This window comes from Gavia stellata, chromosome 10 (assembly GCF_030936135.1).
Source record: "Gavia stellata isolate bGavSte3 chromosome 10, bGavSte3.hap2, whole genome shotgun sequence".
In the NCBI taxonomy this organism is placed as follows: domain Eukaryota; kingdom Metazoa; phylum Chordata; class Aves; order Gaviiformes; family Gaviidae; genus Gavia; species Gavia stellata.
Window position 1 is genome coordinate 14,781,334 of NC_082603.1, and position 136,408 is coordinate 14,917,741.

Below are 136,408 nucleotides of genomic sequence, written 5' to 3' on the forward strand. Positions count from 1 at the left end.
TCATAATCAGCAACAAAAATATGTCAAAAGCTATTAAAATCGATATTGTGTAATTATAACCAGCTTATAGGCTTTTTCACTCAATTCCCCATATTTAAAAAGTTTGTAGATGTACATCTTAAAAATATCACCACCACCACACAAACCCAATTGCCACGCTGGCAGATTCTCACTTGGAAACAAATTGTAGCAGTTGTCTTTTCATTAAGAAAACTAAAATAGCGGCCAAGCTCAGTGACTTGGGCAGCACTACAGTATTTCAGCAAGTCCAGGAATACTCAATCCTGAAACATGCTGGTATAAAAATGATTTAAACCAAAGCCTGCTCTTGGATCATGACACAATTGCAATGACGTTGGCTGGTGCTTGCCTTTAAAATGATATCAGCTGATCTTCTCTAGCCTCAAATAGTAGTAATATCAACTACAAAAAAAACCAAACAAGAAATCATGCTGTCAACCAATAAGAAACAGTCTATATGCAACATACTACAAAACAATGACGGATCGCTGCCCTATAATCACAACTGTATTTTAATTACCTTCTCTGTGAACATATATGCAAATGGTATTTTAAACTGCAATACTCAAATCTGCCTAACAGATTATTGCACCCTACCCTGCGCCGTGTAACTTTCAAATCCCATCCTCCAGTCAGGAACTCCAGGCCTGGCAAAGCATGTGCAAGGCGAGACGCAGAGGGAGCCTGACAGGGTGCCAGGCAGGAGAGGCCAGAAGAGAGAGATTTGGAACAGTGCAGCCAGCCAGCTGAAAGCACACTCTGCACCTGCATCCCCAGGAGAAGCAAACAGGATTAGAAAACAGGAATAGGGATAAAGAAGGACCTGAAGACTGGAAGAGACTGTAAAGCTTAAAAGCAGTATGTACGTGGCTTTTTACTGCTATTTTTCTTTACACCCAGTTTTCAGTTCCAAGCACAAGAGTACACCCCCAAGCTTTGTACAAAATCAACATTCATGTTTCAGTATCTCACCTGGAAAATTCAGGAACCACCTATCAATTTGGCACCATCATGTTTTCACATGAAAAGAGATAAAAATTCAGGTGCTCTATGGGAACAACAAAATGCATGCAAGAAACTCTTCATCTCTATCATGAATTCAGCAACATCAGTGGCAAACAAACCATTTCTGCAAATGAATTTTCGGTACTTCCATAGTGCCTAGCACTTACTACACAGATACTGTCAGCTTCAGAGGGCCCTGATTTCAGTATTACCATGTATCAGGTACCAGAAGAATACTTAAAATCCATACCAGTCAGTAGCGGCTATGATTTATCAGAAAAACGCCCATCTTGTTTTTTACTCCACAATGTTCTGTTTGTAAAATGTCCTCTTATAAAATCTTCCATTACTAAGTTAACTACTACAGCATAGTGGAATTATCATCTGTAATACCAAGTATAGCAGATTATCTTTGAAAACAATGCTCAGATCTGAAAGTGTAAAATGATTATAAATGCTAGAAAAATACGACAGACTAATGTTTCTGGAAAAAACAACTTACTGCACTGAAAATTTTTTTTTTTTTCCCCCTCACAAGGCCACACAAGGCTACAGTAAGATAATAAAAAATATCAGACTTGTCAACCTGGAAAAAGCATAATCTTAAACAGCATGAACCATGGTCCTTATTTTCATTTCAGGTATAACCACCAGGAACAACTATTTTCAGTATTTGGAAAGGCAAAAGTTATCTCACCAACCACTTTAATAAAAATTATTACAACTTATTAAAAATCAAGAGATTTAAACTTTCACAAACAATTTAGGGATTTCATTTTTCCCACCACATAATTTGGAAGGTAAAAAACCTGCAAGCATTGCTTCCATCACCAGTGTCTTCCCCCAGCTGCCTGTTGTTTCAGTGACTATGAACATGAGTAGCATCATGTAATGTCTCATTACTCTCAACAGTATCAAGAGACTAAGAACTGAAATTAAATCTAATATTTTGACTAAAATAATTTCCACAAGATACGTGCAACAAAATATCCAGCTTGTTTTGGAAGCAAGTGTCTTCACAACAGCTTTGCCTTTTACATTTAGAATTTTTCTGTCTGTTTGGTAAGATGCAAGTATAAGGGAAGTCTAACATCTAGTTATACAAGTACACAAATGTCCCACATACATCGCTAGTAAATAATGAGACTGCATACAAGATATCTGTAAAAGTAATAAAACCCTTTGATGCTCCATATTTATGCTGGCAAATACCTCTCCTGATATAAAAGGCACTTTGAAAACCCAATATGGTTTGGTTCATTAAGTTTGCAAAGTACAAACAATTGTACAAACATACAATTATATTGAAGCATGTCAGCCATTGTGACATTATCTACAAAACAAGTTTCCAATTGTTGGTAACACTGGTTTTATGGGAATGAGCAGTGGTTTCAGCAGCTTTACTGAAGATATGACAGGGTTTCCAGTACCACAATCTTAGTAAGTAAAAAACCCTCAAAGACATACAAGTTTAGAGGCCACAAAAAGACAAGACCCAAAGTCCATAACATTCATTCAATATTTACTCCTTAGAAGTGAACTCCATCCATAGCCCAAGGGCAGAAATCTATTCAGTCAATTCCAGAACAGTGGTGGAGGCAGGCTCTGTCTTGAGAAGTATGTTGTTATACCATTACAGTACAGAAAACTTTGGTCCAACAGCACAATTTCAGAAATTCACTAAACGGCTGCGACATCAATCTGTATGTAAAGCTGTCTTACTCCTGCCTATGGAAAAGAGAAGGAGAGTTAAAAAAAAAAAACCAACACAACTGTAAAGCCAAAGCAATTTAAATGTCCTGAACACCAGTCCACATTAGTAAGTTACCTAGCAATAAAACCTCCGTATCTTATTTTTCTGTAATTCATCTTCCACATTTAGCACATCGTTCACTGAGATACTGGCAATTTGGAAACCTACGAACTTGAGAGTGCTGTATGAACACATAGTTCTTCACACAGTCAAGCGCACATGCGTAATTATATATTAACATTAGCTTTGCCACATTACCTTTTCTGATTCATCCTAATAACTGTCACCTGTGAAGCTGCACAAAAGCAATTCTCACTTTCTTTTGTACAAGTTTAACTTCCTGAAAAGCAAGCTGTTTGAAGAGATGTCAGTTTAAAATGGAGCTAAGCACAAGAGCATAACATGGGATTTGTTGGGATTTGTTGTTTGAACCAGTTCCACACTAAGATTTTAGCAAGACACAACAATGGCTACAGTGAATTTACATGACATCATGACACACTAAAATAACTTTTGGTAAAGGTACATGAATTGTATGCAAGCATTTCTCTCCTCAGAAATCCTATTAAACTAGGCTTAGGTGGACTTGCTTAGTTTTATCGTCCATCAGTATAAAACAGCATTAAAAAATCATTTAGTCATTCATTTTAACCTCAGTGGCAAACCAGCAACAATGCTGTGATGGTCACTGGTTATGCAATGTGATCTTGAAGCATTAGGCTGAAGACTGCTAAAGATCAGATTGTCTTCAACTATTATCAACTTGCTTTTAGCTCAGTTGAGTGGCAAAATGAACTATCAATTATATTAAGATTAATGAGGGCCAATATTACTGAGGAGAAAAATCTCTACTTGCTCCAACCGTTCCTCCACTTATTACCATAGGTCAGATAAGAAAAAACTATAGACCTTGTTCTCCCAGTTCCCTTCCTAGGACACATGGCTCTTGATACCTGCACAGCTACAAAACAGCTGAAGAGCCAAAGACTCACTGGGAAAATGCAATCATTTGGAGACCTGAGAGGTAAAATTAGTTTTAATGTAATAGAATGTTCTGCTTAGTCCTTCCCAAAAATTATCCCTTAGTTTCAAACTACATAGTCTGCAGAATAAGCCATGCAGACTGATTTCTACCTACACAATAATCTGGAGCTGTATGTGATGGAACATCTCAAAGAGGACCAAACTTATGAATAAAGTTTGATTTTAGAATACTTGTAACAACAAATCCTCCTTCCCTAAGTCTCTAACATAAAAACAAGTATGTGTTTATTTTTATTGAGTTCCCCATGACTGACTACTTTAAAATTCCTTAAACTTTAAGGAGTTCAAAAGAATTCATGCTTTCAGGCAGCACATTGTAGGGTTGGCTTCAGTGGTGTTTCTCCTAAGAGTCCAGAAACTGAGTATGCAAGATGCGTAAAAAAACCAAACAAAAAAATCCAGTCTGGAATTTTTAATAAATGTTTTAAAACAGTTAATAAAAGGGGCACCTATCAGATGCATAAATGATTCACTAAGCCACCACATACACAAGCTGCCAATGCAGTAGACCAATACAACATTTAGAACAAGTGAAAGAACGTGCACGTGAGCACACAAGAAAGCTTTGAAAAGAACATTCATGCAAGCACTAATTAAACTGTTGACAGAAGCTGTTTTTATTTACAGTATCAAATATACCTGATGAGAAGTCCCCTTTCTTCACTGTCCAACTGACTTAGAGAAGTCAGTCATTTACGTATCTCCAAAATATTACCCTCTAGCTGACAATATTTTGTTACCTAAAACACTGGTTATAAACAGGAATATTTGTCTTATCTTCAGCTACAGGACTCTCCGTTACTCAAAAGCAGAGAAAGGACATTATGTAAAACTGTAATAGTTTTTTCAAATACAGTCCCCCAATGTCAAGAATAAAACCAGGATGTTTGGCTCTGGATGGTATAAGAGAATGAGTTTCCAGCTTTATTCCTCATGAAGTTCTCTTGCCAGAGAAGAATTTTCTATTTTATCTTAATAGACTCTAGGGTCTACTTGTAAACCATTCACATCCAGTAGCTATACTGGAATAGGCAGCCAAACTGAATTTCATGTTTCATGGATAAAAGTATAAGGAAGCAACAGAAAAATCTTTCTGAAATTTTTAAGATTTTAATCTTAAGGCAAGAACTATCAACTTTCTAGTAAAGTTTCTGTTTTTCACAAGATTTCCAGCATTTCATATTAGCTACAAGTACTATCAAATACATCACTATCTATATAAAAAAATATAACCTGTTAGGAAATAAACAGGAGCACAATGGTGGTATACAACATGACAATTGATGGTTATGTTTTAACTAGTGATCACCGTAGAATAGATGTTACTAAAAGCCAACAAAACATGCAGAGATGATGGATTCTTAGAGGGATAGAAATGAATGACAAATACAGCATCAGCACAGTGAAAAACTTAAACAGGTCCAGTCTGTGGCCCTATCTTGAGGGAAGCTTTATCTATTTTTCTTGGTTCCTCATAGGTCAACACAGGGTTTCAACTTGATACACCTCAGAGAACTACAGCTGTTATTTCCATTAAGTGGCATCAGAAATTAATGCAGAGAGGTACAATAATTCCATCTACACTACTGAGTATTTTGAAATTGTTCTATACAGCTGGAGAAGAGAAGCTTTTCAAAACACACTGATACCAAAACCAGAAACATTTTATTTTTCTTGATAAGAAAGACAATGCCACATCACGTGACAGGCAATTTATACTTTGAGATGTGATTTCCACTGATGAGACATACCTGAGTAAAAATATTGTGAGTCTGGCTTAGAATCCACCTTCCATCAGCATCAGGAGCTACTAATAATTTCAAAGTCCCTATGTAAACATCAGTACAGAGGGTCCAGAAATGTGGATCATGTAAACTGTAAACTCCTTGCAACTGCTGCACCTAAAAATACAGGCAAATTTAAAAAATTTCAGAAAATGTCTGTCTGTACTATGTTTTTTACATAAAAAAATTATAAAAAATTATAAAAGCTGATGCATTCTTTTACCTCTAGTTCACTGTGCAATTTGTGATATTTCACTTAAATTCCTTATTACTATCTCAGTAATTGTAAGGAAGGTGAAAACATACAGATTGTATGTATACATCATTATTTTGTATCTTACTGCATTTACAGGCTACATACATTTTACTGAAACCATTTCTGAAAACAGTGGTGTCCAAGAGAGAAAAGTCACAGTTAATAAATTTGAGAGGGCATTCAATTAAAACAGCAATTTTTGCAAATGCAGGAATTTTCCATAAAACAATGTGAGACAATCTAACTATTAACAGAAATATATTAATATTTCTGTAAAAATTTTGTGAGGGCTTAGGTTTGTCCTGTCAAAACCCTTCTTTTTCCTCTGTCCAATTTTAGCAAGCCCTGCACGTGACAATTACAGTCCTGTAACTTCCTGAGGGAAGATGGAACTCCTGTAAGTGCTTTGTATTAACTCTGCAAAGGTGCTTCAATGTTCAGGTCATGACACAGTACTAGATAAGTTAAACAGGAGTACCAGGAGAGGTAAAATCCAGAGTAATCTATGTCTTCTTATAAATACATTTCCAATGTTACTCCACCTCGCTTTACTAAGAACTAGATTTTGAGGGAGACAAAAACTGAGCAAAACAGAAAAACATTATGCACTTTGTATCAGCGCAAAGTACTTTGAGAAGAAAAGCTTCAGGATCTGTTTTTCTAAACCAACATAGCATGTTTCAAAACACAAACTGAGTTGAAGCTACATACAATTTAGGACTTCAGAAAGATAAAAATCAAACTGGTACCTCCATTGGCACAATCTAAGCAACCTTTCACAGGCATTACTGGAAAAACATCACAAAATATCCTCATACACACAGTTGAGGCTCATTCAGTCAGCAGCTTGATCGGAAGCAAAAAAAGTCTAAGAGCTCACCCTCTGGTAGCACTGAGGCAGGGCATTTTCCAGGGAAGGAGGAGTTCGCTGCATCAAAATTCCAATGGATTCTTTTAAAAGTGGAACAATACTAGAAGGAAAAAAGGAAGTTACCTACTATTACATTCTCAAAAGATGCAGAACAAAGAGCAACATAACATTGCTTAATGCTCTTGAAGAATTTTTCTTTAGTTGTTTCACCAGAAGCTGAGAAAGTTGCCAGGAAAATGTGGTACAGAAAATAAAAGGATTGACAAAACTGTATGGTGTCTTACTAAAGGCAAGATTACTTCTCCCCCAAATTTTCCACAGAGACAACTACTGTTGGACGATCACAAAAGATTAACAGTTTAATCACGGGATTTGAGATGAAATCTCTTAGTGTCTTAAAAGTTGTATGACAAAGCAGCTGACAAGCATAGCTCAAACCCAAAACTTACTTCAATGGCAATCGCTTACAAGCAACCATAAAAATATGCAACTGAAATGGTTTTTGCTTTTGTGTTTGGCTTAAGGCATACTTTTCTTCTGAACTAAGATAATAATGGGGAGATCATAAAACAAAATTAGTATGGACCAGTCCAGCTAAAACAAGTTATTTTGTCAGAAACGGACAACTTAGCATATTCTTGAAGTGAACTAAGTGTAGGGTCTCATCCAAGCTCAAGGATTAAACATTTGGAAGCAATTACAGGCTCCCTCCTAGTCAAATGGTCTTGTTTAATCAGCAAACTAAGATGACACTTAATACCCTTTTTTATTATTATTACTTTCCTCTTTTTTTTTTTTTTTTAAATAAAACCAGGAGACCAGTAAGCCCATACCCTGAAGCTACCACTAAAAATTTATACTCTAAGTATTCAGTACGGTCATTTTCTGTTTAGGAGTAGTGCGTCATGTCTGGCTCAGTGGAACATCCTAAGATTTTCAGGAGGACGACAAATATCTATAGCCCAATACTAAAACTTAAATGGAAATCTAATTTCAAAAGCATGTAAGTCACCTAACACTCTAGACCAAAAGTGATGATATATTTCAGAAATTGTAAGCGGAATTTCAGTGTTCAGCACTGGCATCACAGCTGGAGTACTTACGAGTGATGGGATAAAAAGAATCCAGAAAAGATGTGTAAGAGATTAATTGGGCTGTCCATTAAAGGACACCGCAGAAGCTTTGTTTAAAATCTCATGAAGCAATGTAGAACGCACTGCATAGACCAGCTGTATATTTGCAGATGGTGAACAGCATGACCTAACCATTCCTTTCCATTTTTAAAGAGATGGCACCATTTTGCACATGGAAGCAGTGCTGGCTAATCGACTGCTCAGATCACTCCTTGGCTAATCCTTAGCAAGGGGTGGGAGGGAGTTAGAGGGTGCATGACTCTTGTCTAGTGAACCCCTGGAAAAACAACCAGCCTAAAATTAAGTCTCCTTGCAGGCACACTGGTTATTCCAGTCAAACTCACTGCCTGACGCACTCCATCACATGGCCTCACACAGTTGCACCGCTACCAAGGAATCAGTTCAGAACTAGGAAGAAGCAATTAGGGGCAGGCAGGAGTTGCCTAAACTGGACCTGTCACCGAGACAATTAAACATTTAGCAATGCAATAACTGTCAATCTGTCTAAAGGAAGCTTAATTGGAGTGTCACATTCTACAGACAGTGGATTACAGAAGTTTAGGGAAAAAGGTTCTCTTATTAATGGACCCATCTCACTAAATAATGTCCATGTCACAAGCATTACATCAAAGGGAGCTGGGGCTGCCAGAATACTCCATTGCTGAATTGATTTCAGTTTAACTCACTATTTAAAATGCAGGTTTGCTTCTTAATAAAAACCTTGAAAGACCAATACACAAGTTCACGATGCAAACTGCATACAAGATTTTTGAACACCGACTCCATCCCCATAAATTTAACAAGGCCCCTCTAACATATGCATCCAAAGGCTTCAAAAAATACACACGTACAGGCTGCATATTTTTCCCAGGGAAAAGACTAAAGGAATGGAGAATGTAGGAGCTTGCCTTTTTATTGGCACATACCACTAAGAGTGAAAAAAAAAAATCCATGAAAGAAATCTAACAAAAAAAAATGTCTGATTTGCACAACTTATTTACATTATTTGATAAAACTGATGTACATTATCTGATGGAATGGAAATTAATTGGCAAGTAGGAGATTTGGAGAGACAGCCTATGAAAATTTAGGACTAGCAGGTTGGGCATGTTACTCGTTCCTAAAAAGGATTTGGTCAGTGAAACCGGTCGATTCATTCTGGATCAGGATGCACATTGAAAAGAGGAAGTTAAAACCCCGTTAAAGAGCTCTTCAGCTGAAAATGCATTTAAAATTAAGATCTGCTTCATTCTGAAAACCTTGTTGCCTGAGAAACGGACCTTCCAAAGTTAAGTCTATGCAATCAGCAGGGTGTGTACAAGCAGCAAAGACTGTCTCTCCTTGCCAGGCAATGGGGTGCAGTTTTAAGCAGCATGTATTGGAACCATTAGCTCAAAATCAAGTAATACACAAAAAGGTGAATGGGGAAAGACACTCCGCTCCTAGTATAGGTGGTACAGCTGGCAAGATTTCACCTATTCATGTTTTTGTAATGGCTCCGCACTAAAGCTTTAAGAGAGAAACCTCCTGTGCAAGTTTTTAGCAATAATGCTGCATGAGTTATGCTTTTATCCAGACTTCACAAAAAAGCTAAAGCCATGGTGTTTAACTGAAAGGGCAACATCTTGAAAGTCCAAAGAATAGAGGATGTGGCTTGATACTCTAGGTGAAAGCTGAAGCATATCCCAGGTCACACCTCCCTCCTCTAACTTAGACACAATGTTCAGGTACAAATTTATCTTCTGCAAAGCTGAAAAGGCCAAAAGACAGCTGCAGTAATGTGATATGCCCTCATAAGTGCTGTTAGAGCACAGAAGCCCATGCAGACATCTCTGCATCCAAAGGGACGCTACTTTACAAGGTAGTCTTTTACTGTAAACCAAACTAACATGACAAACTATAGAATCCAGCTTTCTGATGTCTCAGGTTTTCCATTGTTTCATGCATACTACTGAAGTACAAACCCTTTAATTAAAAACCAGAACTCCACACAGTACGCTCTTTTCTCAAACACTAACTAAAAAGCAGTATTACTGAATCACCAAGAGGCACTAGAAATATTAGTTCCATCTCATGTGACTGAAGGAAACACTAGGAAAGATGACATTACCAAGCAGGCTAAAAATGTGGTTAGAGAATTTGACCAAGCTTTCAGTTTTTTTGGATTAGTCATTAGCACAAAATACACGTGGTTGTGTCTGCAACAACTATTGCACTGGTACTTCCCCCTTTTTTCTTTTTTTGATTTACAAAAAGATTATTGAGGAAAATAAATAATGCTGAATTCTCACCAAGTGGAGAGTTTTTTCATGCATAAGCAGTCTGTAAGCTTTGCTACTAAAGCAGACACAATGCTCCAATGGTTTCTGATTACCAAGCCTTGAACCTAAAATACCACACTCTTACAAGACAATGGAATTTGCAAGAGGCACTAACCCACAGCAAGACTTGGGACATGAACATATCCTCTACAAAAGCCATAACAGCAAAAGTGACTCATGTGTGCAAAATCAGTCAGCAGCACATCACACTTTCACATACACTGTTACAGAGGAAGCAAAAGGTGTTAAAAAAGATAAAAGCCATTGACATGAATCTGATAAATCCAGCCTGCCACTACTATACATGGCTTGATTAACAATGAAGAGTGAAAGCAAAAGAACCTTAATCAACTTGCATCACATTCAGATATTACCCATACCCATTCCAGTCCCATCCTGTTTATGCCACTACTTTTCTAGTCATAGCTAACAAGACTCTGGCATTGTCGTGATCTTGGACAGCACGGCTGAAAACAACTCAGTCATTTTACACACTCATTGCAGTCAGAGCACAGCAGGAAATTCATTTAGTGCTCTCAGCACTACAGAAAAAAGAGGATACTTATGACAGATTTTGTGGAAGGTAAACAAACGCTGCTAAGACTCAAGACCAGCTACAGTTCTTCAAATACCATAGCAGGAAGTCTACTGCCAGATCTCAAAATATTTTTTTCCAGCCACCATCCACATATGCAGTGCCAAGATTGCCAGCCTACTTCAGAACTTTAATAAAATTTCTCTATTAGGCAACTGCAATTTTAATCAGACTGCAGGCTTTGCTCAAGACAAGGATCACAGGTTTAATATTTACTTTTCTAATTTTAAATTGTCTGTTCTCATAATAATGTAGTACTTTGATTCTCAAGCAAGGTACCATTACCCTGTAAATAAGGGTAGTGCGTGCTATTTAGCAATGATGGCTCAAAACACCACCAATGACAAGCGTGCTAGTTTGGGGGAGTTTTGCTATAGAACATTCCTTCTGCATCTTACTGAATGCAGGACTTCATTTAAAAAAGTAATTTTTTATACTGTTATGACCCAAGCATTACAGGCACATACCCCAAACGTTACAGGCATGTCCTCCTCACCCAAAACTTTCATATTATATCATGCTCAAGCAGCTCTAAACTTTATGTAAAATTATGTAACCCATGGAAACATCACTAAATGACTCAAGTAAATTGCCTCATTTCTTTGACCACTTAATATTTACTCTGCATGCTCTATCCAATCTAGTATCATATTTAGTCTATGGTGCCTTTCTAGAAACATGTGGCTCTCATAGTGGTTTCAGACAAACTTCTTGCTTTATACTGGAGCTGTGGCTTTTGCTTGATGACTAATTTCACATAGCTGATTGAAATACTAAAATTGCTTCAACATTTCAGAATAAGGCTTAGAATCCTAAGGCTAAAAAATTAAATGAACATTTTGTTTTAAATATTAAAAGCAGTTTAGAGACTTGAGAAATTGTTTATTGATTCAGGCACATGAAATTAGGAGGAAAACACCTTGGAAAAAACTTGAAGAGTGTCAACCTGAAGAACTATGGAATAGCCAAGCAAACTGCTAGTAAAACAGACTCCTCTATTTTAAGCATGTCCTATTTATGCTTTAGAATTAAACCGACACTTACATGAGATAGTACAGAAAGTAATCAAAGAAAGATTCATCAGATATTAGTGGTAGCATCCTGGAACACTCACACGCTACAACCCCCCACCCACACCAGCTTCACCCTTCAGAATTGGTCATAGATTTATGATGCAGAGATTTTAAAAGATTACAGGATCTAGCCCTCCAATTGAGAAACCATAAACTACCAAGCCCTCTGCTTGTCAAGGCTCAACAGATACATAAAGGGAGAAAACACAACTTTCTAAGGCAAGTAAAAGCGTAACGAAATTTGCAAAGTGGAAAATAATCTGACTTCATGCCTTTGCCTTTCTATATCAGAACAATGATATGTGGGCTATTTTTCTTCCTCCAAAACTATTTTTAAAGCATGAGATGTAATAGGTAATTAACAATATTTCTATATAATCCTACTAAAGACAGGCTTTTACTGGGATGTAGACAGTCATAGTCTACTAAAGGGAAGTGGCTGATCTTACCTCTCTAGTAAGAGCTACACAATTTCTGCTTCCACTAAGCTTAGAAGTGTATTTATTTGTCAGTGAAAACAACCTCAGAAGAATCCCACAACGGATTTCCCTGTGCAGCCAGAACGTTCTGCGCTAACTCATGAGGAGTTAGGCAGAGAATATGTCACCTTAGAGCAGCCTTAGTGAAGGATCACAGGAGCACAGAGCAACCGTGTCAGTAGTTGACAATTTGCACTAATTAGAGATGTTCTCTACAGGAAGGCTCAACCATTTGAATTAAAAGCACTGCTTGACTTCTCTGAAGAGGCGTTGCTCAACCCTTCGTGCATCTGCACAAGACAAAATAGGTTACAAATTAGATGCTGTACAGCTTTATATTGCAACAGTAAGTTCTTTAGTCACCCTATACAGAGATTTTTGTGATTTCTTTTGGCAAGTGTTGCCATCATTTCAGAAAACTGAACAGAGCAGAAGATCCACTAATAGGAGCAGGCAAAACTCGAATAAATCAGAGAGAGCTGCCCAACACTGAAGCAAGCAAACACTCAACATAAAATGAACAAACAGTTATTTCATCTAAACACAAGCAATCTTGAATTAAGAGCAACGATTCCCCTCTGTACTCGCATGCAACTGCTTTGATATTTTACTGGCTTATTATACATAGTTCAGTGGAAGGGAATAAGGATTTGTGTTCTGCCTTTATTCCCTCTTTGGAGACATAAGTATCCCACAAAGAATACAGATTAAAAAAAAAAAGAAAAAAGAAAAAAAAAAAAGAGCCCTGGATCAAACATACCCCCTACCCATGCCCTGCACACTCTGTAAGTCAAACTCAGACCACTAAGCAATAACTTGGAGGATACGTGATTGAAGCCAAATCACTACCAAGTTAAGTGGTATATGCCCATTTTATTCAGCAAAAAAAGTGCAAAAAATAAACTTCACTAAACCTTCAACCAACTAAAAATGTACCAAGTATTAAACACTAAATTCACTGATTACACAGTAATTTCATTTTAGTTTGTCTTTCATTTTTCATGTAACATTTACTTGAAAATTTCTTTGCTAAAAAGTTATTAAAATGTTCCTCAAAGAGTCTTATGAACCTCTAAAGGCATCTTATCACCATCACCTCATTCAGCTTTTTATCTCAGACATTAACTGTACATGAAGAATCAAAAACATTACTCTTACAGTTTAAGTAAATTAAACTCTATAAAGTTTATGCCTTTGCCTGATGCCTTTGGACTACACAAGATGTCCTATATACATTTGTAAAATGTATGCATGTTGTATTTAAAAAATCTGATGACCTCTATGAACACAGTACCATCAGACTTTCAACAAAAACACAGCTTACTGCAATGGCATAACTAAATTGCAACAGCTACTTAATCCCCTTAAAGTACACTAAAAATTTAAGTGCACTACGATATCCGTATTTTGATTAAATATTTGCTTGGACACGCAAAGTGTAACATACTAATGCAGATTTACTGGTATATATTTTTAAAATCAAACTATGTTTAATCATCAGTTTCAAGAAAATTATGAAATCAAATTGCAAAGTATTTATTTTTGTAAAATTTGAGACAAAATTCAACGAGGCAATTATTTCCAATTTCAAGAAAATTTTAATAGTTACTCAGTTAATGAAGCAGCTGGAGTTGAGAACCTGAAAGTTCTTGGTGATGGTTTTGTTAGTCCACTATAGTCATTTGCTTATTTCAAGAAAGTAAGAGCAAAATACCATGTGATTTCATAAATACTATCTGACATCCACTAATGGATAAGAAATTCAACATCTGTTATTCTTCCACAGATTACTTTGTACTACTTGCTTCATAGTATCTTTACAGGATATAAAAGCTGTGAGTTGGTTATACAATGGTGTCACATTAATGCATTACTTAAATCTTCCTATGACAATCTCTCATGAGGCAAAAAGCCATGCCAAAGTAATTTGTTAAAAAGACAGAATGGATTCTCACTAGTCTCAAACCCACATATCTAACTACTGTCACACCATTATCTTTGCTCCTCCTGCACCTACCACAAGAATTCGCCTTTTAAATACATATAGCTAAAGCTCAGGAGAAAATAAAGCTGGTTTTGTTGAAAATAATTCAAACATGTTTCTGAATACATACTTCCAATAATACCCATCATACGGTAAGAATATAATATTTCCCAAATCCCAATAGTGGTAGAGTCCCAGATTGTTCAGCTGATTAAGAAAACTACTTTTTAAAATCAGGAATCCAAAGACTTCTTTCAAGGTACCTTATTATACTGTTTACAAGAATGCTGTTTATCCTATAGAAGATTCCTGCCTCGAATTTACATCTATAATTCTGTACTAATTCATATCTATGGAAGCTCGTTCCAGCTGGAAAGCCTACTAATTACTTAGACTAAACATGCATCCAAAGTGATACTGTAACCTAGACTGGTCTAAGGATCCTTCCCTGAGAGGAGAAAGCCACCAACCAACATGAGTAATAATTCATTTACCAGTTTGTATTTTATTGGGAATGTCCAACTTTATGAAAATAATTTGCTCAATGAAGACTTTATTTTCATATACAACCAGCAGGGTTTCTAGACTGTAATATTCAGAATAGTGTATCCTCGTTATCTAAAAAATGAACAGAAAAGATTCAAGTCTGGACCACTCTCCCACCATGACTTTAGATTTACACTCATGTAGCCATCTGCAATATTCACAACTGTTTCCTAAGATACCTTCCTCATGATAGGAAAGCACCTGTACTATAGGCAAGTCTTAATGCAATACGGTAATTTGGCATTTGAGAACAAGTGACAGAAGGCCAGCACAAAAAGAGCTCAAAGATATACACACATAAAAAGACATTCTCCTAGGAAAGAAGTCTCCCTCCCAAATAACAAGTTAACAGCCAAGAGCAAAAGCATTTCCATACAGATTTTGACATTTCAACTGCTTTATTTTAAAACTATGTACTCAGACATAGAAGAAGATCCACGCTTGAGGTTTTGCTTTCACTGAGAACTGTTGGTTAACATTAAGAGCAGTAAGGAGAGTATTGCTTGCTCTAGTTCATCAGTTAATAACTAATGCATTTTAATGTAGAACCAGAGGTCTCAGCAGCTAATTAAAATGGAAATGAACAATTGCATATACTTAAAATGTCAAGTCATGCAAAAGAGCTTTGGAAGATCAGCAATAAAATACACTACTATTTAAATTTAAACCAATCAGCTAAAGCACTCTTGTAAGAGGAGACAGCACCTTGGGGCTTCTACACAACCCTATTTGAAAGAAGCAAAGCTTCACAGTCCCAACTAGGCTGAAGTCCCCAGACAGCATTAAAACTTTTGGACAACTTTATCAGACTGGCTCAAAACTATGCTTGCTTTATGACAGCCACAAAGAACAGATCCTGATTTTTAAACACACATGCATGGGTCCACTTGTTGGGGCACACATGTACTCTTATCCCACCCCACCTTATCAAAGTTGATTTAACTAGTAAAAGGGACATGAGTGGGCTACTCTGCACAAGTCAAATTGACAAATATTCCTCTGAAGCAGCAGACAGTTATTTACTCCAAAGCCAAATTCCCCCCAAAAGTTATTTATCAAGGTTGCAAACAGGCCCACAGAAGTGGCCAGGAATCCCTGTACTAGATATTGAACATCCCCCTCCTCTCATCTCAAACCCACACACATCCCATCAGCAAGCAGACAATTAAAAAAATAGACACAGCTCTTGCCATTATCAGTTTAAAGTCTTTTTTGCAAAAAACAATGCTTTTCCCCTGAAATTTTATATTTCACAAAAATTCAGTATAATCTTTTCTCTAGGTTAGATTCAGATGACTTGCAAACATTAAGAACAAAACTATTATATATCCCAGCAATCATCAGTTGGGCCCCCGTATTACTGTTACAAAAGATCACCTTATGGGAAAATCTGAAAAAACCTTTGGCATTAATTCTAAAAGAGCACTTCACACACACAGCATAGTGAAGAATAAGGCAGAATAAACAATGGTTTTATGTCCAGAAGTGTAAATGAAATTACTAAGTGAAACAACACAAAAGGGGACTCAAGCTCTCAAAGAATATCCATCTGAAACTGCCAGTCATCTTGTTTACGATCTCATTTAAATGCATTTCAAGGAAAGCCATCAGTAGTTAAGTCTGTTGAACTGCTTAAAAACAAAAATTAAAAAAACCCAAATGCAATTAGTGGTTGCTCCACTGCTGTGCTAGGATGTGTCAGTCTGCAAGAAATGCAGGCTTGCTTCTACTGACTATGAGGCAGCTGACTGCACTCAGCGTAATGATTCTAGAGATCATTTATAGCATCATGGACCAACAAATTAATGTTACAGGCTGAGGTCTGATATCGGGTCAAAAGACACATCAAACAGTGAACTTCTCCAGCATTTTCAGCACAGAACATGGACCTCAGATGTTCCTCCTAACTGCACTAGAAGACCTATAAACAGCTTTATTATGAAATATCTATTATGGAAGGTAGTCTTCCAACCTCTGTACAAATGGAAGAAAAAACAAAAATTCTCATTCTGGGGGTATTTTTTTGATTGGCACTCCACATGTGTACACAAAGCTAGATCCTTAAAATACAAAGTATATGGAAAGCTGTGTTTTGCTCAGCTATTACCTCAGCAATAGTTTCTTTCCCCTTGGTAACCTGCATATTTTCTTTCTCATTTTTTGAGATTTCAGTAATAGAATTAGTTCGTAATAACTTATCCTTTATGAAATCACAGGAGGTTTAAGTCAAAATATTAAGTTTATATTAAAGTGGTAATTTAATAGCGATCTCTAGCACATAGATTTCCATAGGTGTTTAGTGCCTGAAGCATGTTGTCCTACTCGGATAAATAGGGAGAGTCACATCAATAATTCTGTAAATGCTGCCATGCATATGGTATAAACATGCTATACATGGTTTAAGCATAAGTAGCTGCAGTTAATTAGATGACATTCACCACTGCTGAAGAGACAAAGGTGTTCAGTTATTAGGTTGTAACTGGAGTTGTGGCACTCTGCCCTGTGCCACCATTGAAACTGCTGCCAGAAAAGCCTCAGTAACAGCATCGCTGAATGAAACGTTTGCTTGTCCAGTCTAATCCAAATGGCTTCACATTTACAGTGATCTTGGTAAGCGCAACTGGGAAAGCCCAGAACTACTGGAAGCATTTCCATCAAATCTTAAAAAGAATAAGGATGTCTCAGAATACAAAGGAAAAGACAGTTCTTGCCAGGGAAAAAAAAAAAAAAAAAAAATTACCAGCCTTGATTTGTCAAGGACAAAGGCACATCCTGTGCCAGCAGGCTCAACTCTGCTGCCCTGAAGCCATTCTGCTCTATTTACTGGAGCACATTGGTTTATATAAGCATGTACTAAATACAGAAAGAAAGCTTTCTACAGTTTGAACCTGAAAGACATTTTTGTAGTATTATGCCAACAGGGGTAAAATATGCAAATTTAAGAGCAAAAGCTGTAGAAAGAGAAAAGAAAGATAGCTCACGTAAGAGCACACCAGAACAGCTGTACAGAACAGAGGTAACATATCACTCTCAGAAGAAAAGCAAACACTGCAAGTCATTAGCAAAACAGACAAACTTTTTCTTCTGAGCTGTAATTTGTGCTGTAACTAGCATCAAAAATACTACCAAATATCAGTGATAGCAATGCTTACCTTACACCTATAAGTAGTGCTATCAGCATTGAACAAATAGGATCTGCTATCATTAGACCATAGTTCTGCATCAATATAGCAGATATGATTACACCAATACTTCCGAGAGTGTCTGCCACAATGTGTAGAAATACACCTGTAAGAGATTAATTGGTATCATTTTAACTTGGTATTCTTTAAATTAATGGAGTATTTCAAAGACAGTTTACGGAGAAGAGTTGCAAGAACTTGGTAACACGATTTATGCTTGTTAAATTTGTGGTCAATTTTTGGTCAAACACACAGGAAGCTATCACAGGATTTCAACATATTTGTAGAACAGAGCATTTGAAGAATTTACATTGTTTTCTGCACTTAGCAGTAAGGGGTATTTCATGGCATGGCTATCAACTTAAGCAGCGATTAACAGATGTAGCTAAATTTTATTCATTCAATACCCACCCATATTACAGTAAAGAAACTCATGTTCCCTGATGCCTACAGAAAATAAGTACTGTATAAAATGGAAAGACTGTTAACAGAAACAGCTCTGTAAGGCTTTGAAAGATGCTAATATTTCATTGACAATATCTTGTAAAAGTTATTTAGCAAAGAAATTCAAGACAAATGATTTTGAGAATTAAACAATACTGCACACATGAACAACTTCACTCTTGAAGAATAACACGCTACCTTAAAAGACAAAGAAATAAGCACTTTGCAGCTAGCTAAAATTTAGCCTTTGGAGCTCTCTGCTGGCAATGATAGGAACAGTCATCCTCCAGACTCAAGATAATCCCTCCTCACAAAAACAATGCACAACTATAAATCAGCTCTTCAGTGATTTTTCCAAGTCTACATTTGTACTGGGTCCAGCTGGAACGGATTTCATTTTCTTCACAGCAGCCTGCATGGTGCTGTGTTTTAGATTTGTGACTAAAACCGTGTTGATAACACACAGGTTTTAGCTATTGCCAAACAGTGCTTGCATAGCATCAAGGCCTTCTGTTTCTCACTCTGCCCCCACAGCAAGTAGGCTGGGATGGGCAAGATGCTGGGAGGGGACATAGCCCGGACAGCTGACCCCAACTGACCAGAACAATATTCCATACCATGTAACATCATGCTCAGCAATAAAGCTGGGCTGTTGTCTTTCCAAAGTAGCTGTTGCTCAGAAGACTTTCTGGGAACTGATCTGCTGGCAGGAGGTGGTGAGCTATTGCCTTTGCATCTCTTTGGGTTTGGTATTTTTTTTCTTCTTTTTTTTTTTTTTCCCTTCACTTACTAAACTGTCTTTATCTCAATCCAAGAGTAGTTCTCGCTTTTACTCTTCTAATTCTCTTCCCTGACCCACTGCAGCAGTGAGCAAGCAGCTGCTGTGTCCTTTGCTGCTAGCCAGAGCCAACCGACCACAGTATTGAAAAATTGAAGTAAAATTGTATAAAATTGAGTCTTTTTAATATGCTTCAGTTAAAATGTGCCTTTCATGAAAAGACTGACTTTCAAATATCTTCTACTGAAGTCCTAAGTATATGCATACATAATACGGTATACTACAAATTCTGGAAGAGGTTGAAAATTGTTCCTTTTCAAGGACTACAAACAAGCCAGAAAATAATTTAATAAGAGAAAACAGTATGTACATTTGGGTATGCCAAATAATTACTACCTCTTACATTACATAATTTTCTCCCTCTAACTTTTGAACACTTCAAAAAAAAAAAATATCAAAGCTCAAAACTGACATCTGAATTAACAGTAATTTCTTTACACTAATGCTCAGAGGATCATGGACTCCAATACTCCTCCAAGCAATTTAGAGTGAATTACCATCTTGTCTAGAACAACTGTAATAGGTTGATGAAATGCAATTTTTAAGCTCAGGAGGTACCCTTTAACAATTATATCAATCTGCATTTTTCAAATACATTCTATCTTAATAATACTGTTTTTCACTTTCCAGAGCATACATTGCAATTAGGCTCCTTAGGTTTTTACTTTTAACCACTCTTCCCTAGATTTTTATTATTTCATTTTTCAGCATCAGTAACAGAAGCTGAATCCCAGCTTTTGGGATCTCCCTTTTAAACTGTGTTGACACTGTATTACATTTAGACTTCAGCGAATGTCTCGACACATAGCCATGAACAGGGTATGGCACTGCTCTGTTTACAGGTGGAAGGGGACTTCATAAAAATAGCTCCTTTAAGAAAAATGCAGCATTTATCCAGAGGCACCCCCTAAAACAGATGTGTGACAAACAGACACAGGCAGGCAGACCATGATAAAACTAATAAACCACTATACTTATTCTCATCATACCTTGTAAAATCTGTTTGCTGGATCCAGCCATCCCTTCAAGAGAATGGTCATCTGTGAAAACAATTACTGGCATATTAACCTACACAAAGACTCTCTCTAGTGGTATATTCTGTTATGGTCTTCCTTTCTGAAAGCTGCTCACAATGACTAGCTTTTACTCTAGGTATTGGTTTTTAATGCAGCAATTAAGTCTTAAACCACATTTTTTTTTAAAGAAAATACCACTTTACACAATCGATTTTATATATCTATACATAAAGATAAAAATATAAACATTCATTTTTTAATGAAAACAAACTGAGAAATAAGAACTTTCTAGTATTTAGCAAAATAAGCCCCCTCTCAAGAATACAAGCCATACACACAAGCAAGAACAGTAAGGTCAAATAAATTTGCTAACCAGAAATATTTCACTCAAGCAAGCATTTATACCTAATGTAAAACAACAAGGATAAGACTTGGAAAAGGTAGAACTAAGTCAAAAAATCCTCTCATGCAAGCAGATTAATGCCTCTGTGGAACACATCAGACATATTTTAAGAAAAACTTGTTAAAGGATAGCAAATGACTTCTAGTGAAGATACATAATAATTTATGCAAAAGATGATTTGAATATTAAATTGCACAAAACAGATAGCTATATTCGCTGTTCCACTGGGGTGGGGGGCATGGGGAGAGCAAGGAAGAGGCAGGAGGGGGGAGCTCCTGCTTTCCAACCAAACTCCAGGAGAACACTTGGAAAACAAGCAGCAATTCTCTACTAAAAATAGCAAGGAAGGGACAAGTAAATATTTTTATACTTCTTGTCACCTCCTGTCTGCAAATTACCATGCTATTCCCTTCTCTGAATGTGCACATTTCCAGTCACATCAGATTCTAGTTTATGGCTTAGGCAGGAAGGATTGACCTCCCTGCATTACAATAAGGCTTTCATTTGCATTGTTTCAAATAGGTAGTAACCACACTGTCTCTTCTCCTGTAGTGAAGGCTACTGATCATATTTTGCACCGATGTCTCTTAACAGATTGTTTGCCTTTATAGAAAAGATTTAAGCATAGTTAAGATACCAAGTACTTTTTCATAACCAGCTTTAAAACAGATTATGACTACACAAGATGGGGAAAATCTTGTATTTGAGATCACAAACCGAGTACGACATACCAATCCTCAAGTACCCAAAGTAAAATTGCTTGTTCATCTTTCCTACTATCTTGATCTGTAAAATTATTCAAATGGACAACACTAGCAAAGCATCTTAACTTTGTCTATTGATTTTAATAAAAAATTGAAACAGAGCACTTGATAACTAATTTCATTATATTGCTATACCATATATCTGTTTTATGTTTTGCCAACACATAACATTACGGTGAACATTCAAAAAAATGTAGGTAAAGCAAAACCTCTAAAAACTAACACTGAACTTACTGCAAGTGAAACAGCACTTACCAAAATGAGCCACAAAACATGGTGGCGGCATAGCATACCACACATTTAGTGAAACTACTTCCATGTATGCTCACAACAAGCTGCCAGCACCCTGTCCTTTTTTTTTTTTCTCAGTAAATCATTAATAGCAAATTCAAGTTGAGTCTGTGACATTAACGAAGTACTTACCATGACAATAATCCTGACCGTGAGAGTGTCCATGGCTATGGCCATGATCATGAGTGTGTCCATGCACATGTTTATGTTCATGGCTGTGACCATGACCTCCATGACTGTGTCCGTGGCTGAGACCACCATTAAATAGAGAATGGCTGTGTTCATGCCCTATAAACAAATATCACTGTCAGAGCATAAATTTAACTGTTGAATAAAAGCATGATTACATTTGTTTCTAAACTACTTGAGACCTATTCATCTTTCAGGTCATCCTAAGGTATGGCTTTAAATAAGTTAAGACAATTAACACAAGCTTTTTGTCATCTAAATCTCTGCTGTGCAGCTGCATAAAATATACACCTGATTTGATAAGTGCTTTTATACATTCCCACTTACGAGACAAGCTGTGCTACACTTTTAGTAGAATTTGAAAAACGTACACATAATTAGATACAAGCACATAAGAAATAGCTGTTGTTCACACATTAAAAATTCAAGCCTAAATTGCTGCTTAAAGACCAAAGACTATTTTCTTCCACCAGTCTATATCAGTTTATATGTTAAGCTGAAAGAGATACCAATTAGCTTTGCAGAAAAAAACCCCAAAATGTTTACTATATATATATTTAGGCAAATAAATTCTACATTTAAATTCAAAAGACAGTAAGTTGAAAACCACCTGAAGCTGAATCATCCCATACTTAAAATTTGGTTCAGACACTGTTTTGTAAATTTTCCAGCCAAGACCTCACTTAATTCCAGCTTAATTTAGTCCAAAAGACACTCTGCAGATCTTTTCCGATAAAGCGTAGAAGACTGCATGTTCCAGTAAGCAGATTCTGGAGCTCTACGTCTTCCAGTTAATGGATATTAACATGAGAAGTACGGTAGTGACATACTAGGGCTAGTGATAAAACATAGAAGTCAACATTGCAACAAGTCATATACATTTGACTAGGACCGGCACTAAAAAGACATTAAAATTTAATACTGGGGTTCTCATTGGAGGATTATAAGGTCCTGGAACACAGGGTGCCAAGAAAGGAAATGGTACTGAAAATTACAGACATCCTACCAGAGCCATGTGAATGCCCATGACCTCCATGTTGAAAAACAAATATTCCTATAAGATTTACAATGAATCCTAGTATAGAAACAGGAAGAAGTCTCTCATGGTGCACATCAGGAGGTTCAAGTGCTCTCTAAAAAAAGAAAAGAGACCAAAACAAAACAAAAACACCCACAAAAAACCCCAACAAACCAAGAAGTAAATGTAGAGTTTTACAATCTCTTTACATTATTAAAAGCACTGAAAAAACTGCTTAGATACAGGATCACTCTCATACAAACAAGCATATATAAAGACTTAATTAGAAATTACTCAGGACTCTCAGTTTTTGGAATGGTACACAGACTAATTCTTACTGTTTCAAATTGAAGGTTTATTATTACAGCTGTGAAAGTATAGTAGAATATTCTGATAGCCTAGCTAACTTTTATCACAAGATTTCATTACGCTGTGGGATGTGGCTCAACACCATATGAAAACGTTCAAGTTTGTTGTAATATGTGGCTTGCCCAAGTGATCCAAAGAACTTCCAAGTGTCTAGAATGCCATTTTCTCCTTTCTCCTTAGAAGGGTGAGGGGAATGAAACGAAGACTGAGAACAAATTGTGGCATTTTTAAAACTTCTAAAATCTAGATTAATTCTTTTTTACCCTACTTTCTTTGGAAGTTTTTTTTCAGTGAGACATTATAGGCCTAACAGAATTTGCACCTGAAACTAAGCGTTGAAGAGTGTAAATTACTATTGACAGGGGAGAGAAACATTCACCATCTGTCCACAGGGATGAAAGGTACAGGTGATAGAAAGACAATGAAACTTTCAGCAGATATAAAATTTTGAAATGAGACAGAGAAAAGGAGTCACTATCATAAGGCAAGGGGAATGCTTAGCATGAGCGCTAAGACCAGCAGGAAAAGAATGATGTTTCAACATTACCCTTGACCCTTCCAGTAGCAGTTTTTAATTTTTCTAGTAAGTTTGGTTGCTGTTTCTAGCTTTGGAGTGAAGTTTTCCCAAGTTTTTAGGCAATTTCAGCCCAGTTTGTACTGATTTTGAAGTATTTACAGGCTTATTTATGTAGAGGATATGTTCTTGAAAGCTCTTCCCAGTTCTCTGTTAATTAAAAAAACCCCACTAGAATGTATTATGAACTAGAAGTCTAAACAAATTTATACTGTACCTCCCATTAAAAAGTAAAAGCATCAATGCAAGTTGATCACAATCAGTTATCAATTTTACTCCTAATCCTACCTCACTTCAGTGCAGACACCCTCAATGTTTAAACTTTAATCTTGAAATTATCACCTGAACCATCTTGTAAAAAAAAAATTGCAGAAAAGTGCCCTTGTAAATGTTAAAGCTATTACTACTTCCCATTTATATCAGACTTCAAGATTTGGAAGATAATGCTCTTTTTTTAATGAGTTAGTTCAACTTCTTCACAGAACGTATTTCCATTTCTTATGACTAACTTCTCTCCTCTGAATGACCAGTTTTGGCCTTTCTTTCTTGGCCTCATTTGTCCTTTAGCAATGAGAACTAAAGATCTTTCTATGACATACTTAACTGGCTGGAAAAAGGACAGGGTAAATCTCACAGAATCTTCACACACAATCAAAATACACTATTTAAGCAGCTAGTACAGATACACTGAAAAACCTGGGTTTCTGTGCTACAAACCAGCAATTTCAGATGGCCCTACTTTCTGTTCAAATCACAGATTTTTTAACCAATTATGAACATAATGAATTTCAAAAATTTTATCCCCATTAAATATGCTCTACAAATAGAAACGTGACAATTGACAGTGCAATTGACTTCATAACATACCTCAACACCTTCAGAAAAAATGAAGAATGCTGTAAAGATGAGGAATAAACCATTTACAAAACCAGCAAGTACTTCTGCTCGAACATACCTGCAAGAAACAAAAAAGCAATAGCAGATATTACCACCTCCATTTAAATGCTGAAAATTAAAAGTGGAACTTAGAGGCTGGAGTACAATCTTCCCGTTCTCAAAACGTTGTATTACACAGGGATTTGCTAAATGGAAGATGCAGTATATAAACTACAGATAAGTATATTAAATTCACTGTGTTGTATTTTGACAGAAATTAGGTGATCTAGATCAGCCATTACCTGATCTAGATGAAAGAAAATTTTCAATATGTCAAAATCTTCCTATTTAAGATCATCTCTACTGGAAGTTACAGTATAAACACATATTTGGAAGCCACAAAGTAAGATACGCATGCAAGATGTAATGGAAGCCTGCTGATGTAAAGTTCCATTTAATATAAAACAGCCATACATTAATTTGCTCCCCCTCTAGTCGGGGGATTTTTAGTAAAAGTTTTAAGTAGAAATTAATTATTTCAGCTACTAAAAAAAACCAGCCAGGTTAGAATAACATGTAATTCTAATGTAGTGAACATCAGACTTAATAAATTGTGGCTCTTCTCTAATAAATGGAACACCAGCTGTCTAAATGCAGAGCAGTAATTAATACAGAACCTGCTTTCATTGCAATAAGTTCATGGTATAATCAATTCTTCCTAAATTGATTTCTAGGCACACTAGAGTTTCCACCTTAATTAAACAGTACTTTAAGTTTCAAACTACATGATCCATGCTTAGGCAAGACAGCTGAAGCTAAATGCTGACATTCAGGTCAGTAATGCTATGGGGAATGCAGCAATCCATGTTACAGCTCTTTGTTGTTAATTAATCAGTATCACCAATTAATAATACTGTATCACCAGTATTGTTTTACAGGGCATAACTCCAATGTGCAGTGCAACCAAGTGCCCTTGAAACAGAACCAACTGCAGCAGCTATATCCATGAAGGGCGGTATGGGATGACATACCTCAACCTTGAGGATCTGTGTTAATGGCAGCCACAGCTGTTGAATCCTGCTGGTTCTGAGAAGTGTGGCTTATAATCTCAGGTGCAACATCACTGAGACTTAGCTCCTTTCAGGTGTAACTTTCTGTTCCAAAGAGGCATGGGGCACCAGCAGTCTGAGATTCCCTGTAACGCACCCCACTGTGCTGTGAGGACACACCCATGATGCAGCTGCTCTTACCTCACTGGTGCCATTAACACATGACAATGCAGGGCAACTTTCTGCTGTGTAACTTGTTTACACTAGTATGATCACAGAGATCTTAGAAGTGATAAACCTGCTCCCCAAAAAGCAATGCCTTCACATTTTTACTATTTCTAAGGGGATATGAACTTAAAAGGTTTACATAACTTGCCTTAAAAACCCCACACTTTCAACATAACTTTTCCATGTTCTGCAAAAAGAGGTTTTGTTCATACAGTGAAAAATTACTACCTAGACATTCACTAAAATACATTAAAGTAACAGCCTGAAGTTTCTTACCCATATGAGAAAGCATCGTTTGACCTCCATTTTGAAATAACTGAAGCTGCTAATCCAGCCAATAGAGCAGTACAGTCAAAAAACATATGAAAAGAATCTGATATTAGACCTAAACTGGAAAAGAACAGGAAAAAAAATGTTATGTTCCATATGCTACGTGTTGAGTATGAAAAAAACAGCATTTAATCTTTTACATACTAGGAGAATATACTGTGTGTCTAAGCTTCAGTCATGGTTTTGCTAGCACAGAGGAGAAATCCATACAAGATCACCAATACAGATATGACGACAAAACTGTTTTTGTCAGCTTAGGGAAGGCACTTTGGAAGAATGCTTGGCAAAAGAATTCCCCCAGCATACGATTTTGGTGGTAGTGGAGGGTGGTTTCCACTGACACAAACCAAAGCCCCTGGAGTAGATATACCCACAGCCGCATCTCTCGGCAATATAATTCATGGCAGGTATTTGTTCTTATATTTCAAATGTATAGTTTGACCATATGATCAAATTTGGCTAGAAAAGTGTATACATACAAGTTGCATTTAAATACTGACCCCACATAAGTTTGTAAAAGTAGTATTTCACATCTAGTTGAAAAAGAAAATCGGGTTTAAAGATACTGCTTTTGAGTATCTGTTATACACAGCGTGTATCTAGGTTAACTACTACAATAACACTAAAACTGTTCTGCTGAAGGCTACTAATACCACCATAGTGATGGCGCTAAGCATTTACAAAAGCAAAATTCTCAAATCCATTTTCAAACTTGATACTTTGGAAGAGTTTTCACACATAGGGAAAGTTGGTCAAAAATTCTTTAATGTCTGCAGTAAAAAAAAAAAAAGAATCAATCAAAATAAAGTTTCATAAAATTTCGACAAACATATGCCTGTGACAAAATATTTTAGGCCTGTAAAGACTGAAGTCTTCCACTTTTAATTTTAGTTCATTATGTCAAACATTCCAAGACTGTAAAGTCTACTTCAGCATAGCAGTTTTCCTCTCAAGCATCTTATTTCAGAACTAATGCATCATCAGATGAGAATTTTTCTTTGATGTTCATTCACATTGCAGCAACTTGACACTTTCTGTGAGTAGGGCAGGCTGAAAAAACAGAGTTTCAGTACACAGGGAATTCTAAGATCATATTCTCTTTTGCTTGAAATAAAAGCAGAACAGCAAGCAATATACTCGTTAAGTACTTTTGACTACTACACACCTTTCCTAAATAGCCATCTTTTATGTTCACATCTGTTTTTACATTTTGCCTGAACAGAGGAGACAGTCCCTGATGGCATTGCCAAAGCGCCACACCTACATTCTTTTTAATTTATTGCTGTTCAGTCTCCACATTCCCAATCACAAATCTTCAGTCAGTGTTTTAGCCTGAATCATAAACAGGTATAGAATTTATCCAAGATGCATCTCGTTCTTCTCACTGTAACAGACTATGATGAGGGAGGGATAATTAACCACATTACTTCACAGCAAAAAGCAAGGTTTCCAGCATCCTGATCTCTACTGGGATCACACACATCCAAGGTTAACATACTGCAGTGAAGCTACACTAAATCAAAGGAAGGAACAATAGTACTCCGGAGAGCACAGAGCTCTATCAGTGATTTTAGAAGATAAAAATGTGGACAAGAGTGCTAAGTTGCTATGGATGGCTGCTTCTTTATTTTGCTAAGTGTAAAGGCAGCAATCATTTGCTCCTTTTGCTGGTGATCACCATTGCTCTTCTAATATGACTGGATTATGTCCACACAGAAATAAAAGCAAACAAATACTTGTTCCATCTGTGCTTTCAGCTGAATGGATCCAAGCTAATTCCAGTTCAAAACGATAGAGTGGTATTAGAACACTGATGAGCCACTGCTTGAACCTTATCAGTCCTTAAATCTTTGCCTTATCAGCTGCAAGGCATTGACTAGAAAACATGCGCTCCCCTTTGATCTAGAAGCTAAAGGAAGCAGAGGCTGAAAGACCACTTCTTAAATGGTTTATTTCAATGACCAATGCACAACTACAATCTTGATTGACAAACACAGGAAAACTTTAGCATGCTGTTCTACCCTACGAAGTTCAAAGCAACATAACTTAGTTCACCAGTTACCCAGTCAGTAGAACTCGTATCAGTTTGTAGGTTGTACATAAATTGGATTTAACACCACACACAACAGTTGCCAAATTTTACTAAATTACTAATTGTAAACAGGTTCTCTAAGTCTGCAAGGAAGTATGTGCATCGAAACTGATGAGTGTTTGTTATTAAAATTTGTCACAAAAGTTCCATCTTCCCAATCCTTTGGTTGTCTGAGAACAATTACGTACATAACTCAGTTCTTGGAAACTGAAGAACACAAAGCAATTACTGGTAGTAACAAGTTCTAGAGGACAGCCACATTTTCACACTTAAGTTACATACAAAGTTTTGTTAGCCAAAGTTCAAACTACTTCACATTAAGAAACCAAGCCATTTCAGCCTGACCAAAATAAATTTCAAGATTCATCTGAAGTGTTTTAGATGAAACACTCAACTGCGGAAGAAGTGGGTTTGGAGGAGAGGAAAGAGAACAAGTGTCTTGTGCTCTCTATATATTTACACGTATTCTTTATGGACACACACAGAGGTATATGGACACACAACTGTAACACATTTATGGCAGAGGATGATGGCCTAAGCTGTCCTTAGGCCACCAAAGCAGGAAACAGATGAAGTCGTTCTGGACAAACTTGAAAGGAAGACCAAAGGTTTTAGCTGGATGCCTATGAAGCAGCAGATGGAATTCCCTATCGAATTCTTCAAGAGTGTAGCTGACAGCTTCCCCTTCCCCAAAACCAGGTGATATCCCTAGGGAAACAGCTCATTTTAGGTTTGGTTCTGAGCAGTAAGGAAGATCCAGTGGGGAAAAACCCACAAAACACACCAAACATTCATGTAGAAGGTAATTAGGGTGACAGTAACCGTAAGTTTGTAATGTTTATGAAATGGAAGGAATAAGCAAGGCTAAACAGAGATAGCTAGTGGTTTCTGAGGGTTTGTTTTGGTTTTTTTTTTATAGAATCTCCCAGGAAAGAGTGTATAAGGACTGTTACTAAAACAAAATCCCATACTAGCTCTAGAACCAGAAATCGTAAAGCAAGTTATCATGGCACTGCGCTCATACCTGCAAATCTCACAGAGGCAAGACTATAGGTGCTATAGGTGCAAGACCAACACAGCTGTGCTGCTTTCAAGACCTAATCTAACATCTCCAAGTAGCGAGAGGCATGTGGATTTATCAACAGGGGTCAGTACAGACTGTGTCTGCAATGCAATTCACCACATGGCATAAACATGCTCTGTATTATAGGTACAGCTATAAGTGATTCAACTGCACAAATGATAGGAAGCCTAGTAAGAGGCCAATCTGATTTCATCTGAGGCTTTTTTAAAATGATCTGTAAATTAACGAGACCTTAAAAAACTGGGTGCAAAGTGATTATTAAAGTAAACAAGCGATCCAGTCAACCACTAGCAACATAGGATGTATGCAAGAACTTCCATCAGAACTGAAACACATAATCCAGAGTATAATCTAGCAGAAACCCTGTACTCAAACACATTGTGTCTAAATGAGGACGCTTCCGAAGTTGATTTAATAGCACAAGTTTAACACCAAATTACACAAGTATGCACATAATAGTATTTTAAAACAGAACAGCCCAAGTAGCAGATTTCAACTTTAAACAAGCTCTCAGCTAGCAAAATACCACATCCAGTTCTGTTGTCTGTGCTTCAAGAACATCAACATACCAGAGACTTTCTAAGAGGATCATATAAATGACAAAACAGCTATGTGAGTTCAGGAAACAACCTACTTGGCAAAAAAATGCTAAGACGACTGTAAGAAGTAAGAATTAAAAAAAAATATTTAACATTGCCAACAAAAATTTGGGGGGCTGAAATCATAGGTTTGATTCTGAAATAAGAATATTCTAGTCAAAGAACTTGCAGGAAGCTTTTTAAATTTAAATGGATAAAAATGTACCTTTCAGAATCACAATTAAAAAAGAAATTCCTTAGTCTGTGGAAGCCAAGGGAAGACTCATCTGAATAATCATGGCAGCCTGTTAGCCTTGCTATCTTACACTCACTGACATCAAGGACACAAGAGAGAACAGAATTCAAGACCATGCTTCTAACACTTGCAGCATCAGGCACTGGCCATACCCAAGATAGGCCACAGTGGAATAAAGAAGTGCTCCAAGATAATACAGAAAATCCCCTTTACAAACATTCCATTTCTGCACCTCTCACGTGGACAGCAAGATGGTCTATGCCCAAGATAGCCCTATGTTCTCACTAGTGCTACAGTAGCAATTACTGTAATCAAGGTTAAGGACTTTAGAGTACAGTTTGAGAGATTCAGAGAAACATGATAAATATTAGGATGCAATTGTTTCCAAATCTGCATTGCTGCATTCACTCAAGACTCTTGATTAAGAGCCCCAGTAATCTGTGTCCATACTACAGCTTTTGATAAAGACTACTTTAAATTCCATGTGGAAGGACACACTGTTGGGCTTAAATGACATTTCTGTGTCAGTCCACTTCGAACTGAACTAGACACAGAGACTGAAATACCACCATAAAACAACTTCTCTATCAAAAATGAAGCACGATGGAGATACTACCACCACTGCCTGTTCTGTACCTGTACATCTTACATCAGTACTGGAGTTATTTTGTATTTTTGCTTATATTTTACTACAGATTTTTCAGCAGCAATTTAGTGAACTCCCTCCTGTTTTTTCCACCTTTGTGAATTTATGTGCTGTATAAAATGCCACTTAACTATACCAGGATGTGTTAATTCCCGTTTCTCGCTCAGAGACAAAGATGTTTGGTGCAGTGCTGTTCTTTGCCACCCAGCTATTAACTTACAAGGAAGCCACATTCCCCGGCAAAGGATCTCTGTGGCAAGCAGCAGGCACGAAAAGAAGCGGTGACAACCCCTGGGTCCTGTAACTCACGCCAAGGCCAGGCTTCCTCCTCAGCAAAGAGCCGAGCAGCACGGCCGGCAAGACACCAGTTTCAACCAGCATTCCCCCATAATGTGCCGAGTCGCGCCTCCAAGCAGGAGCGCCTCCCCCTGAGCCGCTGGGATCTGGCTGAGGGGATGGTGGAGCCGGTCGCTACCCAGGACAGCACTCCGGGTCGGGGGAAGCTCTCCAGCAGCCCCCAACGCTCTGCCGACCGGTCCCTCCGGACGGCGGCCCAGGAGGCCAGGCCCGGCCGCACGGCCCCGGCCCGGCCCCGCCGAGAGGGAGACGTGGCACTGGCCGCGGCGGAAGGCGCCGCTTCCTGCGCGCTGGAGCCGCTCCCGCCCCGCCGGCCCCCCCGCGCTGCGCCGATACCTGTTACTCCAGATGCCGTAGAGCAGCTCCACGAAGGCGAAGGAGAGGTTGAGGCAGAGAAAGAAGAAGAGGTTGCGGGAGGTCTTGTCCGCCAGGATGGACCTGCGCACGGAGCACACAACGGGTCACCCGCCGCCGGCACAGCGGGCAGCAGCGGCGGAAGGCCGGACCTGCTCGCCGGGCGGCCCAGACGCCCTCGGCATCAGCCTTCCCCAGCCCCTCGGCGGGGGCTCGGCCGCGGCCCCGACCCCGCTGCGCCCAGCGCGTCCCGCCCTAGGCCGCCCACCTGAACCAGCCCGACATCTTCCTGAGCAGGTTGAGCTTGGGCGGCTTGTACTCATCGTCCTTGATGGAAAGGGGCAACATCTTCCCGGCGCCGGTGCCGCGGCGTGCCCGGCAGGCAGGCGGGCGGGCGGGGCGAGAGCGCTCCCCGCAGCCGGCCCACACGCCAGCCACACTTCCGGTCTACCCCTGCGCGCCTGCGCTCCGCGACGGCACGCAGAGCTGGGGGGGCATGGCGGCGGCGTGGTGCCGCGGCCCGTTCGCGCGCAGGGGGCGGGGCCGGGGCCGGCGTTGGCGGCGGGTGCTGCTCGGCCCCGTTGCTGTCCGGACTGCGGGGTGGCGGTCGCAGAGAGCAGAGCGCGGGCTGCGCGAGTTGGTGCAGCCGACTAAACCACCGAACTCAGGATGTGAATTCTCCTCCGTCCCGCGCCAGCTGCTCGCCCGCGTTCTCACGATGCCCGCTGCGCCCAGAGCAGCTGCTGCGGCAGCCCTCGGTGCGGGGCTGGGGTGGCGGCCTGGCCCCCCGCGGCCGGGCCCAGGCTGCGGCGTAACGCCGCGCTCTGGGAAGCTGCGGGACGGCTAGCGCTGCCGGAGCCGGGCGGTGGGAAACTCCCAGCCCGCGGCAGGACCCCGAACTACAAACCGGGGCCTGCCGGGAGGAAGCGGTGGGCCGCCCCACAGGAAGCGGGGTACGGCGGCGCCGCCGTAGCGCTGCGGCGGTCCCGCCCGGGCCGCCCCTGAGTCACCGGAGCGGCCTGCGCGGGCGGGCCGAGCCGCGGGGTGCCCGGCCGGCACCTTCTCTCCCCTGCCCTGCCCTGCCCTGCCCTGCCCGCTGCTGCTGGTGACGCCTCGGAAGCACAGCCCAGCTGCGGTGGCGCCTCGCCGCTGGGGAAGCAAGCTGCTCTGCGGGCGCCCTCCCGACCGTGAGCGAAACCGTGCGTGAGGGGGTGTGCGGGGGGGCGGCGTGCGCTGCCCGGCGGGGGAAGCTGTTCGCTTCTGCTGCGTGGCTGCATGTAATTATCGTGAAACGGTATTATGAGGTGCTGCCCAGGAAGAGGGGAACACGCTCAAGAAGTCTCTTTCTCGGAATGAGGATTAAAATACCGTATTTTGACATAAGGTTTTTATTTTAGTCAATTTTGTCTTGAAGAGGTGTTTTCTACAGGGGGTATTGTAAGAATTTTTTAAAGAGATTAATTTTGTATTGCAGTTTCATAACTTAATTGGCAAAACTGATCAGCACCTTCTTACTGGAAAGTGCCATGATGCTAATTCTAAAGATTTTATATAGATGTTTATTTTTATTAGAGAATACATAATAATATCATCCTTACTTATCATTACAGCCTGTTGTATGCAATTGAGTAAACACAAGAATGTATGGCAAGCCAGGAAGTCTCATTACCACAGTAAACAACATTTATACTTTCATCTTAAGTATGTTTTTAAATTTTAACTAATTAATCATTACAGTAGTATTAGTAAGTATTGTTGCATCTAGGTTGCAACTGGGGAAAGAGAATCTAAGGTTCACCTTTTTAAAAGCACACATGACCAAGATATGGTGGTCCTAAGAATTGCTGAGTAGCTACTGCTGCTAATCAGTTTTAGAAGTCAGGCATGATTTTTTCTATAGGTTTACACCTATAAAATGAAGCAACAAAAACAAGTGAATAACTTCTGGAAATAGTTTCAATGACCTCTCCAGCCTCACAAAATAAGTCAGTGGTAAAATTGGAACTCAAATTTGGCAGGATCAGTATGTATGGACATATTCAGATAGGTATCCACACAAACTGGCAATTCTGTACTTCTAAGAAGTAAGTTTATATAACCTAAACAAATTACTCTCACAAATTTTCACATACATTCAATTACTAAACACAAGTTCTTGCTCTCTAAACTTTTATAGTACCATTCCTAAATCAAAAACAAAACCTCCCTTTCTTTGTTCAACTAGTTTTAAAAGAACGAAAATCCTAGGATTTTCCAACCTTTCCAGCCTAGGAGCCTTAACAGCCACAGGTTTCTTAGGTTGCAGGCCTGCATCTTGTGCATCCTTCCTTTTTGTGCTTACACTCATATTTGCTTTCCCTCCTGCCAGCCCAGATGGGAAGAACAAAATACTGTGTCTTAAACCTCTAACACAACTGGTAAGCTTAGTGGAAGGAGAGTGTGAAGGGGGTGAGCCAGAAAAGAAAATAATTGTATTGGAGCTACTTATCTGACTCTGGTAGCCAAATATATGTTTTAGTGGTGCCTGGTGAACAAAGAAACAGACTGTGAGGTTCTGGAGACCTATCTCTGTAGTTGACCCTAAGGATGGAACACATAGATGTTGCATTGGTACAAAGAAACAATTTTACAAGCAGAGACCTATGCTGTGCTCTTCTTTCTAACCAACTGGTGTAATAACTTCTTTCTGGAGTGTTCATTGAAAGGCAGAGACAATTATTCAACTGAGCAATAGGATAAGGTATGGGATAATTGCCAAGAATGCGTACGTAAATCGGTAATTGAGAGGAACATTTACTTGTAAAGGAATGCTGGGTAGGATGTGGGATAACTGTTGATCTTCAGTTATAAAGTCCCTTTAATTTCCAGCAGATTCAAAGATCACAAACAACTGTCCTGTAAAAACAAGGGGGGGAAAACAATCCTACTTGGCAACAATGAGGTAAGTTGAGTGGGTTTTTTTTTTTTACACTAAAATAATTTACATTGGTATTTTCAAGCATGGTATATGCACTGTGGAAAAAAATTATCAAAACTTCTGTGAAAAAACACACAGATACTCTCTCAAAAATTGTAATTGATGGGGCTGTCTTGGATCACTTAATTTGATCAGAATTCCCTGCTGAAAGCCTAGAAATTACTAACGGAGTAACATGAGTAATATGTCTAGATGAGTAACTGTTTAATAGTGAGCTTAGAATATTAATCTTGTATTCAATTCATACTAATTTTGCGAGTAAAGGAGGAAGAACAGATGTGGATGACACATTTGAGGTGCAAAGTATGCAGTGCAGTGGCTGCTGGATCCTGCTGAGATTACAATTTACAAATGTCTGGAGAACTGGGAGAGCTACCTAAGAGGCGTGAGTGTCAGGGCTACCTTTGTAGGAGCCACTTTTTAAGAGCTCCTGTTTAGTTCCAAAATCAGGAGGATCCGGAAATCCCTGCCTTATACTAAGGCTGCTCCTCCAGTTAGCTGATACAGAGAACCTAGCATCTGACGTTTCCAGTTTCCGCTGAGTTCTAGATTTAGCAGACCAGCTGTTGCTGATGTTGTTGCATTCCTACATTATTCCATTTGGCATGTTTCTTTTGCTCCACCTGTGTTAATAGCCTCGGTTAGTATGATCAGAATCATATTTTCCACATTAATAACCATTATCAGGCAGATATGCAATCTATTGACAAAATGTCCAGCAAATCAGTGATAAAGGTTATTCCTTCTATGTCTGGTGCTTGAGCAATGAAAAAAGAAAGCATTTAACTTCCTCACTTCTGCCAAGAGCTCTTGAGGAGGCACATTCTCTCCCTTTTGTGTCCCAGCTAAGGCAGAGCTCCTGCAATGCTGAAAATACTGAATCTCTGTACAAATTTGCTTTCTAATTTCAGCTGGATGGGTTTGGTGAGGTATGTAAATGTTCAATCAAAAATGCAGTACTGAGAAAATAAGATATGATGAACAATCTGGAGTTAAAGAATTACTCTAGAGTCATTTTCACAGAACAATGAAATTCAAAGTTAACCAAAAAAAGTGAAAAGCAAGTAAACATAGAAGCTGAGTACCAGAAGTATTTGTCTTGATAGTTGAAAGTAATTGGCCCAAGTCCTAAAATCTTCGTTTATTTACTTAAACAAAAGTTTACTTAATATTGTGGGAGTTTTGCTCAAGTAAGGGAAATAACTATACATGGGATTAATGACTTTTCCTTTCCTGTTACTTGTTTTAAAGGTATTTTCACTTCTGTAAGCTTCCAGGAAGAGTTATGGGAATCCGCCTACTACGTTTCACTTCTGTGGTGATCATTGTCTTACTTCTTGTGGCAGGTGCTTTAACAGCTTTGCTTCCCAATGTCAGAGATGACAAAATGCCCAATCTGAGAAGGGAGCCAAAACCCCAGAGTCAGTCTGCCTTGGATTCATTTACTCTTATTATGCAGACATACAATAGAACTGACTTACTTCTAAAGCTTTTAAATCATTATCAAGCCATCCCCCACCTACATAAAGTAATTGTTGTGTGGAACAACATTGGTGAGAAGATACCAGAGGAAATGTGGAATTCCTTGGGGCCTCATCCTGTCCCTGTTGTCTTTAAAGTTCAAACTGTAAATCGCATGAGGAACAGACTCCAGAATTTCCCTGAGTTGGAAACAAAAGGTAATCAGCAGTTCATATCGCTACTACTAATATTATTTTCACACTTAAAATCTGAATGCTAAAAGAGAGATGGTTTGAGTTATGCTATGTAATAAATCCATGGATCTGTTGGGCCACTTAATAGAATGTGGGTAATATAGAAGAAACCTATGGTATGATACCAGTTGCCCACCACCACCAGCAGGCTAGAGGTTGTGAATGAAGAGTAAGAAAAGGAAGAGGGATGTCAAATGCATTTCGTGGGCTTTAGCAACTCTGTCTGTTCTCCATTTCCTTTGTCAGGCAAACATAGGTAGTTCAGCCTCTCATCCCTTTACAGTGTAAACTGAAATTCATAATGCATGTATTTGTTGAGTCGCTGCGTTAATTTGGACTTAAGTCATCTGGTAAAGACTTGATTTAATCTATTAATTTTAAGACTAAGTTCTCAAGCATGTTTTGCTCTTCAGAGAAACTTCCCTCCCTAGCTGCCTGGCTTTCTATCTCAAATTATGCATCCTTTTTAACAGTATTTTCCCAGTCTTTTGGCTATTCATCTAAATATTCTTCCTAAGCTCTTTCCAGGAGAAGCACAACAATAAGCCCTGTTTGTTTCAAGTGGAAAAAAACCCCATATGTTGCATTACAGACCTGACCTTACTCATGATTAGTAAAGGTAATTCTGTTTACTGCCCCCTTCCTAACATGCCTTGCTACACAAAACCCATGACTTCTAGGAAGGCACTAGAAACCTCAACTTCCCAAGTGTTTTTTTTTACTGTAATAGGATTTATTCTGACTATAAATTTAAAAAGCTTTAATGCATCTGGAGTTCTGATCTAAGAATATCTTTCCTTTTCCACTTCCTGATAGTCTTTTGCCTGAAATTTAAGGCAAAGATTCTTCCTTTTGTAGTTAATCATACTGAATGTTGCCTGTGCAATTTATTAAGCTTGCTTATTTAGAACTTGCAAGTAGTGAGGAGATGGGTAAAATTTTATACTAAGAATCCTGTATAAATCTCAAACACTAAAGAATGGTATCTAACTTTTTATTTTAGTTGTATTTTTACACAAGATTATAGAATTTTAAGTTGCTTTGCCAAACACTCCAAGTTTTCCAACACATAGCTGTCCAGCTGTATTACAGATGATCAAAGGTTGCCCAGTTTTGTTACAGCCTGGCAAATAATTTAAAACCTAGGTTTGTTTCCAGTTACCACAAAGCTGCAACCTTGCTTTAGCTTTGAAATCTAAATATGTTTTCTCAATCTACTTCCAAGGAGTTACAATTCAGTTCTGCAATTCAGCTTAATGGCTATAGAAGTTTCACAGCTAACTTGTCAAATACTGTACTGCATACTGTGCTCATGAATCTAACCTTTTGATAACATTTAAAAGTTTTTCTTTTTTTTTTTTTTCTCCCTCCAGCTGTTTTAATGATGGATGATGATACACTAGTCAGTGCTCATGACCTTGCTTTTGCCTTTTCTGTTTGGCAGGTAATATTTTGCACCTTGGCAGGCAGTATTTGTAAGTTAAAATTGAGATTAATGGTTTTAATTAGAGTAATACTATATCATAATGTTTTACCATTGATTTTCCAGCTATAAATTTTAGAAGGACTGAAGTATTGAATAGTAGAAATTGCAAAAATACTCTTCAATATTAGCTATACCTGTAATCTCTAACTTTCGAATTTTTAACTCTTGTACATGAACACGGAAGTTGCTGACTGCTGAATTTATTTAAATTGATAGTAGGCTGTAAAACAAAAGTGTGTGGGTTTTTTCTCTCAAATTCTCTGTAAACTTATTTTGAATGCCAAATATACAGCTGCAAATTGTGGATAGATGTATCTTGGCACTACATGATGTGGAATGAGGCATATTGTGTCAGTTTTGCAAAACTGCATTTAATTGCAACATCCATGCAGATCAAAGGACCATATGCCAACAATTTCATTCTTTCCTGGCAGTAATCTTGTGATCTTCTCATGTAAAAAAGGCATAGATCTCTCTTGTGAAAATACTTAATGCACATTTCACAGTGTGGGCTTCATTTTAATTTTTTAAATTTCTTTTTTCTTTCAGCAATTTCCAGAGCATATAGTGGGATTTGTTCCTAGAAAGCATATTTCTACTCCTTCAGGTGTATACAGTTATGGCAGCTTCGAATTGCAGAACCCTGGATTTGGAAACGGAGATCAGTATTCTATGGTTCTGATTGGTGCAGCATTTTTTCATAGTGGGTATTTAGAAGACTTTCAAAGACAGCCAGAAGCTGTTTACACCTTAATAGATGAAACTCAAAATTGTGATGATATTGCCATGAATTTTCTGGTAGCCAAGCATACTGGAAAGCCTTCAGGAGTGTTTGTGAAGCCTGTTGATATAAGAAATCTAGAGAAAGACACTAACAGTGGCTATTCTGGAATGTGGCACCGAGCAGAGCATTTGTTACAGAGATCTTACTGTGTAAATAAACTGGTTAATATTTATGATGGCATGCCTTTAAAATATTCTAATATCATGATTTCTCAGTTTGGTTTTCCTAATTATGCCAATCACAAAAATAAAATGTAAGCCAATGAATTTAAGGGGTTAGATGTTAAACAATACTCCGTGAATCGTACTGAGTTCAAGGAGAGAAAAAGGTGTAATTACTGCATCTTGGCCATCCTTATTTGTAGCCTCTGAATTTTTTCCATTTGGCTTTTTATGGTGGTTTTTTTTTTTCCTTTCTTACTAATTCCCCCAGGTAAGTTTTGAGAAAATTTAAATATATACTAATGTTTAGCTGTGATAAAATCCTCTTTCCTTAAAACCTGAAAAACTATTACAATTAATTAGGCCAGTTCTTCAGAAACATGCAGACAAAAATGCACTCCTACCCTTCAGTGCTTATGTTTTGATTTCTTTTTTAAATATATATATTTAGTCCAATGAGGTCTAGGCATATTTTGATAGTCATATGTTGAGATGCTTCCTTGCTTTCCCCCTCCTCTGCTCACCTCCTCCTACCCAGTTCCCAGTGAAACTATAGAAGGGCTACAGTAAACTGTTGGCCAGGCTTCTAGACTCCTGTACAAAACCCCTTTGAAGTTTGTATATAAGCTGTTCTGTATTCTGAGATGTTCCTGAAGCTGCTATGAAAGCAAGCCAGAAAAGAGTACCTCACCTTAATCTCAGATAGTCCTAAAACCATTGCCTACAATATCTACTACTGCTGAGATAGTGGAAAATTATCTGATGTGGCTTTTTGTCCTATTACTAATTTGCCTAGAGTTGCTGGAACACTGCAAGCAGCTGAAAGGTAAAATGTAGCAGTTGGAAATGTAAGGGACATGAATACATAAAATACGAAACTTCCATAAGCAGCCAGAAGAAATGGATGGGATATTACTTATTAATACTCTCTTTAGTACTTAGTTTTACTTTGATGTTTCCCATGTACATTGTTAGAAAAATGTGCCCAAGAAAATACTTGCTTTTTTAAAATGTCTTATTTACAATTCCTAGTAAGAGCAAGCTGTTCTACATTTATTACGGAGTGTACATTTTGTAGTATTTTTAACTACTCTTTCAAATGAGTATTTACTTTACTTTTTGGTTCCTTTCATCTGTTTTTGGTGGCTATGACAACAGAATTAAAATGTGCAATGAATGGGTAAAACACGATTAAAAAAAGTATTTTAAGGTAGAGTGATACTTGACAGGGCTGGACTATTACCAGTTTCTGAATTCCCTGGCTTATTTATAGCAAGAAACAGAGCTATTGTTAACAGCTTTTGTTAGATTGGGACTCTGTAGTTCTGGAAACGTGTTAACATGGACAGGACCAACCTTTTCCATTGCAGTTACAGAACTTTTTTGTGGTATGGAGGAAAGAACAAAAGACAGTGATTTTCCTGGATCTCAGAGAGGAATCAAATCTGGCATCCAAAGTAGGATTTAGTTCCATCTGCATCAGCTTTTAATTGATTCTTATTATCACTTCAAACTATCTATGGGCAATCAACAACAGCTAATACCTAGTATGCAAATAGCATCTGCACAAATGGTGTATAATTTTATCATTTTTTGTAATAAGTTAGCTGAACAAAAAGTGGTTGAAAAATGTGACAAGTTCTTTACAGCAAGGCTGATTCTGGGTGTGAGTCTTTGGGTTTCTTTGGGGGAACAGAGGATTTTTTTGCCTTGTTCTATCAGTGTTAAAGGATTTGGTTTCTGTTCAATGAAGTCTTCCTAGTACTTCTGCAAGATTTAAAGCGGAAAATTTTAAAATGGCAATGTAAAGTCTGCTTAATTTTGTTGTAATATTGAAAAGTAGCTTTTAATTGTGCTGTAGTGATAAATAGTATACAAACAAGTCTATGATCTTTCCAGAAATACAACTTTCCTAGTGGTAGTTTACTGCATTTCATTTGCTTACTGGTCTTATGTAATTTCTGTTCTGTGAAGTATCAACTAGAATTGTGAAGACTCACAGATGTTGTTTACCTTACTTTTAAAATGTGAAATGAACCGTCAGCTCAGCCAAATCTTAGTATTGGGTTCTTTGTTGGGGGGAAGGAGTTGTTTTGAGTTGGTTGGGTGTTTTCTTTTTTTTGTTCTTCTGTATCAGTGAAGGAATTAATAGAACAAGCTTTTATTATACTGGTAAATTTAATTTGTACCATTGTCAAATAAAATACATAAAACAGATTTGCCATGTATTTGTTTTCAGATTATTGACCAAATTTTTCAGTGTTGGATGTGTAAAGTAGGCTCACAGTTTGCATACAGATAAGCAGCACCAAGATTTCATTTTTTAAAAAACGTGTACTTGTTGGCACATACATTCGCTTGATTTAGGTAAGGCCTGCTCATGAGGGAGAAAAAAAAAAGCCACCAAAAGACCACAGCCTTAAGCAGTTAGGCTTAGATGGCACAGAAAATTCAAAGATAAGACTTCAGCTCTAGCCATAATTCATTGTGCTTAGGAACCAAAAGGGATTAGTTTGTTTATTTTTTTAAAGGCTGGTAACATTTTGTCCCTTGATGGTTATAAAAGTGCCATGAGATTCTTCAATTAAATACAATACTGAGAATTTATATTTTTAACAAAATAATATGTATGTGATGATTTCTTTGAAGAGATTATCTAGATGTCATTTGGAAATATTTTTGAGTCTAAACAGATTCATCACCACCTCTGAATGTTCTGTAGAAATTAATGTTTATGCAACACAGGACTTTAAAAATGGTATCTAAAAGATCTATTTAAAGAATCCTTTTTGAAAAAATCAGGATATAGTTTTAAAATGATACAACAGGACTACAAGAAAATTGCTTATTTACCTACAGTTAAAAAAATGCCACAAGATGTCACTGTAACCTTGATATCATCAAATGTTAAAAATAGTAATCGGAATTGATTGTAATAACAAAATTGTATGAGGTGAAAACATTCTTAAAGCTAGCATTTTACAAGGTGAAATTCATTAGATAATCAAACTAAAAGAGATGAGACAATCCTGGAACTTAAAAAAAGTGGAGGTTATTTTGTACATATTTTTACAGGGAAGAAGAGAAAAATTATTTCAAGTATTTTCTGTGCTTAAAAAGGCTCTAGCTAATTGCCACAAATGAGAACTTGCATGCAACCAAAACAATATTTGTAAAATTTTGCAAAAGATATATAAGCGGTATACAAACAACATTTGACAGTGGGGCTTCAGTTTCTAGTCATGTTTGCCTCCTAGATTCACCAGCCTAGCTAGATGGATTTAGGAATAATAGTCTTTAATACAGACTATGTGTCTAGGGATTCTAGATACTGGATAGCTAGCCTGTTACACTGCTTCATCGTTGCTTCTGTTGCCCAAGGTACCTTAGTTAAACCTAATTAGAGTATGCTCATACAAACTCCCCTTGAGTGTGGCACAGAGTTAGAAATATTTGTTATCTTGAACTGTAGTGAAAATCTGAGTTAAAAAGGGTCTTAAACTATGGTTTTGGAGAAAATACATTGATATCTCTCTTCTTACACAGGATATGTTACCCCTTAGAGAATGGCTTGTAAATAAAAATTGAAATACTTGATTTAATTAAGGGTTAAATACAAGGGAAAGTCATATAGAACAATGTAGGACAAGAGAAACACATTGATTTCCATGAAAAGCAAGTACCCTCCAACAACCTTTATTTAATTTGCTGTTACAGAAGACTACAGTCTTGGTCTTGCAAGCATCTTGTATGGAGTAGTACTTACTACTGAGAATGAGATTTCTTACCTAAGTTAACAGGACCAGGCCCAAAGCGAGTCATAGTTAGGAATATGAGTTCTGGAGCTATGAAAAAAAGGGAATAAGAGGAATGTAAGAACACAGGTACAAATTATTAGAACCAATACCAAAAATAAATAAGCAACTACAGAACAATTGCATGAGAGAAGTATTTTCTGGAGTACTTTGGCATATTTGTAAGGCTGCAAAGGTTATCTGGTGCTTATGACACTAGATGAAAAATTGAAGAGTTGAAAGTGTTTCACACTTGTGTTTAGCCTCATCTGCAGACACACTAGAATTAATTATACGAACTGGTAGTTGCAGTAGGTTATTTATAGTGTTAGGAAAACATGGTGTTAGTAATGTGGACCTCAGGGCTGCATATTGTTTTGTATTACAATGCCTTTTTAAGGTGTTTCAAGGGTGGGGTTTTTTGTTTTGGGGAAGAATAGCATCCTTTTATTTCTCCTCAAGGTACCTCTCCTTTGCAACCTTTTGCTTGTAAAAATGAGATGGACTGTCTGCTGTTTGGCGCTTGCTAATTCTTTCTAAAGGGGAGGGTGCTAGAAAAAAGGCATTTCTAACACTTTCAATGCTTCTATTTCTTTGGCAGTCAGTTAATTGCAGACTACAAGCTAATTCAGCTCTTGCAAATGAACCACCAGAAAGTCAATCTTTTTTAAAACATCAAGCTACAAGTAATCTTGTGTAGTTCTACCACGGCCTTAGAAGCACCCTGATGCTCTTCAGCGCTGGGTAACTTCCCAGCAAGAGCGAGAGAGCCCACAGCTCGGACCGGTGCGCTAAGAGAGCTTCATGCGATAGGGGCGCGTGTTGTAGGCAAGCGCCTTCCCCGAGATCTTGCTCCTCCTCAGCTCTCCCCAGCAGACGACGCGGCCCGCAGAGGCAACTCCCCGCCTGAGGGAGGGTCGGGGGGCCCAGCAGGTGACAGAGACCCTGGCTGGCGCGAAAGGAGGGGCCTGCGTGTGACCGTTGGCCGGGGGCCGCCACAGCTACGACTCAGCTCGAGGGGTGTGCCCGGCAGCAGCCCTCTCTTCACCAGGCACCGCTCGCTCATTGGCCGGAGACGCAGGAAGGCAGCTTTTGATTGGTGGGTCGGTTTGTCTATCAGGCTAAATGGTGGTGTAGATCCTGCCGGATCGGGCTCCGCGCGAATAAATGTCCCAGGGAGGGGCTGAGAACTTTGCCGGCGTAGTACAGCGCTTCCCTCCTGCCCTGGGGCAGCCTCCCGCTCAGCCTGCGCAGCTCGCTCACCTTCATCCTGAGCTGGACCTGCACTGCTGAGGTGCTAGCTCCGGTTGAGGTCTGCTTCCCGCCGCCTCAGGCCCTGTGGGCTGTACCCTCAAGACCCTCTCTGTCTCCGTAGAGCATTTTGCCACGGGCCGCCCTCGGGCGGGGCGAGAGCAGAAAAAAAGCGCCGCGGGGCGCGGAGAGGGCCGTGCTGTACCGGGAGGTGGGCGTGAGAGTAAGGCTAAGGCGGAGGGCGGGGCTGTGCCGGGTGCAAAGCCGCTGCCTGGCGGATCAGGGGCGCTGGCGGGCTGCCTGCCCGGTGGTTAGGCGCTGTGAGGGGGAGGGCGGGGCTGCTGTATCGGGGGGGCTAGAGAGGGGGGGCCGGTCACTCGCACGCCTCGGCCCTGGCCCGGGGGAAACAAAGGCTCGGTAACGCTGTTGCTAGAGCGCCGCCGGTCGCCTGGTAACCGCCCGCGGCCTCTTTATCCGGGGGCGTCTCCGGGCTGTGGGCGGGGTGTAGCTGAAGTCCCGGCGGGCTCCCGCCTGCTCGCTCAGCGGCTCACCGTGTCCCGGAGCTAGTTCTCGCCTCCGCTCCCGTTCCTATGCGGGCTGCGGCAGCGGCGCTCCCAGCAGCGTGGCGCCTGGCGGGCGGCTCCTCTGGGCAACGGGTCGCTTCCCAGCGAGCGCGCCCCGGCCCCGCCGGGGCTGCCCGGGAGCGCCATGAGTTTGGAGCCGCCCCGAGCCTCGCTGCTCCGCGCCCTGTTTAAGATGGAGCCGGCGGCAGCCGCCTCCGAAGTGCTGGGGGGAGCCTCGGAGTTCGTGAAAGGTGAGAACGGGCCGAGGAGACCTCCCTGGCGGCGGGGGTCTCGCTCGCCGGAGCCTCCCTCAGGAAGGAAACCCGCTGGCCTCTTTCCCTCCCTCCCTCCCCCCCGCTCCGTGGGCTTTGCTGCGTGCCCGGCTCGGCTTCGGCCCCCCCGTGCCTTGCGGTTTTCGCGAGCTGCCTGCACCTCGGCTGCTGCGGGGCACGCCTAAGCGGTTCCTTCCTCCTCTCTTTTCCGGTAAGAAGCGGGGCCGACACCTGTTGCTATGTGTTGCTGTGTTCTGGGTCAGAAATCACCCCCACCCTCCTCACGTCGCTCCCGAGGGGTGTGCAGCCGGTCAGAGCGGGGCGGGGGGGTCCTCGCGGTCAGGGCCCGCGGGCGGAGCGGTACTCGCGCTCCCCCACCTCCCACGCAGGAGAAAAAGGATCAGCGGTGCCTCTTCCGCTCCCGGGCCGCGGCGGGGCAGGACGGGGCCGCAGGGTGCGGTTCCCACCGGCGGGGTGACAGGCGTTCCGTGGGGAAGGGGCGATCTGCTTTGTCCGTCCTACGCTGTTGTCGTCATCTGTCTTTCAGATCGGTTGTACTTTGCTACTTTACGAAATAAGCCGAAAAGTACCGTAAATACCCACTACTTCTGTACTGATGAGGAACTGGTCTATGAAAAGTAAGTGTTTTGATCTGTTGTGTTTTGCATACTCAAAGTGATCACCTGCGATTCTTCCCAACACACTTTAATACTATATAGAATGTTTTTGCCCCACTTAACTACTGGCATAAAGCATGAGTATAAAGTTAGCCTGAATATATTACACATTAGCTGAAACTAGCTTAACAAGATTGCTATTTTTAAAAGATACAAAACAGCTGCAAGACCAGTTAAATGTCTTAAACTGTGGTTGAGCTAGGGGAAGGATATCTGAGCTAAGATTTGTTTATAAGATGGAGAAGATCTCTTAAGACTAATTACATCTTATTAAAAGGTGTCTTAAATAGAAGAATTGTTTGGTATGACTAAATGAAACAATAGTTTGTTTTATATGTATTTTCCTCTATAGAGAGTATGAAGTGATCACCTTTCATACAGAATCATAAGAATGCAAAGCTTAAATGTGCTTTTGAAGAACATCTGCGTCTTTTTTTTGTAAGTCTGCACAGGCCTTTGAGATAGCACTTCTTACGGCTTTTGTAGCTTTAGAAGAGCAGAAAAAGTGTTTTCTGTGGAGTAAAAGCTTCATGTGTTTGGAAGATACTGACAGCATGTAGAAGGTCAACAGTAAAATCGATTAGTTGTGTTAAAGGACATAAAATACACTAAAAAAAGAAAGTAATTGCTCTGTGCTGTGGTTAAGAAGTAGTTGCTCTATACCGTGTTCCCAGATCAACTGTTTCATGTGTGATGGTACAGCAGCACAGCTGAAACAAAAAACATGGTCATCTTTTTAAATATAACTTTCTTTCCATACAAGTTGAAGAAGTTGTGAGCATCAACCATTCTTCCTTCCCTTCTCCAGTGACTTCAGTACTGCTTCTGTGAAGGTGTAAACCAGTCTTTCTTTGTTTCTAGCTTAATTTCTATGCACAGCTTACAGTTTTAGATTTTCTTTTCTACACATGTTTTTGAGTATTCATTGTCTTAAGCTGTGTGTCTTCTACTGGAGTTCCCAAAGCTGACTTCTGTAATTAACTGCTTGGTTTGGGAGTAGGTTCTGTAATGATCATTAACTAATTCAGGTTGGAAGGGACCTCAGGAGTACTCTAAGACAAGGTTGACCTCATACTAAAAGCAGAATTTGACTGGAGAAGGTCGTGAGTGATTTGTGTTACATGAATATGTTCCACTTCCTTTAATGAAAGAAAAAATTGATCTTGTATCTCTTCTAAGACTTCTATGTTATGTTTGACCTGAGGTATTTTGTTTCCAATTGTTAATATGCTTCCAGGAAGGGTGAGGGAATCTTATGTGGGATTTGATTTTGGGGATGCGAAGGGGGAGCAGTTCTGTACTCTGTTAGTTACAGATGATTGTACTAACCAATGACTGTTACTGGGGTATTTTGTATGAGGACAGTATCTTATTTTAAAAAAAAAAAAAGTACTGAGAAATTTGAGGGGCGGGGGAAGTAATTTTCTTTGAAATGTATAAAGGAAATACAGTAAGTATACTCCTTAACACAATTACCTGGTAACCACATACCAGGGTGTAACTTGATACCAGATATAATTACAAGATAATGGAAGGAAGCAATGTTTCCTTTATCTTCTAGGGCACATCTAAAGATTTTGGACAGGTAACTCATGCTGTATTTTCTGAATTAATAGTTCCTAATCTATTTAGCCTTGTTTAAAGGTATCATCCTATATTTGATACCATAATAGTACTCTTCCTTTTGTGCTCTCAAATTAAATTACTAAAACATAATATGAGGTAGAAATTGACAGTTACCAGGCGGTTTGAATGAATTTTGTGTAATAACCTTACTCTTTTACATAACAGTACTCAACTTTGATATTTGTATTGTAGCGCCCATCACTATCAGTGCATGCAATACTTGCTAGCAAAACCATGCCTGATTTTATTTTTTTTTTCCTCTCTCTTTTCCCTTGTATCTCCAAGGAAGTTTATATTGTCTCAGGGAAGTAGAAGCATGTGTCAGTTAGTTACTATTTTATATTTTTTCAACATCTTTCTGAAATTGGGAAGGTAGAGGCAAAATGAGGAATAGAAGGCAAGTGTCTTGGTTCTTGGAGAAATACGGATTTTACATTAGTTTCCCTTTTCCTTATACTCATCAGTGAGCTTGACATCAAGTCTGTTATGTTTCACAGGCTGCACAGCGAAGTGAGAGGCCTGACATCAGGTGTTGTCTATGAGTAGTAGTGGAGTGTAACTGTAATACACCAGATCAGATATTCTGCTAATTTTCTCAAAAATGCAGCCTTCTTTCTGAAAAGGTGATTAGAAGTATTTGTTACGTGACAGCAAAATAAACATTTGGAAGTGAGTTTTGAAGTGCTATAGCTCAGAACAGTGGTTTCCAGAATCTTCTTTCAAAATGGCCTGCCTGGACTGCTCTTGCTGATCAGAATTTCACGTCCACTTCTGCATTTTAATCAAATGAGTTGTTCAGATTGTTACAAGGAGGAGGACAGGAGATGGCTACGGAAGCATAAAAACCTCAGCACCTGTGAGGTACATAAGTAATTTTGTTAATACAACTGTTTATTGACTTCATTTGGTTTAGATGCATCATTCTAGTGACAAGACAATGATACTTCGTTGTGCATGGAAGTAAACTGCTTCTGTTAACTGTAGTGATAACTCTTAAGTATTAAGTGTTAAAGAAATTTATTTAGCTGACTTTACAGAGGTGTCAGTTTGCTTTTACTGAAGCAATATATGATCTGAAAACCTCATGAATATGTAGGTTTGGGGTTGTCTGATTACAGACAGCATGTTATTGGATCACATAGTTCTTAAAATCTCACTGCCTCGCTTCCCTTTTTTTCTCCACTCGGGAAGAAAAGTAAGCAAGTAATAATGTACATTAATTTAACAAAACAGCTGTAGTGCTAGATCTAATGGTTTTGGAAGTTTTGGTCTGATAAATGCTGACTTGTTCTTGCAGTTTGTCACCTGATTTATCACTAAATTGTACACAAAGTGTGGTTATGTAATCTTAAGTACTTAAGCCTTCAGTTTTCACTTGAAGTTGTCAGCTGTTCTAATGAATTCATAACACTGTCTTCACTTATTTAAACATTCACACTTTTAAAAATAATAAAGATAGGCTTAAATGCTTTTAAGAACATCTCAAATGCTAGCTGACTAAGAACTCACTACTAGGACTGTCACTATTTTAGCTAAATGTGCTGCAATTTAACCTTGAACCTATTGTGGTAGAGAAATGGTATGTAAATTCCTCAGTTGAGGGAACAAGAAACCTGAATGAATTTATCCAATTCTGAGTTCTTTTTTGATTGTTCTGTTTCTGTAAGATTTTGTCAGTCTCTTTCTGAAAGTCTCTTAAGGTCCCTCCTGAGAAAGTCTGCGTTACTCCTGATAAGGGAATACAATCTTTCAGGGTAATGTAGTGCAGGTAACTATTACTTCAGGAAAATGGAGTTAATAAGAAATAATTCAGCTTGATGAAGACTGTCACTTGGCAAATAGACAAGCCTTGCCTTGGCAAGACCTCAATTAATGAGTTAGGCACTAGTAAGAAGCTTTTTATTCTCTAAGAATAGCATCTTTCATGTTTCACCTTTCAGTAAACAGATCTGGGTTCAGAATACTACACTTGACTGGTTAACTTGGCTTTTGCATATTTTTGTCAAAGCAACTCTTTATGTCCTTTTTATTGTTGAGTATTTTTCTCAAACAGAAGTAAAATTTAGATAATGAGAAACAGGAATCTCTTACTCATAAATTTTAATGGCAGCTTTCATAAATGATCATGTTTTTATTCAGTCGTTCTGACTTCGGATCTCTTGTATAGACAGCTTTTGCAGATCTAGTCTCTGACATCTTGTGAGCAGCAGTAAAAGTAATTAATGTGCTATTCCCCGTACATTTTATGTTTTACACTAAAACTTTCTTTCAAGCCATAGTATGTTACTTGCTCATTTCACAGAAGTCTTCATGTTAGCTACTTCTTTGAGTTCAAGCAGCATTACAGTAAGACTCTCAAATGCTTAGCTACAACAATATTATATGAGTACTGTTTGGACTTTGACTTGTAGGACTCGTTTCCTTCGCTGCATGTGTATATGCAAAGAAGCAGTTTCTCTTTCCTATGAGAAGAGTAAAGTTTAACTTGTTTATTTGTAGTTTGGCTAAATGCTGCTTTTCTGTGGCTACCCAGTAACAGTACCTGCATAGGCAACCTAAACTTCTCCGTCGTTCTGTGTCATTTGAAAGGAAAAAGAAAACTTAAACTTAGCCTTGTTACAACAAACAGAGCTGTCACTTCACACAGAGAACAGGGAGTTCATTTTTCACGTCGGTAGCTTTTGAAGACTTGAACTTGACTATCAGATGACCAAGATATCTTAAAAGTTAAAGTCCACAAAAAAAAAATTAGGAAGTTTCCCAGCTTCTAACTTCTATCAATGTAAATACAGAGCAGAAAAAATTCATATACTAATACCAGCTTTTGTATGTCTAACTCTTACGCATGAGTATTAAGAATAGTACTCCAGCTTTATTTCGTTTTCCATTTTAAAATGAGAGATTTAAAATTCACTGCAAACAAGAAAATCAGAAGACTGAAGAACTGGGAGTGTCAACTTTTCCTTCAGACACGAACTACTGACATAATTTTATATTTGAAACTTGTAAAGCGCTATCCCTTAACACCTGTGATATTCTTTCCAGTCCAACAGTTCTATAAATTTTATACCTGCACATTGGTTTACCATATCTGTCTTCACTTTTTTTGTATGGAAAAGATAGAAGCAATTGCCAAAAGTATTGAGGATTTTTTTTTCAGTAAAAGGGTAACAGGATAAAACATCTGTTTTCTAGGTTCCAGTTTTATATTGGAGGGGAGTGTAGCTTGGTATAGGAAACTCCTTATGAGAAACTTGGTCTCTGTTATGATGACTCTTTTTTTTTTTTTTTTTCCATAAAGAGTAGGTTTTTAACATGACTTGGAGATTCTTCTACAGGGAAACTTTTTATGAGGGAACCTCTTCACTGATACTTTGTTTTTGACATCAAGGAGCATTGTATCAAAAATGCATATATCTGGAATAGCTATTTAATCATCTATAATTTGGATCTATGAGTTCTTGTTGGATTTTGAAGAATTGGATCTTGCGGAGGATTTGGAACATTGAAGGGGAAATTGAGCGGGTACCTGGTGTTTGGCATAATCTAGAGCGTCTGCATTATTCCTACCTTCAGATCCAAGCAGTGGGGTGATATATAATTTCTAGGGTTATATTTGCTGTATCATCCTTTGTCTATTCAGAAGTGCTCAACCCTGAAGTAGTATTAAGTGTTAGGGATTGTGTCTCTGCCCAGATAAGAAAGCTCCTAGGAATTCATACGTTACTGGAGTTGGTGGGGCTAGAGCAGAGACAGTACCATTGAGTATCCCACCTTTGTTCATGCGCTTGAGAAGTAGGAAGGAGGAATGCATTCTAGGAAACATAAGTTGGAGAAAGATGACTGAATAGGTGAGATTTCCTGACCAGCAGTTAGGTTGTAATTAATTGTCTTGGCTTTAATCCAGAAACTTTGTTGCATGTATGATGTGTTCAGCTTATGATTTAAAGCATTTGTCTGTAGTAGCCAGTTGTCCACTTCTGCAGTAGCTGGTTCTTGTACTGCTTAATGGCTAGATTCAGAGCACATGCAGCAGGGGCCTTACAGTGCAGTGACCTGAATGTTCCAGTAATCCAGCCTAGGAAAGGAGGAGAGAACAGCAAGTGGAGAATGTTTTTCTTCTCATTCTAATTCGGTCTCATTGCTTAATTTTAATAGTAAGCTGGATCTTTGTAAAATGCTGAAAAATTAGTGTAGTTTTGCAGTTAGCTGTATTTCTGCTAGTTCCTGAAGTTCTTGCAGTTAAACTTTTTGGTTTGAGAAATTGCAAGCTTGGGGCATTCCTGTTTTGGCAGAAAAAGGACTGGTTGCTAGTCTCCAAGACAAGCTTCCTACCTAAAGGATTAGTTGTACTCCAGTTCTGGTGTACGTACTCCAGAAAATGATTGCAGTTGCTAAACTGTGCCTCTGTTTTCAAGTTACTAACCCAATAATTTAGTAAGCAAGTAACATCATCCCCTCTGGGCATTATTGCATTGTTAGAACTGACTTGGTGGATCTGTTGTATTTTTTCCCCAATATGGTAATTAGGCTTTGGACCATATTCAAACTATCGGAAATGTCTACAGCCTGGTGAGAATGCATGCATACCCTCGTGTTCAGTGTAGCAGTAACAGTGAACTTACACTGGTCTGTCATGAAGAAAAGAATCCCAGAATACTTTTTCGCCACAGATGAATACACGGGAACAGTAGTTTTATACTGCCATTCACTTACAAGTTTTTTGATACAGCAACAGAGGTATGGATGAAAGGATAGGAGATTCCTATCTGAAAAGGTATCAGGCTTCTGGGGTAGAGTATAAGCAGTGCAATTTATCTTTGAAAGATAACTTGATACCTTGGCCATAAATAGATGGACTGTGATGTTAATATGGAGGTTACCAATTAATTTCAAAGTCTGCCAGGCTTTCCTTCATTGACCATAACCAGGCTCCATCCAGTAGTTCAAGCTAAGAAAGCTGTTTATCATTTTTCTGCTCTACTAGGGTCAGTGGTATTCAAATGCTTAGTGAAAAGTGACTTTACCATTCGGAAGAGGAGCCCAAGGCTTGAGCTAACTCATGGCACCTTCATGTGGCATCCCATGGAACTGAGTCAGAAACAACTTGAGTTGCTGTCCTAAAGAGTTGTGAACTACATTTCTTTCATCATTAAATTCCCTGGAAGAATGTACAGTAACTGCTTGCATGACCAATGAGCTATTTATGGGCTGGTGTTTCTAGGTGGATGACCATTCCTATGATACAATACAGCAAATACCTCAGATCTTATGCTGTAAGAACTGATAGGAAGGAGTGGTTCTAGGAGTCTATTTTAAGGAGAATACAGATACAAGAAACCTATGCTACTGCTTCCAGGTAGCGTTATGGTAGTATTTTTGAAGTAGAGCATTTAAATATTCATCTAGTATATTCTGGGGTTGTGCTACTTCTCAGTTTGAGAAGCATAAGGATAGCAAGTTTCCATGGGATGAGGGGGAAGAATAATTTAAGCTATCATCTAAGTACTTGATTAAAACAAAATATAATTAAATGTAGATTAATACCATACTTGCCTTCTGTTCCTCATATCTGGTTCCCACCTCCATTGTATATAACTCTCTCTCTCTTAACTGGCTTAAGCTTCAGAGGCATCATGATTTCTTATTGCGTATAAATGCTTATTAAAACATCTAGATACAAAGAAAGTCTATTGCCTGTAAAAGAGATGGAAGTAAAATAATATTGGGTAGATTGTTATCAGTGACTATCATATAATAAGATTTGATATTTTTTTGTTGTTTTTTATCTTCAACTTTTGCCAGTTAAAATTCTTTATTCAGATGATGACTTGGTGTGTCATTTCTTTCCCATTCCCTGTGGCCCCCATTTCCCATCTTCCACTTACACTTAACTCTATGTCAAAATTCTCTTAAGAAAATCCTCTGGGTGAGTCAGGATCGAGTGTCTCAAATTCAAGTACAAAAATGGCCTGTTATACTAAAAGTAATGAGGGTGCATAAGATTAAACTCTTTTGTTTAAAAATGTCAGAAACTGTATTTAATTCCAAGGATATAAATTGAAGAAGGGTTTTGTAAATCAGAGTTCACTGACTTCAATACAGAGCCTTGTATTATCTGTCAGAGAACTCTTTGGAGGTTTATAAAGCACTTGTTTCACTTAGCCGCATTTAAAAAAAGGACGTTCAAGCTTATTTCAGTTTAGAGGTATTAAGTGGAGAAAGTTAAAATTATACATGTTACAGATGTTTCTCCCTCGCATATCTACCACAATGTTTTGTCAGTGAAGTCAATGGATAGTTTATACTGCTTATATAAGGCTATATAAATAACTTGGGAATTGCCAGTGTTTGGTGTATGGGTAATAATGCTGGTGCAATAGTGACCAAAAGTGCCTTTCCTTTATGATTGTGTTTGGATTCTGAGAAATATCTTGCTTCTGCAGTATAGACAAACAGTGGTAGTACCAAAGTCTTAAACACTGATACTTCTTTTTCCTGTGTGGAGAGGCACAGCATACTGAATGCTAATTAGTGATGGAGGAATAGTCAGTCTAATATTGACATCTTTAGCTTGGTGGCTGAGAGAATCTGCATAGCTTTATTTTCTAGAAATAAAATTACTTCATGGATAGACTCAGTAAATGTATCTTATCTCCACCGAAATAGTAAGTAATTTGTCTATTGTGGATAAATTGATTTGTAAATTCACAGAATCACTAAGGTTGGAAAAGACCTGTAAGATCATCAAGTCCAATCACCAACCCAACACCACCGTGCCCACTAAACCATGTCCCGCAATGCCTCGTCCACATGTTCCTTGAACTCCTCCAGTGAGGGTGACTCCACCACTTCCCTGGGCAGCCTGTTCCAGTGTCTCACCACTCTCTCAGTAAAGACATTTTTCCTAATATCCAGCCTGAACCTCCCCTGGTGCAACTTGAGGCCATTTCCTCTTGTCCTGTCGCTAGTCACTTGGGAGAAGAGACCAGCACCCACCTCTCTGCAACCTCCTTTCAGGTAATTGTAGAGAGCAATGAGGTCTCCCCTCAGCCTCCTCTTCTCCAGACTGAACAACCCCAGTTCCCTCAGCCGCTCCTCATGAGACTTGTGCTCCAGATCTCTCACCAGCTTCGTCACCCTTCTCTGGACACGCTCCAGCACCTCAATGTCCTTCTTGTAGTGAGGGGCCCAAAACTGAACACAGGATTCGAGGTGCGGCCTCACCAGCGCCGAGTACAGGGGCATGATCACCTCCCTGCTCCTGCTGGCCACACTGTTTCTGATACAGGCCAGGATGCTGTTGGCCTTCTTGGCCACCTGGGCACACTACTGGCTCATATTCAGCTGGCTGTCAATCAACAGCCCCAGGTCCTTTTCTGTGGCGGAGCTTTCCAGCCACTAAATTAATTTTAATGTGTTTTTCCTACACTTCTGTTTGAGTTCAATTATGTGGAAAAGTAGAAGTGGATATATGACTTCATAGTGATGTACTTATAGCAAGTGAATAGTAATAAAAACTCATCCTGAAACATGGCTGTAGTTCTTCAGTGTTTTAGATGAGCTGTGTGTTTTAGTTATATCTTTGAGCTGATCAAAGCTACTTTACTCACACTGGTTTAAAAAAAAAATTCTGTATTCTAGTAACTATCATATTCCACAGTTTTTCAAGATACTTCTTTTAAAAGTATTTTTCACAAAATAATCTTCAAATCCTAAATTCTACTCTTCCATCATATATTTAAGTGAAAGAATACTCTAAAGTTAATGGAATAAGGGTTTTTGATTTAGAGAAGGTATTAGTGCAGCAGAATGGTAAGAAATGTTAGTAAGCCTTCTATATAGCTCTAGAGTAAATGTAGCTTTTACAACTCCAGTTTCAACTTCTTATTTGTCATAACTCATACTTGTCCTTCTTAGAACATTTTTTTATTTAATCTCTATTAAAAACTGTATGGAGTGTTTTGTTTTAAAAATAAATAAACTGTTGACCATATCTGGCAGACTTACCTAAGAAAGGATAAAGAATTCTAAAGTTAAATGCTGCTTTACTGCCACTGCAATTTTCCCTTGAGTTAGTTAACGTCTGTGCAGCCTACAAATAAAGACCTAATAGTTGGACAGCTTAGTCTTTGGCTCAGCTAATGAGCTTCTGTAATTAAGCATTATGTCATAATATTTTGTACTGAAGGGTTGAACTGAATCCTAACAAACATTTATGTTATTTGATATTGTTAAGTAGATGATATTGAAATAGCATTTGGTGTGGCAGGCAGGCTACTCATCCTCAACAGTGATCAGACTAGTATAACTGTCTCTTTTTGCACAGGGTTTGGCTTTTTTTGTTTGAGAGAATGTTGGGAGGAGGATATTAATAAAGTTGTAAGCACCAAAAAGATAGGGCACTCCTACTTCGTTGTTGTGTCCACTTTGAACAGCAAATGTCTGAAGCTGGAAGGCACCTCCAGAGACTGTCTAATACAACCCCAGGGCTCAAAGCAAGGTCAACAAGAGCAGGTTGCTCGGAGTCTTGTGCAATTGGGTTGTGACTCCACAGCCTCTTTGAGAAACCTCTTCCCAATGTTTGACTGCCCTCAAAGTAAAAGTTTTTTTTCTTATGTTTAACTGGAACATAATTAATGTTGCTGAAAAATAAACCCTTTGCCATGGAGAAGAAAGCTTGAAAGGTACTACCACCTATTCTATCATCTGATTTCAGTAAGTTTTCACTCCTTCAAAGCCGGGAAGTTGTAGAACGTAATTACCTTGTTGGTCATTCCCCAAATAACACGCATTCAGGTGCTGACGGCCTGTTTTGTTTGTCAATAGGCAAGTGTCCTGTCTCTTTTATCAAAGGACTTAAGGCAGATCAGAATAAAACGGTTTAAGTTATAGTCCATTTTCACTGTAATTTATAATGTGTGCATCAACAAATTTTCATAGACCATCAAGAGAGACTTCTATACACAAAAAGGAAAAATATTAGAGAAAACTTGCAACTTACATTTTAAGCAATTTTGCACAATGGGTGGGGAGGTAGAAAGCTCTAGAAGGGGTCATTATAAGTTGCTTGCAGAAAGGCTGCTATTACTTGTCAAGGTGCTTATATGGAGGGCTAGCTAGGAAGAGCACTGCGAATCCCTACTAGGAACTTACTTTTATTGTGCAATAATTTTCCTGTACAGACTACTGCTACTAGCTCTTTTCCAAGCACAGTGATTGCTGCTTCAAAGGTAATATGAGTGTTTTAAGAAGAATCTAGAAGAGAGAAACAAGAACAGTCGGAAGACATGAAATAAATAATACATCGGAAGAACAGCCTAGAGACAAGAGGATTGGGGGGACAAAGGGAAACAATTACATGTAAAAGTGTATATGTAATTTCTGTGAAGGATGGGATAAAAAAATAAGCTTAAATTTCAGACAGATCAAGGCTGGACATTATTAAATGAATTTTACTACCCATAAGACATTCTATTTAGCTTGTTCTTCATAGTATCTAATGATATATTCTTATCTTAAGCAGTTGTAGAACCCTTATCTAGGATGACATCAGCATGGCTTAAAGAGAGTAGAACATGTCTTGAAGCTCTTCACTCTATAGTTTTGGCCAAAATCAGACTGGTTATCATGGGATGAAGAAAAAATTCTGTGGTCAGTGTCTGTGTGTGTGTATATATATATAATGGAAAAGGTAGTTACTGGAGCATCTTAAAATGAAGCTACAAATGCTTTCAAATTAATTGTTACTATTGTCCTCTTAAATGAATCAGTAAAGGGCTTTTCTGTTGCACCATACATATTGGCTACTTGGTATCCCGCAAAAGTTACTGATTTGCAGCTTTAACTATGAACAACATACATATTGAAATTTCTTCGCTCTCTTGTATAAATAACACATTTTTTTTGTTCTTTTTTCTCCCAGTTTCTATGGAGATTTTGGACCTTTAAATTTGGCAATGTTATACAGGTACTGCTGTAAACTAAATAAGAAATTAAAGGTAAGTTTTGTTTAAAAACAATGTTCCTATATTTTTGTGTTTTGAAATTAAACTGAAACATATTATCCAGTTTGAAAGTGGTTGATAGGTGCTCATTATCTAGGTGGTTACTACTAAGCTTTAAGGTTATTTGTTCTGAGTTCCTTTCCCTCTGAAGAATGGAAAAAATTAGTATGCTGTCATTGTTGCTTAGCAGGTGAGGCACTGAAGGATGTGTTTACCTTTTTTCATAACCTCACAGTTTCAAGACAATAGTAAAAAAAAAAACCTCTTGATATTGAGTTTGCATGCTGATGAAGTGGGTATGCTTAGTATGAATAAATGAAAAAAAATTTTAAAAAACCCAACCAAACAAAAAAACCCCACAACCATGAACAAGATCAAAACATGGCCCCAAAATCACACTATTTAAACTAAATCTCACTCAGTGGAAAAGTTAAAACTTCTAAATCTCATTCAGTTTAATAAAATGTTGCTTTTAATAAGTGTTATGGAATTGTGTGTTTACGCATATAATAATGGTTCTTTTTTCTGTTGTAGAAGTGTTACTCCTTACTAATTAATTTGTAGAAGCTTTCTTATTTTCTTGATTCCATGTAATGGTTGTTGATTCCAGGCAATTTTGAGTTGCTTTCCACTAAAGACAGAAAATTCTGGTATCTTCTTTGGATACCATAGTAGCTTTTTCTTTGACTACAATGTGTCAGTCCTTTCTCTATAAAGTTGTCTAGAATCTGTAAATGCAGCAGTTAAACTCAACCATGGTGATCTTCAGAATTTGTTCTAACAATGCTGTCCTGTCATAAAACTACGAGCCTGATGTGGGTTGACCCTGGCCAGAAACTAAACATGTGGCAGCTGCTCACTCATTCCCACACCAACCCCAGTGCTGGACATGGGAGAGAATCAGAAGAGCAAAAGCAAGAAAAACTTGTGGATTGAGTTAAAGACAGTTTAAGTGGGGGAATAAGAAGTGGGGAGGGAGGGTGGGAACAAAACAAGTGGTATGAAGGCAATCACTCACCACCTCCTGCCAGCAGACCAATGCCTGGCCAGTCTCTGTGCAACTGCAACTTAGAAAGACTGCTCCTAAGTTTTACTGCTGAGCGGGATGTTACATGATATGGAATATCCCTCTGGTCAGCTTGGGTCAATTGTCCTGTCTATGTGACCTCCCAGCATCTTGCCCATCCCAGCCTACTTGCTGTGGAGGCAGAGTGAGAAACAGAAGGCCTTGATGCTATGCAAGCACTGTTGGGCAATAACCAAAACATTGGCGTGTTATCAACGCAGCTTTAGTCACAAATCTAAAATGCAGCACCGTGCAAGCTGCTATGGAGAAAACCTAACTCCATCCCAGACAGACCCAGTACACTGAGCACATAGCTGTGGATTTAACCTGGTCCCCAAATGCATGTGAAAAGGTGATTTGCAGCACATATAGGAAATTCATCAACTGCAAGAAATGAAACATGTTTTAATTCCCAAATTCTAGTTAATATCACTTGTGTGCAAATACGGCAACTATCAAGGAGACCCTTCACTAAATATTACATATTTTAACATCTTTTATATTATAAAACATTAGACCTGTTACTGGCAAAGGGGGAAATGGGACAACAGATGAGATAACATTGTCCACCATTAAGAGGAGATTCCTGTATCAAAAATGACGTTATGTTTTGGGACTAATGTTTGCTGAACAAATGAAACCATTATGCAAGTTGATTCATGCTACCTGCTGCTTCCAAGGGCATGTTGAGTCAGGTAGGCTTAGGAGGAGGTTCTGCAAATTGAGCGATTTGTAGAGTTGCTATAACCTTTTTGCAAAAAAAGTGCTTCTAGTGAAAATTTACATTGCTTCTTAATACAGAAAGTTAGTTATAAATAAAATCAAACTCTAGTATTTCTAATTTTGAATGCTTGTGTTCATATTGGGAAAACATTGGATTTGCCATTTCTGTGTTAATACTGAATAGAGCTTATAATACCTTATCACCCTATTTTCCAGTGCCACTGTCCCATTCAAACACATGACCAATGATGTTCACTCAATAGGAATCTATATTTTTAACCTTAATTCTGCTGTTTGTGAACTTATATTTGAGTTATTAAAGACTGTGGAGGATGTTTGCTCTGTGACGCAGTTACTCCAGAGAAGAACCAATAATAAACCTACTATTCTAAACTTGATTGTTGCTGTGAGAACTAGAGAGATTAGTTCTGTTTTTTCCAGATTCCAACTGAGACTGTGATCAGTTTGGGACCTGAAAACAATCTCATGTTGAAGTGTACCATCATACTTCTATAGTTCAACTAGAATGCTCAAACTGGACCCTAGGTACCAAGAGTTTCACCCAGAAAATAAGAACACAACCAGTAAATACCTCAGGACTTGTTTGTTTTTTTTAAATGATTCAGTATTAAACAGAAGTGTCTCTCTAGTCTTTAGTCTTGTTAGAAGACCATCATCTGCATTGAATGGGGCAAGCTGCTCATCATAAATGGCTTGTAATCATGACGATAGAAAGATAGTACATTATAATGGGAAAAAATATACAAGGGAACCAAATTGAAACTGAATTAGTAACTCTGACATTTGCAGGGTTAATTTACCCAACCATGATGTCACTTTAATGTAACTTTTATTTTTTTTTTTTAAAAAAAACAAACACACTTGCAGTGCTAGATGAAGAGTACAGATGGTCAGGAACAGGTCAGAGAAATCTCATGAAGATCAGCTGCAGTCTCAGCTGGGAGGAGGTGCTGTTTGTTGCTGCTACCTTACCAGAAGGCAATTCAAAAGAGGTTAATTTAGACTACTAGTGCATAATAGAGAAAGGTAACCTGATGGTGCAACCACTTGAAAATAATACCTGAAATCAAACAGCTGAAGCATGGAATACCACCTGAGTGGTATAGAAACTTGTACATGAATAGATTCCAGTCTGGCTGACTGGCACTACCCCCGAGGTAGGCCAGTACCTGCTAATGTAAGCTTTACTCTTCTAATAGTTAAAATACATGCTAGACTCTGTCCTAATTTAGATGCTATCTGCAGTGGGTAAGTAGGCTTGTAAGACCAAATCCGAGGGCTGGAGCATGCATCTGATGTGTACTGTAGGCCTAGCTACAAAAGTCTATGGCTCAGCTTCACTAGTTGAGAATTATGGATTCACAATTTCTATCCTTTTACCCCTCACTCTCTCATGCCTGTCTTTCACAAGTGTCCCTGAGAGGATTCCTGAGGCGTGAACAAGTCTGTGTAAGACAGAAGTTCATGACCTGTGACTTACCTGCCAGCAAGGCATTGATGTAATCAGCAACTGCAGCACAGAAGTGTGGTGATTCTCACGTGGCATGAGGGGGACACGTGGGCAGCCTGTGATCAGTGTTTCAGAGATGGGAAGTGCTGGTTTGACTAACAACGTGGAGAAAGAGTCCTGTTGGGCAACCTGCTGATTGCACACCCTTGCATTAAGGGTAACCATGCCCTGTGACCAACAGCAGGAGTTGGTTGATCATAGGAATTAAAAGGCACTGCAGATTATCATTCTCTGGAAATCCAGCTTCTGCTGCTGGATGGTTGCTGTTGCCGTACTGCAACACTTTTGTTAATCTGAGGCAAGCACAATGCTTAAGCCCAGGTGACTCCTGCCATGATTTGGTATATAGCTGCTTGGATATGCATTTCATGTACTTTTCTTACAAAAAGAGTCTTTAAAAGAAACATGGCACAAAAAATATTCACAAAACATGATAGTTTTTGGGTGGATATGGTGTCTCAAAAGGAATTTAAGACTTTGACTTTATTTAAAATTTCCATGAATAGGAACAGGAGAAATGAGAGTATAAGATCTCATTAAAACAAACAAACTCCACAAACTTCCCCTCCAAGTTTTTCAGCTATTTCTGTTTTGTGAGATGAATTAGACATGGAGGCAGTTTTCTGCTTTCCCCTCTCCTTTCTTGGGGGACAGGTGGAGAAGGAAAAGGATACCAGTTTGAAATGCGCTAATGGCCGATCAGCATTTTAAAGTAAACTACTCTAACTTTATGCTGTCTGATTTTAAAAACAGTAAATAGTTCTGAAGAACCGAAGAATTCATTCAGATATCCATTTGCTGAGAAAGTTGGAGCTAAAATCCTGGTTATGCTTTACAGGAAAACCTTTCTGACCTTGTTATGTTTGTAACATTTTGATTGCTGATTGCTATGGAGATGATCTTGACTAGCCAAGTCAACAGCAAGAAAAAATGCTTGGCCGTGCTATCTTCCTACTTGTTCTTTGAATACTCTTTGGGGGAAAAAATGCTTGACTAAGCAACTATGATTCATTTATGAAAAAAATATTTTTTTTCTTCTGTTTAAATAAGTCTGATTTCATAAAAACTGCTTTAAAAAAACTGCTGTGTTTTATGTGTATGTAGCCTTACACATTCTCAATAGATTCAGAAGCAGAGGTAATCAAAGAGAGAGTGTTGCTGAGATAAATGATACAAGTACGGAAGATCAAAGGCAGGAGAGGGAAGGTTCTGGCAGGCTTATGAACTATGGGGTTAACATTTGTTGTATGCTGACTGTATTGCTGCTGAATCTCAGAGGGGGTTGGTTTGTTTTTGTTTAAAATAAACTGCTGGGCATATACATGGAACTATAGTAATTGCAAGCATCTCTTTTGGGACAGCTTAGATTTTGAGTCCGGTTGCATGTGCATGTTTTAATACATAATTTTCTGTGAACAGTTTGCCACCCTTGTATTCACTGCTACTTGTATGTACATATTACATTACATATATACGTGTGTGTATATATATAAAAAAATTAGTATTTGCATTGATCCAGGCTTATTAAACACTTTGCAGTAATTTCTTGCTTGAATGATGCAAGTATATTAAACCCTATCCATTAAATAAAATACTGTCAAATAATCTGGTGACTCTAAACAGGTATCAATCTAGTAATTGTCCACAATGGCACCTTCTAAGCCTGTCATCAATTTCTGTGCAAGTAAAACACCCTTGAGGTCTTCAAGAATCAAGAACTGATCTATTACTAAAAAAACAAAAGTGATCTCACAGTGAAAATAATGTCTTCTGGAACCCTCCCATACCCACAATGAATTAGTTTTATCACCTAAAACAAAACCTGCCACACTTTTCATGTAACCTCTGCTTTTAGTTCAAAAGATTGTCTTTCAGTAGATTCCTCTGGGATGTATCTTCACAGATACTATTCTGTTATATTGTTGCATTTTGTCTTCTAATAATGTGTGAAACTGCTAAGATTTTCTTACCGGTAAAGAAAAATATCTTTAATACATCATAGTGTGAGCATTAGTTTTAGAAAAAAGATTATTTGCATCTATGTTACTATATTGTCTCTAATTATAGCTATTCTGTAGACAACCTGTATTGAAAATTTCCTTGTTGAAATGTTTTTGGTTCTTCTGAGTTGCTCAGTATCTAAGGGAACTAAAGGCCTAATCCATTCAGGTGCTGCTCTGGAGCTGTAAAACCAGTCACCTTAAAAAACTGTCTTTAACGGTCGTTATCATTGAACCTAGCCAAAAGAATAGACTTAGCTTATTAAACATGGTCAGAAAATCAGTATTTTTAAAAAATAGATCACATAGCTTAGTATTGTTATTGAAAGTGTACTGAGTTGAGAATTTGTATGTTAATGTTAGCAGAGGCATTGCATTGATCCCTCAGTAAATACTTACTGTAAAACTTGATTTTCTGTAACTCGTGCAAATAAAAACAGTGGTTTGTTTTATAGGCTTCTGAAAAGAAAAATCCTGATGCAGTTTTCCTCTGGTTCCTGTAAGCCGTTAATTAATGTTGGTTTTCAGTTTTGTGTTAAAGCTTTAGTCAGGATACAAAAAACACTTAAATATTTCATATAGCAATGTGGCTCATAAGGATTAAACCCTTATATTTTGAAAATGAAGCAATGAAAATCTTATATTGCTTTAATTTAAGTGTTCTGGGAACTTTTAAGGTGAGCTGTCACTTTTTGGCTACTTCAGGTACAAAAGCGTCTCAAAATTGGAATGACTTGATATACCCATATGATTAAAAAAATCCATTCTGTAAAATAAATCAAGAAATATGGTCTTATTACATAGAACTTCTGGCTAGCTAGCAGAATGTGCTTTTTGCAGTTTAAAGTAGTATTTCATGTGAACTGTAAATTGTTGCAGAGAACTTTGCTTTAAAATAAGTAGTAGTCAACAAGTTATAATTGAAGTTCTGTCACTGTTGCATAACTACTGTAATCTTATCCCACCTACACATCATGGGTGGAATTGCAGTTAGAGAACACTAAAATTAAAAAATTGAGGGAGGGGGAAGAAAGGCATTTTAAAATACTGGGATTAATTTTGTCAAGTTTTAATAATAATTGAATGCTTCACTAATTAAATAGCTACTTGTGCTTTGTATGTTTGCATATACACTGAAGGAGATGTTGCTGTTGGTCTCGAGATACAACCTCTTCCAATCAACAGCAACCAGGAATATCTCAGGAATTACAGTCCTATTTGGATAAACTCAATGGCATTAACTCTCACTCTGTCCAGCTATTGAAGTTGTGGGTAATACAGTTAGAACAGTAGAACAGTACAGTAGAGACAGTACAGTTAGAACTTCTATTAAAGGTGCTATTTCGGGGGGGGGGGGGGGGGACGGACACTAAGAAGCTCACTGTGATATATACATCGTTTTCTCCTGAGTTTATCAGCTATTTGGGTTTTTTGGCAATATTTGATTCTGTGGTTAAAGCTGTCCTAAAATTTGCAACAAGATTTAAGATGAGAGTTGACATTTACAGATTTCTGGAAGTGAAATACAGTTGGCACTACTTAAATAAAACACAATTTTGCAGCAGTTACCTTTATCTCCCGCCCCCAGTGTCATCAGTGCCAACAATAGGAAAAGAAAGTAAATTAAAATTGTCAAATTGGAGTTAAAAACCTGAATTTGGGCAGCAGCAGCACTGGTATAAAAGCAGTTTATTAAATGTGCAACTTTTAAAAATAGAAATGCGCTTCAAATATTTAGAAGCAGAATCCAGTATGTCAGTTGATGACTTCCTCAAAACTGTAGTAGTACTGTAGAAATCTGTCAGGGAAAATACGAGTCGTAGTGTTGCAGAATATAATGGAAGTGTAGCAATTCATGAAGCTAAAAAGTATATGCAATAAATTGTCCAACTTGCCATTTTTAAGTGACAATTTTATCTCTCTCTGGCTTTAAATAGTTTTGCTGCAGTTTGTCATTATTGTTCTTTTCTGGTGCTTGTTGGTCTTGTTTTCAATGGGAGTTTTGTCCACAGGATTCTGACAGAGGCTTCTTTTCTTCCTAAAGAAAGAAGAATTGCAAGTGTTACTGTTTTTTTCTCTGCCTAGCCTTTTTTCAGGCTTTTCACTTGTGCAATAATCTTTTTTCCATAAATTCTTGCTGTTGAAGCTTTCTAAAGATGTCTGTCTCCCTGTTTTTAGGTAGTATAGATGGAAGAGTGGTGTTTAATTTATAAAATACCTTCAAGATTGACTGCTTCAGTTTTTCTCTTGTCTTCTCCACAGAATTATGTGCTAAAGAGATTTAACATAGAAGGGTGTTTTAGTCTGAAAATTTCAGTGTCTTTAATCAATGTTCATAAGTTACTGTTCAAATATTTAAACTTGGAAAACCAAATGCAGTATTTTATACTGAACATTTTGGTTCAACTGAGAGATCTGTCCTGATACAGTGGCTGTTTCCCTGCACTCTTATCTATAATGTAAGACGACTGTTCATGGTATCAGTAATTTCTTCTTTAATTTTAAGAATCTCTATAAGAAATTTTTTTCTGACTTATTTTTCAGTTTTGGAGCAGTGACTTTTAAAAGTATTTTTAAAGAGTATTCTCTCAGTAAATATGCTGTCTGTTTTTTCTTTAACAGTATTTCAGTCTATCAAGAAAGAAGATAGTGTACTATTCCAGTTTTGACCAGCGGAAACGAGCAAATGCGGCGTTTTTAATAGGTGCATATGCTGTAAGTATTACTTATCACATGGATACTTCTAACTTTCCTTAAGAGACATCTGCTATGTGTAAAATAACATCTCAAGGAATGGTCCTTTAGGGAGATAGGCAGATTGACATTTGATTCTTCTCTAAGCAGTCTTTCAAAATTCTGCTGTATGAGTTTTAGGGAAGCCCTGTCTGTGGCTCTTAACTCCATTTACTTTACTACACAGGGCTTTGGCAGATCATGTGCATGTTTCCCATAGGATACCATTTTCTTGAATGTCAAAAATGCAAACCACAAATTGTTTTAGGATCAATTGCTGCTCACGGCAGGAGTGAGATTCATACAGGGGAGGAGAAAGCTTTTTCTCACAACCTTTCTTAAAGTTACTAGACCAGAGGCATAATGATTATTGGATGGATTTCTTTTCTCAGTTAATTTCATAGCCTACCCAGAATAATGGAAAAATTGAGGTATTTCAGCCTTCTAATATTACAGATAGTATGCAATATACAGGGCCTAATTTATTATGACACCACGAAAGTTTTAAAAGTCCCAAGCTGACACTTGCACAGACACTTGTATGTCTTCATAGCAGTGTAGCTCAAACTTCAGTTTCACCTTCCTGCTCTACTGTCGAGCGTTGGAGCACACATGTAGAAAACTTAGAGTCTCTGTGATAGCATGTTTTACACTGATAAAGTATTGAATCTAACAAGCTGCTGGTCCTCAGCTGACATCCACATGGTCAGTTGAGTTATGGAAGTCTCTTTTAAGTCAGGCTTTATACTGTGTGAAAGCTGGTGTATTTCTTTCAGGCCTGAAGTAATGCTGAAAGCAAAGCTCAATAAATGCAGATGATATTGAAAGAATTTAGGTTGCAGATTCTTGTTATTAAACAAAATGTTTTACTACAAGTATTGGGATAGTGTGTAAATGCTCTTGAGAAAGAACATCTATTTAAAGGTGGAAAAAAAATTGGGGATAAGTTCAAATTTTAAATCTTTGCATTAGGTTTTTAACCCTTGGGAGTAGACGTGATGGAACAACTCTGCAAAAGGAATAGTAAGAACAAATGAGTTAGTGTTCTAAGTTTGTTAATGTTTTTGACCATACAAGGCTATATTTAATAATGCTGGAATTAATTTCCAATTGTGTGGTTTATATTCTGTTTAAGAAGCCTCCGAATTTGATAGTATATCTTTATAAGCTTTACTGTCCCTTCAGATCCAAAATCTGTCCAAATTGTAGCATATTCAGTAATGATTCCCACACATAGTTTGTAAAGAAACTTCAGTCATTCCATTCAGACTGCTTTTTCTTTTCTCTTTGCATCATTATCTCTCCAATTCTGTATTTAGAAAGATTCACTTCATGTTTTAAAGCTGGTCTAATGAAGCCTATAGCTAGAGAACACGCATCTAGCACATACGTAGATTACAGCATCTAATGGCCTTCACTGGATTGCCCTTGTCTGATCCTGCCTTCACCTTCTGATACATCTTAGAAGCCTTGGAAAGGGTAGGACACTGGCATTTTGGAGGGGATGAGATTTATCTTTTTCTTCCCCTTGTCCAGTCCTTGATATATGACTATCTCAACTAAGTAGCTGTTTTCTGTGGATAAGGGGTTAAAAGGCCCTTACCAGTATTAGCTAGATCCAAGGAGAGAGCGCTGCTGTCCATGAAGAGAACTTCTTGCAAAGCCAGGTTGTAGGAACAGAAAGGTAAGGCGGTACGTAAGGTGCAAGACAGAACTCCAAGCAGAGGACTGATCAGCTAAGTAAGACTATGCCATATTTACGGTTTTTAAGACTTAAACATGGGAGCAGTCTGGTATATTTGGTAGTCCTTATTTGAAGGAGCTGCTCAGCTAAAGCTAGGGATAAGGACACACACTGCGGGGGGGAGGGCAGCAGAAATCCCTCGAAAGAAAGTCTAGAGGGGGAGCATGTAGTATGTGTACCAGGGCATGACTGTGTATGTACTTCATAATGGATATCAGGTGGCACATCACATAGAGTTGACAGCTTATGTGTACAATAGGTAAATTAGCATGCCACAACTGCATGCAGACTTAACCCTTGCCTAGCCTATTTTAAGCTGCTTATAGCTCTTAATTCCTAGCACATGCAAGTGATCCACATCTGCATTTGATACTGTTATTCTCCTGTCAGACTAGTAGATGCTTTAAGTATCTTCTGATTATTGAAGTTATTATGTACCCAGAATAATTCTTTGCTAATGCACTGTTACCAGTACAAAAAAGAATTTGTTCTCTTGTTGAAAACACCTTACAGTCACTTTCCAATTCATCTCAAGTTAGCATAACATCGGAAAACAGTTTGCACAAAGGTATCCAATACGTTATATAAGTATGTCATCCCAGAATTATTTCCATAGATGTGTATTCCTAAACTTGCAAGTATTATGGGAGTTCATTCACCACCTTCTTATAATGATTGATACTAATGCTAATAAATTAATAAAATGAACATTTATTTATTCTAAAAAGTTATTTATGATCTACGTAATAGTCTGACTTTTGTTTTTTAACTGCAGAAGCTTAGCTTTTATAATCCAGGCATATTCATTTCACACTCAAGAAATAATATTTGCATTTTTTGAGTGTTTTACCTGTAAATGCTGGGTTCAGTCAGATGCAGTAGATGTACACTCTTGGGTTATGTGATAGGGCCGTTCCTGACCTGAAGGAATCTAATCATATTCTTCAATAAAAGAACTGTGTGTAATTGGGAATTTGGTCTATTACAGCTTCAATATCCAAATTGTGACAGAAATGCTGTTTGATTTGAGGTCTTCTAGATTTTATGTCTCTTCTTCAATTATACAAGCTTTTTGAGATCAGAAAGTCTTACAGCTATGAACTCTATTGATGTGTGAAAGTTAATTGAGGCGGCTTGTGTTATTTGTTCTGGTGTTAAAATATTAAGTGTAAAATGAAACGTGGAAAACAGTGGATCAGGTTCTAGGAATGGGTTTCCAGTGGTGATTATGCAACTTAGATTGTTCTATTAAACAGCTTCTTAGACATGTTGAACTGAAATACCCTATAGCTATTAAAATATTTTGATAAGAATGTTGTAAGTTTAAGTGAAAGTTAAGTCTTAAAACTTCATTGCAATAGGTTGCCTGTTTGTCAGTTGCATCTCAGGAAGATGCATTTGCTAAATTCCAGTTTTTACGACGGACTTTCAATACATTTGGGCTAATCATGTCCAGTTGCTAAATTATTGTCCTTGCTCTGAAGGATTCTACAAAGATTACTTCTGTCATAAAATTCAGATTAAGAAGAAAAAAATAAAGTGTTACAAGAATAGAAGAACAGGGTTCATCCTAAATGGTCAAGCCTACAACATAGACTGTTCAGGGATGTCAAAAATAGGGTGCTACTAGGTTTTGCAAAGTCTTACCAAGCGCAACAGAGGATATTTTGAAGCTGGTAATGCTTTGCTTTTCCTTTCATCTGTTTGGAGACTTATTTTAGTTGTAGGGTTTTTATGTAGTCTTCCACAATAGTTAATTTTAAAAAAGTCTTTAAAAATAGTTTTAAAATAGTATTACAAGTACTTTCATGCATACTAAAACTATAAAGTAGCCTGGTTTGACTCAATTTGTCCCTAGTAGTTTCTGTCTGGGGCGGAGAGGGGCGAGAGGGAGAGAAAGTAGGTTTAACTGGATTATACTGAAGGGATTGCATGAACTCCTCACTTGTATCAAAGAATTCATTCTTGGAGAAATTGTGAAGGAGAGTGCATTTTCTCCTGTCTGATAACATACAGATTAATTGGGAGCTGGGTCCCTCTTTCTATATTCTTAAGGTAATTGTTATGTTTGTTTTCTGGTTGGAAACCAAGGAACCTCTACCTGGTTGTGTACTCTGCTGTCTAGTAAGGTTTGAATTCCCTGGGGGAGAAGAGGAAGAGGAATACTAGTCTGTTTGTACCAGTGACTGCTCTTGTACTTCTAGAGGAATGGGGTAGGAGGAAGACAGAACGTCGCACGTATGACACTTGCTCCTCCTGGTAAACCTAGAGCTTTAATTCTACCCTTGTAGCAGACAAGTAGTAGTTATCTCTTGCAATTCTTCAAAGATCAAAACTTGATTAGTGGACCAAAATCTGACTTTTGAGCAATCCTTGTGAAACATAATGCTTTCATACTGTGACAAACTCTGAAAAGAGTTCCAGTGACCTCTTTTTCCTTTCCCTTGTAGATAGCAGATGGGCTGGTCATATTTCTTTCTCACAATTACTTTAAGTGTGTATTTTGGTAGTAATAGAATAGCTTTTAATAAACTTCTGTAATGCCAATAAAGGGGAAAAGCTGTTAAGTTCTTAAGTTTGTAGTTTTATCACAGCAAATGACTGGGTAACAGCGAACTACTACGGCATGTTCAGTCATTTGCTTGCAGGAGTGTTTTTCCCTAATTTAAAAATACAAATTAGACTTACCAGCCCTACCTGAAGCTTTAAGGGTTTGTTCTCTTGTAATCTAAGCATTTCACACTACTGCTCAAATCTGTAATCCCTCCCTTGGAGGGTCAGCAAGTACAAAGGCTTTTTAGTTACTGCAGCATGTGCAGCCTCTTTGCCATTTCAAGCAATGCTTTTCTTCAGATTGCTTTAGACTGGCTTCACAGAATTCTTGTGATGACTTAGCAGCTCTGGAGTGGATCTGTTCCATATACTTCTAATTTGAAAGTGGCAGGTGCGGGTGGGAACAAGATGAATCCAAATTGTACTTGAAATATTGTGGATGACTGTTAAGGTAGACTTGAAAAATACTAATTCCCTTTTTGTTCTGCAAGCTTTTTAGGACATATGGTATGAATTTTCTTGGCAGTGTGTATGTGGCCAGTATTGCTACATGTTGTGTGCCGGCATAGTGTCCCAATTGTGGAAAGCTTTATCTTTCAACCGCATAATTATTCAGGAAGTTGAGAACATAAGAATGGAAATGTTGGAGAAAAAAAAATTTGAAAATTTTCAATATTTGCTGAATCTGTTTTTTACAGGTAGCAGTGCCACATGATACTAGTTAGAGTAGTGACAGTGGGGAAAGGGAGGAGAACCTTGTCCCTTGTAAAACAATCTGTAAGAGAGTAGTTACTATCTGGAAAGTTACCTTTTTATTTTTTTAAAAGGCTTTTACATTATTTCTTAGATACGGGGTCAAGTTATACAAACTATTCACTACAGGCTTTTTGTGTTGGGTTTTTTTTACTTGTGTATGTTGCAGAATGAAAGCACTCTGAAGATTCATCATATTAGATTAAAAAATGAAGCTAGGTTTCAGTTGCTGAGTTTTCATTGATAAAGATGAGTGAGAAAACAGTCTCCTGCATTTTTCTTAATGGACATCACTACTTTTTAAGTACTAAAGACATGTACTGTAGTGTTTCCTTTTCCATTTCATTATCCTTCCTCCTTCAGTTATTGTGTTATTCAGGACATCTGAGATACTTTTGTTTTTTCAGGAGCTCTGTTCAGTGTTTCTTTCCCTCTCCTCCTTCCTTTTGTGTTCTTAGTATCTTTTTTCCTGTTTACATCCTGCTGTCTTTACTTATGAGCTTTCATGAGCTTTGTGGACAGACATCTAGCAGTGTTTGGTTCAAAATGTCATGTGTACGTGTCTTTGAGCAGAGACAGCTTTGAAGTACCAAAATTCTGTGAAATAACTGCAACATTGGCAAAACATCCATATAGTACAAATTTGCCCCTACTTCAGATTTCTGACTCCCTACTGTGTAAGATGGAAACTCATCTTTCCCTGAAGTCCTCTGAACTACCCTGCTAAGGATCTTTTGACTATAAGTAGCAGTTTAGGCTTTAAATGTAAGCTAATTGACGTCATTGTTGACATTAACTGACATGAATAAAATCAGTATTTTTCTGTGAAATACACCCTCCACCAAAATCTATTGCACAGGATGCATTGTTCTTAAATGCAAAACCTTCATGGTGAGGGGGACTATAACGGAAATATAAAGGAGACTTCTTTCACAGACTAAAAGAATCTTTTACAAAGACTGTGGAAACAGAATAGCATTGCTATACTGCAGGGGTTGAAAGTATGAAGTTGGTGCCATTAGTTAGTAATCATTGCTGTAGACAGACCATTACAGCTTAAAAATAAAAAGAAATGGGCACCTCCACTTTTTGAATTAAGTAAATACATATATCCATTAAGTAAATCTCTGAATCTGTTTCAATATTAGTAATTACTGATTTGACCCCAACAACAAAGCATCCAATAATTGAGTTAGAAACAGTTGTTCTGATAACACAGAATAAATGGAACAGTTTTCATATAGAAATTGTGGTCTGGTTTGATGGTGGAAGGTTTCAGGAAAACTGTGCTTTCAGAGGTTGAGGAGGGGGGATATGGAAGTTCAGGCAAATACAGGGACATTAATTTTGAGAAACATGTAATTTGGACACTTGCTAAATGAAACAGCAATATTGACACACTGCAGTATTGAGATTTAACGTTTGAAGGTAAGTGGGGTTTGTTCCTCTTTTTGGGTACTGATTATACTGATCCATGCTGTCAGTGTGACGGTGATGAGTGGAGCAACAACATTGGAGTCTGAGACTGAAATACAGCTCCATGCCAGGGAATAGATCTTTTGAAGGCATATCAGTTTGTGTAGAGGGTTTTGGTCCAAAATTAGACCAGTTGTTTGAAGCAGTAAAATAGGTAGTAGTCAAAAACCAGAGATGATTCTGGACTCTCTTTTTCTTGCATCATGGCAAAGAGTTTTTCAGACTTGTTTACTTGAGTCAATTTTTTTTTGTTCTATGCTTGTCTTTTCTGTCTGCTTTGTCCATGCTTGAGGAAGAAATGCAAGAAAATCTACCTACCATGTTGACATCTTACAGAATAAGAAGAATCCCATTAACTTGAGATACCACTCTAGACATAAAGCAAATTGCACTTATTCTGGGAGTGACCACCACTTACCTATATTCTAATGTGTTCAACGTCAAAAGTTGAATAAAGGTTTTGGATCGGGAATTAGCCTATGTCACGGTTAAGAAAATAATTATTAGAATACTTTATATTCAACAGTTAAATGCACGTAGAGCTAAAAACTAGCCATGTAGATGCTAGTTGTAGGGTGAGTTGGGGCAAAATGGCTAGAAAAATTGTGTGGCTTTGTTTACAATACATGTTTGTGCATGTGAAATATGCCACTCCAAACTGGATGAAATATTTTTTTTGTAAATAATGCACTTGCTTAATATGTATTCCACATTAAATTTATTTTAGGACTAGTTTTACTGTAAAAATAGGAATTGAAATGCAACAAGATGTGGTTGTATTCTAATTGCTTACTTAAGTAAGCTGAGCTGATAGTGTTCAGCGATAGCAGAATGAGCCTTGGCTTAGGGTATTGCATTAACTATATGTTGGTCTCATAGTAACAGGTTCAGCTTGTTGAATTGGATATTTTTGTTAATTAGTAGTTTGATACTGACAATGAGGAATTAAAAAATATTTGTGTTGGAAAATCATCCATTGAGCTATGGTGGAGAAACGTTTCCTTTGTCAGCTGCTGTGATAATATTTTGACTCATCTGAAGTTGGACAGAGAACTCCTAGCATAGATGCGTATTTTTCATCTTAGTACAATATTGAGTCTGTCTTAAAGTCTCTCAGTTGCAGCAATACGTTATTTTTTAAATTTTTTTATTTCTTTTAAAGGGGGGAATGACACAAAACAGAAATCCCAGTTTCTGTTGATTTCTGAATCTTTTACTTTGTGTAGGCATGTCTTTTCTGACCTATAAATATCATAGAAGTTGATCATAAAGGAGTACAGTATACATTCTTAAGAGTTTAGTTGCCTGGGCGAAGCGTACGTGTGGTCAATGACTTTTCAGGCTCAGGGCTTATTTTTTTCCTCTTCCCCTACCTCCTTTAGGTAATATACTTGAAGAAAACACCAGAAGAAGCTTACAGAACACTTTTGTCTGGATCTAATCCACCATATCTTCCATTTAGGTATGTGAACATGAGAAATGGGCCTAACTCTTGTGGTTTGGATTTTGCTAAATAATAATTTTTCAGATTGCCTTCCCCGAAAAGGGTTTCATGTCTGATACAGACGTTGTATCAAAATGACTGATGTTCAGAAAAAATATTTTTTACTTCTGGTGGAATTACTTGCTCTGTGTTGGAATAATAAAGCCATTTCAATTCATTTAAGTTTTAAGAAACACTCCCGGTCTTGCAAACTGTCAGGTTTAGAAAATAGTTCTTAGCATATTTGTGATTTAGCAATTAAAACATTTCTTTATGATGTATCATGTTTTACTATCTGGAAGTCATTCAAATCTTTTAAATTACCTAGTACCTAACCAGCTAGACTTAACATGAATGAAGGGTTTTTTATGCTGTTCTGTTTTCTCTGTTTTACAGAACAAGTACAGATGTTCCCGTTATTAAATTGCTTTGCCTTTCTGTTTTCAATAAATCATAGATAATTTCTATCAACCTATCTTTATTCTCTGTAGTGACGTCATACTGAGACTTGAATCTGGGGAGTTTTAGCTATCATGCCTATCTAATAAAGAGACTTCCAGATTTTTTTCAAGGTGTGGACCGTGAAATGCCCCTATACTTAATGAATGAAAATACCTCACACTATTCTTAAGCAAACACTGGCAATAAAAGGCAACTGCAAGAAGGTCAATGTCCTCTTTTTTTTTTTTTTAGGGGAGTCAGTGTTTTACAAGTAGTGTTCACTGTCAGCCAATGCATTTTGTGAATGTAGACCTACCTTGTCTATATGCAATTCATCTGATTCTACAGCCACTCAGCAAAGCAAGATCAGGTTGTCCGTCTTCTGATACCTCATACAGGAGCCAGATGCAGTATAAGCTATTGGGTTGGTAGATTTGTATGTGCAGACCAGTTTGACTTTGAAATCTTAAACCATCAAATGCATTTTTAAAAAAGGTATCAAATCAGTGACAGCTGTTACTGGCAGAGAGTTTATACATTCACCTGGTCATCAATAGCTCTCCAAAGCCCAAGAAGTTCACTGAGCTGTTGATAGCCATATTTTTCTCAGCTAATTATAAAAGATACTTGGTACAATGCATAAAAAAATCAGTTATTTTAAACATGTCAATGTTTTTTAACATTTCCAAATTCTATATAAAATACAGGAGTGAGTGATTATCTAAGTTAAACAAATAATAATGTATAGTTTTTTCCACCTTTTAGATTCTTTGGTTCCTGATCTTTTCCCAGTCTAAAATAATTACTTTGGTCCTTTCCATTTACAGAAGGTTCAGCTATTGGAAAATTGCTACAAGAAGTTCTCTGAAGCAAACTCTATTATTCTGAGAACAGAAATGGTGTCAATACATTCTTCTATCTCCATATCATTTTGGGGAAGCAACAAGTGAAATATTTCCCTGCAATATTTCCCTTCCTTCTGGGGATTACAATGTAGTATTTTAGTGGAGTCTAAAAAAACCTGTTTCTCCCTTTCCTATCAAACTCTCAGTGGTTCAACTTTGGCAGGAGTATTTCTTTCATATAAGAGCTTTTAATACTAAAGTGACTTAAATTTTTCAGAATCTTAAGCTTAGTTTATTCAAAAACTCTCTTAGTGGAGGATGTATGTTACCTGAGAATAGCTGCACTTTGTTCACCAATTAAAAAAAATCTACTGTTTGAAGTTATGGTAAATTGCTGTGTCTTTAGGTTCCTCTCTACCCTCCCAAAGTAAAGATTAAGGTGTGTGGAAAAGAGGTTCTGACAAAGCAAAAAGCCTTAGTTGTCGGATCCCAAAATTGTAAGACAGAAAACTTGGGAGGAATAATGTGTTTGCAGAACAGTCTCATATGACCCTATTTGTTCAACCAAAGGCTACAGACCTTTGCCTTGCAACCAATTCCTTATGAAAATGATGGTGATAACAGTAGTAACAATAATAAAAAATGCTATTTCTGCTTGACTGGTAGGGAATAGTGGAAGTAATTGGCTCTGTGATTTATTGTGAGGCTGATAAGAACCACAGTAACAAATTTAATGACACGAAACAATTTCATTTGAAGTGTTAAATAATTATTCAAAGCAAATCCTTGTGAGTTTGAATTAAAAAAATTCTATTCCAAAATACAATAGTTAGCTGCTCTGGGATCAGCAAAGGGGGGTCAAAAATACAAGAAACACCAAGATTTTCTGAAGATAGCTTTATATTATATACAAAGAGATTTCATGTTTTCCAGGGGAGAGAATACTAACCGAAAACATTGAAGAAGGCAATGTCCAGCAAAGGGACTACTCAGTTTTTGCAGTCTGGGTTGTCAAAATGATTACAAAAGTATAATCACTTCATTCAGTTGGTCAGCTTCAAGAGAAGGCGTCAATAAATGTATAGAGTAGGCAGGCTTCTGAAATGTAACTCCTCTGCAGTCTTTGTCTGTGTGTTTCAAGCCCTTGGGTTGCTGGGAGATAAATGATTGGCTAAAACTAAAACTTTTTTGGGAGGTTGTGGAGTTTTTGTGGTGGGTTTTCTGTGGTGTGGTTGGGGTTTGGTATGTTTTTGTTGTGGGGTTTTTTTGTTTTGTTTTTTCTTTTTAATGCAAAGCTTTGGCTATTTTAGAGGATGGGAGGGAGGCAGTCTTGAGCAGAGCCTTGCTATTTCTAGAAGGAATATAGTGTTAAGAGCTTTTGCTAGAAGATTTAAACGTCTTGGTTTCTTGAGCATTCTTTCTTGTATGGCACGGGGCTGGAAAGCACTTAAGTTTCTTTTGGAGCTGCTTTGGTCTTGGCAGTGTATCAGAGCCTAAGCAGATTCTGTTACCTGCAGTATAGTTTGTCCTGCTGGGAAAGAAGGCTGTGTAATCTAGCTGTACGGGAGGTGAGACGAAGAGGAGCGAGGAAATAAACTGAAGGATTCTGACAAGACAGGAGGCTAGGTAAGAAATGGGGAGTCTGATAGTTAGGGAGGGGATATTTGGGAGTTTAATTCATAGGAAGAGGCTGTAATAGATACATAAGGAGCTTAAGAATTACTGGGACGGAGAGAAGGTCAAGTAGATCTGAGGAGGGCCTGCAGTGGGACAATCTAGATTAGCTGGGAATGGTGAAGAAATAATTTATTCCTTTTCCTGGTTTTCCAAGGCCTTTGAGATTATTTTTTCCCCCTGTCCATTCTAAGACATTTGAGACATCTCTGGTGCAAAATATAGCATGATACAGAGGCTCCAGCAAATGAACCTGTGCTGGAAGCAGTAGCAGTGCTTTAGGTAGTATATCTGCCTGGTATCGAGCTACACTGTGAAGAAACAAGCTGGTGTTGTGGAAGGAGTGCAAACTTTCTCATATCTTTAGTGTCTTGAAAAGGACTAAAATGACTCTTATGCACAATGAAAAACAACCCAAATGTCTTATCTCTTCCCTCCTATTCTAAGGTCTAGGAAGGAAATAATTTGAGATATTAGTCATTGGTATTCAGTACTTACTGACTTCAATTTATTCTTGGAGCTTGGAACTTAGATATTACATAACTTCTATAGTATAGGTTATCTCCATTTGAATAGTTTCAAGTGCAAGAGTCTATCAGTGAGCAATGATCAGTTAAGTGTTACAGCTAGACTATTTAACAAGTTTGTTAATTTGATATCTGAAGTGTCTTCTATTTGGAAAAAAGACAACTTTCAGTAGGTAGAAGCTGTGGGATTGTCAGATTCTTTATGGAGTACTGAGTTATGTTTACATGAAGTGATCACTGGGAAACTGATCTTTCAGGAAACTGATCTAGCTCAGTGACCTCAAAAGCCTTAATCGGCTTAGATCTTCAGCTGGTATTTCATTTAAAGACAGCTTCAGCAAATATTGTTCAGGGCTGGAAGGAAATCAGAAAACCCCTCTTACAAGATACATGGAAATTTTTTGGTTTTGTTTTTATAATAGAAAAACTAAAAACAAAGCAGGAGGATAAGGCACTACTGTCTTTGAGACACTTTCGTCTTTTGGCTGATTCACTGTCACTTGGTGACGCTGTGGTCTCTTGAAGGTCTTGTACTGTATTCTCACATCCATTTAAGAAAACAGTGCTAACACCATTTTAAATCATCAGAAATACATTTCCTATTGTGAAACTTAAGTTTTAGATTTCTACCTCGAACTATTCTGTATTGACTTCATATGAAAGAGGAAAAACAAATATATTTTAGTATTACTGTGTTCAGTCTCTAGATATGACATGAATTTCAGAGCTAGATTTTATTTTGTAGCTTTTGGGTTTTGTTTCTTTATTGGCAAGTGCTGGGGAAACAAACTACTTTGTTATTGACAGTGTTTCGAGGTTTGGTGAGAGGGAAAGCATTATGTGCAGTATTGAGGTCAGCTAAAATAACTGTGAAATTGGATGTGGGATTTGCAGTGCTGTAATGCCGGCTCAGATTCATACTACATCTGTATCTCATAGATGTATTGACATTTCTCTCATTTTGAAAGCAAATAGAGTACTATCAGGTAATAGTTGGTAAAACACTGTTTGAAAATCAAGTTTGTTATGCATTTGGCCATAAAAGACTGGAAAAATACTGTAATGAAACATGTGATCAGCAACAGAAATCAGCGCACCCATACTGTAAAATTGTGCAGGAGATGTCTGTCTGTGCTCTGTTCTATTACTTTGATATGAAATGAGTTCTTCCTTTCTCTTCTGCGCTTTTTTTAAACACAGACTTATGAGTTGAACAAAAAGGTATAACATTTGAAATCCAAATAGCTTGGTTTCCACCAGTAAAAACACCTAAATGTTTTTGTATACACGTAAGTAGTCCCAGTAAGTTAAAAATTACTACTGTCTTAAACATAAGCTCATGCATTAGTTTTCTGTAGGATAGGATGCTGACTGTGTACAGTGGACAAAGGAGAAGAATAAGTTTAAATAGGAAGAATGTCTGGAATTAATTTTAATTTCATCTAAAATTATGTGTTTCTTCAAGGTTAGTAAAGGTATTCTTTTCTTTACAGTGTTCTTCCTCATAACTATTAGTGCTTGCATTTGGTTTTACTGTGGTACAAAGTATGGCCCATTCAGAATCTATTGTGGTTTATGCAAGCTAAAATTAGTAGTATTAATTATTGCTCTAAAACTTTGAAATACATGTCATTGGTAGAAAGAAAATGCATGCTGGTGGATCTAGCATATATTGACTTCTCAAGTCAATGTGGTATGAGAACAGTAGTATTTCTAACAGGATTTTTGTAAAGGTTAGTACTAGTTCTGACAGTATCCAATATTTTTATCCATGGTCTGGAAATGTATACATCAGTAGGAAGGAAGATGGGTTGACATGAAGAACAGTGAAATTGAACTAGCTGTTCTGCATTAGTTTTTAATTATTTAGTTTTCTCCAGTAAATGCATTCATTCAGGAGGATTCAGAAAATAAGATCAAATTTGTTTTGTAAATATTTACAAAGCTTCTTAATGATTTGACATGACTTCTGACTGATGTCTCTGGGCTAGAAAAAGGGCTTAACTCAGCCTCAGCCTGGAGGAAGTCATCTAGGTGTCTGGGCAAGAGATTTGTTTTGGTTTTGCTTTTATCAAAGAAAGAAAATAATTAGTGACTTAAAATACCTTAGACAACTCCCTCTAAACAAAAAGATATTTTACTCGAGTACTTTATTTAAAACATTCAGGAAATCAGGTCATGGTAAACTCTTAATCTTTGCCTTTTGAGTATTTCAAGGCTTTTCTAGACATGTAGTTGGCAGTAAGATTGGCATTAAGCATCTGTCCTCTCTAATACTTCTGCAAAATGCTCTTTGACTAAACTCTAAAGGAATACTAACACTTCTCTGGAATAGCATGAAATCATCTGTTTAATAGGAAGATTGAATATAAAAAATGTCACTTCATAAGTCCGTTGTGACTTTGCTTCATAAATAAACTAGGTTTTTATATTGTTTTAATATTTAAAACAGCTCTGTAAAGTGCATTTTGTTGCTCGTTGTGTGTTCTGAAACTGGTAACTTGGGTTTCATCTCCTAATAATACTGAGTCCACAAGCACTTGCCTTACCTGTACTTCAGATACCTCTCTACTATATCAATGGATCCAGTATGCAGAGTCCTCATGGGTTATACATAAAACTGCCAGAATAATTTCTTTGTTCTTACACCTAAAATTTAATACCTGTAGATAGCTTAGCTTAAAATTCTGGAGCATAAAACAGTGAAGTTTTAGAAGGGGATTTGCATCTGGAATTTATTCTAATCAGGCAGTTGTACTTTCGGAAACTAGAAAAGAAAAAAATACATGTATTCCTGGATTTACCCTGAAAAGGACTGGGAATGCTAAAAGAGAAATGGCTATGACTTTAAGGAGAAAAAGCAGTGCATAGATTTTGTTCCATTTTCTTGTTTTCCAAATTACAGTAGACGGAACTTCTGTGATTTGCTTATGTTTTCTCACCAGAAGAGAGGGAGAGAGAGATAGATTATGGCAAGGTCTGATATAATACACTCAGTATTTGCCATGGTTCATCAAACATCATGCTTTCCCTTGAAGCATTAAGTAATATTAAGCCACTGCTTCCAGTGGCATCGCATTCTGCCACAAAATTGCTTTCTTTAAAAACAACATAAGAATACTGCTATTCTTTGAGTTTCTGGGAAATTGGGATTACGTTTAAATAGCTTTTTATTTGTTCATTCCAAAACTTTGCCTATTTGGAATTTTCCTGGCTTTCATTCAGTCTTTCTATTATTTCACTGTGTGTGGATGGCAAGTGTCATCAGAGCTATTTCCTCCAGTCAGAGTACACCTACTTTAATGGTTAGGTGCACAGCAATAAAATGAGACGTTTGAGGCATGGATGATGTAGGCAATAGATGTTAGCTGCCAGCATCCATGTGCACTCCACTGGTAATAGCTGTCTGTGGGAACTGTATCTAAGAATACTGTACACCTGAAATTGTGATAGGCTTATCTTGTACATCTAGGTCAAGTTCAGTGTCCTCCCTCCCTCTCTCCTCTTCTTTCTCTCGCTCTCATAGTGCTTCTTATTAATGGATTAGGGATTATGTGGCTTTTTTTCCCAGTATTGTTTTTATGTACTGCAGTATCGGATATCTTATCAGTTGAAGAAGTAGTTACGTACGTATAGGTAAAATAAAAATTACATTCTTGTTATAGCAAAATAACATGTAATATAGAACATGTCTGCTACAATCGTATCTTCCATTCATATTTCTCTAAATACTTAATTTTGTGGTTTGCATTGTTTTAGGTTTTGTTGTTTCTGTCAGCCTATTCAGAAAACTGTTACAGCTTTTAAAGATTTTTCTTCTATGTGTGTGTTCCCATTATGGCCTTAAGATTGTTTTGCTCGGAAGACCTTTTTGTTTGCTAAAATGATCTGTTATCCAACCTTCCTCTGTCAAAAATGTATTGTCTGTAAAACTTGTATTTCACAGTTTTGGTATGTTCTGCTAATCTAATGTAAAGAAACTACTCTATGGCTTTTCATTTTTAAAAACTTCTGTGTTAGATTCGGATATTGAAGGTTTATTCACAATTTAAAGTTCCTATTCTAAAACATTATGGCTAACTATTTTTTAATAATCTAGTAATTTGAAAGCTTTTCTAGAGTAGTCTGCCTGTAATATGACACTACCAAAATTGTAGCTTTTAATTTTCTTAAATACGTTTTCTATGAACACTGCTTGCTCAAAATTGCTATACTTATTTTGCTCTTAAAGAATGGGTAAGAATATTCTACTCGTAAAGTACTTGGGATTGAAGGAGCATATCAATATAACAAATTTCATACTACTTACAGCAAGTAGACTATCAAAAAAGGAAAGGTTTTCAATGAAAGACTGACATTTTGAATCAATTATAGATTAAAGATGTATCTGGCTGAAACATAAAATTTTGCTATTCTGATAAATTGCAGTTCCTGGCATTCTAGATAAGATAGCTTAGAGCAAAACTATAAAAGATTTCTTTTAATGAGTGAGTAGGAAATAATCTGCCCAAGCAGAATTTTGTTAAAATGCAAACTGGTCTGAAGCAGACTTTGAAAAGTACTTTTTCTTTTACCACAATACATTTGTTGCTGTTATTTTTTGGTCGTGGTATTTATTTTTATGTTGGTGTCTCTTACTAATTGAATATATTTTGCTTTGGGGTATCCTGTCATCTTTTGAAGAGAAATTGCTATTTTCATAGTGGCAGAACTGAGGTCAAGTAATTTTAAATCTAATTATAGCCGGATAATTTTTAATCACACCTGTAATCAGGCATCAAAATGAGAACCTGTAAATTAAATCCAAACTAGTAGCCTATTTGCCTTTCCTTGTTAGCGTAACTCAGTTAAGACTTGAATAATAGTTAAGGCAAGTTCTGCTTTATTTGCTACTATCCTTACACAATTGAGAGAGGATGCAAAGCTTCCTGTTCCAGGACAGCACAAATAATTTGGTAAAGGTCATGTAGTTAGATGATGTAAAATATGCACTTAAAATAAAATAATCTGTAGTGTCTAACTGCATTTACCATGAGCTACATCTTTGGTAGGGGAGTGCTTTAGCATGAAGAAGCTTCTAAAAAGATGTTGTCTTTGAACTTTAATTCAGATTTCTCAGAGGGAATTGAATAACTTGAATATACTCCGTTGTGTGCTGCCTTTCCCCGAGTTCTTAAAATAATTCTGTGTATATTAAATTCATTTGTATTAAATCTATAGGGATGCTTCATTTGGGAACTGCACGTACAATCTTACGATCTTGGACTGTTTACAGGGAATAAATAAGGTAATAACACTTTTCCTTAGCAAAGCAGATTTAAATTGACTTTTAAAACATGAAGGAAAATACTGTTAAAATACATTAGAAAATCTGGTTTCAATAGTATGCTGTCATGAAGCCTAAGTTACTGAGGACTGTATTTGAGTAGTGACAGTGGAAGAAGGTTACACTTTTGCCTGGCTGGCCTGGCCTTTGACAGCTTTCTGAACTTCGCATTATGAATCAGAATGTGCAAATGCACCAGGCCTGGCTGGGGGAAGTTCTTAACAGTGCAAGGCAGTGCACTAGATCTGCTAATAGATCATTTATAACCATTGGTTATAATGTAACATAAGTTGTTAAAGTCAACCAGACACCTAGGTATACTGTGATTTAATCTGAGCATTTTTTGCACGTAGTTGGCCCCAACTTTCCCCTCAAACACTTGATTCAGTGTTTGACACTAATCTTTTCAGAATTGTTTAGAAAGAGTGAAAGCTAATGTGTCTTACTGGTGTTTTGATGTGTCACTTTCAACAGTCCTGGTCCTGGGGAAAAGTAAGCTCCAATATTGCTTTTTTTTTTTTTAATGTTATGTCACATCTTAATTGGCAACCTTGTGTTATAGTATATACTTCATACTACAAGCAAAGATTAAATTTTGTTCCTCATTTCCCAGTGATCTTGATGAAGGGAGCAGGCTATATGAACAGTTCTGTACAGACACTTCATAGACTATTTGTAATTCTTAAAAGTATGGCAAAACAAATGTTTCTTAAATTTTAAAAAAGAGAGATCAAGCTTAATATTTTTAGTTCTGTGGGGGTGGGAAAGGAGCTGTCAGTTAACAGCAAGACTCTAATTTGTGTGGCATTCTACAGATCCTGAAGCTCTGTGAAGCAGTCAGTGCAGTCACTGTAATTTATCTGCAACAAACTCGTCAAAAGGACTTTGAGAATCAGTTTTTCCTCCTTTGTTCCCATAAAATTTATTACTGAATTTTTGTCCAGTTCACTTACAGAGGTAAAAACGCTTTGAGCAGAAACCGTATGCCTCAATCTAAAGTAAAATCTTTGTCTACCTGGGTAAATTTGGTGTTTGCGTGCACATATATCATATATCTATAATTCAGGAGGCCTACAAATTCTGGAGTGTGGCCAGACAAACACGCTTAAATGAAATACATTTTTCAAAAGCAGCTGTTCAGACAAACCTCTCAGTATCTTAGGTTTCATGACAGGTCCAATCATAGAGCCTATGTTGTCTGTAACAAAGCTATTTTTGTTTTGTCTTAAAAAAGGTGCTCTATATGTAGCAAATAATGGCAGACTGATGATGTTTGTCTTTTAAATCATAATCTGTGGTGTGTTTTTTATCACACCTTAATCCCAGAATGTTGTGTAATATCTATGCTTCTCAGAATGCAGTAGATTCAGTATAAATATATGCTGCAGAACTGTCTTCCACCTATTCCTTGGAAGAAATTTGGGTTATGAATTCCTTACTCATAGAATTGTTTTTAGTATGGTATACACAAATCTTTGGTACAAAATTGGCATATTTAATAACAGTGCAGTAATCAAATACAAAACTTGACTTCTTTCAATCCTGTCATAAATACTGTCTAGAATAGTCTAGTGAACTTCATTCTGTCAGTGGAATGTGTATTAAAAACAATCATAAAGTACAGGTTATACACAGTACTGTGTTCAGTATATGCCATTTTGCCTGGGTATTACAGTGATAAAATCGGTATCATATTAAGTATAGAAAATCAATAAACTCCTACTGTTCTATATTTTGTTACATTAAACTGCATGAAAATGTATTCAGCATAGAAATCATTGAATGAGTGTATGACAAAAAGGGAATTGCTTTTTGTCATCTGCCTTACAGAAAAAACCCATACATAGTGGGGTAGGGAGAAGTAATTTTATGATTTAAGTGATATGCAACAATGTTATGTCCTATCATAATGTCTTTGAAGGGGAAATAATGAGCCTGGAATGCTTTAGTGACATTGGTGGAGTTTTTGTTGTCTGTGTTGTTAATCTGTGCAAAATTTAATGTTGTCTTAACATAGAGGCTTCAATAAGCCAAAAGCACAAACATGTAGTGATTTAGTTTTGATTCTCAAAAACAGTATGATAAAATGAGATTATATATCATATTTCAGAATAAACTGACACCTTGTTGCCTTTTAGGCCTTGCAGCATGGATTTTTTGACTTTAAGACATTTGATGTGGATGAATATGAACACTATGAGGTTTGTACATTTAATGAGTTGAATGTGTTTGGTTTACCTAAAATAAGTTAGAAGATACAGTATCCCACAACTTAAAACATACTGGAAACACATTTTAATTCAAGTAAAACCCAGTGTTCATATGTAAGGTATGTACATCCAAACCTGTACACTGTAGGTGAAAAACATGCAGGATTAATATAGTTGCAATTTCAGTGCATCACATATATCTACAGTTTTCTTGTAGCTCTCCTGGCTTTCAGGACCTCTTTCATGCTTTTCTTGCCTTCCCCCAGGATATGATCCAAGGTCTCTCAGCTGACCCACAGAATCTGTGTTTTCTTTCAACATTCGCTGAGCTGCTTCTTGAGATGCTATTTGTCCCAAATATATGATAAATTTTTTATAGCCACATAGATTAAACACATTTTGAGCTTTTTTTTAGTAAGGATGCATTATATGGGGATTCCAGTAATGAGAAAGCATCCAAAGTATTTCCCTAATGAAGTCCCAGAAAGCTAACAGATGTCATTCATTGTTCTGCCAGCCTTCTTACAACTTCAGAATAGATGCTCTGGATGACTCTAGATGCTTGTAGGACTTTGTTCTGTAACATATACATCTTTATCTGCTAGTAGTAGAAAGTTATCTCAAGCTATATTGCTGCAGAGAACCTCTGAAGTATGCTTGTGCTGCGCCTGTGAACTGGGCTGTGTACAGAAGAAATCGCAGGCACAGAAGGTGTTATATACATCTGGTCCAGAATAGTTGCATGATCTTTGTCTACCATTTCCCACACTCAAAGGAAGGGAAAGGGTTTTTACTGGTCAGTGACAACCGTGTAGTTGTATTGGGCCTTGTCTTTGGAACTCCCTGAAGTTCCTGCAATTGCATTGGATAAGGAGAAAGATATATAAACTAGAAGTCTACTAAACATTTGAATATATATTAAACTCTCTTTTTGGACTTGTGTTAGTTTATTGTAGCCAGTATTCTTCCTCCCAGCCCCTCTATTGCAATTTTCAGAAAACTTGGAAATAATGAAAATAAATTTGCTTAGTCTGAAAATGTTCATTTTATTGTCTTAAGTTGAATATTTCTTATATCAGACAAGTTTAGGGATAATGGCTTTTCTTAAATCTCTGTAACATTTGATAAATAACTGTTTTGTTTTTCAAGCAAGAAGATATGGGTGACTCAGTACATATCTGAAATACATACAGCTATAGGAAATAACTTCATAAATCTTCAAGAAAGAAGGTGAAGTCAGGAGAGGAATAAACAGTGGACAAACATAATTTAAAACGCAAATCTATACAACAGATGTTTGCTGCAGTAGGCAAACTGTAACATATAGCTATTCACAAAACTTAAAAGCATTTGTAGAAGAATTTCTGTATACTGTAATGTTCCATAATGATTGGATTGAGAAATTGGTACAGCCTTTGCTGAATTACCGAAATTAAATGAACAGTTACTAAAATTTAAAGTATGAAATTCCTGCTTTTTTGCTTACTCCTATGTACAAAAGGAAAATGTTTGTTCTAAAAACAAATGATTGTTGGGAATTCTTTGGAATCTGTATACGTAGTAGGTGTTAATCTGCCTGAAGAAAGTATTGAAATAATTGAATAAAGCTATCCCATTATCTTGTTTAATGCCTAACATTAGTTTGTGAAAAGTGCGTATGTGTGAATGATGCTTAAAGTATACTGCCTGCTGTTTGAGTTTAAGAAGCAAGAACTTGGAATCATCTTTAATTTTTTGTTCATTTTTTGGTATGTCTTCTATTATTTTACGCATTGTGGTCAGCTTTATATGTTTAGATGTGTCCTGTACTATGTTTCTAAAACTCTAAATGTTCCAGGTTTTTGCTATGTTAGGTCTTCAAATGTGTAGTTATGTGGAGAAAAGTTGCATAAGACTTAAAGCGAGCAGGCTAAAGGAAATTCTATTTCATGTTTATAGCTCTTTCATCTTACTATGTTTTCAAGGCAGCTAATTCCCCTTTTGTTGGACTAGATGTAAAATACTCAAGTTCCCTATTTTTTTAATAATAATGTTCTTTGCATGTAGTGTTCGGTGTATATATACACACACATACATATATAGCTGTAGTTCAGATTGGTTAAAATTTAAATTATTCACAATAACCCATGTAACTATAAAGAATTACATAATTCACAAATAAAACTGGTAATACAAATATAAAAATACTTTTAACGTATTGAATAGGACTTCTTTCTTAAAGGGAGTAGAGGGGCTACAATATTGAAATTGCAGTCTGTGATACAAATTTGGGGGTGTGAGGGGTCCTGACTTGGCAGCCCTTATGCAACCTTGTTAACTTACAGGAGTTTTCACTGTGTGAGGATATTTGGAGCAAGCCTAATGCGCTTAGCTGAGCAAACAGTTGGTGAATTGATTACAGTAACGTCCATTATCAGAACCTTTCACTCATTAGGATGTTTTGATGAGCTGAGAGCTAAAAAACACAAGCTTAATAATGCAGTTGAACTCAGTGCCATGTCCTTAAAAGTCATGCTGAGAATAACTGCATTGCCAAATGAGGAATGAGCAGCTTTCAATTAAAAAATAAAAAAGTCGTTTCAAACTTTAGTTATATGTTTCCAAAGAAGCTTCCAGTTTTGGCACTGACAGAATTTGCAGAGCCTTTTTGAAGTTTTCATTTAAAAGTGAGCAAGAAATGCAAGAGGTCACAGTTTGAAAGTTTTTTTAATTTAGTCTTTTTATTTGTTTTATACTTTGCTTCTATGATTGCTGGCTCATAAGAGCTTATGCCAATATGGAGATTTCAGTTCCTACAGGGAGAGGATAATTGTTTTTGAAGGGTAATTGGTTTTTAATTTGTTTTCTGTGAATTGGGTTTTTTAGCCAGTGCCTTACAGGGAAGCATTTTTCCATATTCTTTGATTAAAACATACAAGACTGTTGGTGTTTGTCAGTGTTTTTATAAGTAGGTGTCTTAAAAAGCTGAACGCTCTAAGGGAGAAATATCATAGACATAGGATCTTTCTGCTTTTATTGGAAAATTTCAGCAAAATTTTTTGCATTTCATTTTATTAAGAGATTTCTGAGAAGCAGCTTATGGTTAGTTAGTTAGTTTGTCCCATATAGGTAAGCTGGCTGATTACATTTGAAGTGTTTTGTTTTAATGCAGCAAGAACATAGTAAAAAGTAAAATAAAATCTTGAGTAATTTTTTTAACCTTGTATGTACAGATATTAAAATGCTTTTCTCTTTCTCTTCTGAAATTTTTATAGCGAGTGGAAAATGGTGACTTCAACTGGATTGTTCCAGGAAAATTTTTAGCATTTAGTGGACCACATCCAAAAAGCAAACTTGAAAATGGTATGGTGTTTATTTTAATGCTATGCTATAATCTTATTTTTTTTAGCATGTTAAACAGTCACAGCAAATGAGCAGAAGATAATAGACATTTATAGATTAATTTTCATCTTCAGAAATAATCGTACAGTGAACATTTTATACATGATCATAGAACATAATTCCAAAGGTTTTGGAATTCTTCTTTTCTAGAAGAATTCCAGTTCTTCTAACAGTCAGTGACTTTCATTCAGTAGCAGAGTGCCTCAGAAATTCAGGTCCCTTACTTTTCTCCTAGAACCTGACACCTGATGTGATAAGTGTGCAGAATTAAAGTAAGTTGTATAAAGCAAAGGAGCCTGTATTAACAGTGTGGTAGCAAAGACCAGGAAAGACTTTAAAAAGAAGCTTGCCTTTACTACTGAAGATTCTTGGGATGATGGGAAGAACCTATGTGATTCTAATGGAATAAAAAAAGAAATTTGACTGACAGAGGGGAAGGTAGAGATTTGGTCCAGCTAAAAAGAAAATCGGTCATTTAAAATTTGGTCCAGCTAAAAAGAAAATCAGTCATTCAAAAACTGCAATCAGATTTTTGCTGAATTTCACCTTATTCTCTGTGCCATCTCACTCTGTTTATGTGAGCATGTTTTCTGAATATCTACCTTTTTTTTTGACTCCTGCTCTCTCATGTTTCCTTTATGACTGGAATGCTGCTAATTGCATAGTGTCCACTGAAGATTTAAACAAAATCCAGGGAGAAAATATTTAGGTTCGTTTGGGTTTCTCCCCCAATCACTGTTACAGTCCAGTCTTGCAGAATTTTTTCAAAAATTACTTAAACTGTTCCATGGCATTTGGAAAACCTGTGTTTTATTTTTAACCTGTATATAACTGAAAATTACTAAATTAACACTAGTGCTTAAAATCCAGTTATAAGGCTACAAATAAGCCTCACCCAGGTGAGTGTAAGTACACATGACAAAGCTACATTTTTCTCATTATGTTGTGACTCTAATTGCATTTACTAATGCACCTATGAGCTGTGTAAATGACCTGTGTTTTGTCTCTGGAGATAAACCAGTGAATTTGGTCAATGACAGACCTTCTGATTTTTGTGGTAGCTATATTGTTCCTGTGTTTTGTTTGTAAGACTTGATTGTAAATGGAAAAGAATAAACTACATTTTACATACATACATCCTATAGACGTGTGCGTGTGCACACACTCCTTCACACCCTCATCACCAGAGAACATCTATTTGTTCAAAGTGTCCTAAACAGTTGTAGTGTGGTTGGTCCTTGCCCTCCCTCCCCACCCCCCCATCTTCATCTAGAGGATCCTTTTGTCTCTCAGCTGAATCAAGGTACTAAAGGGTTTTTTACTTAGCAGTGGAGCTAGAATATTTCTGGTACTACAGTTTATCCTTTGGCTGTTTCGGTTGTCCGTAGCATAGATCACCAATCTATTTTCCTCATAAACACAGTTTCCTGTTAAAGCATGTTCTTCTTCTTTGATCTGCAACTTGACTATAGATAAACAGCTGTTCTGAAATGCTGAATTCATATATGAGCCTAGCTTTATGGGTAGAACCCTACTTATAGAGAAAAATGGGCTAAACAGGAGACAGTACAGTGTTTCACATATACTGTGCTTTAATTTTTTTCTGATCCTTTTTTAAATTATTTTTATTTTTAATTATTTTATATCACTTAACATGTTTATTTTGAATAAAATATTAAATCATTTTCAGTATTCACATGTTTATAATTCAAAAAAGTTTTTGGGGCGATTTCGATTAGTAGGAGTTTGAACTTCATCTATGACATTAAATGATTGTTGCTTTGTTTTTATAGGTTATCCTCTTCATGCACCTGAAGCCTACTTCCCCTATTTCAAGAAACATAATGTCACATCAATCATAAGACTAAACAAAAAAATTTATGAGGCAAAACGCTTTACTGATGCTGGTTTTGAGCATTATGACCTGTTCTTCATAGATGGAAGCACACCAAGCGACAGTATAGTTCAGAGATTCCTGAACATCTGTGAAAATGCTGATGGTGCTATTGCTGTACATTGTAAAGGTATGTGCACTTATTTATTTCTCAGACTGAAGTTTAAAATAAGTATAAATCTGTAGAGTTTATTCCAGAAATAAAGCATTTAAAAAAATAACTGTGTTGTGAAAGTGATATTGCTTTATGATACTTGACTAAATATGTGACAAATTTGTTATTTTCATATGCACATTAAGTTCTTTCATCCTACACTACTATTTACAGTAACTGACAATCTGTTGTTCGTTGTTCTGTTTTTTCTTAATATCACTAGAAGGCATGAGTTTTAGTTGATGGAGATTTCTCTTTTGCATTATGCTTTCACAGCATTATGATAATTGGCTAGGAAATGCACAAGACTGAAAGGTTTTCTTTGTGCTTTTGGACTGTTCTACATTTTTCTGTGGAGCATGACTTCCACATTTCAAGTTAATGTGAGTTATTGTGATGCCAGCATTTCAAACCAGCCTATTTCAGCAAATCAGCCAGAAAATACATAAAACATGCTTAGTCAAGAACGATTAACAAAGCCTTTGAAGGGTTCGGCTTGATTCATGTTGTATAAGGACATTGTGGAGACGAATATCTTGCTGATCTGACACAAGAATAGTGCTATTCATGCATAATTTCTCCATGAACAATAAACATGCATATCAAAGATAAATAAGTTTATTTGCTAAACAAGTTGTTACTGTGGCTAGAACCCAGAAATTCTGGCATTAATAAGCTGGACATCTGCTAATTGACTAAATGAGAGTATAAATTGTTGATTAGTAGGAGTAGATTGTTGTTCTCCAGGCTTAGTAGCTAACGGAATACAATATACTTTTCTAGTGACTTAGATATGCACTTGTTAAACTGAAGTATTTTTGGTTTTTTGTCTGACCATTTAATAAGCAAACCAGCAATCTCATTCTTTTTAAGTCTTTTATACCCTTCTAAATAAGCCTATACAAAGTTAAATCAACAGTTAATTCAGAGTTAATATATTGTCTGTAGTTTTCTTGTACTCTTATTGCAGAAGTATTCCAAGCACAGCTTTCACACTAGAAATTGCTTGTCCCAGAAGTTATAGAATAGTTTAATGCAAAGGGCTGCTATGGAAAGTTTGTACATTAGCAGGAACTTAGAGAAAAGAACTGAAGTCTTAGATATATATGCAGTTGGTAGATGTTACCTGTAATTTTCAGAGACCATTTTCTTATTCAGATGTATGTTTAGTATAGTACAGCTCTTGGCTATCTATTTGCATGTTGCATTCCTTTTGCATTTAAAAAACAAACGAACAAAAAACCCAAAAACTCTCTCTCTAACAGTACTTCCCCTTTTTAAATGATTCTTCAGAGCTAGTCTTCCAGTATACAGTTATGGGATCCCACTATTTCTGAACTTTTACCTGAATCATCTTAACTTTCCAAAAAGTCACAGCAAGATTGTAAAGAGCTTGTAGCTGTGTATGGAATTGTCAGCAAGGATGTCTGGCTTCTTAAGAGAGTTTCCATTTAGAGAGTTGTTGGTGCATAAACAATAGCTGGCCACCATGAGACTGTAAATTGCAAATATTGTATTTGCAGGGAAATAAGGTTTAAATGGGGAGACACTTTAACAGTACATAAGATACAGGGCTAGAAAGATTAATTCTTACTCTGTAGTTAGAGTTTTGTCTGATAGTAAAAGATTATTTTTCTGTCTCTCTATTTTCCCTTTAAAACCAGGATTAGTTTGTGATTTGGGGGGTAATGGGTTAAATTATATTAAGCTATTGACATATATAATTATATGCTGGTCAGCATTCATTGCTGTTTATACAGATAGCAGTGAATAGCTTTATAAGTTGGTTTCAAAACAAAACTGATTGAAAAAGAAAAAGCCACTGGCTGAGAAGACACATCTGTTGTGTTGTATTTGCATGTATCTGAGTCTTGATTTGTAAAGTATGTATGTTAGCCTCTCAAAGGTACTTTGATTTTATTTTTTACTGGTTTTATAAATACGAAGTTTGTATCCAGCTTGGTCATGGATTTTTTTTTTTTTTTTTAAATATCGAGCTTCTTTTTTTTAAAAAGTTTGAAGTAGAATTGTACAAATGCCAAGAGTGATCACTTTTGCATTTGTTCTTAAACACTGTTAACTTTGTTTAAGTATGATGTATTTGTTCCTATATCTACAGTATTGAAATCCAATTATGTGATAAATAGGGTACTGAATCAGAAATTCTTTCTTCAGATATTAAGGTGGTGAATAACATTGCAAAGAAGTCTTCTCATATCCCATACTTTAATTTGGTATGTGAATATATGTGTATTTGTGTTTCTGTAGCTGGCCTGGGGAGAACAGGAACACTGATTGCCTGTTACATAATGAAACACTACAAGTTCACACATGCTGAAGCCATTGCTTGGATAAGAATATGTCGACCAGGCTCTATTATAGGACCCCAGCAACACTTCTTGGAAGAGTATGTATACCTTCTTTGCTACTAAGAATCAACTGCTTCTCTACATCGTTATCCATCTTGCACTATTTATAGGATCTACTTTCTGTCTACTGATGTCATATATTACTGCCTGTTGCAATATACTTAAGGTTAGTTAATTTGGGATTGAAACCAAACTTACTCAGTAGCAATCGTCTTCTCTGGAGTGGTATGCATTTTGTCACCTTAAGGAGCAGAGGGTCTCAAGACTCTGCATGTTTGTGTCCTAGGGGATTTAGGAGTTAGACAAATGTGTTGGAAGTGTAAAGTCCAGATGTGGACAAAAGAGTAAATCAACAATAATGATTTATTAAAATATTAACATAGAAAGGATAGACTTTTTATATAGCCTATGATGACACTTAAAATTAACCTTACAGTACTATAACTGATGTTTTTTTCTTTCTTGTAACTAAAGATTAAGTATGTATGTGGTGGACAGCTTATGGTATCTGTCAGATTCCTAGCATAATGTATGAAGCATTTCTGATTTGGAGCTAATAGTCGTTAGCAAAACAAATGTATGGTTTTTAATACAGCTCCTTCTCAAAATTGACTGTATACTTTGGTTTCAGAACATTTCATGTACAGATCGATAATTTGAATGGGTGAATCAAGGTTTGATCCTGCCTGGAAAGGAATGACGAGTTTGCAGTGGCTTCAGTGATGCAGACATTAAGTTTAACTTCATAGTGATTTCTACATTGTGCATTTACTATTATAATAGTGGTTATGCTGATATTTTTGAGTTGATACCATGATGTTTAGTTGGAGGCATTTTCACTGTTACGAGAAAAAACATTTTGAGAAAATCCACCACAAATTTGTCTAATTTTGGAAAAAAAGAGAATGCCACAGCTCTGCTAGAATGTGTAAATACAGTAAAGCATGCACTGACCTTGCATCTTAAAATCCATAGGATATCAGAGGGGAAAGGAGGAGTATTACTGTAATTTGTCAGAGAAATTGAGCATGAATGAGAATTCCTATTTATTTTCCAGTGCAACTGAATGGGCGCTCCTTTGAGAGGTGGCCTACCATTATTTGAAATACTGTGAATCACAAACTTTCACAAACCACAAGTGCTCGCTGAAGGCAGATTAAACTTACACACATCATGCTGATGCTTGGATGATGCACTCTTAAAAATAACTTCCACAATGGAGCAAAATTAAGAGGGAAAGGTAGTAGGTAATGTGATTAGTAAGTGCTGTTTACTTGAAAAATAGGAAAAACAGGGCCCATGTCTTTTCTGCAGTGGTGTATAAATATATAGTTTGATTTTATAGATAGGCAAAGATCCGTCAGATTTTTTCATTCATACCTACATTATTCATAGCTAAGAGCTGTAGTATTGTTCAGTAAGAATTTTCTATTGTCCTAGCGGCAGTAGATACTGGTTTTGAAAATCAGGCAAAATTCAAGCAATGTCACCAGTAGTATCAAAATGGGATTGAGAAAGAAGGAGCTAACATCAGTTGCATCATTCTAATATAAAATATCTTGCCCTCAAGGCTGCAAAGTTGCATCTGATAAAAAGGTAAAATCTTGCAACTTCGATCTCCCAATGTTCATAGATGTCAAAACTTCATCTCTTAGGTTCTTTGAGAGTTATTAAGGGAGGTTTGAGTAGTTTTTTTTATAGAGACCCTCCCACCCAAGTATGTATCAAATCAATTTGTTACTGTGAATGCAGTTAATCTTGAAAGATTTCAAAGGTATTTAAATTCAAGCATGTTTTCTAGGCTACTTCTCTTAGGTTGAATAAGTGGTGCTCCCTGTCCCCCCCACCCCCTCCTTCTCCCTTCTCTTGATGTTTTCTTGGGACGTAGTGAAATTTTTCTGGAAGAGCTTACCTTTCCCATTTGTTATTGAGCAAGTTTAGGCACTTGGCTCAGACTACTTGGCTCTTAAGCTTTGCCAGAATATTTTGTTTTCAAACAAAGAAAAGTTTCCAGTGAAAATATATTCTGATTTAATTCCTCATTCTTTTTTTCTCTGTTCAGTATAGGAATTTAATGTTGTTACAAGAATACGTAATAGGGTCTCAGTTCTTGGATGGAACTAGCATGACAGGTACCTACCCAGCAATCTTCCTTATTGAGGAATAATGCAGTCTCATCAACAAAAGCCTGCTTAGCCCATGCACATTGTAGCAATTTTTTTTTTACCACCTGTCTGAAGGACATGATCTTTCATTTTTTTGAAAATTGATACCAGAGTCCTGTTCAACTTTACATGACTATGACCACTTCCACTGTGCAGGTCAGCTGTAGTTTTACTGCACAATACCTATATACACAAAAGTCATGCTAATAAGAAGTTGGAAAGTGCTGTATCATCATTTATTCTACACATTATATATATAAAAGCATTATTTTATATGAGTTTTTAAGTTGTGTTTTAAAAGCCTTTAAAATATCATTGCAAATTCCTGTGATGGCTACAGACTGGTTTGATGATTCTGGGATTTTTTTTTGTTGTTGTTGATTTTAACCATTGAAAATTATTATTTTGGGTTTTGGCTTTTTTTCTTTTGTGATAGACATTTGATTTTTTTTTTTTTCAGATGAAGATGTACAGAAGATTCAAATGTTGGCAATCTGTAAAAGTAGCATGTTTTCATATTGTTTTTACATGTGTGCAAATTTGTTGATATTAATTGATTTGGGTTTGTATCCTAAAGGAAGCAAGCAATGTTATGGCTGGAGGGAGATCTCATCCGATCAAAGCAGAAACAACGAGTAGTTGATGGAAACATCAACAGAGTTCTTTGTGGCTTGAATGACATTTCAATCAGTGACAGCTTGAATAAAGTGCAAGACTTGGATCAATACAGGGAGGTAAGAGTTCGCAGGAAAATTTCAAACAAGCAGAGCTAGAGCTGATCTTCTAATAACTAGCTATAGGTAATTTTTAGATTTTTTTTTTTAGGCTCGTATCAGTACTAGATAGCTTTTTCACAGCTAAACTTTTTTTAGTAAGTGATAATTAGAACAAATCTCCACTTTCCAAAAAAAAAAAAGGAAGAAAAAAGCTTATGTTACATTTAAAACTGTTATAGGTAACTTTGCAAACTTCAAAAGTTTTGCATTCTTTCAAGTCATTCTTTTCCTCCTGAAAATCTATTTATTCCAAGTTTCTAGCTTAATGCGTGAGTGCATAGATGTCCATCCCTTTATCACAGTGTTATGGATTAGTGATGTGATGTGTACATTTAGGGTTAAGAACCTTACAATTATTTATTGGAAGCATAGACATGAAGTGTGAACTAAAGTGAACATAGTTCTGCTTCTGGGCTAGTAAAAATCTTAAACTGTAGTTTCCTACAGTATCTGTGAGAAGCAGTTTAGAGGAACTATGCATTTGATTAATCCTGTCTTAGCTCTGTAATAACTAAAGAGCTGTTATGTTGCTGTCGGAATCCTTTACTTGATGTAAAAGACCAGGGATGTAGTGGGCACCTTCTTCAGACTTATTAGTATGAATTAAAATAATCATCGCTCATGTGATCTATCATAATCTGGAAGAGCATCTTGAATGCATTTCTGTAAAGGTGCTGTTTCCCTTTTGGAAGTTCAATTTGTGGCTTGGAATATGTAAAGTTAAATATCTAGATTACTAACTGGAGACTATAACACTGTGTAGAGATGATCTTATATGCCTAACGAAAACAGCTGGCACACAGCCATCTGGGTAAAAGTAATGTTTTTGTAACTGAGCTACTACTAGAACTTCAATGCTTCCAGTATTCAAGGCAACTTACTTGCAGGTAACTCAACTACCTGTACACTGTGTAGCAGCTTCTGTACAGATCCACAATATAAATTCACAGGGCTGCTTTTTCATACTGTAACCCTCTCTAATATATATATTTCAGTTTTTTACAGATGTCATACTAAAGCTCTTTACCACTCAGTTTTCAAACCATTTAACTTATCTCTTTGGATATTTGGTTATATTTCAAGACCTCATTATACTAGGCTCTCTAGAAGCTCAAAACAAAGTAATGTTCCCAGTCCCAAAATTGTGGAAGTTCTAAGAATCAGAGGACAGAACAGCTACATGCAATAACTGTTGGGCAAGTAAAGACAGTGAAACAAAATGTATCAGCATTTGAGGCTGAATGATAGGTAACAATGGCCTAGCATATAATCTTCAATGAAATCTAGCTAAAATATTTGTACTTTCCTATAATTAATGCAACACTTGGACTATCACATCATTTGATTAACTTCTATTGTATTACTACTTCTGTCAATCTTCATCTTGGTTAATGGCAGAAACTATTGTTCTGTTTTATGCAGAGCAGTGAGATCACTTAGGCACAACAGGTACTGCAGTAATGCAAACAAATCTGAGGTCAAATGAAGCATAGTAGATATAAGGTTTTTTCATTTGGCAATTTAAAAAATCACAGTTCTCTTCTTGCTTTGTGTAACTTTCATATTTCTCTGCTACTTAAGATACTGACTCTGTTTAATACTTGGGTCTTAGAAAAGTATTTTGAGATCAGTCAGAAATTATAAATAGACATTTAAACAGTGATGGCATACACTTTTAATATTTCTTAGGTTTTATAATGTTTTCTAAAACTAGAAGTAGTACGATAAAACTCTGACATCTGTTCACCCTGTATTTATTACTAAGTTCTCATAGGGAAATTTTTTTCAAAACCGTTTTTCTAGAAATCATGAGACCTTTTTTAAAAAAAAAACAGTAATTTAGGAAAGTTTATTTTTTAGCTCCTCTTGCAGGACACACAACTTTATCTAAATTTCTTCCTCATCTTGTGCATATCACAAAATTGTGTGTTACTGCTTCCCTTCCACATTGATGATAACTTTAAAAATAGTTATGGAGGAAGGAGTTGGAGATTAAGTTCTATAAAAACAGGCTTCTTTGAAGTAAATAAATACTGGCATTAGACTCAAGCATCCTGAACTGACTTTGAGGTCAAATTCTGCAAAAAGGCTCTGTGAACATGCGTTTGTACAGATGCATTTAATTTACTGGAACTGTGCAAAAACAGAGTAGTGCTCCGTGTATGCAGAAGACTGTAGATTAGCCTTTTAAATCACAATCTTTGCAAAGGAGATGTTCAATCCTTTGAAACTACACTACTCCTAGGGATTTTATATATTTCCTTGCTTGCATATTTTGTGTTTCCCAGAATGATTTTGAAGATAAAGCAGGTGTGGAAACTCAGAATGGCATGACGCAGGGAGATAAGCTTAATGCCTTAAAAGGTCGAAGACGGCCATGTTCTGCTACAACTGGAGCTCTGAGGTAATTAATTAAATCTGAGGTCATTTGCAATATTAAATTCAGTCTTCTCTTCCCCGCCCCCCCACCCACCCTTCAGGATACCTATTTATTATGTAGCAGTAAAAGACAAAAGTTAAAAAAATATTTCAAAACCTTTAGATTTATATCTATCTAGCATTTTAAAACTAATGTCTCAAACAAAATATTCTTCAATGAACTTAGTTATCTTTTTATAATTACTTTTCTGTACTCCTTATATAAACTTCGAATTTTTCAGAACCAGTAAAAATGTGAAGTTTGAAAATAAACCTGAAGTACCTCTCTGTTGTTTAACTGTAAATTAAAATAATGATTGTCAATAATTCTTAACTCTTGTTAGTCTTGTAATTTAAAGTGAGTAGGAGATGTGCAAGTATGCTTTGGGGGAAGGGAAAGGCTTTTCATCCTTTCATAAAGATTGCTGCTTCGGTTTCTTTAGGCTGCAAGACATGAAACTGCACACCAGGTCAATATCGCAACCTTTCAGGTATTAAAATTTTAAATTAATTAAAATTATAGTTCTAAATGTATACCCCTCAGGTCTTAAATATTCAGTGTTTTGAATTACACTTATTGTATCAATTGATTAGTAATTTCAGACTTCTGAGAAGTGGCAGGTAACAAACTTTTCTAAACACCTGCTAATAGGTGGAAAAAATTAAATCTAATGGACAGAGGGGTACAGCTCTGCTTCAGGGATACCATGAATTCTTCTTAATAATTAGCACATACAAGTAATTTCCTGTCACATTTTCTAATATCTATGCTGTTATGTAATGAAGGATGACTAGTTAACTCATAACCACTTTATCTCTTTAAATACTTCTTTCAAAAGCCTAAATTGGGTACATGTTGCCTGTGCATCACAATTTTTGTCCTGTGTGTTTTAGTAGATGAACTAGAGGTCTTGCATAGTGGGTACAATCGGTACTTTTTTTTTTGAAGATGTACCACGTAAATTCTGAGTTTTAGTACCTTTTCATATTCTAATACAGGGTCCTCACTGTACGTTTTACTACATGCTTTGTTCAGAACTTTCTGTGGAGCCAATAAAGCCAATAGTTTCTTCTCATTTTCTAAATTTTTATTTCATTTATGACCTCTACTGATCTCAAATCAGTACTGACAGTGCCCCCCCAAAAGAAAAGAAAACGTAGAGTGAAAATTGACTTAATTTTAAGAGTTACAGGAATGGCAGAATTGAGTCATTCCTTCTGTGCTTGTAGCTGGTACTCAAGGTCTTTCATCCTTAAAGAGCTGATCATGATAATATCCCCTGGTCTAAGGATGGAGAGAATTTCATACTACTGCGAGGCTATTTGTTTATTAGTTTTTAATAAACTAAGATGGACAGCTATAATGCTAACATTTTTGAGTAGTGTGGTGTACCATACTTACAGCTCATTATCAAAATATGAATAATTTAGTCATTAAGAGTCCCAGCCTAGAAAAAGCTGTATGTTCTATGCAACTTTGTAAAAATGTTCTTACTGTCATTTGGAAATGATGATGTTCTCATGAAAACTACAGTGTTGTTTTTTTCTACTCATATTTACTTTATAAGCACAAAAAGTATTCTTTCTCAAATTTACCATATTTAAAATTTATAATCAAATTTAAAATAAATTTGATACAAAATGGACACTTTGCAAATTATCAAGGTGAAAAGTAGCCTATAACTACATAATATGGTACAGCAGGGAAAATACTTGAGTGGAATATTTGAAAAGTTTTTTTAAAAGATATTTGAAAACAGGCAAACTGTTGAGTTCTTGCTGTTGAGTTCTCAGTACTCAGACTTGAGAATTCCCACTTTTAAAAATACCAGTCTATGTATTGAGAGACTGTATGTGTTTCTGAGATGTATATTTCAATTACAAAAATCTTGCTTCTCACTAAAACTCTGCACTCCTTTTAGACTGAATACTTCAGGTAGAACAGAAGGATCCATGTCTCCTCTGAAGGCCTCCAAAGCGATGGCAGTTAATTCACCATCTGCAGAAAGAATAAGCAGAATTCCCGCATCCTCAAGCTCTAACCTTAAAAGGTTTTTTTCTTATTCTCATTTTGGTACAAATACTTACTGCAGTGGTTTTCATCACATACGCAGTCTGTGAAGCGCTTGCTGTTCTTTGGTGTAAGAAGGCTTAAATTTACTTACAGTGATTTGCTGTTCCACTAGCCAAACTTCAGTTGCCTGCAGATTTAAAAAAACAAAACCTATACTACTGGTATGAGAGTTTTGATGGGATTGTATCAAGTCAGAAACGGTATTACGTTGCCTAGGGTTTTTGGGGGTTTTTTTACTCATCTGAGTTTATAGAAGTTTTTCAAGTATTCCCACAAGTCTATATACTATTAATCTCAGAAGAATACTGAGTGGTAATTAATATGATTTTTATGAAGCCTTGATTTATTGCTATTTAATTCCATTATTATACTATTGTACTAAGGAATTATGGATTTTAAATGAAATTTAGAATGATTGATGCATTTTTAATAATTTCTAAGCACAGATATTTATTTGAAGAAAATCACTAACTTAGAGAGATATTTCAGGACACCCTATTTTTAGTCTCAAATTTTATCATAGTACTTCTTGGTTACTTGAAGACTTGTATCACGTTACTGATTTCAAGAAACAGAAAAGGAGTTCTTAAACTGTTACATGTACACAATGTACTTCAATGTAGATCAGCCACTGCCTAAACCTTTTAACACCATCTCCTCCATGTGCATATGGTTTGACAGAGGTGAAAGCTGGCCATGGTAGTGCTTGAATAATCAAAGTTTGGGAACTCCTGACAAAGAATTCTGTTTTTCATTATTTGAGAGCTAGAAGATGAACCCGTGTGCAAACACAAATTATTTTAGAATGGTCTGTTATTCATCTAATGTCTTCTGAATTGTCTGTTATTTTTTTATATATCTGTACATACCTTGTGTGTATTTTTTTTTCCCACATGTGTTTTCTATCCAGCGTTTCCGTAAACTCCAGACTAGCCAGTTCTCTAGGGAACCTGTATGCTGCTTCAGATGATGATGATGAGAGCAAAATGACATCATTGTCCTCTAGGACAGGTTTTTCTGTGACACAAATCTCCAGCCACTTGAATGGCAGCTTGCAGCTGCCTCACAGAAATAACCCTGAACTGAACAACAACTTATACAACAGAAACAGCAGTAGTGGCAACAACCTGAGCAGCCAAACCAGTTTTCACAGCACCGTGACAAATGAGTTCGCATCAACTTTCCTTTATGGGCCTTACAACTCCTCCAGCACAGTAGCAGAGTCAATCAATTCCTGTAAGTTCATAGTCACAACAGCACTCTCAGGCATCTGACCGATGCTTATCTTCCTTGCTTCTGCGAGCAAAGCTGTCACAAAAAAAATCTTAACCCAGCATAATTCTCTGACTTCCTTTAATGTTTCTGAATAGCACCTTTGTCTGTTACCTTTTTAAGCTTTTTTCCCATCTCTTTCAAGCAGCTAGATCATGGAGGGTTCATGAAAATAAATCACTGCAGAACATAAACTAACACCTTTTCTGATATCTTTTTTATGGACCTTCTTACCCTTTAGATTTTTTTTTATTTCAAATAATCCATAACATAGTTTATAAGTTTATTATGTGTCTTCATGCAGTAATAGATTTAAAGAAGCCTTTGTATGTATCATACTAAATGGAAGATAAAACATTCTTAAAGATAGGGCTCATTTGAAAGATTGAGTCCACTTGACTTGAAACCTAGTCCTTTTCTAACACCAAATATGAAAAGTATTATAGAGCAAGATATTTCTGATGTTCTCACTATTTTAGCTTTAATTCCTCAACAACTTTCCTCCCTTGGGCTTATTTTGTGCCCTTTTTCTGTGTGAAAGAGTCTACATAAAGAGGATGCACAAATAAATGAATGCAACTTAAGTTATTCTATACCAAATACAGAGAAGAGAGAGTAGAGAAACTTCAGTTATGAAATCAGAAGTAACTCCGGCTATTTTAGGGAAAAAATAAACACATTTACTCCTGTAAATCTAAAAAAGACTTAAAATATCTGGTTTACAAAGATTTGATATCCTACTAATTATAAAAATTAGTGCAGTGCTTTTAATAGAATGTATTGCGTACAATTAATTGAACCTGTCAGCCGCTGTTTAGTAGTACTGACACTTCAGATTTTTATTTTTTTAGCTGCTGGAAATAAAATTACCTTAATATAAAATTAACCTCAGAATATTACACCTTTCTTTTCTGTTTCCTTACCACTAATAAATTGTTTCAGTATAAAGAAAGTTTTAGTGTTACACCTGCTACTGTTTTTGAGTGTGGTGAGTCCCCTGTCTTAAAACTGCTAATACAGACATTGCATGTAACTAGGACGTCAGCCCAAAAAGATCATTCATGGGTTTTGTTCTCTTTTTGCTGAAGAAGCAGGGGATCTACCCTCTCGTTAACAGCTTATTTTTCTATTGTGGAATTAAATCGCATGTATGACTGAAACCTAACTAGTATACAAAGTACATTGAAAATTAAGTTAGTTGAGGAAACTAGATTCTGTATTCTCATAATTTCAATGGGTACTTTCACTGGAAAATGAGCAGAGTTACTGTGTTAGGATGTGCTTGACCTAAAGCAACTCTTTAAAATACTTGATGCTTTCAGACTCCTTGCTTGAAAGTACATTTAGCTTCTTATCCACTACAAATTATCTGGAAATAAATGTTAATATTCTGTGATCTTAGGATCACTGAGTGTTCTGCATTGAGTTTAAATTTTACTTTAAACATCAACAGTAACTTATTTGCAAGGGACTTCTTGAATATTGCCACATCCTTTCAGTTTTTTGAAGTTGTTTTACCTCTTTAATTTGGCTGTGGTTTTTTCCCTGCTATGTGGGATTGAGGTAAACTATATATAATTGAAATTTTTCTCAAGTTGGATATAGAAACCATCCCAGTTTTCTTATGATGAAGCCAGTTCTAAAGCAAGAGAATCATTTTAGTTTAAGTAACTAATTTGGTTTAATTCCTCCAGGCATAGAGATGAGGAGAGAGGTGAAAAGCTGTATAGCAAGCTGAGGATGTTTGATGTGAGACACATCCATGAGTCTTCCATTTGTTCATGAGTTCTGATGGTTCTGGAAAGTCACCCTTTTTTGGTGTTCCAACTCTTATTCAACATGCTTACAGTTCAGTCCTCAGGTGGACTGACAGAGGCTCCAGTTGAGTATACTGGAACCAAAGTCAATACACCAACAATGGTAGAGAGCAATCACTCATCTGAATAACTAAGTGGTAAACTGTCTGATTTTTTTTATTTCTCACCTTCAATATTGTCTCTCATTTAATGTATTTAAACAATAATTCTTTGGATGGTCGACCTGTTCCCATTCTTCTCTCTTGTACCTTCTGTAAATTATATGCTGCCAGCAGCAACTCTTAAGAGTTTTTTCCAAATTCTAGTTACAGCTGCGTATTACGCATAAATATGTAAACCTACATGCAGACCCCTAAGGGGAAGAAATGCCTTTTAAGTGTAATGTGACTCAATCATGAAAATAAGCTGACATAGTTCACAATAGGCCAAAAGTTATAAGAGTACCAAATGATAATATAAACCATTAAAAGGTTGAATGAAAATATAACATCTTAAAAACTAATAACTGTCATCTCCTTTGGAAAGGTAGTTGCCATGCCTTTATGCTACAAATAACTTCTAACAATGAAAGCAAAGTTAGTGGGCTTGTTCCATAAGCACAGGCTGAGAAATTAACTAATGGTTGACACTTTGTTTCTTATTTATGTCTAGATATTTACAGAATTCTAGGTTAGCACTATATTTAATCTCATAAACCCCCAAGGTTCAACACAATGGAATTAACACAAAAACTGCCCAAATATATGTGGGGAGAAGGGCTGGGTTTACAATGTTACTGTCTTGTCTAGTATTGTAGCACGTTTCCTTCTTACAGAAGGGTGACTAAAATACTTAAGAAAAGAGAGAAAAGCAAAGAATGTTGATTACTGCTTAATTTAATGAAGAGTAGAAGAGCAATTCGTGAACAGCCATCGACATCAGAGAGGGCCTATAGCTATGCACATCTTGGCAAAGAGGGAAATGAATTGTTGTTCCCTTGCAATAAAACTGTTAAGTGACTTCAAACAGTGATTTAAATGAAATATGTTAGGCATAGTATAAAGTTTTAGGTTGAATGGGAAACATTTTTGCAGAAAAAGTAGCTTTCTAGAATGTGCATTTCTCGTGTTTTAAGAACATTTTTAATCTTCTTCCTACCTGTCTTAATGCATGGAAGGATGTAAGGGTGTAACCTTTGAACAATTCTTGGCTTTATATCATCTGCTGATTAGGAGCAGAGGTTATACACAGTCAAATGTAGCAAGATCTTTAAATGAGATGCTGTATCCAGTCTTCTCTGGAACAGTGAGGTGAGAGAAAAAGGATTTTATGTATTGTGATGTGAGAAGCAGCAGTTCTTAGGAAGAATCATGCCATGCAACGTCTATGTAGCAAAATACAAGTTTCTGACTTACCTGTAATCTTATTTCAATATAATAATGGTTAAACTGCTTTCCTGCTTGGAAGATGTTTTTCAAACATGTCCTGAATGTTTCATGTGCTTCTAAATATACCATATGGCCCTGTGCATCTATCACAATCACAGTGGAGTGCACTAAATTGTTTTCTGTTTTAGGTACAATTGACTGAGTGCAGATACTGTGATGTCACAGTGTTTAAGGCAAGAGTAGATTATTTGATCATCTAATCTCTGGATGCTTTCTGTCTGGTAGTGAGCCTCTGACTTCCTGGCTACTACAGATCCACCTTGATGGTGGCTTATTTTGAAGACTGTATAGTTTTTCTTGATAATTGGTCCCACTGGTTGAATACAGTCATGCTTAAAACCATTTCACTTTTAATCTGAAGCTTGCTCTATCTGTTTATTATGTCACTGTTAACAGTCCTTTATTACCTTATTTTCTTGTCATGAAGATATTCCATGCCAGTCATCTCAACTTGATTGTCTTTTGATAAGCTAAGTTGGCTCAAAGATCCTTTTGTAAAGTGTTCAAATGCTTTACAGTTCTTGAAAATCCTCTTTCAAGAAGTAGATGCAACACTAACATTCATCTTTCAGGTCCAGAAAGCCAGAAAGCTGCTACTTAGTGCTGTCCTGCTTATAAATCCATAGCTTGTGTTAGCTTCTTTAACTGTAATACCTGGGGAGAAGAGGAGAAAAAGAAAAAGAGTTCTTGCCATCCAAGATACTGACTTGTATTTTAGTGCAATGTCCTGCATTCCCTGATTTTTTTTTTTTTTTTTTTTTTTTTTTTTAATGTGGAACTCTGCATTTGGCTCTATAAAAGCAATCATCCTTTTTTTCTCTCCCCTCTTCTTAATAGACCAATAAACCAACCAAGGAAGATTGTTTTGTCTTACTACTTCAACCACTGACATCCACATGTTTTGCTTTTGGTGATACTCATCAGTGGTCTTAAGCTCATAAGCAAAATATGGAGTAGCATCAAGCCTTAATACCAGTTCTGGCAGAATTCTGTTAAAAACAGAATTCTGTTTAATGATTTCCACGTCACTGTTTTAGATGCTGAAATTACTTTGAAGTCTTGTCAGCCAAATCTTGGTCTTGTTGCAGTATGTGTTTTTATTACATTGCACTTTTTTCTAATTGGAGCACATCAAATAATGTACCTGACAGAATTCTATTACATATACTGGTGGTTATGTTTATTCATTTAACCTATCTCATCAAAGAATTCTTGAATTATATGAATTATATTCCTTTTCTTTTTATTAGCAGAATTGCACTTACCTGAGTTAGATATCAAGCTAACCATCTGTAATCATATAGGTACTCTATTTTAGAAAATCACCTTATCACTCTTATTTCTCTTTCTAAGTTTGTTAACTATCAACGTGAGTGGTGCAGGAGCATTTTAAGATGGTTAGGACAGTAATTTTAAATTCTAATTAATGTTCTTTAATCTCGCAAGTGAGGAAATTGGGAACTTCATTTTTATGCAGTGCAAGTACATAATTTTTTTTCTCCAGTATGGAAGAGAAAGTTATTCAATACACTTTTTTTTTCCTGTTTTGTAATGAAACATTTTTAAAAACATTTATTAATACTATTGTTCCTTTCTGTTGTTGTCAGCCGTATATTTTTCCCTAACGGTTTTTGTCCTTCATCAGTGTAAGCTTATAATCCACTTGCTTTTTATTGTGTTTATGCTGATTGTTGCTGTTGTATGCTGATGAACTAAAGAAAAGCTTGATTTTCATAGAATAGACAACTTGCTATTCTAGCCAAATAGACTAAATATTTCATTTGCACATTTTACAAATTGGATGTTTTGATTAAACAGAATCTCTCACAATTATAACTTGCAGAAATACTGAGTACAATCACATTTAAGGTACCACAATAAGATTTTTACTTTGTTCTTACAATAGTTATAAATCCAAATATGACTCTTTAAAATGTATTTTTATTGAAGAGTGTGTAACTGGGTAGTCTTAAGATGAGTCACCTTTTGCTTCTATAGCTGTCATGGAAACTGGCAAGATGGAAAAATTTCAAAAAATTGATAAATGTAGCAGTATTTTAAAATTCATATACGTGATCTTTATAATCGTAGATTATTTTTTCTTAATAAGAATTTACTATTAATGAATACAGGACAGCTTTTGCAAAAAGAGAGACAAACACTAGTGCATCTTGCTGATCTGTAAATTTAGCAGACTCAAAGGATTACTTGAAGTGCGTATGCATTTTCTATAACATACCCTGATCTATTTTAGTAGATCTTGTGTATTCACAGTAATTCTTGCCTGCTGCAACACTCCTGTTGCAACAGTGTTTTGGGAGAGTTGATGCACAATTCAAAAAACTTTTTGCAGTTACCTGGAAAAAGTGCATATTCAAGTCCTAACAGATAGCCCTAAATGCTATAGGGTTGTTCCCTCTTAAAAGTTAACTCACAGCTGACTAGGTCCTGAAGTTGAATGCATGCGAATACAGTCCTAGCGCGTAGATGGATCTGTGGCTTATTTTCTCTTCCAGGAGGCTTTCCATGCCTCCTATTGAAGAAGAAAAATTACAGTGATCTAAGCAGTTGCTTCAGCATGAACTTCATTAGATATCATTAACTGTAGTGAAGCTATGTAATTCTTAGTTCTTTGTTTAAATGTCTGGTACTTGGGTATAAAATGCCAAGCTTTACACTGTATGGGACCACTGTAGGAGTATACATTGAGAATGCTTCTCAACTGAATTTGTACTCTTATCACTGCAATTCAGCAGTCAATTTTCTTCGGGTTTTTTCCTTCTATTTTTACCTCTATTTTAAATAAGATTTTGTTAAATACCAGCATATGACTTGTAAAGGTGGATTGGGGCTTTTTGTTTTTAATAAAGCTTTCAGAATCACAGGCCATACTTCGAGTCACTGCAAATAGGAGGTAGGAATGTAAATTTTAAAATAGAAAACTCCTCAAAAGATTAAAAAAAAATAAATTATGATTACAGGCTTTGAAATATTACAGTCAATCTCTTTGGACACTGTGAAGAGATTTAAGAGCACAAATGACTTAGCTGCAAAAGCAAAAAAACCCCAAACAAACAAAAACCAACCCTCCCCAGCTATAATTTAATTTTTCAGAGTCAAAAATTAGTCTGTATACTTTACAACAGCTTAGTTGTTACAGCTATCACTATGTTTTTAGTAATAGGAACTTTATGGGAAGTCACATCAATTAATCTGGGAAAAATGCTGCTTAGATTTAATTCTTCCCTGTATTCATAAAAGACTGAAACATTAGGAAGAAATCATTGCTTTGTGAAGTAGAGCTATGGTGAGGGTGGGAACACACTGAAAAACATTTCTCAATTTGAAAATAATTAAAGTAAACCATGCCTACCCATCTGTAATGAAAATTAACAAAACATGCTATCTTGTTTCCAAGCAATCTGTGCTGCGTGGATATTTGTTCATCTTTGTATGTTGCCATTAATTTTTTTCTGTATTTTTGTAACTTGGATTCCTAACAATTATAAGAATTTTAGTGTAAACTTCAGAATCTTTAATTTATGGTTTAGTTGTTTGTTTATTTAAATTATGATGTAGAATTTCTGGTTACTACTGTCTGCTCAGTAAAGGGCTGCTGTTCATAGTTCTTTGTGAACTAACACTAGCTGTTCCCAAGATCACCAAAAGTGTATGGTGCTTTCTGGTCATCTTTCATCTGTCCAAGCTTAAAGTAATCTATTACTGTACAACATATGAGAGTATATAATTAAATTTCATGCATTTTTTTATGTTTGTTAATCAACTTTACTGGGAATTCAGCTTTGAAGGATCCATTTCAAATAACTGCTCTAGTTAAGTGTAACCATCTTTCTGATTGTTAAAATACACTTCTGGAAACGAGAAAGCTTTGAGGATCATTAAGAGAGCAGAAGTTTCAAGTGCTCATTAATGAAGGGCTATTCCTTCTGCCTCACTCTTACATGTAATAAATAGCTTGACAAACGCTCTCACCAAAGCTAATAATCCAGAAAAAATATTAGAGAATGGAGTGGGGAAGAATAAACTTCTATGATTGTGTATACCATAGTGATTCTGAGCCTATAATGAAAAAATACTTGTTACATCTGTTTAGTTTTATGGTAAAGTATTTTCTATTAAATTATACCCTTCATGTTGAATCCATTCAGTACTAAAACCAGAATCTTTTTAGTCAGTGGTAGTCAAGTCTTTATATGCTGACAGTACTTCTTTTTCAATCTAGAAAAGTATATCCAGATGGTCTCAGATCTTCAAGATGTGAAAATGCATTTAAAAGACAAGTTTGGAAATAGACACTGAGACTGAAGATATAGGGAAAAAAAGTGGGTTTGTGTGATATTAGTTGGAGCTCTAAAGATTTATATATCTATTATGCACTTCTAATAGGTTTCACTATGGATGCCAAAGAGCATTTCTATATTGACTAGTTAGGAATAGTGGGAAAATAGAAGAGAAGATGCCAAAGTTCTGAGCTTTCTTGGGACTCATGTTGTCCAGTAGCTTTCTCTAATTCTGATGAATTGATGCAGTTTTAAAATATGGTTTAGTTTTTTATTTGCTATTTGTTTATAAGCATTCTAGTACAGTGAAGAGCGCTCTCAGATAAGACTTTTTATTCATCAGAATGACTTCCTGAACACATCTGTATAGGAGGTAATAAAATGTTTAGATGCTGTCTAAACTGTTTAATTACTTTATAATAAAACTTTAGACTTCAGTAGAAACAGAATTGTAAATAAGTAGAGTAGACCAGGTTATGCTTTCCCCTTAATTATACTGACTGCTTGCTCATCCAGATGAACCATTTGCAGTGCTTCATTTTCACCTGTTTTTAGTAATCATACATAAATTTATTCATGTACATAATTGTACTGCTGTAGCTTTTGTCTCAGTAATTAGCTACACCATATGTTTCCTATGTCATTACCTGAATCAACTTCTAAAGTATGCTGTATTTTTTACAGTAGCACTTAGATTCTCATTCAGGATAAATGGAAACAATTCAATTATAGTAACTGCAATCATACGTTTTTCCAATACATTTTAAAGGTATTGTTTTAAGGTGGTGTTTTAAAGGACTTGTAACACTTTCTTGAAGAATCTCTAGAATTTGGTTTGGAAAAGTAAGTGTAGATACAGGAAAGCTGATAGACTTTACTGTATCCAGTTTTTGAGTTTCTTCTATTTTATCCATCTTTACCTATGCACACATTCAGATCCCTCTCCAACTCTTTATTTTTCTTCTTCCTGTCCTTCCTCTACTCCTTAAGTGCAAAATGCATATTATATACAAGTATAACCTCCCCAGTGAGTTTTAATCAGTTTTTTTTCTCTGCACAGTCCCTTCAGTCTGAGTATGTTCAGTTCTAAGGCCTTGCTGCTTTGGTGAAACCTGTTGAGCTCTTAAAATCAGAGTCCTTCATGAAGGAGAACAACTTGAAGAAGGAAGCTGCTCACTCAGAGGAGAAATCTTCAATACAAGACACATTAAAACCTTAACACCAAGAGGAGACTTCTTAGCAGGCAGAAATTTCTTGTCAATGACTACTGCAGATGCACTGATGTTGAATTTATGGAAATTATTTTACCCTATGTTGTATACAGATTTAAATTTTTAATGTCGAGACAGCTTCAATATATTTCTAATGAGTTTCATTAACACATTTATTAACTTGTGTACAGTGTTAAAATATGTATTAAGAGAATATTTTCGTAAGCAGTATATATAAAAATTATGTAAAAATTAGAATATATTTTAATTTAGTGTTGTTCACTTCTTTGCTACAAAAATGTGTGTTTTAAAGAATTTTTATGTGTTTATCAAAAATGAAAAAATTTTTATGAACAAGATGTTTTTCTTGTTTTATGGGTCCATCATTATTGCAAAAAGCCTAATGTAACTACTTTTTCACTAATTGGTCTTCTGGTAACTTAATGGAAGTCTACCTAGTGAGAGACTAGTTATGACACTATCAACTGAAAGCACTTGATACACATAGTCTGCTTTCCACTTTCAGCTGCTAATGTTTCATAAGGAAAGACTATGAAAGAAAAATAAAGGGAAAGTATTTGTTGAGATGTAATGTAACTTACGTCTTCCATTGCAAAGAGAAAGTCATTTATCTGATGATTCAGTTGTACAATTAGTGCTTTCTTCCAGTTTGTCTTAAAGAAATGTGTTTAACTTTTTTCTTTTCAATGTAGAATGTTAAATTTTGCTATGCAATATATACTGCAAAAATGAAGGCAGACCAAACTTAAGTTGATAAGAATGTATATGTACAATGAATTTGGCAGTGCTACATACTTACATGTTTTTAACCTACATTTGGCAGTATGTGTACAGTTTCATTAGCAGAGCATACTAAAGTAAATGTTGGAAGTATATTAAATTTTCACTTATCAATTGGACACTTCAGAAACTTTTTAATTTGAAAATTATTGTTAAACGTACAGCTAATGTAACCTCCTGTGTCAGGGAATGTTTTTGTCAGTAGTAAAGATGCTCTTTAACATATCATTTAATCAGGTGCGATTAGGAATGAGACTTAGAATGAAGTGGTATTACAGTGAAGTACTAGAGATCACGTGTGAAATTTTCAGAACTCTACAAGTACATAGTAAGCAAAAAAATGTAAGCAGCTGTGATGACTTGATCTGCCACTAATTTAGAAGACAAAACCAAAACAGATTTGTTACCTGTGAGTTTTTTCGATATCTATGGAAACTTGAAAATAAAACTTGGAATTGTCAAGTCTTTGTTCCTGAAGACCTGTGAATGCCCTGCATTTGCTTTACAACTGAAGTTAAGATGAAGTGCCACATTTTTTTTTAAAAAAGATCAGATCACAAATTGCTATGGAAAGTTGTACTGGAAGTGTTAATAAGCAATACTGAGAGCAGCTATATAAATCACTGAATAAAATTTATATGCAATACTGTACTTTTTCACAACTGTGTATATGTAACATATACACACATGAAGTAGCATATGTGTGTGCATATATATACTGTATATGAATTATAGATTAATGGTAAGGTAATTCTACCTCTTATAAAGAATTGTCATGTACTTTGTTATAAATAGTTTTCCTTAATAAAATATTGTTTAATTTTGAAATGTAGATATATATACACATACAGCTAATTGATAATAAAATGCCTATATTGGCCAGCTTCCTTGTTTCTTGGCTTTTTTTGTTTAAATCTTTTGATATAAACTAATATGATTAGATCACTAATTGAAGAGTAGCTCTTCAAAATCACCTTCTTCTAAAGTATGTAATGTATTTATAAATAAGATGACATTACAAAAAGACATTAGTATGACAGGTATCTCTTACAACTGATCTCTCTGGCTAAAGTTCTTGTATTTGCTTTGTATAACATCAAGTATTTAATCAACGTGTTGATATCATGATGTAAAGGTTATATTTCAAAATACCCTAATTTAAAAGCTGTGTCTGAATGGAAGAAACTTTTTTTTTTCCTGGACCAGGACCCGTGTTAAAGGTGTAATACACTTTGTCTTTTTTCAATGTGCAACAGGTTTCTTAGTCCCACTAACAGCAGGGTCTTTGTCCGTAAGAACCTAAAAGATCATGCCTTCATTTCGCTTTTTTCCTTCCTTCAAATAAAAACTAGTTACAAATAGTTCTAACATTGTTTAACTCTGCTGATTTTCAGTAAATTTGTTGTGTTGCATGAGTATTTATCCATGGTGCTTAATATTCCTGTCAGATAAGCCTGTACTGCAGTAGATGAGGTGGACACTATGTAACTGTTACACAGCCACTCTAAAGGAGTGGCAAAGCCAGGAATACAGCAGATGCTTTACAAGTTGCCCAAATTCTAGTGACAGTCTAATCTTAGAAACACAATAGAAGGCTTCTGCCACTACATTCAGACAATTAATGGATGTTGATTTGGATGTGTAGTGTAAATATAAAGGATATAAAGGAAGAACAGCTAATTAAAAAGTTTCTAGAATGTAGGCATCAACCTCTCCCTTAGCCTTTTTCTAGACTTAATTCCTATTGATTTATTATACAAAATACAGTAAATGCCAGCTAATGTACAACATATTTTTTGTTCTTAAAAATGAATTATAAATATAGCCAGTATTCTGTAACAATCAGCTTCTTAACAACAAATTTGGGGACAGTGAAAGGTCAAGCAGGTCTTTAGAACCTTGTAGCTTTTAAGAAATACCATGAAACTTGTTTCATAGCCTCTGTTCACTTATCCTTGAACTTTACCATTTCTGTTGCTTCATATATAAATATATATCCTTGTTCTGGGAGAACAAGCTGTAGCACATGAGATCTTTAAAAAGAGGTTTGATAAACATGTAAGGATGGATTAAATAAATCTAAAGGTCTCTACTGGGTCTATGATTCTGTGGCTACTGCCTTATGAAACTTAATCGCTTTATGAAGCTTTTTGGTTAGGGAGGTATTTCTTATTACAGATTTAGAGAATATTTTTCAACTACAGTACTGCAGAAAGAGGAGGATTTTAGTTTCTATAATAGCTGTTCTCTACTGACAGCTAAACAATGAAAGGCCTCAGAAGGTTTGACACTTGATTAGATCTACACTGTAAAGTGCAGCATGCAAAAAATATGGTAATTAAGGGCCTGATCAAGTAAATCACTCAGGTTATGTATTTAACCTTAAGCATATGAGCAATCTAATTAAAAAAGAACATAGATATTAATGTTTGTAACATACACGTTTGGATCAATAGTCTATCGATTGCAAACATAAGCCTTTCTGTCAAATAAAAGATGTGTTACGTTGCAACAAAATAATCCATTGACCCACACAAATTAACTTCATTATCTTAAAGAATTTATATTGTAAATATAATTACATCCTAATATATTATTTTGGTATTGTCATTTGTTAGCATTGTGAGTTTAACAATATCTAGAAACACCCTATAAAGATAGCTTTGGTCAATATACAGGACATACCTTACAAGCTGAGATTGCTTACTTCTGTAGCCCACATATAACCTAGCTGTAAAAGCAGTTTTTCTCCTAAACTCGCCACCAAATTAATCAGCATTCTTTTTCTGGAAAGCTTTTGAGAGGAAATCTAAATTCTCTTACTCGGTTTCTTACTAAATCTTGTCCAGGGTAAGGAGTTAACATCTTGTCCCCGTTTGAGTAAGGCCCTGTAGAGTTCCTGGGAGAATCCCACTACTAACCCTTCTCCATTCGGGAAGGGACTCTTAAGCCCTACTCTTCAACCGGCTTTTAGTCCGCCTAAGAACCTGTCACCCAACTCTGCGCAAACTTGTGCTCTGAATTAATTTTGGGGCGAGACCATTTCAAACGCTATGCTGATTCTGTTTTATCTGTGTACTTACTGACACCAGCATTCACCTCCGGCAGGTTGGTGATGCAGGATTTCCTGCGGGCTGAGACAGGCTGAGTTTTATGAAGAAATGTACAATATGTAGATTGAGGACCAGCTTCCTCAAATAAGAAGTACTGTCTTACCAAGGATATGTGTATCTATCATGTTTGAAAGATTTAATTTGGAAAGTATATTGTTATTATAGACCAGTTCTAAAATTAACTTTAAGCTTGCAGAAGCATAGTGCACTTTCTCTTCACAAAAACAAGATCAGAAAAAAATCAGTTTAAGTGAGTGCCTAGCAGAGGAGTTTCTGCAGTAAATGGATTGTATTTTAGCCAAGTGACTGATACTGGTTTGAAAGCTTGCTGCAAATCAAAGCTGGGTTAGAACCAGGAAACTAGTAAGATAAAGAGAAGAGAGTCAGACTGTAGTTGCAGCATTTCTGGAGCATGATAGGGTTTGGGTTGGTTTTGTTTTTTTTTTTTCCTTCTTGATTTAACAAGTTGAAAATCTGCTGAATAATTCATGAAGAGTAGAAGGGCTGAATCTTCCTGGAATGATATACAGTGTACGTACTGTGGCACAGGAGAAACTGCAAAGCTTTGTATCGGTTGCTGCCGTTTCTGCTGCTGATTGCAAGGTGCTGCTGCTTGTGGCATTTTCACAGCTACAGAATCCTCAGTTGTGCTCTGGTCTGCTAACAGCTATCTGCTCCCTATGGACCCACCTTCGCTAACTACAATCTGTGGGATCTCTTGCTACCTGCCTGTCTTGGACATACCATTCTTTGGATTGTTACTGCGAACTGTGTTTTCTGGACCTTGCAGCTTATATGACTGGAACCTGTCTTAGAGTCCCTCAGCTGCACATCCTCCCTTGTGCTTGGTGGGGGACCTCTGCAGCAGGATCTTCTGACCCAGACAAGGATGGGATTTACAGGGAGAAGTCAAAACTGAGCTGCATTCAGCGAGATGCCCAACGCCTCTTCCTGGAGTGCTAGCTCGCCTCTGCTGCTGCTCTGGGAGGACTCCTCCGGGACCCGCATCTTCCTGTCGCTGCTCTATGCAGTCTTAGCTATCTCAGGGACTTTATCCAATGTAATGGTCATCTATTTAGTCTTCTCCTTCAAGAAGCTGCAGACAACCAGTAATGCCTTCATTGTGAACGGCTGCGCGGCAGACCTAAGCGTGTGTGCCCTGTGGATGCCCCAGGAGGCTGTGCTGGGGCTGCTGCCTCCCAACTCCTCCTCCCTTCGCTCAACAGAGTACCGGCTACTGCGAGGGGGGCTCCTCGGCCTCGGCCTCACCGTCTCCCTGGCCTCTCACCTGCTGGTGGCCTTCAACAGGTACGTGCTCATCACCAAGCTGCCCAGCGTGTACCAGGCCCTCTACCAGCGGAGGCACACGGGCTGCATGATCGGGCTCTCCTGGGCCCTCGCCCTGCTCCTGGTCCCGCTGCTGCCCGGGCTCTGGACCCCGGGCTCTGCCCAGCAGCCGCCCCCGCGGCAGACGGACGGCAGCTCTCGCTACACCGCCCTGCTCCTCGCCCTGGCCGTGCTGGGCCAGACCGCGCTGTTGCTCCACTGTTACCTGGGCATCGTGCGGCGGGTGCGGGGCAGCGCCAAGCGGGTCAGCGTCCTCAACTTCCACCTCCTTCACCAGCTGCCCTTCCCCGCCGCCCCGCCGCCGCCCCGCCGCGCCCAGCGCCGCCTCAGCAGCGTCTCCGTCCTGCTGCTCTGCTGCGTCTTCCTCCTGGGCACCCAGCCCCTGGTGTGGGTGAGCCTCCTGGGTTTCTTCCTGCGGCCGGCGCCGCCGGCGCTGCAGGCCGCCAGCTGGCTGCTGCTCTGCTCCCTCTCGGCCCTCAACCCCCTGCTCTACACGTGGCGCAGCGAGGAGTTCCGCCGAGCTGCCCGCTCCGTCTTGCCCCGCGGCGAGGGCCCCGCCGCCCCCTCGCGCCCCGCCGCTGCCGCCGGCCCCGCCGCCGCCCCGCCCTGCCCGCAGCTGCCGCGGCGCCGGGGGACGGCGGGCAGCGCCAGTGCCGCCGCCGCGCCGCGCTGAGGGGCCGCGGGTCAGGGCGAGGGCCCCCGGGCAGCCCGCGGCCCCCGCCCCGCCACCTGGCGGCGCCCGCGGGCCCGTCCCGCGCCGGGCGGGCGGGAACAGCCTCGTCCCCTCAGGTCGCTCCGCGCCCCTCCGGCCGGTGGTCACCCCGCGTCGGGGAGCCGAGCCGCCCGCCGGGCCCCCTCGCGAGGCCGGGTCCCCTTGCTGCTGCCACCCCAGCCCCCTCCCCGGTAGCGCTCCTCTCTTGTTACAGTCTCCTGTCGCTCCTTTCTGACTCCACGCACCTCTTTCCCGCTCACTCTTTCACCGCCCTGACAGGCAGCCCGAGGCTCTGGCTGCTTTTCCGGGGCACCGGGACAGGCGCTGGGGTGGGGGTCTCCTGCCCGCCCGTCAGCGGCGCGGCCCTCGCCGGCCCCTCGGCTCCGCTCCCGCCCACGGCAGCTTGCCCGTCCCCGGGTACCGGCCAGGACTCCAGCCAAAAGCGGTGGATTTAGAAAGCTGGGATGACTGGTAAATATGGCAACGTACGTAACTGGTGTTATGCTTTAAAGATTTCTATATGAGACAGGCACCTAGACAGCTCTTTCTGAGACTTACTGCAAGTTTGCTTTTAAAAAATCTGTGTAATTCTTTCAGCATTTTCAAGTAATTCTTTTGAAGTGAGCTCCCTGAACACAAGGTTCGCTTGTGAAGAACTGGCAAGTGTCTCATTACACACACGCACGCAAATAGACCGGGAACTGCTTCCTTTCCCCCAGGTTACCTCTCTCTGTGCTCCATGCAAGACCCTCCTTCGGGTTCCCCCTGGCAAACTTCCAGATGATGCTGTCTGTGAAAGCTGTTAAAAAGAATAACAGATACACCTTTGTGGTGATCTGCTTTGGATATTTTGTTTTGAAAGCTCTTTATACAAGGCCTGTTTTGACAAAGGCCTCTGCCTATGGTAATGTGCTTGATAAAATACAATGCAATATGGAGGCCAGTGTTTTCCGTCTAACCTTACCACCTGTTCAGGTACCAGTTTATTGGGTTTCTATTAAATACGTTATTGCTGAAGTGCAATTTCACAGCCTCTGCTAAATATAAAATGACATATTCTGTGTGGCATTTGGAAAGGCGGCAGCTTCTCACACTGAGGCTGATGAGGGAAACAAACTGCGGTGGTGAGTGCTGCAGCCTCATTCCTCCCAGGAATAGACCTAAAATCCTTGTGTTTCCTTCTCTGTTGCTTGACCACCTTCCTCCTCTTTTCCAACACAGTTGCTGTGGTTCTTGTGGTGATGATGCTTAGCACTCTGCTTGTCTTTCGGCACAAAAGGCTGGAAGAAGGTAGTTGTTTCCTGAATCCATGGGTATTGTTCGTTGAAACAGAACAGTATCACCTAAATTGTGCTGTCTTGAGAAGAAGAATGGACACACGGGAACATAGGAAAGTTCTTCGTGATAGGAGTTTGTTGCATTGGGCAGGTATTAATATGAGCTTGGCAGCTGTCATGAGGGTATTTGAATGATGGGACAATAACAAGGAAAAGACAAGCACAATGGGTATAACGCAAAAGGCCCTATGGCCGTATTTTATAATGCTCCACACTTTGCTCGCCTTACCTGATGAGGTTTGAGTTTCAACAGAAATTGCTTTAAGAGGAAGGGAAGAATTTCATTTTTTCCCAAGTCTAAGACCTGTTAGGCCTCTATGATACAGTGATGTACCTGAAATCCCCATACCAATATTTTGTTTTTCTAAATAAAAAAACTCACCGTCATCACAGAAAAGATTCTTCTTGAGGTCAGGATTTGACAAAGACAAGGAACCAAGGCCGCAAAAGGAAAATAATAAAAAAAAATTATCTTGACATCCTGAAAATGTATCAACATCCTGAAAAGAGCTTTAGCCACTTGCAAGGACCTGCGGAAAAGTAAGAGAAGTTTCCTAGAGTCTGAGGCTTACAGAGAGCTTCTTCCAGCATCAGAAAGATGGGAAGGGCTAGCAAGGAAACCTGAGCATACAAGATATGCAAGATTTACTTTTATCAACACTGTGCACATATCTTGGAGAGTGGAGGAGCTGCTATGTCCTTGTTGTAATCTCTCATCCTCATCACGGCAACTGTGCTTTTGCTAGCTTTGAGCAGCAAATGGAGAAGCAAAACTGTTCCAAGCACATCTATACCAATTCTGGAAAATATTCTGGATCACTGCCAAAATAAAGCTAAACCAAGGGCCACCCAGGGGTAAGACCCTGTTCTACTATAAAGTAATCCTTAGGCTGGACCCCACAAAAGAATGCACATCGCCACTTCCCACCATTGCTAAAGGAACTGAAGACACTTGGTAAAGCTCAGTACTGGGCCCATAACCAAAAGAACAAACTTTAAAATAAAAAATTAGACAACGTCCCCCCCTGTTTTTGGCTATGGAACATGTTAGTCTGGAAATAAAGCAATAACCTGTTGCAGAATTCAATGTCCAAACATCAGATAACTGGAACTTCTGGGCTTCTTCCTTGTAAAATAGCATGCAAGTTAAATCTTAAATGCCTGTATTTTATATAGACGACGTTTTAAATGCAAACATGTATAAAAAATGCTATCATGTACAAAACTCCAGTGAGCTATCCTTATGCTATGCATTAATTCCAGAGAACAGCTGGAAATCCCTCGGGCAGTTTGATGCAATTACATCTGACTGTAAATCTTTGACTGTTTTAATATACTCAGGTGACCTAAATAGCATTACTCAGAAAAGAATTTTAATTTAGAGTAATTAAGAAAGAGTAATTGTCTCAACTTAAGATCAGTTTCTCTGAGAAATTACTGCTCAGAAAAGTCCTGTATGCATTGTTCTACAGCCATATTCTTTGTATTTCCACATTGTAAATACTCCATGGTAAATTGCAATGGAAGCTCAGCTTAGCTCAACTTCTCCTGTCTCTGTGGTACTGCTTCTTGGTTGAGAAAATTGATCTGACTCTCAGTTTTTGGCATCTATGCTTTACTTTTACAGCTGATTCAAATGTGTCCACTGATAGTTTAATGGTGACTTTTCTTCAATATGAATTTCTGTCATGCCTAAATAACTAATTTACAGTCATGCTCAAACAACTAATTTACAGATGCAAGGGATATGTTGCCAATTGTGCTTTAAAATGTCTCAACCAAACAATCTTTCAAGAGGTTTAAATTAAGATGGTGGGAAATCCTGTCAGCAATTCAAGCGAGGTTCTCCTTTGCTCTGGTGCTGTGCCAAGCAAGTTGTCTGAGCACAGCCTGAAGCTGCCCTTCCTAGAATGGCTGGTTAGCTGGCTTCACATGTTAGATGAGGGGTGTGATCTCATTAAAGCGTTGGATTTATTATACAGTAGTGCAGATCAGCCGTGTTGTTCATGTGCAATAGGTGCCTATTCCTTTGCTATTTTCTCAGGGCTTCTGGAAACAAGAGCAGCTACGAGTTAGCAATAGGCTGGATGAATTGTGGACAGTTATACTGATGTAGCTTGAAAACAGCTATTTGGTGTGCTATGGCCTAAGTAAATCTGCCACTCAGTTTGTGGTTTGCCCATGCAGAAATACATGTGGGACCTGCTTTTTGAATGTAAAATTGTGATGCCTCAGAGTAACACCCTAAGGCAGAAATATGGTTATTTGTGAAAATTGTTTGCAGAGGGTGTTCATGAAGTTATAGTTTGGATTAAATCTTTTGAAGTTACCCTTAATTTAAGATAGTTGTAAAAAGCCATTGAACTGCTCTGTGGAATCAGGTAGCTACGATAATACGGGCCTCCAACAAAACTGGACAATCATTGCCCCAAAGCAAGCTGCGTAAAAAAGTACAGGCAGCAAAGTGAAGCTGGGAAAATATGACAAGAGGAGATAAAGACATCAGGACAGGGGCACTAACAGTGTGATCCTGAGAAACAACACAGAGGAAAGTCTGAAAGCCAAAAGAGGCCTGGGATTATGATGAAATAAACCATCTCAAATTATTTGATTCTTTATATATGTGAGGAAACACAAGTCTATGCGCTTCTTAATAAATAAAACCATGCAACTGTATTCTCAATTTCTTCTTTTAAAAAAGCATTCCATACACCAGCAAATTTTCTTTAACCTCTGGAGTCAAAAAAGGCTAAAGGTATGAATTGCATCAGCGTTCTTATAGAGACTGCATTCAACAGCATTACTGGACTTACAAACAGGGATAATATCTTAGCTAACCTCCAGATTCAGTCAGCCATGAGCACACTGTGAACCTTTTTTTTTCTAACTATCAAATTGATGCTATTTTTAAAAAAAACCCACATACAGATTATTTTCAAATGAAGACTTTTAAGTGTAGCATTTCATTAAAGAAAAAAGTGACAACATATACTTTAGCTTTCTATTTCATCTTAAATCACATAACTAGATTATTGCAGTATTCTTTAAATTCAGAAGTCCCTTTCCCAAATGGCAGCGAAAATAGCTTTTCTCGTGACTGTTTAATTTCTAAGAAAGCTACCTTTTTTTGCTCTTTTATGTCAATCCTTCCCATGCACTGTCATCGCTTTACCTTTTCTTCAGTATTTTCTGTAATTTCCTTCACTAAGGGAAAAGTACTTGATCCTGCTGATCAGGACATGACTCCTTGAGCAGGGTAAGTTTCGGGAGACAAATGTAAACTAAGACTAAAGAACTAAGGGACAAATCCCACATACTTAAATTTCTACTTAAGACTGAGTAGGTTTTGAAGGCGGGTTTTTTCCTGTGTAGAGTAGTGGACAAATGCTGTGTCTATATTTACAGATACTTGCATTTGATTAAGGCTATATAAAAAACGGGTAATACAGAAAAGAGTCACAAATAGTTTGAAGGCTGGAGAAAAAATCTTTGTAGCTGAAGAGCTCATTATGATTAACTTATCAAAAGTGACCTCATTAAAGAATACACACCTTTATACAAGTATTCAAACCAATCTGTTACCATACAAGGTGATGTAATGATCTCTTCTGGCTTGGAAAACATGACCTTAAAGGAAAATATCTCTGCTTTAAGAGTGTGGGTCACCTTGCTTATTGGCAATGAGTTCAATATGGCAAGACTTCCTATGCAGTCTTTCCCACACACCTAGTCTGGGTAGGTATTCATGAAATTAAAGAACTGGAAAAAAAATAGTCCTGAAGAAAAACCACTTGTGGCTGCTTTCTGGCCTGAAGGTTTGGGTTTCTGCAGCAAGGTTAACTGTTTGGTGTTTAGGGCAAACTCTAGGTTATTTAACCTGCAGCCCCACACCAAGCTTATCGTAAGTATAGACCCAAGCTTTTGAGAGTTGTTCGAAAGGAAAGCAAACTGCCTGTTGGAGGGGGAGCTCAAGCCAAACAAGGGAGCTGTGTAGCACCATAGGCTTCACCATACTGAACTATGCCTTTGTGGGACAATGGGTTGAAATAATGGATATCAAAATGTGCCTCTGCCAAAATTTTTCAGCGGTCTTTAAATGACTTTTTTTTTTTTTTCTGTACTTCTGTGAGATTATCCTCTGTTTCAAAAGCTTTCCTTCCGCTCTAGAATTGACAGTGGATGAAAACCATATTTAGTATTGATTATTACAGAAACACAAAGGAAGAAAGAATAGTTCTCATTCTCACTGGACAGAACCAGCTCCCGTGGTTCAAGGACTAAGGTACAAGGAACAAAGACGGAGCTGCTATTATTGAAAATCTTCACTTAAGACCAAAGACACCTTGTGTTCAGGAGCAGCCCTACAGAGTGAAACAGCTGCTGGTGAAAAATGCCATCATAGAGCCATAACACATGTGGTTGTCACATTTGCTGTTTTCTGAATGGACACACTGGTGGTGTTTACCTGTGATTTTGCCATTAGAGATGGTACTAATATTTGTGAAATATAGTTGTGCAGCTTGGACTTCTCACTAAGGCCAAATTTTGATTACTACAGCAGGACATGGCCTTTCTGTTGCCTCTCTTCCTGAGAGTTCAGAGAGCAGCTGAGTGAGGAAAGTGGAAGTGCAGTCCTGGGGGGAGAAACAGCAGAAACTACCATACCTGGAATAAATATATTTGATAACTTGTTATTTTATTCATAGCTTCATGCATCTGCCATCTCAGATGGCAATTTCTTAATAGATGTCTTCAGGCTGTCTGGACTCTTCACCTGTGCTGTGACAGTCTCGGGGCAGAATTAAAAATGCAGATATGCTTCAGGCAAGAGCTGCATCCATCCTGATCTGATTCTGAAGCTGATGATACGATGGAGGTGCAATGTCAGTCTGAAAGCAACAAAGTAAGCCTTAGCAACAGAAGAAAACTATGAAAGAGAGAGCTTGAGAGACAAAGTTGATGAATTGAACAATAGCCACAGTTTGCTTCAGTTTGTTCCACTGAGGTGTCACAGTGAAATGTCCTCTTTGTTTTCTTCTGCCCCCTTTGCCTGCCTTGCCTCAGTGTACCACAGTGCTGGGATAGCCACCTTAGAGCCTCTGACACTGACTTTGATGTCATTTCATAAAACACTGTTTCTGTGATTCTTTATAAACTTCGCATCTTTCATTCTAAGGTTCAGTGAAATGGCTGTAGCAGTGTTGTAGCTGTGGAGACAGGAGCAGCAAGGTTTGAACAGAACTAATAACCAGAAATATTGTGAAGATATGTGAGCAGTACTTCTTCATATCTACATTTGAGTATTACTCCTTTGTCTTCTGTTGCATTTCATCCATTGCTATCTACACATAATGCAATAGCTTCATTGCAGGAGTGTCTTTTTCCATAAAAAAATCTCTTTCAATTAATCTGCCTATATAAAGGTAGTGGTAAAATCTTGCAGGATTTGAAATGTCCAGCCATGTTAGCTCCTCCAGTGAGCATAATTGTCCCTCTTTCATTCAACAGAGCATGTTCCTTTACTCTAGATTAGTTTTTTTCGATTTGTGGCATTATTTCTCTCACGCTGATTAAATGAGAGAGTTGATAGACTGCAACATGGGAAAACAAAAGAACAGCCTTACTACTGCATCTGTTTGATTTCAAGGCAAAGGTACTTTTCGTAGCTTTTGCTGTGGCTATCACCTTTTTTTTATGGTATTAAAACAAGACAGTAGAACTATCTATCATGTTAAAAAACAAAGAGATAAATAGGAACATAAAAATTATTCATTGTATATGATGAGTAAATGTAAGCTCTCTGGATTCCGTAGAGGATATCTGGCTCTTTGCTGTTTATTGTAACTGTTACGTACAAGCTAACAGGATTAGGAAAGTCACACACAAATATAATAAATGGTGGCTCTGAGCTGAATCAAAGGCATGAATTAATTTTCTTCTATCTCATGCATCATTAAATATTGCTATTGTACTGTCTACTGATTATCTATATTATACCTGTCACCTGATAGCAACCACGGTCGTTATGGTAATGTCAAGATTATAATTATAGTCCCTTCTGCAATGTAGTCATACTATGCTAAAAAATTTATCTTTGAGATGGTAATGTCCCATGCTTTGTCTCAGCCCAAACACGAATACATTTTAAGGTTTTTGAGGGGAAAAATATTTTGTTTTTGAGTTATTAGCATTCAAGGAAAATTATATACTCATATGTACACATATATGTATATTTTAAAATATATATAGCCTTTTATTAACATTCAAGGAAAATTATACACTTACATGTGTATATAATTACAAAATATGTCGCCTATTGAACTACAGCTTTATTCATTTGAGATAAACAAAACTTGTCAGAACTTCTTATCCCTTGCCGAACAGCCCTTTGGCTGAGTTTGGGCATTTAAGAATATAAAAAATATGCAGTTATTACTCAGTGATCAAAGAAATCATGTGAAATCTTGTTTGGAAGCCTGTGTCAGTGTGGTAGATCAGCCCATACCCTTTTGCAGTACAACACATGGTGCTCTGGGCGTTCTGGCTGTACTTCACAAGGCCTTTCTCGTGGCAGAGGTTGGTGACCTGTAATGCCCAGAATCTGATCTGGGAACCAGAGCCAGGACTCCTGGGAGATGCATGTTTGCGAGACGGCAGATTGTGGGTGGCAGGTAGAGGGTGACTTCCCAGAGAATAAAATACATGCTTTCAGAAAGTGGTCTGATTTCTGTAGAATATAAGGGCAGAACTCTGAGAACAAATTTTAAGTCATGATCTGGTTTCTTCTTCAGACTTTATTACTAGCATTGGTCTATTTTCTTTTAGATTTGGGGGACAATTGTTCATTTAATTCTAAAGAAAAAAATGTTTTCATAAGTATACAAATGTATAAAACCATTATCTTCCCAAATGTAAAAAGGTTCTAGGGAAACCGTATTGAGGAATCTGTGAGAATGCAACTCAGGGAGCAAATAGTTCAAAACAACCCCCACTACATGTAAAACTAAGGGTCTTGTAACCATTCTTTCATTTAGTAACATCTAACACTATAAATACTATGCTAACCTAATGAATAAAATAGCTGATTATATGTTAATCTTATCTGTAATTTGAAAACAATTATTATCACCATAATCAGGATAGAATGGCACATAAAAGTTTTTATCTTTAAATGAGATGTCTGTAGAAATACTGCAGTGTTGTTTTGTTTCCTATTCTCATCACTTACATAGTACTGTATTGAAATACTGCTTTTTATTAGTTGATTTTGAGAACAAAGTTTGTGAGTTGTTGTAATACATTTTTGGTAATATTTTTACATGAATATTTGGTTTCAAGCATGAGTGTACAAAGCTGTTTATGTGCCAGCCATTCCTAGGTTGGCATAGGTACCTATTATGTAAATACTTTTATTCAGATAGTCTATGAACAAAGTATTGCCAAGAATGTCCATTAAAACATTAAGTGATCACAAGGTTGTCTGTAGATGTTAAGCAAGGGTGTCTGATGCTAGTGAATGCTGTCAGCAGTGAGGATAGCTGTGTCTGTATATGTTCTTTAGGAACAAGAAGGCTGCTAGCTTGCAGCCTACTCTTTTACAATGGCCAGCCAGGGATCTGACTGAGTTATTCTCCCTCATACAAGCCAGCTGCAAAAGGTCACAATCGCTGCATCCCTCCAACAGCTGCATGTATATGCCACCGTTACACACTCAGTAGCGCATTTATCATTATATCTTCACAGATACGAGTGGTTTATGTGAAAAGGAATAAGGGCAGTGGAATCTCAACTAGTTTGTTAATTACTTAGGGATTAAGGCCTTATTATACCCTAATCATTTAAGAAGTTTGGTTGATCAGTAGAATTTCATGGAAAATCTTCATCTTGCCATTGAGTCTGAAGTGAGTTTTACTACTGGGCATTAACAGCGAGAAGTTTGTGTAATGATGCCAGTTGATGGAAGCAAACCACGCTCATCAGACACAGCAGGAAATATCCCTCCTAGCAGTAAAGAGCGTATCAGTGAATTAGAAAGAAAGATTAAGAAAACTAGATTGGATCTTGTATAGTCCTGGCTCATCAGAAGCTGCCAAGGACATGAGCCAGACCCAGATGTGGAAGAGACTTTATCTGCTCTTCTACTGCAGCGTTTGTTATGAGGTTACACCTTTGTTAAGGGGACTGGATTTGTTGTATGCTTGCATATAGGTAGGTCCTGCATATACTGCAAAAGCAAATGAAACCCAGGCATCTTTGAGTGGGTCTCAGATTCCAGGTGTATACAAGGAAATCCATTACCCAAAAAGGGTTCCCATTTCACACAGTCTGTTACAAGGAGTTGTGGTGGGCCATTTCATGTCTGCTCTGCTATTCTCATAAAAAAGTCTTTGTTACTAAAGGAAGAGACACACATGCCCTCCCCCCCCTCCATGTGAATGAAAAGTATCTTTCTGTAGCATTTTTACTTTCTTGGCACCTCAGGGAATCTTCCAAGTCTTTTCAAATATTGCTCCTTTGAGAGCAGGGTTTTTTCTTTCAAGAGACAAACGCCTTCAGCAATGTGAGAGGATTTAGCCACGTTGCCCTTGATGTCCTGTGAAGTGTGTATTAGTATTGGTATGGTGCCAGAGCTTTTGCAAAGGCACAGGTAGCTTGCCTAGAGCATCGGTATGAATCTTGATTTTTCATTTTGAAGGGAAACAGTAAGACCTATTCCAAAGGAAAATGCATACTTTTGTCTCTCATTTTTGAAGGGATTATCAAAGAGTTTATTGAGAGGCTCAGTGAGTAATTTCTTCCCCTGATTCAGCTGTATCTCTAGATAAATTGTCAAGACTAGCTTGACAATTATATTAACAATAGCTCCCTAGACCTCCTTTTGCTACATCAGACAATTGTGTTCAGCACACAGAATTACTGAGGTCAGGAAAAGAGAAGCTAGATGGCACTATGGTCCAAAGAGATCATGTGCTACTGGTGAACAAGATGAAGCTGTGCAAGTCATCTAGTCTAAAAAGCCTCTAGAATTTAACAGATATCAGCAAAAACAGTGTCAGAATTCCTGAAGTGGAATTAGGGAGAGAACAGGCTTTCCACTGATACAATTACTTAGCTTTTGTTTTTTGTAACACTTACAGGCTTAAATGTAAGCATATAGACATGAAAGAGAAGACTACAACTATAAAATGGCTTTAAGATTGCCTGCACAGATAAAACTGTGAGAAATAGGTTGTGCATCATTGCCTCAACATAACTTAAACATATTTGTGTTTTTTAAACATACACTCAGATATTTCTCCTCAAATATGTTAATATGTGTGGAAGTAGATAAGGAATGCACCACATGTGTGCAGTTAAAGGAAACCTACACACTCATTTAGTCCAGCAAACTAGAGGGGAAAAAAAATCCACCCTGATCCACTCATTAAATATTTATTTGATGATTTTTTAAGGATGGAGAAAAAGGGACCTGCACTGTCGAAGTATAAATTTTGTACAAATATCTGCAGTAGTTCTTGGAAGGCACTCATTAAGATATGTTTATATACATGTATTTTCACTTTCATGTGTCAGTTTTCCTAATCTCTATTTTTAGAACACAATGATTTTTTTACTACGTTATACTAGTTTTTAGTTAACTAATACATGTAATTCATCCATTTGTATTTTTATCAGAAATGAAAGTCTGACAAGAATTTATTAATATAGTTTTTATTAAAATTATAAGGCGAACCAAAGCCTTTATCTAACCTGTAATGAGTATTTAAGAGTACAAGTAGGCAAGCTAAGCTTAAGAATTCCTTAGAAGAATGCCAAAGTTATTAAATCACAAAACAAATAAACAAAAATATCCCTAAGCTTTGGAAGTCTGGGGAGGTCTTATTTAATAGTGAGTTAAAAGAAGGTCTCAACATTTGAAAGTAAATAAAATCCGGGCAGCCAAACAACTTTGCATCTGTAGTAAAGCCAAACTCTAGGCTTTTTCATTAGTATATTTTGCTTATGCAACAAAGGGGTCTGCATTGCAGCATGCTATGTTTGAACCAAGGTCTTTTGCTAAAGGAAGAATTCTTTTTTTTAGAGGAGTTCAACTGTTGTTGGCTTAGAGGTAAGATTTTGCTATACAAACTGGCAAGTTACACAAACATGCATGTGTTACAAAACAGATGCAGTAAATGACTGATTTTGTAGTATTTTTTTATGGCAGAAGGTAACCATAGAATACCACACTATTCCTTCAGAGTTCAGGATGTTATTAACATGACAGTAAGGGGTACAGATGGACATGTAACTAATTTGGAAGTGCTAGAAAAGCTTCAAGGTTAGTAGTTGCTTGAGAGGCACTTCAGAAACTTCTGGGAAACCTGCAAAAAGGGATGAGCAGGATGAAATTAAAAGCTTAATATAATTACAGAATTTTAATGCTTACACAATTGCAAAACTGCATATGAAGGTCAGTGAAGCAAATTCATAGAACTGCAATCCTACAAGGACAGAGTTAAGGGACTAGCAGTTGGAAAAGAAATCGAGCCGAAGAGTAGGAATGAAGAGGAGAAAAATGGTGTCAGAAGGAATGGGAGAACAAGACACCTCCTTGGAAGTGAAAATGAGATAATGGACATAGCCAATGCTGGCAAGGAACTAGGAAGTTTATCAAAGATGCTTCAAGAGAGGCTAGAAGAGGGGGAATCATCTGTAGACAGAAGGCATAGTGGAAGAAAAAGGAAAAAGTTTTGTAGAAAGTTTTGCAGAGAAGCAGGTCCATATTAATTGGCAGCGGTATTGGAAATTTGAAGAACCAGGCTATTAGAACAACCATACGCTGGAGTAGCAAACCAAATTTCCCTTGGGCTAGCAAAGAGCAAAAAATCAATTACTTTTAGCATAGCACTTTGTTTAAAAATAAAAAAAAAAAAAAAAATTAATTTCACAGCAATTGTTTTTGAGATTTTCCTCCCATTTCAAGATATACTGAATTTTTCAGTTCCTGCTTTATTGTGTATTTGATGATTCAGGAGTCCTTTTTAGCTGCTGTGCTTAGTATCAGTATGCTAGGAGGATGTACTTCAAGTTTAAATGGGAAAAATGATACTTCCCAAGAGATGGAAAACACAAAAGCCCTCCATGACCAAAATGGCTAACCGGAGTCATTTAGGAAGAAAATTCAGAATAAATTGTAACAAATTACAAAATCTTTTCCTTCTGTCAACAACATGTGAAAAACTGTAGTTCCTGTTAACACCTTTTAGAAACACCAGCTACTTGCTGATCTGCCCCCTGTTTGCATTGAATATGCAGCTGCCATAGATTATCCAGAAAAATGAGCAGCATCCAGTAAGTAGTATCAGTCCTCCAATTTACATTAAGACATGGTGGATCATGAGCCTTGTCCTTAATTAACCATGGATTACTGCTCCTTTATTAAACACCTATCTTCATTTTTTAATTTCTTTTTAACCTTATGGGAATCGTACAGTTTTTTCTTTTATGGGGACCGTACTGTGCAGTTTGCCATTTGGCTCCAGGCTTCTGAGAGCTGACTGCAGGTTTCAGCCTTCAAAAGCCTAAAGAAATATGGTAGTGCTGATACAGTACTTGTATAGCTGTGAGTTTTGCGTTGTGCCACCTCAGCAACAAGGAGGAGGACTGTCCACAGAGTACTGTCTGACCTAACAAAGTTTCTGTTCTTTTCTTTTTTTGCCATTCAAGTGCTTTCCCCCTAGAATTCAAGGAAACTCACATTTTCTTTTTTCTGATGATGTGTCAAATCCCTTTAAAGTAGTGTGGTTGTTGGCTGAGCCTTCTGCAGATTCAGTCTTTAGTGGCTAAACTGAATGAAAGCCAAGAAGTTCTCTAATGTCTATTATAAGTCAAGGGTCGTGTTGTATATGGAGAAAAATACATGTATAGTGACAGGAAGCAGAGTTTTCCCTATGTTTTAAACAAACAATAGCAGGTCCAATTTCTAGTTATTGGTGATAGGAAGATCTCTTTGTTCCATCAGATTTCTGTTTCCTGTGACACTCTATAAGGTACATCTCCTTCATGTTTGCTGACATTATTTGTATTTTCTAAATGTGTGATGCAGCAAATTCTTAAAAATAACCATCAACTTTGTATCTGTTTTCAAGAAAGTGCTGACGCTAAATAAAGTACTAATTTTGGATTGCAGCAACTGCCCTAAAAGGAGCACACTCAGCAAGAACTCCAACATGACTGTTTTTTGGATTTAGTGTCATAGGTGAACTGAAGAAAGCACGAGTTGATAAATTCAATGTACTTTAAATCTGTGAGAATGTTTAAAAATAATTTTTCTAAGAATTACTTTTTTTTTTAATTGCTTACCATAATTGAAACTGCTCATTTTACTTCACTATCCTCGGATGAATTTATTCAGAAGATGTTTCATCAAAACAGTATATTTTAAGGGAAAACTGCAACATATTTGTAAAATACTAAAAGTAATAGGATAATTAAATTCTGGCCTATGAAACAGGCCTAGGGCATTGTGAGTCTTCTAGCAGAGGATGCAGACAGTACCTGAAAATACTAACTTTTCTTAAAGGTGTTAATTGCTCTGAATTACAATGAAAATAGTTTCTAAGCAATACTAGGAATGTATTAGAAATATATGATATTATAATGGGATGTTGAATAGGCTCTTCACTGACATAGCATTTTGCACTGTACTGACTTGAAGAGTGGATTAGAATTTCAGATAATTATTATAAATGCATTTATACTGCAATAGTCACTTGAAAATCACTCTTCTGCTTAAAAAACTCTTTCTGGTAAATTAATTGGTTTAACATTCTTGGAAGGTGCCAAATTAATTATGTTTGTTTATTTCAATCCTCTGTGAATATTTGCTGCGATATTCCATTGCAAATGACATGACAAATTCCCAACCCTGCCTCAGTATTTCCAGAGATACCCTAACCTAGTTGCAGTAATTCAGCTACAATGTGTCTTCCAGGCTACCTGCTGAAGAAGGCAGGCTGGAGAACAGAGGGAAAGCTGAGGTTGAAAGACCATTTTCCTGCTTGCCCCAGTTTAGGATGCAAACCCCAAGCCTCCTACTGCATTTGCAGATAAAGAGACAGCTTGTGGAAAGCCACACATCTTTCTTTTCATCTCCCGTTGAAACTCTTAATTTTGCTGGCTGTGGTAAAAGCTTATATGCAAGTGACTCCAGTCTGTCTGCCCAAGCACCTCTTTCCTTTACAGCTGTGATATTGGTTGCAGCTTCCACAATTGCTCCCCACCTGCAAGACACCTTTCTGGGAGCAGCAGCCTTCCTTCCAGGGCCTGCTGCATGGGGGAAGGACAGAGGTTCCCCCTTGCTTCTCACTTGTGCATCACTCTTTTTTGCTTCTCTTCTTTCTCTATTTTCTCTTTGAGTGTAAGCTTTGAGCAGTAATGCAGCTCTAAATGACAGTATTTCTATTATGAGCAAGAATGTCTAAAAGCAACTTGCTCCAGCACAGGTGAGGTCTAAAGAAAAAAAGATAAGAACATTCATAACCAGTGGAACAAGCCAGAGAAAAGAGCTGAGCCTCCATGCATCTGCTCTGCTGTCATCTGCAGCATTTGGATGAAGCGGGTGTTAGTTTGACCTTGTATGTTCCTTTTCCCTTTCTTTCTATTCTCGTCTAGTCTTGTGAAATAATAAATCATAAAGATGAAATCATAAAAAAAAATAAAGAAGGGACCACTATCTAACAGAGATGAGGTTTTACTGGGAAAGAATAGTTATGAGAAGGAGATTTTTGGAGCAACACAGGCCCCACAAAATATCAGGAATGCAGGAAGATTATTCCATATTCCTAAACATTCAACTCCATCCATGACTTTGATATTATTTTTATATAAATAAATTCTTGAAGTAATAACGGGATGTGGGGGGATTTCCATTTCCTCTCTTTTGCAAGGGTATTTCCACAGCTTTAAAAACCTCAATAAGCAGCTGTCTGCTCTTAGTACATATGTACAAAATGTGTTCAGAGCTATTAAGATGTGATTGTTATAGTAAAAGTTTGTTATTTTTTTTTACACAAAGGCTATGAGCCTCTGAGTTCATTGGGTAATGCTCTACCAACTAAGTGGAGTATCTTCTAACATTTTTACACCTTCATTTACACTTATTTAATGATAGTAAGGGCTCCTTTAGCAAACTCCTAAGCATATATGAGACTTCAGTTACATAGTTAAATGGAGCTAATGCCTTCACTGATGTTTTATATATATATCAGTATTTTTGAGAACTAATAACCAAAAATACTTACCCGCGGAGTATAACATCTAAATATTTTTTTTTCAGTTTTGAGAGTCTGCAATGTGCTGAGAGCCTACACTGAACTTAGTGTGAAGAGTACTAAGAGAATTTTTTTAAATCCTCTTTTGTTTTGTTTCACAAATAAGAGGAATTTTTATCCATTTTTCCTTCTTTTTCTTTCTTTTTTATTATTCTGTAGAAGGTTTCAGTTTCAGTATCTCAGAAATTTTTTCAGGTTTCTATGTAGGTGGGGCATTTCCAACAAGATAACTGAAAGAAAGAATAGTAGGAAATCTTAATCAATTTAATTCTACTATTTTTGTACAAATGAACTAGTTGGAATGACAGAGCAGGAACTAGGTGGGAGAAGAACAATAGCATGTTTACACAATACTAGCTAGTAATATGGGGCTAGATTTGGGAAGGATTTGGAAGCAAGGAGTTTGAGAATTCAGCTAGTATTGGAAGTTATAAGAAATGTAAACAGGTTAAATCCCTGCAAATATTATGCTACAAAATATCTTTCAGTTCTGCTAGTTTTAGCTATCAGAGCAATTGCAGGCTACATTCAACAGCGGCTTGAACCACTAACGGCTTCTGAAAAAGTAGTCAGCTGAGTGATCTTGCTACTCTTTTCAGGTACAAGTGAGGAAATGTTTACAAAGGAGTAAGAGACATGGTCAGCATACTGCATAAGAGATTAGCTGTAATGCAAAATGTTAGAAACTGACTTTTGGTAAGGCATATTGGAAAAGAAATGAGAACATTTAGCCTGTGATCTTGAGAGGACTGGAAAAAGACAGAACAACAGTTACGGTGATAGAAAATGTGAGAACTGTCAGTGTAGAAGAGAAACTTTAAAGAACAGAACACCAGGTTTTTGAAGTTACCCTCTGCAGAGTTGAGAAAATAAATATTCAAAGGGAAACTGGATGTGCTGAAACTAGTTTATAAAGTTGCAGATGATTTCATAATTAAGAAGAAAGACAGTCAAACTGAAACCCTGAAAATAAGATGATAAATTAATTACCAGCAAGAAGAGTTTCAAAATAACTCTTAACTTACTGATAACTGAAAGGAAATTGAAAGAGGAGAACCCAGGTAACTTAAAGAAACATTTCTTCAAGACAGGTTCAAAAGTTTCATATACCTGATGTGAATTTAAATGCTAGTACTTGCAACTTTTCTATCACAGGAGAATAGCCAAGGTTTGGTATTGTACAGGTGCGTAAGGCTAAAATGACAGAGCAAGTTAGCATTGTCAGCAGATTGTCTTCATCATTCTGGGTTATTACTGTTTGCTTGGACAAAAGTGCCAAACAGTTACAGGGAACCAGAGGCTGCTAAGGCATGTAATAATCAAGAAGGAAGTATAGGGTTGTGATAGTGAAAAAGGAAGTATTTTAAGTTCCTTTGGGTCTGAGAACAATTTTGTATACATGGAGAACTATATGCTTGTGAGAAGTAGATCTTCCGGGTACTTTTCGAACAGTAGTGTTGTAAAGTGTTTCAGTGCTTTGCGCAGTGAGGCTTCCCCAATCTTGAACTCACCCAAATAACTTGGGGCATTTACCAATGCAGTACTGCAAAATTTCTTGGCGGAGAGGCAGCTTTCTTTCCAAGGGTGAATTTCTCTTTGTAGCGATCTTTTCATAAGATACTGGTTCTTCACATGTTCGTGCTCGTTAGGTATTTATGCGATGACTTCCCATTCCCCACTGCATGAGGCCATCAGCATACTTGGAAGGAGTTTCCACGACTTCTGACTATCCAAAAGGAAAAGAAGAAAGAATAAATTACTGTGAGAATGTGACCTGCAGCTGTCTGTATGTCTGAATAAGAAAAACTATGTACTTATTCACACAATGACAAAGAAGTCACTGGGGATCAGTCATTGGTATTTGTATCAGGAAGGAGCTCTATTAATGTACATCAATCTGTCAACAAGTTGTTAGTAAATGTATTACTGTGGGCTGTTTTATTTTTTCTGGATGTAGTTAGAGCATTTAAGAAAAAAGGAAATTTAGAAAAGATTATGATGAGCTTCTGCACACTATTGACAAAGTATGCTATTCTGCAGAAAATTCTAGAAAGAGCAGCATATTGTGTATGTTGTAAACACATTAAAAAGTAGACTATTATTTTTGCCATTGTGTAATGTAGGCTATTGTGCATGGGACATCTAGCTGGGAATGATTTGTACCATTGCTAATTGAAGCATAAGAGTTTAACATGAACAAAGGTTTCCCTTGCAGCGTAGGACCATCTGCACTTGAAAATGGAGATTATAATAGTAATGTTCTGAAGCTTTTGAGACCTCCAGAGCATATACTTTTGTATGTTTGTTCTAAATAAATCTTTTTAAGTCTACAAGTAATATAAAGTTATCTGATACTAAACAAGCTCAATTCCACTCATTTTTTCCATTGTAGCTCTCTACTACAACTGTTACATCACAAAAATTCCCCCAATGTTAGGAGTCACTGATGAATCTAAATGCTGTGTGAGGCCTTTGTCTCCATAGTCCGAACGTTGTTCTTTGGTTGATGAGCTCTCTGGATAGATTCTTCATGCTCAACTTTAAGACTTTCTTGTAGGAGCCCAGAGGAGCCTGTGCCATGGAGGGGCTCGCAGCAGACAGCGCTGGCTGCTTGGGATCAGGTGCCTGGGTTCTCCACAAGTGCTGGACTGTCTTCTGTGAGTTGCTCCTCATCCAAGCTTCACTAATCTGATTTATCATTGTGTTTTATAAGACGGACTGTCACAGAGCAAGTTCTTTATCAGGCCCATTTCTAAAAAGGAAGTGTTTTCCTGGTGTAACTGAAGGACTCTGCCTGTGTCCTGCTCCAGGGACTAAAATCTCAATCTCTGCTCGGGGGTGTTTTATCCCTCCAGTTCTCTGGAATTTAGGTACACTTAGTACAGAAAAAACCGTGAACTTCTGGCAAGAGAAACTGCTGTGACGATCTGGGTCTTGCTTGGTGTTCTTTCTTTGCAGAAGTGGATATGTTTGTAGGAAATGGGACAAATGGGTGTCACTTCCCATATAAAAACTGTCTAGAAGCTGGATATAGCCTGAAGCTGTTTTTTCAGTTGCTCAGTTACGATGCCTTCTCATTTTTGTCTGTAATCTCAAAGCATTTCCTCATAATCATAAGGATATTATGGCAATTCCCATTAGTAACAGGATTTTAAAACTTTCCCTTCCTTTGCAGCTTATTCAGAGGAGAGTAGATTTACTGAATTGAACACATGTGTTTTTATTGTACCTACGCCCACACAGTTGATGTAGATTGCCAAAACATGGAAGATAACTACCACTGATTAATTTATTGGTTTTTTGCACCCATTTCTCTGGAGCATCTCAACTCCATTACCTTTGAATGCCTAATTTGAGTACCTGATGAGTTTTCAGAGTAATAAGCATTCCTTACTACTTTAATGAGGCAAAAGATAGTTCTCACTAACTTTAATTGTGGCTAAATGAGGCAAAGTTCAGTTACAAAAAGTCTCCCTTGTCCTCCAATTCTTCATTCGTTCCTACAGTCAATCTATCTTCTACAGTAAAGGAACTGAAGGTTTCCTGGCAAAAAAGTATGTAAGCATGTAAGTAAACTTTAATTTTCTTCTTTTGCATTTTATAGCATGTGAATTTGCACCCTTAATGGCATTTTTAAACATAATCTCTTATTGCAGAAATTCCATCATACTATGTCATACTGACAGAGACCATGTCATGGGAATACCTTAAATTTACAGCTCCACCAGATCACCTGTGCTGTTGAGCTATGATGTATGTGTATTTAAGAATATCCTGAGTACATGCGAGCAAGAACTGAAACATGTTTATTTGCTCTGAAGGGATGGTATGTATATAGTCTGGTCATACACAATAGTTATGAGGGGATAATACCTCCTTTTGGAAATAGCTGAACTTTTTGGTCAAAAAATTAAAAAATATTGTTAAAATTTGCAGAGTTGTAAGTGTTTTAAGGAACATATTAAAATAAGTAATGTGAGCAGTTATATATTTTTAGGTGCAGGGTGCTAAAAATTATATCGTAAGAGCAGCATATATACTGGGAAATCCACTGGAGGCTTTGCTATGACCAGTCTGTTTTATATGGAAGTTGCTAAAATACTGGTGATGTGTTTTAAACTCTAATATGGTTGAATAAGCAAGAATCTGAAAATGTGTTTTCTACTGTATTTGTAAAATATATGTGTACACAGGCATTCGTATGCATAGGGAATGACCGTGCCTCAAGGCTTAACAGATCAAAAAATTTTATAAAAGATCAAAAGTGATGTTGAGAATTTTGAGACTTTACCTAGGAAATTACTCTGTAGTGTTTTTTAAGGATGTTGGTAGTACAGAAAATTTACACAATCCATGTACTCATGTACTGTAAGGACAATGAGTGGGGACTGGTGAGGCTTTGTATGTCCGGATCAAATTTAAATTTTACTTTTTCTTTTTTTTTTTTTTTTTTGAGGGGGGGGGTGTCATTAAAGTCTGAGAATCAGATTGGTGCAGTAAAGCAGTACAGGTCTAATCAGATTTCATCCTGTTGCAGCCTGTACTTTGAAAACCATTGCTTGAGATATCAGCAAAAAAAAATACATGGATCGAATTGAGAGATTCTAGAGCAATTTTCTTAAGCAGTATTCATACTTTACGAGAACAAATTTCTGAGATTGTTAAAAAGTATCTTAAGAGCTTAGACACAACTTGGGAAGGGCAGTACTTCCTAAATACTTCGGAAAATTGTCTACTCTCCAGGTTTCTTAAAAGCATGATTCATTCTCCTTTTTATCAAAGAGAGAAAATGGACTAAAACAGGAGATATACTTTGGAAAGGACCCTGAGACAAATTTTGTTTTATCAAATGATGTCAATACAGAATTTGACTAGGTAATTTTTTTTGTTTCTACATATAGCTGTTGATGTGGGAGTTTCTAAGAAAGTGTTTTGATCAATAGTCATCTTCACTAGAACAAGTTTGGAAGTACAAAGCACTTCCATTTTATTAACAGTATTTGATCCATGACTAATTGCTTTTATCCTGTGAAGCTGTGTTTCCGTAAATGTATCTTTATGGTTTTAATGAGCGTTTTTAAAGTCTAAAGCTAACCCTATAGCTGAATGAACAAACTCATCAAGAACTAGGAAGGGAGTTCAGTTCAATGGTTCAATTTTCTTTTTTGTGTGTTTTTAAAGCTTTTAATTATTGCTATAGCACCGCAGAAGTATGAGGTACCCCACAGTGAAAGTGAGAAGGCAGGTCCATAATTTGGGTAAATTCACATCAGGTCTGATCTGGCATGTACACAGTGGTGGGTTTTCACAGAATTCACAGCTG

At 37.3% G+C, this 136,408-nt stretch overlaps 4 protein-coding genes across 6 annotated transcripts; 3 read left to right on the plus strand and 1 right to left on the minus strand.

Moving 5' to 3' along the window:
* Positions 1-1,785: 1,785 nt before the first annotated feature.
* Positions 1,786-32,151, minus strand: SLC30A7 (solute carrier family 30 member 7). Of its 2 annotated transcripts, none has more exons than XM_059821959.1 (11): positions 32,072-32,151; positions 31,786-31,887; positions 26,383-26,496; positions 24,821-24,908; positions 22,999-23,125; positions 21,936-22,091; positions 20,319-20,369; positions 18,018-18,153; positions 6,744-6,834; positions 5,575-5,724; positions 1,786-2,754 (listed from the first exon to the last, which is right to left on the minus strand). In XM_059821959.1, the coding sequence occupies exons 1-11, from the start codon at positions 32,149-32,151 to the stop codon at positions 2,707-2,709; spliced, it is 1,143 nt and encodes a 380-aa protein (XP_059677942.1). In that variant the 3' UTR covers positions 1,786-2,706. The 2 variants fall into 2 exon arrangements, with proteins under 2 accessions (XP_059677942.1, XP_059677943.1); XM_059821960.1 differs by having other exon boundaries at positions 2,737-2,750.
* A 1,264-nt stretch (positions 32,152-33,415) lies between these two features.
* EXTL2 (exostosin like glycosyltransferase 2) lies at positions 33,416-41,143 on the plus strand. 2 transcript variants are annotated; one of them, XM_009814071.2, is made up of 5 exons: positions 33,416-33,504; positions 34,672-34,744; positions 36,032-36,459; positions 37,869-37,939; positions 38,531-41,143. In XM_009814071.2, exons 1-5 carry the CDS (start codon positions 33,444-33,446, stop codon positions 39,020-39,022), a joined length of 1,125 nt encoding a protein of 374 aa, XP_009812373.2. In that variant the 5' UTR covers positions 33,416-33,443; the 3' UTR covers positions 39,023-41,143. The 2 variants fall into 2 exon arrangements, with proteins under 2 accessions (XP_009812373.2, XP_059677656.1); XM_059821673.1 differs by lacking the exon at positions 38,531-41,143 and adding an exon at positions 37,014-37,114 and having other exon boundaries at positions 37,869-37,904.
* Positions 41,144-44,727: 3,584 nt separating this feature from the next.
* Positions 44,728-109,586, plus strand: CDC14A (cell division cycle 14A). The gene is made up of 16 exons (XM_059821841.1): positions 44,728-44,785; positions 45,354-45,444; positions 57,035-57,110; positions 65,059-65,151; positions 73,078-73,157; positions 81,886-81,952; positions 84,130-84,192; positions 87,456-87,543; positions 89,376-89,606; positions 91,899-92,037; positions 94,742-94,898; positions 97,229-97,344; positions 97,802-97,849; positions 99,281-99,409; positions 100,343-100,662; positions 109,308-109,586. The coding sequence occupies exons 1-16, from the start codon at positions 44,728-44,730 to the stop codon at positions 109,337-109,339; spliced, it is 1,788 nt and encodes a 595-aa protein (XP_059677824.1). The 3' UTR covers positions 109,340-109,586.
* A 4,722-nt stretch (positions 109,587-114,308) lies between these two features.
* GPR88 (G protein-coupled receptor 88) lies at positions 114,309-115,394 on the plus strand. Its single transcript, XM_009809642.2, has one exon. It carries the CDS (start codon positions 114,309-114,311, stop codon positions 115,392-115,394), a length of 1,086 nt encoding a protein of 361 aa, XP_009807944.2.
* The last annotated feature ends 21,014 nt before the right edge of the window (positions 115,395-136,408 follow it).

Bases quoted from the DNA above. Each gene is read 5' to 3' on its own strand.
- GPR88 (XM_009809642.2), top strand. From the start codon at position 114,309: ATGCCCAACGCCTCTTCCTGGAGTGCTAGCTCGCCTCTGCTGCTGCTC.
- CDC14A (XM_059821841.1), top strand. From the start codon at position 44,728: ATGGAGCCGGCGGCAGCCGCCTCCGAAGTGCTGGGGGGAGCCTCGGAG. The intron at 73,158-81,885 runs GTATGTGAACAT...TTAAATCTATAG, and splicing joins CCACCATATCTTCCATTTAG to GGATGCTTCATTTGGGAACT. The intron at 84,193-87,455 runs GTTTGTACATTT...AAATTTTTATAG, and splicing joins ATGAATATGAACACTATGAG to CGAGTGGAAAATGGTGACTT.
- EXTL2 (XM_009814071.2), top strand. From the start codon at position 33,444: ATGTATGGCAAGCCAGGAAGTCTCATTACCACAGTAAACAACATTTAT. The intron at 33,505-34,671 runs GTATGTTTTTAA...TTTAATTTCCAG, and splicing joins CATTTATACTTTCATCTTAA to CAGATTCAAAGATCACAAAC. The intron at 37,940-38,530 runs GTAATATTTTGC...TTTTTCTTTCAG, and splicing joins TTGCCTTTTCTGTTTGGCAG to CAATTTCCAGAGCATATAGT.
- SLC30A7 (XM_059821959.1), bottom strand. From the start codon at position 32,151: ATGTTGCCCCTTTCCATCAAGGACGATGAGTACAAGCCGCCCAAGCTC. The intron at 24,909-26,382 runs GTAAGAAACTTC...TGTTTCTTGCAG, and splicing joins AACGATGCTTTCTCATATGG to GTATGTTCGAGCAGAAGTAC. The intron at 18,154-20,318 runs GTATGATGAGAA...AATCTCTTACAG, and splicing joins CAGCAAACAGATTTTACAAG to GTGTATTTCTACACATTGTG.